Below are 105,000 nucleotides of genomic sequence, written 5' to 3' on the forward strand. Positions count from 1 at the left end.
GTACATACATACGTCCACACACGCAAATATACATACCTACACAGCTTTCCATGGTTTACCCCAGACGCTTCACATGCCTTGATTCAATCCACTGACAGCACGTCAACCCCGGTATACCACATCGCTCCAATTCACTCTATTCCTTGCCCTCCTTTCACCCTCCTGCATGCTCAGGCCCCGATCACACAAAATCTTTTTCACTCCATCTTTCCACCTCCAATTTGGTCTCCCTCTTCTCCTCGTTCCCTCCACCTCCGACACATATATTCTCTTGGTCAATTTTTCCTCACTCATTCTCTCCATGTGCCCGAACCATTTCAAAACACCCTCTTCTGCTCTCTCAACCACGCTCTTTTTATTTCCACACATCTCTCTTACCCTTACGTTACTTACTCGATCAAACCACCTCACACCACACATTGTCCTCAAACATCTCATTTCCAGCACATCCATCCTCCTGCGCACAACTCTATCCATAGCCCACGCCTCGCAACCATACAACATTGTTGGAACCACTATTCCTTCAAACATACCCATTTTTGCTTTCCGAGATAATGTTCTCGACTTCCACACATTCTTCAAGGCTCCCAGAATTTTCGCCCCCTCCCCCACCCTATGATCCACTTCCGCTTCCATGGTTCCATCCGCTGCCAGATCCACTCCCAGATATCTAAAACACTTCACTTCCTCCAGTTTTTCTCCATTCAAACTCACCTCCCAATTGACTTGACCCTCAACCCTACTGTACCTAATAACCTTGCTCTTATTCACATTTACTCTTAACTTTCTTCTTTCACACACTTTACCAAACTCCGTCACCAGCTTCTGCAGTTTCTCACATGAATCAGCCACCAGCGCTGTATCATCAGCGAACAACAACTGACTCACTTCCCAATATATATATATATATATATATATATATATATATATATATATATATATATATATATATATATATATATACACACACACACAATGTATATATATACAATATAGGACAATAGAGAGAATACAAGAATAGTGTGGCTACGTTATCATTGCCAGTAGATTTACTTACTAGAGAATATCATTTGATGTTTGATGATGTTCAAGTGAGATTACCATGGCGGCCCATAGCCATGGTTTAAGTAACAGCCCTTAATTCAGACATTAATGACCCAACTAGGCCAATGGACTGCTTAACATAGTTGACTACTCACGTTCCGATTGGTTAAGGGAAAGCCAATAACCTTTTTACATTTAATACCAAAATAGAATGACATGGCTACACATATCATGGCAATCAAATGTGCGTGAGCACGAAGTGATTAGAATGTTAATATCTAACTGGATGCAACACTACTAACATAATCATGATGCAGGGATCCATGGAAGTATAATATGAAATATGCTACTAACATAATCATGATGCAGGGATCCATGGAAGTATAATATGAAATATACTACTAACATAATCATGATGCAGGGATCCATGGAAGTATAATATGAAATATACTACTAACATAATCATGATGCAGGGATCCATGGAAGTATAATATGAAATATACTACTAACATAATCATGATGCAGGGATCCATGGAAGTATAATATGAAATATACTACTAACATAATCAGAACTAGTGTGCCACGGATCCTAACACAAATGATAATAATAAATAAACATCCGAACATGGTCTTAATAAGACATGGTCTGAGTAACACATGGTCTTAATAAGACATGGTCTGAGTAACACATGGTCTTAATAAGACATGGTCTGAGTAACACATGGTCTTGATAAGACATGGTCTTAGTAACACATGATCTTAATAAGACATGGTCTGAGTAACACATGGTCTTAATAAGACATGGTCTGAGTAACACATGGTCTTAATAAGACATGGTCTGAGTAACACATGGTCTTAATAAGACATGGTCTTAGTAACACATGGTCTTAATAAGACATGGTCTGAGTAACACATGGTCTTAATAAGACATGGTCTTAGTAACACATGGTCTTAATAAGACATGGTCTGAGTAACACATGGTCTTAATAAGACATGGTCTTAGTAACACATGATCTTAATAAGACATGGTCTTAGTAACACATGGTCTTAATAAGACAATATCTGAGTAACACATGGTCTTAATAAGACATGGTCTGAGTAACACATGGTCTTAATAAGACATGGTCTGAGTAACACATGGTCTTAATAAGACATGGTCTGAGTAACACATGGTCTTAATAAGACATGGTCTGAGTAACACATGGTCTTAATAAGACATGGTCTGAGTAACACATGGTCTTAATAAGACATGGTCTGAGTAACACATGGTCTTAATAAGACATGGTCTTAGTAACACATGGTCTTAATAAGACATGGTCTGAGTAACACATGGTCTTAATAAGACATGGTCTGAGTAACACATGGTCTTAATAAGACATGGTCTTAGTAACACATGGTCTTAATAAGACATGGTCTGAGTAACACATGTTCTTAATAAGACATGGTCTGAGTAACACATGGTCTTAATAAGACATGGTCTGAGTAACACATGGTCTTAATAAGACATGGTCTGAGTAACACATGGTCTTAATAAGACATGGTCTTAGTAACACATGGTCTTCATAACACATGGTCTTAGTAACACATGGTCTTAATAAGACATGGTCTGAGTAACACATGATCTTAATAAGACATGGTCTGAGTAACACATGGTCTTAGTAACATATGGTCTTAGTAACACATGGTCTTAGTAACACATGGTCTTAGTAACATATGGTCTTAATAACACATGGTCTTAGTAGCACATGGTCTTAGTAACACATGGTCTTGATAACACATGGTCTTAGTAACACATGGTCTTAGTAACATATGGTCTTAATAACACATGGTCTTAGTAACACATGGTCTTAGTAACATATGGTCTTAATAACACCTGGTCTTAGTAACACATGGTCTTAATAACACCTGGTCTTAGTAACACATGGTCTTAGTAACACATGGTCTTAGTAACACATGGTCTTAGTAACATATGGTCTTAATAACACATGGTCTTAGTAACACCTGGTCTTAATAACACATGGTCTTAGTAACACATGGTCTTAGTAACATATGGTCTTAATAACACATGGTCTTAGTAACACCTGGTCTTGATAACACATGGTCTTAGTAACACATGGTCTTAGTAACATATGGTCTTAATAACACATGGTCTTAGTAGCACATGGTCTTAGTAACACATGGTCTTAATAACACCTGGTCTTAGTAACACATGGTCTTAGTAACACATGGTCTTATCAGCAGCTGGAGGGCAGCCGGGTCTCTGGTCATGAGTGTGTGTGTGACCAAGCAATGGTCCCCACGTCAGGTCAGGCCGTCTGTGCTCGAGTTTTCCTACAACAGAGATGAGTCAACCAGGCCAGAATCACGTCCGCAATCTTCACACACACCACCACCACCTTTCCTCACCTCACCTGCTGCCTGGCTGGTTGTGATCGAAGTTATCAGTGTCTCTTGTGGACACATTATTGCTTCCTTAACCCTCACAGTGGGCGAGCCAGGCACACTGTATAAAGACATCTTTTGTAAGAGATCGAGGTGTTAGCTTGCCGGGTTTTCTTAGTGGATGGTGAATGCAATTCCCCTCTGGCTGGGTAACTGTCTTCAACGACGTAGATTGCTGTGTTGACCTGCCACAACTGAGTCTCGTCTGTGTACTGCATGACCCGGAATCACGTTAGGTTACCAAGGTGATCATTTCAGTTTCCCTGGTTAATCACTTCACTATGTCACTATGTCAACTTTCCACTTCACGTTGTCACTTTTCCACACGCGATACATTTTCGTGGTGACCATACTTGAAACTGCATCACTGTATGTTCGTATCTGAGCATCGTAAATAATAAACTTTTGTACATGGCGTAATCCTATATGGAAACTGATATGGACAGGACATGTGTGGCACAATTTAATTTCTATAATCAACCTACAGCGATACTCATGATACATGCCACGGATTATCATACGTACTAATTACTTACATTATTCTTACAATATGATAATATGTTCTTTACTGGCTAAACAATATTACAAGAGTACCCATATGTGGCCTCCTTCCCCCTCCACATACACACCCGCCCTTCCCTGGGAAGGATGTCATATGGGGTCAATAAGTGGCAGTCGGTCCCTCGTTGTTGACCCTGTGAGCCGATCAACACTGTGGGGTTGCCAATATATGATCTCCCTCCTCCATATAGTGGCTCTAGTAATAACGTATATTCTTAATTGCAAGATATAATATTGCCAACATATCAGATAACAACTACGAGTCAAGGATGTTATAATACAGGATAGATAGATATGACAACACTGGCGACCATCTGGTTCCTTGTGGACTCCGTCTGTGTTTGTTTTGCTCGTTAACAACATGGCTGCGCGATAACTTTATGTGCACAATCAAATCTCGTCTTGTCTATACCCATCTCTCCTATTACATCTATACAATGGAATAGGGAAAGCCCGCCTTGGTAGAGTATTGGATGGGATTATTAGACTATTTTTTCGATATAAATAAACTACTTAGGAGAGCAAATCACGGTCTAGCCTAGTTAACTAAATAACCAACACGAGATAAAAACATTCTTGATCATGTCCTCACCAGTGACACAAACTTAATCAACTCTTGCGAAGTAGGCGAGAGTTTGTCAAACAACGATCACTGATTAGATTGAATGTAGATTGTGAAATACATGACAATAAGCTCTTGATCCCAGATTACAGACGAGCACATTTTGAAAACATTAAACAAGAAATTCGTATCACCAATTGGACATAACTTCTTGACGTTTACACAGTCGAGGAAATGTGGAATAATTGTAAAATATCACGACTCAAGATTAGAAATACACATATTCCACGAATTACAAAGAAAACTTGCAATGTTTCCAAACCATCATGGATGAAATGGAGAACACAAGGAATGATTCGCCAAAAGAAGAAAACATATAAGAAATTCAAATCAATGGGAACCAATGAAAATCACCAGGAAATAAACAAAATGAAAGAGAGTGTAGGAAGGTCATAATAATATCCTTGCAAGTTGATAATAATCCTCAGCAATTCTTCCAATACAGTGAGAGAAGGAATTGGATCATTACAAAACGAACATGACACACTAACTACTGACCTGACGACAAGGTAATGGTTACCATACTAAATTATTCTTCAAACTCCGTATTGACAATTGAAGAAACATCTCGAATACCACAACCAATGAAAATGTTTGAAGGATCTGATGAAGAAGAGTTGAAGGTTCGAGAAATAAAGATCTCTGAACTACTTAAATACCTGCACCAATTAAATCCTAACAAATCCAACGGCCCAGATAACGTAGCTCCAAGATTTGTGAAAGAGGTCAGGAGACAGCTGATATACCCCATAACAAAAGAGGTCAGGAGACAGGTGATATACCCCATAACAAAAGAGGTCAGGAGACAGCTGATATACCCCATAACAAAAGAGGTCAGGAGACAGGTGATATACCCCATAACAAAAGAGGTCAGGAGACAGCTGATATACCCCATAACAAAAGAGGTCAGGAGACAGGTGATATACCCCATAACAAAAGAGGTCAGGAGACAGGTGATATACCCCATAACAAAAGAGGTCAGGAGACAGCTGATATACCCCATAACAAAAGAGGTCAGGAGACAGCTGATATACCCCATAACAAAAGAGGTCAGGAGACAGGTGATATACCCCATAACAAAAGAGGTCAGGAGACAGGTGATATACCCCATAACAAAAGAGGTCAGGAGACAGCTGATATACCCCATAACAAAAGAGGTCAGGAGACAGGTGATATACCCCATAACAAAAGAGGTCAGGAGACAGCTGATATACCCCATAACAAAAGAGGTCAGGAGACAGGTGATATACCCCATAACAAAAGAGGTCAGGAGACAGGTGATATACCCCATAACAAAAGAGGTCAGGAGACGGCTGATATACCCCATAACAAAAGAGGTCAGGAGACAGGTGATATACCCCATAACAAAAGAGGTCAGGAGACAGCTGATATACCCCATAACAAAATTATTCAACAAATCTCTATCGGATGGTCAGATGTCAACTGACTGCAAACTAGTAAATGTTATTCCTATATATATATAAAAGGAGACAAAAAGTGTGTCTTGAGCTACCGCCCAATTAGCCTTACGTCAGTAAAAAAAATAATACGAGATAAAATTGTCAAGTTTCTAGAACACAAAATCATATCAGACAACCAACACGGTTTCCGCTATAGAAGATCCGGCCTGACGAATTTGCTGGATTGTTTTTTTTATGTTATTTATCAGAATTGAGCCGAAACATTACCGTCCGATATAGAATACTTAAATTTCCAAAAGGTTTTCGATAAAGTACCTCACAAGAAACTTTCACATCAACTCAAAGCACAACATGGAATCAGTGAAGAACTCTGTACATGGATCAGAGACTGGCTTACCGGAAGAAAGCAGCGGGTAGTATTAAACAGCGAAGCCTGAAATTGGCTAGACGTAACGAGTGGTGTGCCACAGGGGTCGGTCCTGGCCCAATTCGTTTCATGAGATACATTAATGACCTAGAACTCGGTCTCGTATCTAAGATCTTCAAATCTGCTGACGACACGAAACTTGAAGGTAGATCTATAAACAAGCGGGACTGTGAAATGATTCAAAGAGATCATAACTTACTAGCAGAGTGGTCAGACAGATGGCAAATAAAGTTTAATGCAGACAAGTGTAAAGTTATGCACTTTGGAAACAAGAATATACGTTACAACAAACTATTCGGAAACTCACTAACTAGAATAAATGAAGAGAAGGACCTTGGTGTTGTCATTAGCAACAATTTGAAATACAATAAACAGTGTCAAGGAGCGAGTAAAAATGGTAACCAAATGTTAGGTTTCATAGCCAGGAACATAGATTACAAGACACCAGAAACGATTCTCACACTTTAAATTCCCTAGTAAGACCACACCTTGAATATTCAGTTCAGTCTTGGTCCCCAAACTATAAAAAGACGAAGAAAAATTAGAGCAAGTACAAAGACGCACTACAAAATTGATCCCATCTCTTCAAAATCTGGCATACGAAGAGAGGCTAACACGATTGGATCTCTTCTCCCTTAACAATCGTAGACTTTTCGGCGCCTTAATCCAAGTGTTCAAAATTCTGAACAAGTTCGATAAAGTAAACCACGAACATCTTTTCGAAATACAAGAAAATACGGTTACCAGGACAAATGGAATAGAATTCAAAGCTAAAAGATGTAGTACGGACGTGGGAGAAAGCTTCTTTTCCTGTAGGTGTGTTGAGGGCTGGAATGAGTTACCGTCAGATGTAGTGAATGCTAAAACTATAAATACCTTCAAGAGTCGTTTAGACAAATACTTTATAAATTCAGGTATACTTTGAGAAAAACGCCAGAAATTATACATATAAACAAGAGCAATAACGGGGGCACTAGAAGGCTAATGTGAAGCAGCGTGGAGTCAGTGATGGCTTAAAAAAGTACTGAACAGAATTACAATTTTTCAAGTGAAATCATTCTTTTTCAGACAACTTAGTCGTGCTCCAATCAGGCGTCCTGTTGTCTGTCTTTCTCTTGTAAACTCATGTAAACATGTCCCTCAACCCTACTGAACCTAATAACCTTGCTCTTATTCACATTTACTCTCAACTTTCTTTCACACACTTTTCCAATCTCAGTCACCAACTTCTGCAGTTTCTCACTTGAATCAGCCACCAGCGCTGTATCATCGGCGAGCAATTCACTTCCCAGGCCCTCTCATCCCCAAACTGCATACTCACCCTCTCTCCAAAACTCTTGCATTTACCTCCCTAACCACTCCATCCATAAACAAATTAAACAACCATGGAGACATCAAACACCCCTGCCGCAAACCGACATTCACTGGGAACTAATCACTTTCCTCTCTTTCTACTCGTACACATGCCTTACACGCTTGATAAAAACTTCTCACTGCTTCTAGCAGCTTACCTCCCACACCGTATACTCTTAAGACCTTCCACAAAGCATCTCTATCAACCCTATCATATGCCTATTCCAGATCCATAAATGCTACATACAAATCCATCTGTTTTTATAAGTATTTCTTACACACATTCTTCAAAACAAACACCTGATCCACACATCTACTACTGAAACCACACTGCCCCTTCCCAGTCTGATGCTCTGTAATGCCTTCACCCTCTCAATCAAAAGCCTACCATGCAATTTTCCAGGAATACTCAACAAGCTTATGCCTTTGTGGTTTGAACACTCATCTTAATCCCCTCTGCCTTTGTACAATGGCGCTATTGCATTCCGTCTATCCTCAGACACTTCACCATGATCCATGCATACTCTGAATATCCTTACCAACCAATCAGCAGCGGAGCCATCCACTTTCACCACCTCTTCTCTCTTCATCAATCCACTCTCCCTGACACTCTCACTTCGCACACCACCCCGATCAAAACATCCTAACAAAAAACCTTAACAAAAATTCAACATATTCTATCTCCTCCTCACTTCATCACTACCTGTTGTCACTTCCCCCCCCTTTGCCCCTCCACCGATGTTCCCATTCATTCTCTTGTCTTACACACGTTATTTACCTCCTTCCAAAACACCTTTTTATTCTCCCTAAAATTTAATGATACTCTCTCACCCCAACTCTTATTTGCCTTCTTTTTCAACTCTTGCACCTTCCTCTTGACCTCCTGTAACTTTCTCTTATACATCTCCCGGTCATTTGCACTCCTTCCTTGCAAGTATCGTTCAAACGCCTCTCTGTTTCTTTCACTAACAACTTTACTTCTTCATCGCACCACTCACTACCGTTTCTAATCTGCCCACCTTTCTCATGCCACATGCATCTCTTGCACATGCCATCACTGCTTCCTCACCCACTCCCCTCACAGCATTTGCTCTCACCTTTCACCATTCTTCACTCAATCTCTCCTGTTACTTCCTCACACATGTACAACGTAAACGTATACCGTCATATCATGAAGAGATAACGTCAGTTAAACAAGACTGGTCGTGTGTCAGGGGAAGTAGACTTGGTTACTACATCACAGATGTCACCTGTGTCTCTCACCCACCTGCTATGGCGTAAGATAATATGTGACCGGTGTTTATGATTACATCATCTCGCCCCCATCGTCTGTCAGCTTCTGGTCTGCAGGTGTTGACTGAAGACTTCTCATATGACGAGATGGCACGAGGTCAGGAGGAGGGTCGTGGTTGTGCAGTGTGTCAGTGGCTCGGCTGACAGCGCCAGCAGGGGACCAGCAACAGCAAGGTGTTCTTATTGTCCATAATACGGCCTTTATTCCCGCCTCTCCCATCAGCTCTTACATCCAGGTGCTCTGGTACCTGCCAGCCAGGAGACTCGCTCACCGGCAGTAGAACCTCTGGGTGTGGGCCAAGAGCTCTCGTGTATCCACCGTGGACTCTTCTTCATCAGCGTCAATATGCGGCTGTGGGCGGCAGTGGCTCTGTGCGTGTGGGTGTTCCCAGCCATCGCTCTTGCTGATAAGGTAACGTTTCTCAGCCTCACTCACCCACTACCTGTGGACACTTTCATGCACAACACTGACATACGGCTCATGAAAACAACACGTAATATATTGCAAAATAGTTTCCCAAAGGCTTTGTTTCTCAGAAGGTCGTTAGCCAAACCATTCAGAAATATATTCTTTTAAGAGATCTCTTTCATGATATATCCATTATCAGCTTACCAGAGTTTCCCTGTAGCCATGCACCTAATGCTCTGCTCTGCTCCTCCAGCATCATCATTAGCACCCACGCAAGGACCTAGTGCGATCCTTTAGCACCATCAGTTAAAGAACCTGTATATTCTCTCGCTACCTTACGATCTCACACAGTATCAGTTCTCTGTCGGGATGATGATGACACGGTCACTTCACAACGCTACTGTGATCCTGTCAGTCCTCGTTCACTCGGCTGCTCATATCTGCTCACATAGTTAGTGGGTTGGACGGTGTACTACCTATGAGTCTGGCGGGCCCGTGTTGGAATCTCCGTCTGTGATATTCCAATAAGAGTCTCCAGTTATTGATGATAATCATCGTTCTTTGTCACACCTTAGACCAATGCCACAACTGCTGGTTGCTCAAACGTTGTTTGATGGCAAAAATTATGGTTGCTCAGCCGTTGTTTGATGGCAACAATTATTGTTGGTCAGACGGTGTTTGATGGCAACAATGATGGTTGCTCAGACGTTTGTTGATGGCAACACTAATGGTTGCTCAGCCTTTGTTTGGTGGCAACAATGATGGTTGGTCAGACGTTTGTTGATGGCAACACTAGTGGTTCCTCAGCAATTGTCTGATGGCAACAATGATGGTTGCCGAGTCGTTGGTTGATGGCAACACAAGTAGTTCCTCAACCATTGTTTGATGGCAACACTGATTATTGCTCCACCGTTGTTTGATGGCAACACTGATGGTTGCTCAGCCGTTATTTGATGGCAACACTACACTGATGGTTGCTCATCCGTTGGTTGATAGCAGTACTGTTGGTTCCTCAGCCGTTGTTTGATGGCAATGATTATGGTTGCTCAGCCATCTTTTGACGGCAACGCTTGTGGCTGCTCCGTCGTTGTTTGATGGAATCACTGGAGGTTGCTCAGCAATTGTTTGATGAAAAAAATGATGGTTGCTCAGCCGCTGTTTGATGGTAACAATGATGGTTGCTCAGACGTTGTTTGATGGCAACAATGATTGTTGCTCAGACGTTGTTTGATGGCAACAATGATGGTTGCTCAGCCGTTGTTTGATGGCAACAATGATGGTTGCTCAGACGTTGTTTGATGGCAACAATGATGGTTGCTCAGCCGTTGTTAGATGGCAACAATGATGCTTGCTCAGCCGTTGTTTGATGGCAACAATGATGGTTGCTCAGCCGTTGTTTGATGGCAACAATGATGGTTGCTCAGCCGTTGTTTGATGGCATCAATGATGGTTACTCACACGTTGTTTGATGGCAACAATGATGGTTGCTCAGTCGTTGTTTGATGGCAACACTGGTGGTTGCTCAGCCGTTGTTTGATGGCACCAATGATGGTTGCTCAGTCGTTGTTTAATGGCAATAATGATGGTTGCTCACACGTTGTTTAATGGCAACACTGATTGTTGCCAAGCTGTTGTTTGATGGGAAGACTAGTGGTTGCTTAGTCGTTGTTTGATGGCAACAATGATGGTTGCTCAGTCGTTGTTTGATGGCAACAATGATGGTTGCTCACACGTTGTTTAATGGCAACACTGATTGTTGCCAAGCTGTTGTTTGATGGGAAGACTAGTGGTTGCTTAGTCGTTGTTTGATGGCAACAATGATGGTTGCTCAGTCGTTGTTTGATGGCAACACTGGTTGTTACTAAGCCGTTGTTTGATGGCAACACTGGTGGTTGCTCAGCCGTTTGTTGATGGCAACAATGATGGTTGCTCAGACGTTGTTTGATGGTAACAATGATGTTTCCTCAGCCGTTGTTTGATGGCAACAGTGGTGGATGTTCTGCCGTTGTTTGATGGCAACAATGATGTTGCTCAGTCGTTGCTTGATGGTAACACTGATGGTTGCTCAGCCGTTGTTTGATGGCAACAATGATGGTTGCTCAGTCGTTGTTTGATGGCAACACTGGTGGTTGCTTAGCCGTTGTTTTGATGTCAACACTGTTGTTTGTTTGACCGTTGTTTGATGGCAACAATGATGGTTTCTCAGTCGTTGTATGATGGCAACACTGATGGTTGCTCAGCCGTTGTTTGATGGTAACACTGGTGGTTGTTCAATCGTTGTTTGATGGCAACAGTGATGGTTATTCAATCGTTGGTTATTGGTAAAACTGATGAGTGCTCAGCCGTTATTTGATGGCAACACTGCTGATTGCTCAGCCGTTATTTGATTGTTACACTGGTGGTTGCTTAGCCGTTGGTTATTGGTAACACTGGTGGTTACTCAGTCTTTATTTGGTGGCAACACTGGTGATTGCTCAGCTTTTGGTTGATGGCAACACTGATGGTTGCTCAGCCGTTGTTTGACAGTGACGTCGACTTGTAGTCAGCCGTTGTTTGATGGCAACAGTGATGGTACACAGCCGTTGTTTGATGGCAACAGTGATGGTCCACAGCCGTTGTTTGATGGCAACAATAATAGTTGCTGAGCCTTTTTTGATAGCAACACTTGTGGTTGCTCAGTCCTTGTTTGATGGCAACAATGATGGTTGCTCAGCCGTTGTTTGATGGCAACAATGATGGTTGCTCAGCCGTTGTTTGATGGCAACAATGATAGTTGCTCAGCAGTTGTTTAATGGCACAATGGTAGTTGTTCAACCGTTGTTTGATGAAAACAATGATGGTTGCCCGTCCGTTGTTTGATGGCAACACTGTTGGTTGTTCAGTTGTTATTTGATGACAACACTAGTGGTTGCTCAGCCGTTGTTTGATGGCAACACTGATGGTTGCTCAGCCGTTGTTTGATGGTAACAATGAAGGTTGCTCAGCCGTTGTTTGATGGCAATACTGATGGTAACTCAACTTTTGGTTGATGGCAAAACTGGTGGTTACTCAGCCGTTGTTTGATGGCAACACTGCTGGTTGTTCAGTTGTTATTTGGTGACAACACTAGTGGTTGGTCACCCGTTGTTTGATGGCAACACTGATGGTTGCTCAGCCGTTGTTTGATGGCAACAATGATGGTTGCTCAGCCGTTGTTTGATGGCAACAATGGTTGTTTCTCAGCCGTTGTTTGATGGCAACAATGATGGTTGCTCAGACATTGTTTGATGGCAACAATGATTGTGTCTCAGCCCTTGTTTGATGGCAACAATGAAGGTTGCTCAGCCGTTGTTTGATGGCAACACTGGTGGTTGCTCAGACGTTGTTTTATGACAACACTGGAGGTTGCTCAGCCATTGTTTGATGGCAGCACTGGTGGTTTCTCAGCCGTTGTTTGATGGTAACAACATCGATTGCTCAGTCGTTGTTTGATGGCAACAATGATGCTTGCTCGGCCATTGTTTCATGGCAACAACAGTTATTGCTCATACGTTGTGTGATTGCAACAATAATAGTTGCTTAGTGTTGTTTGATGACAACAATGATGGTTGCTCACCGTTATTTGATGGCAACAATGGTGGTTGCTCAGACGTTGTTTGATGGTAACACTGTTGGTTGCTCAGCCGTTGTTTGATGGCAACAATAATGGTTGCTCAGCCGTTGTTTGATGGCAACGATATTGGTTGCTGAGCCGTTGTTTGATGGCAACAATGATGCTTGCTCAGCCGTTGTTTGATGGCAATAATAATCGTTGCTCAGCCGTTGTTTGATCGCAACACTGGTGGTTGCTCAGACGTTGTTTGATGGCAACACTGGTGGTTGCTCAGCCGTTGTTTGATGGCAACAATAATGGTTGCTCAGCCGTTGTTTGATCGCAACACTGGTGGTTGCTCAGACGTTGTTTGATGTCAACAATTATAGTTGCTCATCTGTTGTTTAATGGCAACACTGCTGGTTGCTCAAACGTTGTTTGATGGTAACACTGGTGGTTGCTTAGCCGTTGTTTGATATCAGCATTGGTGGTTGCTCAGCCGTTGTTTGATGGCAACACTGGTGGTTGCTCAGCCGTTGTTTGATGGCAACAATAATGGTTGCTCAGCCGTTGTTTGATCGCAACACTGGTGGTTGCTCAGCCGTTGTTTGATGGCAACAATAATGGTTGCTCAGCCGTTGTTTGATCGCAACACTGGTGGTTGCTCAGACGTTGTTTGATGGCAACAATTATAGTTGCTCATCTGTTGTTTAATGGCAACACTGCTGGTTGCTCAAACGTTGTTTGATGGTCAGCATTGGTGGTTGCTCAGCCGTTGTTTGATGGCGACAATGATAGCTGCTCAGCTGATGTTTGATGGCAACAATGATAGTTACTCAGCCGTTGTTTGATGGCAACAATGATAGTTGCTCAGACGTTGTTTTATGGCAACAATGACGGTTGCTCAGCCGTTGTTTGATGGCAACAATGATGTTTGCTCAGCCGTTGTTTGATGGCAACACTGGTGGTTACTCAGCCGTTGTTTGATGACAACAATGATGGTTGCTCAGCCGTTGTTTGATGGCAACAATGATGGTTGCTCAGACGTTGTTTGATGGCAACAATGATGGTTGCTCAGCCATTATTTGATGGCAACAATGATGGTTGCTTAGACGTTGTTTGATGGCAACAATGATGGTTGCTCAGCCGTTGTTTGATGGCAACAATGATGGTTGCCCAGCCATTGTTTGATGGCATCAATGATGGTTGTTCAGCCGTTGTTTGATGGCAACAATGATGGCTGCTCAGTCGTTGTTTGATGGCAACAAGTTAACTATTTGTGAGTTTCTGATATCTTGCTAATCAAACTTAAAATCTTTTTCAACCAGTTTGCTGAAAACTACAGTAAACAGTTGTTCGAGAGGTGTGTGGACAGAGCAACCAGAGGACATCACATCAAATGAAAGAAGGAACTTGTCAGGATAGATTTATAGAGGAACTCTGAAGGTATACGAGTAGTGGAGGAATGTGAGGTAAAGAGGAACTCTGAAGATATACGAGTAGTGGAGGAATGTGAGGTAAAGAGGAACTCTGAAGGTATACGAGTAGTGGATGAGTATGAGGTAAAGAGGAACTCTGAAGGTATACGAGTAGTGGATGAGTGTGAGGTAAAGAGGGACTCTGAAGGTATACGAGTAGTGGAGGAATGTGAGGTAAAGAGGAACTCTGAAGGTATACGAGTAGTGGATGAATGTGAGGTAAAGAGGAACTCTGAAGGTATACGAGTAGTGGATGAATGTGAGGTAAAGAGGGACTCTGAAGGAATACGAGTAGTGGATGAATGTGAGGTAAAGAGGAACTCTGAAGGTATACGAGTAGTGGATGATGTGAGGTAAGATACTGTGGATAAGATACAAAAGGTTAGAATGTTGTATGATGGTAGAAAACTCCCTCCCTGCACCGTAGAAATGGATGTTTACGAATAGGTGATTATGACACGTAAAACACATAGAGATTTGAAGAGAGAGAGAGAGAGAGAGAGAGAGAGAGAGAGAGAGAGAGAGAGAGAGAGAGAGAGAGAGAGAGAGAGAGAGAGAGAGAGAGAGAGAGAGAGACCATGATTAACGTGTAGGTAATGAAGGGTATCACATCTTACCAGTTGTTCAGCCAGCATAATGAATATCGCCGCAAGATTCACAAACATTGCCGACAGGATAATACCCTCCATCCTTCCTATTACCAATAATATTATCTTTCAGTCTTAGATTTTCCCTGACGCCAACTCGGTTCGTCAAAGATCAAAGATAAATCTTTACAAAGTAAGAAATGATGTGACATTGATCGCTTTAACTCTGCCAGCGTTGAGTAGAAGTGACCAGAGTCAACCACTGTGGGGAAAAGAGTAACCTGATCACATATGTAAAGACGCCTTATTACGTAGAGTATGTCAGCCATATATACATATAACATATAATACATATATACATATAACCCACATTTCTTAGTTAAATAAACATGTTAGAAATTGTCTCAGGTATTTGCTTATATAATTTTGTATTCATTTTTTCTTTATTAAGAGATTTAGGTTTGTTTTTGTGATCATGTAAAGGGTAGACAAGAAAATGTAACTCGTACATGTCTGGGGAGTGTGGTGTTCAGATGTGTGTATGACTGGTGGGATGGTGTTCAAGACTGAGTTGTCTTGGTTGGTTAACTGGTTATTCGGGCTTCAGGCCTGTCTTCTGCCTGGGTCATTAAGGCTGTAAATATCATTGTGTAACGACCATTTGGAATACCCGAGTATATTTCTCCAGTTGTCCAAGATAACTCTCAAGCCCCACTCGCTCTTACCGTACATACATCTTTTGAGAAATGATGTGGTAACATCAGCAGCTGGGCAGTTTGCACTGAAGACCAGAGTCTGTGTATGTATCTGCTTGTATAATGTGTGTGGCTCACACGGCTGAGAGATCTGTCCTCGACGACACTCCTCCAGTGGTCTCGTCTGTGCCAGATTAACTCTTCAATCCCCAGCTTAAGAAGACAATCTTAGATGTCACCCACTGTACTGAACGTTTATTCATCCAACTGACCCTTGGATGACAAAGCTAGAGTTTGATGACGTAGCTGAGTTTGATGACAGAGCTGAGGTTCAGTAAGCTGAGCTTGCTATCATCAAACATATTCAACAAACCTTGAAAATACTCACTGCATCTCCTCACTTCACCACTACTTGTTATTACCTCCCCACTTGCCTCCTTCACCGATCTTCCCATTTGTTCTCTTGTCTTACGCACATTATTTACCTCCTTCCAAAACATCTTATTCTCCCTAAAGTTTAATGATTCTCTCTCACACAAAAATCCTTTGCCCTCTTTTTCAATCCTTGCATCTTTCTCTTGACCTCCTGTTGCTTTCATTTATACATCTCCAAGTCATTTGCACTCCTCTCTTCCAAGCATCTTCGAAACGCCTCTTTTCTCTTTTACTAACAACTTTACTTCTTCATCCCACCAATCACTACCCTTTCTAATCTGCCTAACTCCCACCTTTCTCATGCCACATGCATCTTTTGCACAAGCCATCACTGCTTCCCTAAATACATCCCATTCCTCCCCCACTCTCCTCGCGTCATTTGCTCTCACCTTTTGCCATTCTGCACCCAATCTCTCCTGGTACTTCCTCACACAAATCTCCCTTCCAATCTCACTTACTCTCACCACTCTCTTCTCCCTAACATTCTCTCTTTTCTGAAAACCTCTACAAATCATCACCTTCGCCTCCACAAGATAGTAATTAGACATTCCTCTAGCTGCCCCTTTCAGCACGTTAACATTCAAAGGTCTCTCTTACACACGTCTATCAATTAAGACGTGATCCAATAATGCCCTTTGACCATCTCTCCTGCTCACATACGTATACTTATGTATATTTCTATTTCTAAACCAGGTATTCCCAATCACTAGTGTTTTTCCAGCAAACAGCTCCGCACGCTCTTCACCATTTCCATTTACAACACTGAACTCCCCATGCACACCAACTATACCCTTAACTGCCACATTACTCACCTTCGCATTTAAATCACCCATTACTAAAACCCTGCCTCGTGCATCAAAGCTGCTAACACACTCATTCTGTTGCTCCCAAACCACTTGCCTCTCATGATTTTTCTTCTCATGCTCAGGTGCATAAGCACCAATAATCAACCATCTCTCTCCATCCATTTTCTGTTTTACCCATATCAATCTAGAATTTACTTTTTTACACTCAACCACATACTCCCACAACTCCTCCTTCAGGTGTAGTGCTACTCCCTCCTTTGCTCTCGTCCTCTCACCAACCCCTGACTTTACTCTCAAGACATTCCCAAATCACTCTTCCCCTTTACCATTGAGCTTCATTTCACTCAGAGCCAAAACATCCAGGTTCCTTCCCTCAAGCATATCACCTATCTCTCCTTTCTTCTCATTTTGGTTACATCCACAAATATATATTACTTTAGTGACCCAGGATTCCCTTTTTTATTGATTCGGAGTTTTATTATAGTAGGGAATGAAGTGGTCAGTCAGCATCTATGTTCACTTGTTCTTAGTTCAGTCATGTCCTCAGGCCAGGGTTTATATCCCGACACTCATAGTGCATTCTTACAGTGCCATGAGTGGGGGTCGTCACTGCTACCCCACTCCCCCTCCTGCCATAGTTACAGAGCCGTGAGTGAGGGTCATCACTCCTGCCCTACTCCCCCACCTGCCATAGTTACAGTGCCGTGAGTGAGGTTCATAACTGATGCCCCACTCCCCGCCTGCCATAGTTACAGTGCCGTGAGTGGGGGTCATCAGTGCTGGCCGGCACCCCAGTAGCAGGTGTACGTAATGTGTGGTAACGTTCATGTGTTATGTTGGTAACACTTGATAATTGTCCTGTATTAATGTCACTGCTCGTTTATGTAAGACTATTTACATATTTTTCATCTTTGTTTGGTGTACAGTCGCGGACTGATGTCCCTGGGACACGCCTGAGGTTCATGTCCTAGTACGCACTACGTTACCATGTCCCAGTACGTACTACGTAACCATGTCCCAGTACGTACTACGTAACCATGTCCCAGTACGTACTACGTAACCATGTCCCAGTACGCACTACGTTACCATGTCCCAGTACGTACTACGTAACCATGTCCCAGTACGTACTACGTAATCATATCCCAGTTCGCACTACGTAATCATGTCCCGGTATGCACTACGTGCCCATGTCCCAGTACGCACTACGTAACCATGTCCCAGTACGCACTACGTAACCATGTCCCAGTACGTACTACGTAATCATGTCCCAGTACGTACCACGTAGCCACGTCCCAGTACGCACTACGTAACCAAGTCCCAGTACGCACTACGTAACCATGTCCCAGTACGCACTACGTAACCATGTCCCAGTACGCACTACGTAACCATGTTCCAGTACGCACTAAGTACCTGAAACTGTACCGAATCCTTTGTGTCTGGGAGTTGAGACAGAAGGTTCGGTTCAGCTTCGACCCGGTGAGTCTCAGAACTAGTGATCGCGACTGTACACACACCTTCCCTGTTACGACTCGGTGTGTGGGGCCAGCTGCCACCACAATACCTTGTGTACGGTACGTAAACCACTCCTGCTTCAACGAAACTGACGAGTTTACTTACGTTTCACTTCACTGATAATCAGCTTCGAGTTCATGAAACAACAACACATTTGTGACAAAAGAACATAAGTGATGAATCTTGGCTTCACAGACAACGCAGAAAGAAGAAGTCGACCTGAAGGAGATGTTTGTTTGCCAATCCTCAGGAGTCGGTCAAGTTACGTGTGGCTTGAAGCTAATCTTTTGTCGTAGCGTCACAATCAGTTTACTGGAAGGGCGACGAAGCACCAGAGGCCAAGCCTGGCTGGGGCACAAGTGAAAAGCTGCCGTGTGCTCTGCACTGGCGGAGGGACCTGCCTGCAGGGCCATGTGTTGCTCAGGATCACACGAATGAGGCTGGCTGCTCGCCTCATCTGCTGTCTCTCTGAGATGACATTTAAAGATAAGATCTTCTCTCGAGATGTTCATCAAGGAGACTGACTGCTGCTGTACAGTTTACGGGACGATATAAGGATGGAGGTCATTCTTCTGACTTAGTGAGATGACTGACTTAGGAACACTCGGGGGATATCATGACCCCAGTACTGACCCCTGACTTACTCACCTGACAGTGGCTCAACACTGACCCATGAGTCACTTAGTGAGATGACTGACTTAGGAACACTAGGGGGATATCATGACCCCAGTACTGACCCCTGACTTACTCACCTGACAGTGGCTCAACACTGACCCATGAGTCACTTCCCTGAGTACTGGACTCCTGACAGAGGCCCAGTACTGACCCATGAGTCACTTAGTGAGATGACTGACTTAGGAACACTCGGGGGATATCATGACCCCAGTACTGACCCCTGACTTACTCACCTGACAGTGGCTCAACACTGACCCATGAGTCACTTAGTGAGATGACTGACTTAGGAACACTCGGGGGATATCATGACCCCAGTACTGACCCCTGACTTACTCACCTGACAGTGGCTCAACACTGACCCATGAGCCACTTCCCTGAGTACTGGACTCCTGACAGTGCCCCGGTACTGACCATGAGTCACTAACCTGACTACTGGACTCCTGACAGTGGCCCAGAACTGACTCATGAGTCACTACACTGACTACTGGACTCCTGACAGTGGCCCAGTACTCACTCATGAGTCACTCCCCTGACTAATGGACTCCTGATAGTGGCCCATACTGATTCATGAGTCACTCCCCTAACTACTGGACTCCTGACAGTGGCCCAGTACTGACATGAGTCACTCACCTGAATACTGGACTTCATGACAGTAGCCAGGTACTGGCTCATGAGTCACTTCCAGGAATACTGGATTACCGGCAGTAGCCCAATACTGACCTGTGAGTCACTACCCTGAGTACTGGACTCCTGACAGTGGCCCAGTACTGACTCATGAGTCACTTCCCTGACTGCTGGACTCCTGACAGTGGCCCAGTACTGAACCTGAGTCTCTTCCCTGACTACTTGATTTCTGATAGTGGCCCAGTACTGACACATGAGTTACTCCCCTGACTACTGGACTCCTTACAGGGGTCTAGTACTGACCCATGAGTCACTCCCATGACTACTGGACTCCAGACAGTGGCACAGTACTGACTCATGTGAAACGTTCCTGACTACTAGACTCCTGACAGTGGCCCATTACTGACCCCTACGTCAATTCCCTGAGTACTGGACTCTTGACAGTGGCCTAGTTCTGACTCATGAGTCACTTCCCTGAGTCCTGGACTTCTGACAGAGGCCCAATACTGACCAGCGAGTCACTCCCCTGGCTACGGGACTCCTGACAATGGCCCAGTACTGACCCATGACTCATTCCCCTGACTACTGGTCTCCTGATAGTGGCCCAGTACTGACGCATGAGTCACTTCCCTGAGTACAGGACTCCTGAGAGAGGCCCATTAATGACTCATGAATCACTTCCCTGCCTACTGGACTTCTGACTGTGGCTCAGTACTGACCAATGAGTCACTTCCATGACTACTGGACTCCTGACAGTGGCTTAGTACTGACTCACGAGTCACTTCCCTGACTACTGGACTCCTGACTGTGGCCCAACACAGAACCATGAGTCATTTCCTGACTACTGGACTCCTAACAGTGGCCCAGTGCTGACCCATGAGTCAATCCTCTGAATACTGGAATCCAGACAGTGGCTAAGTACTGACTTATGAGTCACTTCCCTGACTAATGGACTCCCGACAGTGGCTCAGTACTGATCCCTGAGTCACTTTCCTGACTACTGGAATCCTGACTTTGGCTCAGTACTGACTCACGAGTCATTTCTCTTGCTATTGGACTAATTGACTCTTGACAGTGGTTTAGTACTGATCCATGAGTCACTTTCCTGACTATTGGACTCCTGGCAGTGACGTAGGTCTGACTCATGAGTCATTTCTCTGAATACTGTACTCCTGACAATGTCCCAGTACTGACCCATGAGTAACTTCCCTGACTACTGGACTTCTTACAGTGGCCCAGTACTGACTCATAAGTCACTCCCCTGACTAATGGACTCTCGACAGCGGCCTAGTAATGACCCATGAGTCACTTCCCTGACTATCTGACTCCTGACAGTGACCCAGTACTGATCCATGAGTCACTTTCCCTGACTACTAGATGCCTGACAGTGGCCCAGTACTGATCTATGAGTCACTCCCCTGACTACTGGACTCCTAACAGTAATCCAGTCCTGATTCATGAGTCACGTCCCTGAGTGCTAGACTCCTGACAGTGTCCCAGTGGTGACCCATGCGTCACTCCCTTGACTACTGGACTCCTGACAGTGGCTCAGTACTGACACATGAGTGATTTCCCTGACTACTGGACACCTGACTCAGGCCCAATACTGAACCATGAGTCACTTCCCCGACTACTGGACTCCTGACAGGCCAGTACTGACCATGAGTCACTTCCTGACTACTGGATCCTGACAGTGACCCAGTACTGACCATGAGTCACTTCCCTGACTATGGACTCCTGACAGTGGCCAGTACTGACCATGAATCACTTCCTAACTGGACTCTGACAGTGCATAACATGACTCCTGAACTGACTTGACAGTGCCCAGTACTGACCATGAGTCACTCCCCTAACTACTGGACTCCTGACAGTGGCCAGTGACCATGACACTCCTGACTACTGGACTCCGACAGTGCCATTCGACATGAACACTTCCTGACTACTGGACTCCTGACAGTGGCTCAGTACTGACCCATGAGTCACTTACCTGACTACTGGACTCCTGACATGGCCCAGTACTGACCATGAGTCACTTACCTGACTACTGGACTCCTGACAGTGGCCCAGTAGTGACCCATGAGTCACTCCGAAACTACTGGACTCCTGACAGTGGACCAGTACTGACCCATGAATCACCTTCCTGACTACTGGACTCCTGACAGTGGCCAAGTACTGACGCATGAGTTACTTCCCTGAGCACTGGACTCCTACCAGTGGCCCAGTACTGGCTCATGAGTCACTTTCCTGAGTACTGGAAGACTGATAGTGGCTCAGTACTGACACATGAGTCACTTCCCTGACTACCGGACTACTGACAGTGGCTCAATACTTACTCGCGAGTCACTTTTCTGGCTACTGGACTCCAGACAGCGGCCCAGTACTGACTCAAGAGTCACTTCCCTGACTACTGGACTTCTGAAAGTGGCCCATTAGTGACACATGGATCACTTCCCTGACTACTGGACTCTTGTCAGTGGCCTAGTACTGACTCAGGAGACACTTCCCTGACTACTGGACCCCTGACAGTGGCTCAGTACTGACCCATGTGTCACTCCCCTCACTACTGGGACACCTAATAGTAGCCCATTACTGACCCATGTGTCACTTCCCTGAATACTGGATTTCCTACAATGGCCCAGCACTGACCCCAGAGGCGCTTCCCTGAGTACTGGATTCCTCTCAGTGACCCAGTACTGACACATGAGTCAATCCCTTAAATACCGGATTCCTGAGAGTGGCCCAATACTGACCCATGAGTCACTCCCCTGACAACTGGCCTCCTGACAGTGGCCCAGTACTGACCTATGAGTCACTTTCCTGAGTACTGGACTCCCGACAGTGGCCCATTACTGACTCATGAGTCACTTCCTTGACTATTGGACTCCTGACAGTGGCTAAGTACTGAAGAAAGTCACTTCCCTGATTACTGGACTCCTGAGTGGCTCAGTACTGACTCACGAGTCACTTCCCTGGTTACTGGAATTATACGAGAGGCCCAATACTGACTCATGAGTCACTTTCCTGACTACTGGACTCCTGACAGCAACCCAGTACTGACTCATGAGTCACTCCCCTGACTTCTGGACTCCTGACAGTAGACCAGTACTGACTCATGAGTCTCTCACCCCGCTACTGGACTTTTGACAGTGGCTCAGTACTAACCCATGAGTCACTTCTCTGACAACTGGACTCCTAACAGTGGCCAAGTACTGACCCATGAGTCACTCCCCTGATGAGTGGACTCCTGACAGTGGACTAGTACTGACTCATGAGTCACTCCCCTGACTACTGGACTCATGACAGTGGCCTAGTACTGACGCACGAGTCACTTACCAGACTAAGGGACTCCTAACGGTGGCCCAGTACTGACCCATGAGTCACTCACCTGACTACTGGACTCCTGACAGTGGCCCAGTAATGACCCATGAGTCACTTCCCTGATTACTGGACTACTGACAGTGGCTCAATAATAATTCGCGAGTCACTTTTCTGGCTACTGGACTTCTGACAGCGGCCCAGTACTGACCCATGACTCATCTCCCTGACTGCTGGACTTCTGAAAGTGGCCCAGTACTTACAAATGAGTTACTTCCCTGATTACAGGACTCCTGTCAGTTGCCCAGTACTGACTCATGAGTCTCTCCTGTGGGTCAGTACTGACCTATGAGTCACTCTCCTGAGTACGGGACTCCCGACAGTAGCTGACCCATGAGTCACTTCCCTGACTACTGGACACCTGACAGTGGCACAGAACTGACCATGAGTCACTCCCCTCACTACTGGGACTCCTTACAATAGACCAATACTGACCCATGAGTCACTTCTCTGAGTACTGGACCTCTGACAGTGGTCCAGCACTGACCCCAGAGTCATTTCTCTGAGTACTGGACTCCTGAGAGTGGTCCAGTACTGACACATGAGTCAATCCCCTAAATACTGGATTCCTGAGAGTGGCCCAGTGCTGACCCATGAGTCAATCCCCTGATAACTGGACTCGTAACAGTGGCTCAGTACTGAACCATGAGTAGTTTCCCTAAGTACTGGACTCTCGACAATGGCCCATTACTGACTCATGAGTCCTTTCCTGGACTACTGGACTACCTGACAGTGGCTAAGTACTGAAAAATGAGTCACTTCCCTGACTACTGGACCCCTGAAAGTGGCCCATTACTGACTCATGAGTCACTTCCCTGAGTATCCGACTCCTGACAGTGGCCCAGTACTGACTCATGAGTCTCTCCCCAACTACTGGACTCCTGACAGTAGCCCAGTACCGACCCATGAGTCATTTCCCTGACTACTAGACTCCTGACAGTGGCACAGAATTGACCCATGAGTCACTCCCCTCACTACTAGGACTCCTTACAGTAGACCAATACTGACCCATGAGTCACTTCCCTGAGTACTGGACCTCTAACAGTGGTCCAGCACTGACCCCAGAGTCACTTCCCTGAGTACTGGACTCCTGGCAGTGGCCCAGTACTGACACATGAGTGAATCCCCTAATACTGGATTCCTGATAGTGGCCCAGTACTGACACATGAGTCAATCCCCTAAATACTGGATTCCTGAGAGTGGCCCAGTACTGACCCATGAGTTAATCCCCTGATAACTGGAATCGTAACGGTGGCCCAGTACTGAACCACGAGTCATTTCCCTGAGTACTGGACTCTCGACAATGGCCCATTACTGACTCATGAGTCCTTCCTTGACTACTGGACTACCTGACAGTGGCTAAGTACTGACAAATGAGTCACTTCCCTGAATACTGGACCCCTGACAGTGGCCAAGTACTGACTCATGAGTCACTCCCCTGACTACTCGACTCCTGACAGTGGCCCAGTACTGACTCATGAGTCTCTCCCCCAAGTAATGGACTCCTGACAGGTCCCCAGTACTAACCCATGAGTCACTCCCCTGATTACTGGACTCCTGACAATGGCCCAGTATTGACGCGTGAGTCACTCTCCTGACTACTTGACTCCTAACAGTGGCCCAGTACTGACCCATGATTAACTCACCTGACTACTGGACTCCTGACAGTGGCCCACCAATGACCCATGAGTCATGTCCCTGACTACTGGACTCCTGACAGTGGCTCACTACTGACCCGCGAGTCACTTCTCTGGCTACTGGACTCCTGACAGTGGCCCAGTACTGACCCATGACTCACTTCCTGACTACTGGACTCCTGAAAGTGGCCCAGTACTTACACATGAGTTACTTCCCTGACTACTGGACTCCTGCCATTGGCCCAGCACTGACTCATAAGTCACTACTTGAGTACTGGACACCTGACAGTGGGAGAGTACTGACCTATGAGTTACTCTCCTGACTACGGGACTCCTGACAGTGGCCAAGTACTGACCCATGAGTCACTTCCCTGACTACTGGACTCCTGACAGTGGCACAGAACTGACCCATGAGTCACTCCTCTCACTACTGGGACTCCTTACAGTAGCCCAGTACTGTCCCATGAGTCACTTCCCTGAGTACTGGACTTCTGACAGTGGCCCAGCACTGACCACAGAGTCACTTCCCTGAGTACTGGACTCCTGACAATGGCCCAGTACTGACACATGAGTCATTCCCCTAAATACTGGATTTCTGAGAGTGGCCCAGTACTGACCCATGAGTCAATCCTCTGATAACTGGACTCCTAACAGTGTCCCAGTACTGAACCATGAGTCACTTCCCTGAGTACTGGACTCCCGACAATAGCCCATTACTGACTCATGAGTCCCTCCCTTGACTACTGGACTACCTGACAGTGGCTAAGTACTGACAAATGAGTCACTTCCCTGACTACTGGACTGCTGACAGTGGCCAAGTACTGACTCATGAGTCACTTCCCTGACTACTCGACTCCTGTCAGTGGCCCAGTGAGTCTCTCCCCTGACTACGGGACTCCTGACAGTGGCTCAGTACTTACCCATGAGTCACTTTCCTGACTACTGGACTCCTGACAGTGGCCCAGTACTAACTCATGAGTCACTTCCCTGACAACTGGATTCCTGACAGTGGCCCAGAACTGACTCATGAGTCACTCCCCTCACTACTGGACTCCTGACAATGGCCCAGTATTGACGCATGAGTCACTCTCCTGACTACTGGACTCCTAACAGTGGCCTAGTACTGACCCATGAGTCACTCAACTTACTACTGGACTCATGACAGTGGCCCACTCTTAACCCATGAGTCAATCTGACTACTCGGCTCCTGACAGTGGCCCAGTACTGACTCATGAGTCACTCACCTGACTGCTAGATTCCTGACAGTGGCCCAGTACTGAGCCTTGAGTCACTCACCTGACTACTGGACTCCTGACAATGGCCCAGTACTGACCCCTGAGTCACTCCCATGACTACTGGACTCCTTACAGTAGCCCAATACTGACTCATGAGTCATTTCCCTGACTATTGGACTCCTGACAGTGGCATAGAACTGACTCATGAGACTACGGGACTCCTGACAGTGGCTCATTACTTACCCATGAATCACTCTCCTGACTACTGGAATCCTGACAGTGGCTCAGAACTTTCTGAAGAGTCACTCACCTGACTACTAGACTCCTGACAGTGGCCCACTACTGACCCCTGAAAAACTACCCAGGCTAGTGGATTCCTGACAGTGGCCCAGTACTGTCCCGTGAGTCACTTTCCTGAGTACCGGACTCTTGACAGTGGCCCAGTACTAACTCTTGAGTCACTTTTCTGATAACTGGAATCCTGACTGTGGCTCACTATTGACCCATGAGTCACTTCCCTGACTACTAAACTCCTGACAGTAGCACAGTACTGACCCACAAGTCACTTCCTTGCCTTATGGACTCCTGAGTGTGGTCCAGTACTGACTCATGAGTCTTTTCCCTGACTATTGGACTCCTGGCAGTGGCCTAGTACTGACCCATGAGTCATTAGCCTGACAACTGGACCTTTGACAGTGGCCCATTACTGACCCATGAGTCACTTCCCTGAGCACTGGACTCCTGATAGTGGCCCAGTACTGACTCATGAGTCACTTCCCTGAAATTCTGGATTCCTGACAGCAGATCAGTATTGACTCATGAGTCACTTGACTACTGGACTTCCGACAGTGGCTCAGCACTGACTCACGAGTCACTTCCCTGGCTACTGGAGTCCTGACAGCGACCCAGTACTGACTCAAGAGTCACCTCCCCGACTACTTACTTACTCATGTGTCACTTCCCTGATTACTAGACTCCTGACAGTGGCCTAATACTGACCCATGAGTCACTACCCGGACTACTGGACTTCTGACAGTCGCCCTGTACTGACCCGTGAGTCACTTCCCTGATCACTGGACTCCTGACAGTGGCCCAGTACTTACTCATGAGTCACGTTCCTGAATACTGGATTCCTGACAGTGGCTCAGTACTGACCAACTTACTCATGTGTCACTTCCCTGATTACTGGATTCCTGACAGTGGCCTGATACTGACCAATGAGTCACTACCCTGACTACTGGACTCCTGACAGTGGACCAGTACTGACTCATAATTCACTTCTCTGGCTACTGGACTCCTGGCAGTGGCCCAGTACTGATCCATGAGTCACTCCCCTGACTACTGCACTTCTGACCGTGGCTCAGTACTGACTTATGAGTCACTTCCCTGACTACTGGGCTCCTGACAGTGGTTCAGTACTGGCTCACGAGTCACTTCAGTGGCTAATGAACTCCTGACAGGAGCCCAGCACTGACTCAAGAATAATTTCCTTGACTACGAAACTCCTAACAGTGGCTCAGCACTGACTCACGAGTCACTTCCCTGAATACTGCACTCCTGAATGTGGCCCAGTACTGACCCATAAGTCACTTCCCTGACTACTGGACTCCTGACAGTGGCTCAGTACTGACCCATAAGTCACTCACCTTATTACTGGACTCAGTGGCCCAGTACTGAACCATGAGTCACTTCCCTGACTACTGGACTCCTGAAAGTGGCCCAGTACTGACCCCTGAGTCACTAACCTAACTACTGGACTCCTGACAGTTGCCCAGTAATGACCTATGAGTCACTTCCCTAACTACTGGACTCCTGACAGTGGCCCAATACTGACTCATGAGTCACTCCTCTGACTACTGGACTCATAGAAGCTGCACAGTACTGACCCATGGGTCACTTCCCTGACTACTGGACTCCTGAAGGTGTCTCATTACTGACCCATGAGTTACTTCCCTGACTACTGGACTCCTGACAGTGACGTAGCACTAATCCAATAGTCACTTTCCTGACTAGCGGACACCTGACAGTGGCCCAGCACTGGCACGTGAGTCACTCTTCCGACAACGGGGCTCCTGACAGGTTCCCAGTACTGACCCATGAGTCACTTCCCTGACAACTGGATCCTGACAGTGGCCCAGTACTGACCCATGAGTCACTCCCGTCACTACTGGGACTCTTGACAGTGGCCCAGTACTGACCCATGAGTCACTTCCTTGAGTACTGGACCTTTGACAGTGGCCCAGTACTGACCCCTGAGTAACTTCCCTGAGTACTGGACTCCTGACAGTGGCCCAATCCTAACACATAAGTCACTCACCTAATTACTGGACTCCTGAAAGTGGCTCAGTACTGACTCATGAGTCAATCCCCTAACTACTGGACTCCTAACAGTGGCTCAGTACTGACCCATGAGTCGCTTTCCTGACTACTGAACTCCTGACAGTAGCCCAGTACTGACCCATGAGTCACTCCTCTGACTACTTGACTCCAGACAGTGGCCCAGTACTGACTCAAGAGTCACTCCCCTGACTACTGGACTCCTGACAGTGGCCAAGTTCTGACCCATTAGTCATTCCCTGACTACTGGACTCCTGACGGGGGCCCAGTACTGACCCATGAATCACTCACGTGATTACTGGACTCCTGACAGTGGCCCAGTACTGACTCATGAATCACTTCCCTGACAACTGGAATCCTCACATTGGCTCAGTACTGACCCATGAATCACTTCCCTGACTACTGGACTCCTTTCAGTGGCTCACTACTGACTCATGAGTCACTGCTCTGGCTACTGGACTCCTTACAGCGGCCCATTATTGACTTAGGAGTCACTTCCCTGACTACTGGACTCCTGAAAGTGGCCCAGTACTGACCCATGAGTCACTTCCTTAACTACTGGACTCCTGACAGTGGCCCAATACTGACTCATGATTCACTTCCGTGATTACTGGACTTCTGATAGTGGTTTGGTACTGACCCATGAGTCACATTCCTGACTACTGGACTTCTGACAGTGGCCCATAACTGACACATTAGTCACTCTCCTGATTACGGGACTCCTGACAGTGGCCCAGCACTGACCCATGAGTCACTTCCCTGACTACTGGACTCCTGACAATGGCACAGTACTGACCCATGAGTCACTCCCCTGACTACTGAACTCCTGACAGTGGCCCAGCACTGACCCATGAGTCACTTCCCTGACTACTGGAACTCTGACACTGGCTCAGTACTGACACATGAGTCACTCCCCTGACTACTGGACTCCTGACAGTGGCCCTGTACTGAACCATAAGTCACTCCCCTGACTACTGGACTCCTGACTGGGGCCCAGTGCTGACGCATGAGTCACTTCCCTGACTATTTGACTCCTGACAGTGGCCCAACACTGACCCATGAGTCAATTCCCTGACTACTGGACTCCTGATAGTGGCCAGGTACTGATACATGAGTCACTCCCCTAACTAATGGACTCCTGACAGTGGCCCAGCACTGATCCCTGAGTCACTTCCCTGACTACTGGACTCCTGACAGTGGCCCAGTACTGATCCATGAGTCACTCCTCTGACTACTGGACTCCTGACAGTGGCCCAGTACTGACAGATGAGTCAGTTCCCTAAGTACTGGACCCCTGACAGTTGATTGATACTGACCCATGAGTCACTTCTCTGACTACTAGGACTCCTGACAGTGGATCAATAGTGACTTACGAGTCACTTCCCTGGCTACTGGACTCCTGACAGTGGCTCAGTACTGACCGATGAGTCACTTCCCTGACTACTGGACTCCTGACAGTCGCCCATTATTGACCAATGAGTCACTCCCCTGACTACTGGACTCCTGACAGTGGCCCAGTACTGATACATGAGTCACTTCCCTGACTACTGGACTCCTGACAGTGGCACGGTACTGACTCATGAGTCACTCCCCTGACAACTGCACGTCTGACCGTGGCTCAGTACTGACCTATGAGTCACTTCCCTGACTACTGGGCTCCTGACAGTGGTTCAGTACTGGCTCACGAGTCACTTCAGTGGCTAATGAACTCCTGACTGGGGCCCAGCACTGACTCAAGAATCATTTCCTTGACTACGGAACTCCTGACAGTGGCTCAGTTCTGACCCATGAGTTATTCTCCTGACTACTGCAATCCTGACAGTGGACTAGTATTGACTCATGAGTTACTCCCTTGACTTCTGGACTCTTGACAGAGGCCCAGCACTGACGTATGTGTCATTCCCCTGACCACTGGACTCCTGACAGTTGCCTAATACTGACCCATGAGTCACTTCATTGACTACTGGACTCCTGACAGTGGCTAAGTACTGACAAATGAGTCACTTCCCTGACTACTGGGCTCCTGACAGTGGCCCAGTACTGACTCATGAGTCACTTTCCTGAGTACTGGACTCCTGACAGTGGTCAGTACTACCTCATGAGTCACTTCCTTGACTACTGGACTCCTGACAGTGGCCCAGTACTGACTCAAAAGTCACTTCCTTGACTACGGGACTCCTGACAGTGGCTCAGTACTGACCCATGAGTCACTTCCCTGAGTACTGGACTCCTGAGAGTGGCTCAGTACTGACTCATGAATCACTTTCCTGAGTACTGGACTCCTGACAGTGGCCAGTACTACCTCACGAGTCACTTCCTTGACTACTGGACTCCTGGCAGTGGCCCAGTACTGACTCAAAAGTCAATTCCTTGACTACGGGACTCCTGACAGTGGCTCAGTACTGACCCATGAGTCACTTCCCTGAGTACTGGACTCCTGAGAGTGGCTCAGTACTGACTCATGAATCACTTCCCTGAGTACTGGACTCCTGATAGTGGCCCAATACTGATTCATGAGTCACTTCCCTGAGTACTGGACTCCTGATAGTGGCCCAATACTGATTCATGAGTCACTTCCCTGAGTACTGGACTTCTGATAGTGGCCCAAGACTGATTCATGAGTCACTTCCCTGAGTACTGGACTCCTGACTGTGGCCCAATACTGATTCATGAGTCACTTTCCTGAGTACTGGACTCCTGACTGTGGCCCAGTACTGATTCATGAGTCACTTCCCTGAGTACTGGACTCCTGACTGTGGCCCAGTACTGATTCATGAGTCACTTCCCTGAGTACTGGACTCCTGACTGTGGCCCAGTACTGATTCATGAGTCACTTTCCTGAGTACTGGACTCCTGACTGTGGCCCAATACTGATTCATGAGTCACTTTCCTGAGTACTGGACTCCTGACTGTGGCCCAGTACTGATTCATGAGTCACTTTCCTGAGTACTGGAGTGTAGTCAAATTTGAGATCAGTTATGTTGAGGTACGTGCCATGTGTTAACCTGGCTCACTCGTCCTTCATTAATCTCATCAGATTCTTGACGATAATTCGGATAGATAACATGATCGACCTTTTCATTACCACGAGATTAGAAAGAGAGTAAGTTTGTAAGGCAGGAACAAACCCTAGTAAAGCTATATTGCCAATATCTATTTCGTTAATGATGTTGTAGACAAGTACATAATGATTTCGTTATCAGTGAAGTAATTATCCTACAACCCAAGTTAAGTCAACAGAAGTATCATTTTGATGTAAAAATCAGTTATTGTAACTGGTTGTGGTTGTGGATATGTTGTTGTAGGTGATGTTGGTCAACACCTGACAATGATTCATTGAACAAGTTGTGACGAGCAAGAGTCACTTGTTCAGCTTTACACTCATGTTAAGACTGGCCGATATGTATCATCGTGTCCAGCAGGTGACTTAGTGATTTTATCTCATGCCACTGACATTCATCGGTTGGTCTCGTTGGTAACATGGTGCACACACTACCCTGCAGCTGAGCGTCGGGCACTGTGAACGAGAGGGGGGAGTGTGTGTGGCCTCCAGCGACGGCTGCCCTGCCAACACCAGCCACACCAGTCACCTCCCTTGCCCTCAACACCTGCACCGATGCTGCCTTCCTCAAGGTCAGTCTGTGTGTGTGTGTGTGTGTGTGTGTGTGTGTGTGTGTGTGTGTGTGTGTGTGTGTGTGTGTGTGTGTGTGTGTGTGTGTGTGTGTGTGTGTGTGTGTGTGTGTGTGTGTGTGTGTGTGTGTGTAATTACCTATAGATATTTCTCCATTTGTATTGTATGGGTGGGATGGGGGAGAGGGGACGTCTTACGATGATGGGACCCCATCACAGAGACCTTCTCTACTGTAACAAAACTTTTTTCTGTGATGTTTGCAGTTTCCCAGCTCCCTCTCCACATCCAGGCCCCACAGACCTTTTTATGGTGTACCCCAGACGCCTCACATCCCCTGGTTCGATCTATTGACAGCACGTCGACCCCGGTATACCACATCGTACCAATGCACTCCATTCCTTGCACACCTTTCACCCTTGTGCATGTTCAGGGCCCGATCACTCAAAATCTTTTTCACTCCATCCTTCCACCTCCAATTTGGTCTCCGCTTCTTCCCTCCACCTTTTACACATATATTCCCTTTGTCAATCTTTCCTCACTCACTCTCTGCTGAACCTTCGTCCCCTCCCCCACCCTGTGACTCACTCACGCTTCCATGGTTCCATCCGCTGCTAAGTCCACTCCCAGATGTCTAAAACACTTCACTTCCTCCATTTTTTTCTCTATTCAAACTTACCTCCGAATTGACTTGGGCCTCAACCCAACTGTATCTAATAACCTTGCTCTTATTCTTATATATTCTCAACTTTCTAGCAACTTACTTCTTTCACACACTTTACCAAACTGTCACCAACTTTTTGCAGTTTCTCACCAACTTCTGCAGTTTCTCATCCGAATCAGCCGCCAACGCTGTATCATCAGCGAACAACAACTGACTCACTTCCCAAACCCCCTCATCCGCAACAGACTTCCTATTTGACCCTATCTCCAAAACTTGCATTTACTTCCTTAACCATCCCATCCATAAATAAATGAAACAACCAAGGAGACATCACACACCCCTGCCGCAAACCGACATTCACTGGGAACCAATCACTTTCCTCTCTTCCTACTCATACACATGCCCTACATCCTTGGTAGAAACTTTTCACTGCTTCTAGCAACTTACCTCCCACACCACATATTCTTAATACCTTCCACAGAGCATATCTATCAACCCTATCATATGCCTTCTCCAGATCCATAAATGCTACATACAAATCCATTCTTTTTTCTAAGTATTTCGCGCATACATTTTTCAAAGTAAACGCCTGATCCACACATCCTCTACCACTTCTGAAACCACACTGCTCTTCCCCAATCTGATACTCTGTATATGAATTTACCCTCTCCATCAATATCTTACCATATAATCTCCAAGAAATACTCAACAAACTTATACTTCTGTAATTTGAACACTCACCTTTATTCCCTTTGCTTTGTACAATGGCACTTTGCATGCATTCCGCCAATCCTGAGGCACTTCACCATGAGCTATACATACATTAAATATTCTTACTAACCAATCAACAATACAGTCACCCCCTTTTTGATAAATTCCACTGCAATACCATCCAAAGTCGCCGCTTTGCCGGATTTCATCTTCCGCAAAGCTTTCATTACCTCTTCTCTGTTCACAAACCATTTCCCCTGACCCTCTCACTTCGCACCCCACCCCGAACAAAACACTCTATATCTGCCACTCTATCATCAAATACATTCAACAAACTTTCAAAATACTCACTCCATCTCCTTCTCACTTCATCGATACTTGTTATTTCCTCCCCATTTGCCCCTTCACCGATGTTCCCATTTGTTCTCTTGTCTTACGCACTTTATTTACCTCCTTCCAAAGCTTCTTTTTACTCTCCCTAAAATTGAATGATACTTTCTCACTCCATATCTCATTTGCCCTCTTTTTCACTTCTTGCACCTTTCTCTTGACCTCCTGCCGCTTTCTTTTATACATCTCCCAGTCATTTGCATTACTTCTTCAACCCACCATTCAGTCCCCGTTCTAATCTGCCCACCTTCCACCTTTCTCATGCCACATGCATCTTTTGTGCAAGCTACCACTGCTTCCCTAAATGCGTCCAGTTTCTCCCCCACTCCCCTCACGTCATTTGCTCTCACCTTTTGCCGTTCTGCGCTCAGTCTCTCCTGGTATTTCCTCACACAAGTCTCCTTTCCAAGTTCACTTACTCTCACCACTCTCTTCTTCCCAACATTCTCCCTTTTTTTGAAAACCATTACAAATCTTCACCTTTGGCTCTACAAGATAGTGATCAGATATCCCTCCAGCTGTCCCTTTCAGAACATTAACATCCAAAAGTCTCTCTCTTACATGTCTATCAACTAATACGTAATCCAATAACGCCATTTGACCATCTCTCCGACTTACATGTGTATACTTATGTGTATTTCTCTTTCTAAACCACGTATTCCCAATCAGCAGTCCTTTTTCAACACACAAATCCAAAAGCTTTTCACCATTTCCATCACTGAACACCCCATGTACACTAATTATACCCTCAACTGCTACATTACTTACGTTCGCATTCAAATCACCCATCACTATAACCCGGTCTCGTGCATCAAAGCTGCTAACACACTCACCCAGTTGCTCCCAAAACACTTGCCTCTCATGACCTTTCTTCTCATGACCAGGTGCATAGGCACTAATAATCACCCATCTCTCTCCATTCACTTTCAGTTTTACCCAGACCAAACTGAAATTTACTTTCTTACACATACTCCCACGGCTCCTGCTTCAGGAGTAGTGCTACTCCTTCCTTTGCTCTTGTCCTCTCACCAACCCTTGCCTTTATTCCCAAGACATTCCCAAACCATTCCTCCCCTTTACCCTTGAGCTTCGTTTCACTCAGAGCCAAAACATCCAGGTTCTTCTCCTCAAACATACTACCAATCTCTCCTCTTTTCTCATCTTGGTTACATCCACACACATTTAGACACCCCAATCTGAGCCTTCGAGGAGGATGAGCACTCCCCGCTTGACTCCTTCTGCTGTTTCCGCTTTTAGAAATTTAAATACAAGGAGTTAAAAACCTAAAGGTTATGATCAGGTCACCACTAACTCTTCTCTGATGTGTATTTCCGTATGTGTATTTCCGTATGACGTCAGTTAAGTGAAGAAGAAAAAAGATATAATGAAATACATAGGAATAAGTGAGTATTGCATATCATCATCATCCTACCATCATGCACATCATCATCCTACCATCATGCCCATCATCATCATCCTACCATCATGCACATTATCATCATCCTACCATCATGCACATCATCATCATCCTACCATCATGCACATTATCATCATCCTGCCATCATGCACATCATCATCCTACCATCATGCACATCATCATCATCCTACCATCATGCACTTCATCATCATCCTACCATCATGCACATTATCATCATCCTACCATCATGCACATCATCATCATCCTACCATCATTCACATCATCATCATCCTACCATCATGCACATCATCATCATCCTACCATCATGCACATTATCATCATCCTACCATCATGCACATTATCATCATCCTACCATCATGCACATCATCATCATCCTACCATCATGCACATCATCATCATCCTGCCATCATGCACATCATCATCCTACCATCATGCACATTATCATCATCCTACCATCATGCACATCATCATCATCCTACCATCATGCACATCATCATCATCCTACCATCATGCACATTATCATCATCCTACCATCATGCACATCATCATCATCCTACCATCATGCACATCATCATCATCCTACCATCATGCACATCATCATCACCCTACCATCATGCACATCATCATCATCCTACCATCATGCACATCATCATCCTACCATCATGCACATCATCATCATCCTACCATCATGCACATCATCATCCTACCATCATGCACATCATCATCATCCTACCATCACGCACATTATCATCATCCTACCATCATGCACATCATCATCATCCTACCATCATGCACATCATCATCATCCTACCATCATGCACATCATCATCATCCTACCATCATGCACATCATCATCATCCTACCATCATGCACATCATCATCATCCTACCATCATGCACATCATCATCATCCTACCATCATGCACATCATCATCATCCTACCATCATGCACATCATCATCATCCTACCATCATGCACATCATCATCATCCTACCATCATGCACATCATCATCATCCTACCATCATGCACATTATCATCATCCTACCATCATGCACATCATCATCATCCTACCATCATGCACATCATCATCATCCTACCATCATGCACATCATCATCATCCTACCATCATGCACATCATCATCATCCTACCATCATGCACATCATCATCATCCTACCATCATGCACATCATCATCATCCTACCATCATGCACATCATCATCATCCTACCATCATGCACATCATCATCTTACCATCATGCACATCATCATCATCCTACCATCATGCACATCATCATCATCCTACATCATGCACATATCATCATCCTACCATCATGCACATCATCATCCTACCATCATGCACATCATCATCATCCTACCATCATTCACATCATCATCATCCTACCATCATGCACATCATCATCATCCTACCATCATGCACATTATCATCATCCTACCATCATGCACATCATCATCCTACCATCATGCACATCATCATCATCCTACCATCATGCACATCATCATCCTACCATCATGCACATCATCATCATCCTACCATCACGCACATCATCATCATCCTACCATCATGCACATCATCATCATCCTACCATCATGCACATTATCATCATCCTACCATCACGCACATCATCACCATCCTACCATCATGCACATCATCATCATCCTACCATCATGCACATCATCATCATCTACCGTCATGCACATCATCATCATCCTACCATCATGCACATCATCATCATCCTACCATCATGCACATCATCATCATCCTACCATCATGCACATCATCATCATCCTACCATCATGCACATGACTAACCAATCTCTGTTATTTCCAGGGAGCCGACGAAGGGTAGGGAGAGATGTGGGAGGTAAGGGAGGAAGGCCCGCCAGGGAGGCCAGTAAGGTGGCTGGGGAGAAAGGGGTGGATGAAGCAAGACTTGGCTGGGGAGAGAGTAAAGGTGAGGGAGAGAGGGAATGGGTGAGCAGGCCTGCTGGGGGAGGCCAGGAGGCGGAGCCCAGCAAGCTGGGAGGAAGAAGGAATGTGGCCAGGAAGGCAGCCAAGGATATGACGTCTGCGGGAAAGACGGAGGAAACTGAGGACGAGAAGAGTTTAGAGGGAAAAAACGGGAGTGATTTGCGAAGAAGGAAAACAAGGAGGAGAAAAGGAAGGAAAATGAGGAAGGGAAGTGAGGAAGGAAAGATGAGCAAGAGAAGGGAAGGAGGGAAGACGTCAGGAGGAGAGTTAGAGGAAGGAAAACCAGAGATGGAGAAAGACAGACAAAAGGATAAGATAAAGAACGACAGTGGAAGCAGACAGCAATATGAGACATCATCACGACTGAAACAGTAAACATGGATACGGGTCAAGTTAAACAAGATGAAATGGAGACGAAGAAGGAAGACGGGAGAGGAAGCAACAACAGAAAACCACAGGAAGAGGAACAACATAAAAGCAGGAAGAGGAATCAGACAAAGAAAGAGGAAAGAGCAGACAAAGAAAGCAGGAAGAGGAAGCAGACAAAGAAATGGGAAGAGAAGCAGACAAAAAGCAGAGAAAACAGACAAAGAAGCAGGAAGAGGAACAGACAAAAAACAGAAGAGAAGCAGCAACAAAGCAGGGAAAGAAGCAGACAAAAACCAGAAAATAACAGACAAAACACACATAGGGAACAACAAGAAAGCCGAATGAGAGCAACAAAAAAGCAGAAAGAACATGACAAAGAAAGCAGGAAGACAGCATCATCCAACAATGCAGCAAGGATACAGACAAATGCAAACAGTGAAGAGTAACAGACCAAACAAAGCACAAGATCAGACAAAGAAACAGGAAAGAGATCATCATCAGACACATGACATAGACAGCAAACAAAGCAAATGTATAATGCAACTACCAAAATGACACAATGAACAATGAAAATGAAGAAAGAACAATGACATCATACCAAGACAACAAATCTACAATGACACATCGAACATATGACATAACAATAATCAGCAAAGGTGCAGCGAAAATCCATCAGAACACAGACATATATACTAACAAAAGAAGATAACACATACATTAGGACAAGGAAACATGTGATGACCAGGAGAGCGACGGACGGCTGGTCAAATGGCGGACAACAGAGAGCAACAAGGTAAGTGGCAGCTGGGAGGGGGATAAGCTGCCTGGCCACTAGTGTACCAGTGCAGGTACCAGGCTGCAGGTCCTGCTGCGGGACCAGGCGCAGTTACCAGGCTGCAGGTACCAGGTGCAGGTACAGGCTGCAGGTTACCAGTTGCAGGATAACCTAGGTGCAGGTACCAGGCTGCCAGGTACCAGGCATGCATGAGTACCAGGCGCAGGGTACCAGGCATCAGATCACCAGGCGCAGAGTCCCGGATTCAGCAGGGTACCAGCTGCAGTTACCAGGTGCAGGGTACAGGCTGCAGAGTACACAGTGGAAGGAGACAGGAAGCAGATGGAGTGAGATGACGTCAAGTTAAACAAGATGACAATGGGACGAAAAGAAGCGGGAAGAGGAAGCAGACAAAGAAAGCAGGAAGAGCAACAGAAGCAAGAACCAAGAAAGCAGGAAGAGGACCAGACAAGAAAGCAGGGAAGAGAACAGACAAAGAAAGCAGGAAAGGAAGCAGACAAAGAAAGTAGGGAAGAGAAGCAGACACAGAAATGCATGGAAGAGGAAACCAGACAAAGAAAGCAGAAAGAACAGACAAGAAAGCAGGAAGGGAGCAGACAAAGAAGCAGGGAAGAGGAAGCAGACAAGAAAGCGGAAAGAGGAAACAGACAAAGAAAGCAGGAAAGAGGAAGCAGACAAAGAAAGCAGGGAAGAGGAAGCAGACAAAGAAAGCAGGAAAGAGGAAACAGACAAAGAAAGCAGGGAAGAGGCAGCAGACAAAGAAAGCAGGGAAGAGGAAGCAGACAAAGAAAACAGGGAAGAGGAAGCAGACAAAGAAAGCAGGGAAGAGGAAGCAGACAAAGAAAGCAGGAAAGAGGATGCAGACAAAGAAAGCAGGGAAGAGGAAGCAAACAAAGACAAATGTAGGGAAAGGCAACGTAAAAAGTGGAAGAAATGAACGAAGAATGAAAATGAAAGAAAGAAACAAGGTGAAGAGACGAGAAGACAAGAGAAAGAAGAAGAATGAACGAAGGAGAAACAAAAATAGCAAAGGTGGCAGCGAGAAGAGGTCCGATGGCAGGAACAAGAATAATGATAATAAGAAGAAAGAAGATAAAGAAAGATTAGGGAAACAAGGGAAAGATGATGACCAGGAGAGGACGGACGGCCTGGTCAAAATGGCGGACAAACAGAGAGCAACAAAGAAGGGTAAGTTGGCCAGCTGTGTGGGGGGATAAGCTGCCCCTGGCCCGGTACTAGTGTACCAGGCTGCAGGGTACCAGGCTGCAGGTTACCTGGCTGCAGGGTACCAGGCTGCAGGTTACCAGGCTGCAGGGTACCAGGCTGCAGAGTACCAGGCTGCAGGTTACCAGGTTGCAGGTACCTAGGTGCAGGGTACCAGGCTGCAGGGTACCAGGCTGCAGAGTACCAGGCTGCAGGGTACCAGGCTGCAGAGTACCAGGCTGCAGGGTACCAGGTTGCAGGGTACCAGGCTGCAGGTTACCAGGCTGCAGGGTACCAGGCTGCAGAGTACCAGGCTGCAGGGTACCAGGCTGCAGGGTACCAGGCTGCAGAGTACCAGGCTGCAGGGTACCAGGCTGCAGGGTACCAGGCTGCAGAGTACCAGGCTGCAGAGTACCAGGCTGCAGGGTACCAGGCTGCAGGGTACCAGGTTGCAGAGTACCAAGCTGCAGGGTACCAGGCTGCAGGGTACCAGGCTGCAGGGTACCAGGTTGCAGAGTACCAGGCTGCAGGGTACCAGGCTGCAGGGTACCAGGCTGCAGGGTACCAGGCTGCAGAGTACCAAGCTGCAGGTTACCAGGCTGCAGAGTACCAGGCTGCAGGGTACCAGGCTGCAGGGTACCAGGTTGCAGGGTACCAGGTTGCAGGTACTTGGGTGCAGGTTGCCAGAGTGCAGGGTACCAGGCTGCAGGGTACCAGGCTGCAGGGTACCAGGCTGCAGGGTACCAGGTTGCAGAGTACCAGGCTGCAGGGTACCAGGCTGCAGGGTACCAGGCTGCAGGGTACCAGGTTGCAGAGTACCAGGCTGCAGGGTACCAGGCTGCAGGGTACCAGGCTGCAGGGTACCAGGTTGCAGGTACCTGGGTGCAGGGTACCAGGTTGCAGGTACTTGGGTGCAGGTTGCCAGAGTGCAGGATACCAGGCTGCAGGGTACCAGGTTGCAGAGTACCAGGCTGCAGGGTACCAGGCTGCAGGGTACCAGGCTGCAGGGTACCAGGCTGCAGGGTACCAGACTGCAGGGTACCAGGTTGCAGAGTACCAGGCTGCAGGGTACCAGGTTGCAGGGTACCAGGCTGCAGGGTACCAGGCTGCAGGGTACCAGACTGCAGGGTACCAGGTTGCAGGTACCTGGGTGCAGGGTGCCAGACTGCAGGGTACCAGGCTGCAGGTACTTGGGTGCAGGGTACCAGGTTGCAGGGTACCAGGTTGCAGGTACTTGGGTGCAGGTTGCCAGAGTGCAGGATACCAGGCTGCAGGGTACCAGGTTGCAGGGTACCAGGTTGCAGGGCACCAGGCTGCAGGGTACCAGGCTGCAGGGTACCAGGTTGCAGGGTGCCAAGCTGCGGGGTACCAGGTTGCAGGGTACCAGGCTACAGGGTACCAGGCTGCAGGGTACCAGGTTGCAGGGTACCAGGCTGCAGGGTACCAGGCTGCAGGGTACCAGGTTGCAGGGTGCCAGGCTGCAGGGTACCAGGTTGCAGGGTACCAGGCTGCAGGGTACCAGGCTGCAGGGTACCAGGTTGCAGGGTACCAGACTGCAGGGTACCAGGCTGCAGGGTACCAGGTTGCAGGGTACCAGGCTGAAGGGTACCAGACTGCAGGGTACCAGGTTGCAGGGTACCAGGTTGCAGGGTACCAGGCTGCAGGGTACCAGACTGCAGGGTACCAGGCTGCAGGGTACCAGGCTGCAGGGTACCAGGTTGCAGGGTACCAGGCTGCAGGGTACCAGGCTGCAGGGTACCAGACTGCAGGGTACCAGGCTGCAGGGTACCAGGTTACAGGGTACCAGGCTGCAGGGTACCAGGTTGCTGGGTACCAGGTTGCAGGGTACCAGGCTGCCGGGTACCAGGCTGCAGGGTACCAGGTTGCAGGGTGACAGGCTGCAGGGTACCAGGTTGCAGGGTACCAGGCTGCAGGGTACCAGGCTGCAGGGTACCAGGTTGCAGGGTACCAGGCTGCAGGGTACCAGGCTGCAGGTACTTGGGTGCAGGGTACCAGGTTGCAGGGTACCAGGTTGCAGGTACTTGGGTGCGGGTTGCCAGAGTGCAGGATACCAGGCTGCAGGGTACCAGGTTGCAAGGTACCAGGTTGCAGGGTACCAGGTTGCAGGGTACCAGGCTGCAGGGTACCAGGCTGCAGAGTACCAGGCTGCAGGGTACCAGGCTGCAGGGTACCAGGTTGCAGGGTACCAGACTGCAGGGTACCAGGCTGCAGGGTACCAGGTTGCAGGGTGCCAAGCTGTAGGGTACCAGGTTGCAGAGTACCAGGCTGCAGGGTACCAGACTGCAGGGTACCAGGCTGCAGGGTACCAGGTTGCAGGGTACCAGGCTGCAGGGCACCAGGATGCAGAGTACCAGGTTGCAGGGTACCAGGCTGCAGGGTACCAGACTGCAGGGTACCAGGCTGCAGGGTACCAGGTTGCAGGTACTTGGGTGCAGGGTACCAGGCTGCAGGGTACCAGGTTACAGGTACCTGGGTGCAGGGTACCAGGCTGCAGGGTACCAGGTTGCTGGGTACCAGGCTGCAGGGTACCAGGCTGCAGGGTACCAGGCTGCAGGGTACCAGGTTACAGGTACCTGGGTGCAGGGTACCAGGCTGCAGGGTACCAGGTTGCTGGGTACCAGGCTGCAGGGTACCAGGCTGCAGGGTACCAGGCTGCAGGGTACCAGGTTGCAGGGTGCCAGGCTGCAGGGTACCAGGTTGCAGGGTACCAGGCTGCAGGGTACCAGGCTGCAGGGTACCAGGCTGCAGGGTACCAGGTTGCAGGTACCTGGGTGCAGGGTACCAGGCTGCAGGGTACCTGGGTGCAGGGTACCAGGCTGCAGGGCACCAGGCTGCAGAGTACCAGGCTGCAGGGTACCAGGCTGCAGGGTACCAGGTTGCAGGGTACCAGGCTGCAGGGTACCAGATTGCAGGGTACCAGGCTGCAGGGTACCAGGCTGCAGGGTACCAGGTTGCAGGGTACCTGGGTGCAGGGTGCCAGAGTGCAGGGGACCAGGCTGCAGGGTACCAGGCTGCAGGGTGCCAGGGTGCAGGGTGATTTGTATGTAGCATTTATAGATCTGGAGAAGGCATATGATAGAGTTGATAGAGATGGTGTGTGTAAGTTATTAAGAATATATGGTGTGGGAGGCAAGTTGTTAGAAGCAGTGAAAAGTTTTTATCGAGGATGTAAGGCATGTGTACATGTAGGAAGAGAGGAAAGTGATTGGTTTTCAGTGAATGTAGGTTTTATGGCAGGGGTGTGTGATGTCTCCATGGTTGTTTAATTTGTTTATGGATGAGGTTGTTAGGGAGGTGAATGCAAGAGTTTTGGAGAGAGATGCAAGTATGCAGTCTGTTGTGGATGAAAGGGCTTAGGAAGTGAGTCAGTTGCTGTTCGCTGATGATACAGCGATGGTGGTTGTTTCGGGTGAGAAACTGCAGAAGCTGATGACTGAGTTTGGTAAAGTGTGTGAATGAAGAAAGCTGAGAGTAAATGTGAATAAGAGCAAGGTTATCAGGTTCAGTAGGGTTGAGGGACAAGTCAATTGGGAGGTAAGTTTGAATGGAGAAAAACGGGAGGAAGTGAAGTGTTTTAGATATCTGGGAGTGGATTTGGCAGCGGATTGAACCATGGAAGCAGAAATGAGCCACAGGGTGGGGGAGGGGGCAATGGTTCTGGAAGCGTTGAAGAATATGTGGAAGGCGAGAACATTATCTCGGAATGCAAAAATGGGTATGTTTGAGGGAATAGTGGTTCCAACAATGTTATATGGTTGCGAGGCGTGGGCTATAGATAGGGTTGTTCGGAGGAGGGTGGATGTGCTGGAAATGAGATGTTTGAGGACAGACAATATGTGGTGTAAGGTGGTTTCATCGAGTAAGTAATGAAAGGGTAAGAGAGATGTGTGGTAGTAAAAAGAGTGTGGTTGAGAGAGCAGAAGAGGGTGTTTTGAAATGGTTTGGTCACATGGAGAGAATGAATGAGGAAAGATTGACCAAGAGGATATATGTGTCAGAGTTGAAGGGAACGAGAAGTGGGAGACCAGATCGGAGGTGGAAGGATGGAGTGAAAAAGATTTTGAGCGATGGGGCCTGAACATGCAGGAGGGTGAAAGGCGTGCAAGGAATAGAGTGAATTGGAACGATGTGGTATACCGGGGTCGACGTGCTGTCAATGGATTGAACCAGGGCATGTAAAGCGTCTGGGGTAAACCATGGAGAACTTTGTGGGGCCTGGATGTGGAAAGGGAGCTGTGGTTTCGGTGCAACATGACAGTTAGAGACTGAGTGTGAACGAATGGGGCCTTTGGTGTCTTTTCCTAGCGCTGCCTATATATATATATATATATATATATATATATATATATATATATATATATATATATATATATATATATATATATATATATATATATATATATATATATATATATAGTTCAGAGCCCAGGAGTTACATTTACAATTCCTTCACTCATGCTCCTCACTCCACCATCCCCGGCACCCACTTACCTTGTCTTGGTCTTTTACACAGCTCAAAACTGCACGAAAAAGCCAGCTTGTGAGAGGAAGAATGGCGTCTGTCAAGCTACGGGCTCCTCCTGTGAGGGCAAGGTTCTCGCTAAAGGCTGTAAGGGAGATGGTTGCCAATGCTGCCTTCGTAAGTAATGCTGTCAGTACTGCACTGTGGTCCGTTGTGATGTCTGTTTCTTCCTGTGCACCACCAAACTTTGGAACTCTTTGCCTTCTCATGCCTTTTGTTACAACTTCGACTTGCCTTTGAAGAATACATGTGTAAGATTTCACTTTCTCGAAAGGTTTTACATTATCATTACTTTCTCGTTCTATCGATTGTCTCTTTAGCCTATTTGAGATATCATTTAATGTCCAGGCCTCGTTGAGGACTGTTGTGGGTGAGTGGAAGCTTCGTAACAAAGTACTTCATCCATACTCTTGATCAAACCTTCCTCATCATCTTGGCAACATACGAGGAACATCCTGGAATCTGTATTATATCTCAGTTCACTCTACTTCTCGTGTGAAGAACTGCATAAGTGCCACGATCACTGATACACTCTACGCATAGCCACATTTTCTTCAAGATATCTGACTTTTAACATCATACACAGTATAAGATCCTCTCAAGCTTCTATCTTTGGTGAACCTTGTATTCCTTTACACACACAGTTGCTGCATAAACTCGGTCTTTCTTCTGTACTCTTCATTACCATCATCAGACGACATACCATGTTTTGTGGCGCTGTGTCTTCATTATAATGCCTCTTTGGACTGTAGTACAAACATATAATTCCTCTAAAATAATCTAGGAAATACAAAGGAGTTCAAAGTGCAGCAGCCCACTGTGTCCTCTCGAGGTTGATTGTGGCCTTGGAAGTAATAAGAAAAGCAGAAAGTGGTGAGGTAAGAGGAGGGACTCATGGAGGGGCAAGCCATGTCTTTTTGTGGACTGGAAGCGAAGTAGTCGTCATTCTTTTTCTTAATCGTAGTTATGGTGTTGTTTTCAACTACCCTAGTTGGTAAGTCTTAAAATGCAGCTCAGTGTAATTAACATATATGAAGAACATTATCATTCAGTGTCATTAACATATATGAAGAACATTATCATTCAGTGTCATTAACATATATGAAGAACATTATCATTCAGTGTCATTAACATATATGAAGAACATTATCATTCAGTGTCATTAACATATATGAAGAACATTATCATTCAGTGTCATTAACATATATGAAGAAAATCATCATCTCTCAGTCATAAATATACGTGAGAAAGATCTTCCCCAAACTTATCCCCGTGGCAGACCACTTGTTACGTCTAACTGAACTGAGGCTTGACCATACACTTCCTTGTGACCTCTTTTATCCTTTTCCAGTTGTCCGTCATTACAGAAGTATGATCGGCACTCGTCAAGTCTTAAGATAAATCAAATCCTTGTCTTTTTTAATTATGTTTGGAATCTAATTATCATATTCTATCTAATGTTTTAGACAACGCTATAAGGTTTAAGTTTCTGTCAATGAAAATATATATTTCATTCTATCAACAGAGGAGATCACACGCTTGACACTAGGAGTACAGAGGTGAACCGGAGCATGCAATGTTTACATCCTCTCTGTTCCACCATCACCATCACCCACTTACCTTGTCTTGTTCTTTCACACAGCTCGAAACTGCAAGAAAAAGCCAGCTTGTGAGAGGAAGAATGGCGTCTGTCAAGCTACGGGCTCCTCCTGTGAGGGCAAGGTTCTCGCTAAAGGCTGTAAAGGGGATGGTTGCCAATGCTGTGTTCGTAAGTAATGCTGTCAACACTGTACTGTGGACCGTTGTGATGTTTGTTTCCTTCTGTATACCACCAAGCTTTGGAACTCTGTGTCCCCTCATACCTATTCTAATGCCTTTCCTTACGGTCCTGCCACTTTGAAAAGTTTTTTTCTCACTTTCTTGAAAGTTCTTTGATTAGATTCTTCCGTCATTCATTTTCTATTTCTTAAGCCATTGTATATTTCATTTAAGTCTGGCCCAGAAGGAACTTGTCGATGGCTGAAACTCTCGACATCAAGTATTTTGGCTGCCTGGAGCGTTCTGTGTGATCTCACTACGCTAATCTCTGCTCGCTCGCGTATTACTTCCCTCTCACTCTTGAGCCAGTCACATACTTTTCCCTGTTCCACCTACGCTAATAACCTCTGCTCAGGACTTGCTAAGCAGATGTATACCGTGCACGCGTGACGACAGGGGTCTGTGCAACTGGTAATCGGGTCGTTTAAACTGCAACACTGTTGGTCCACTTGTTACGGTCCATTACTGGAGAAACTGATGGGTAGATGACACATTGCCGTCCACTCCTGCTATGTCTTACTATTACTCTGTCACAGAACTTCTATACTGGCATGTACACGTATGACATGATATCGATTATGTGATATTTCAGTTAACTTGTTACAATATTTCACTGGAAAAGTTTTACTGTCAACCAGTCAATGGCATTCACCAATTGCTCCAGGGATTTGTATGGCCCTAGGGATTTGTATGGCCCTAGGGATATGTATGGCCCTAGGGATATGTATGGCCCTAGGGATATGTATGGCCCTAAGGATATGTATGGCCCTAAGGATATGTATGGCCCTAGGGATCTGTGTTGCCCGAAGGATCCATATGACCCTCTAGGAATTTGCATGGCCTCAGGGATCTGTATGGCCCTAGGATCTCTACAACTCAAGGGAAGTTTATTGCCTTAGGAATCTGTATGTCCTCGGGGTCTGTATGATCCTAGGGATCTGCATGGCCCTAGGGATCTGTATGCCCTAGGGGTCTGTATGGACCTAGGGATCTGTACGTCTTAGGGGCCTGTATGGACCTAATGTGTGTCCCGAGGGATCTGTATGTCCCGAGGGATCTGTATGTCCCGAGGGATCTGTATGTCCCGAGGGATCTGTATGTCCTAGGGATCTGTATGTCCCGAGTGATCTGTATGTCCCGAGGGATCTGTATGTCCCGAGGGATCTGTATGTCCCGAGGGATCTGTATGTCCCGAGGGATCTGTATGTCCTAGGGATCTGTATGTCCCGAGTGATCTGTATGTCCCGAGGGATCTGTATGTCCCGAGGGGTCTGTATGTCCCGAGGGATCTGTATGTCCCGAGGGATCTGTATGTCCCGAGGGGTCTGTATGTCCCGAGGGATCTGTATGTCCCGAGGGATCTGTATGTCCCGAGGGGTCTGTATGTCCCGAGGGATCTGTATGTCCCGAGGGATCTGTATGTCCCGAGGGGTCTGTATGTCCCGAGGGATCTGTATGTCCCGAGGGATCTGTATGTCCCGAGGGGTCTGTATGTCCCGAGGGATCTGTATGTCCCGAGGGGTCTGTATGTCCCGAGGGGTCTGTATGTCCCGAGGGGTCTGTATGTCCCGAGGGATCTGTATGTCCCGAGGGGTCTGTATGTCCCGAGGGGTCTGTATGTCCCGAGGGATCTGTATGTCCCGAGGGGTCTGTATGTCCCGAGGGATCTGTATGCTTTCCACTGTAGCTTTAATATGAGAGGGAACACGTGTGAGACATGACATCCGTTCACGCTCATACTTACTGCCTTCATTCTTCCCCACACCTGACACCACCATCATCGCCATTATGCCAACATCATCATCACACTCCTGCCAACATCATCACCACACTCCTGCCATCATCATCATCATACACCTGCCAACATCATCATCACACTCCTGCCAACATCATCATCATACACCTGCCAACATCATCATGACACTCCTGCCAACATCATGATCATACACCTGCCAACATCATCATGACACTCCTGCCAACATCATCATCATACACCTGCCAACATCATCACCACACTCCTGCCAACATCATCATCATACACCTGCCAACATCATCATGACACTCCTGCCAACATCATCATCATACACCTGCCAACATCATCATGACACTCCTGCCAACATCATCATCATACACCTGCCAACATCATCATCACACTCCTGCCAACATCATCACCACACTCCTGCCATCATCATGATCATACACCTGCCAACATCATCATCACACTCCTGCCAACATCATCATCATACACCTGCCAACATCATCATGACACTCCTGCCAATGTCATCATCATACACCTGCCAACATCATCATGACACTCCTGCCAACATCATCATCACACTCCTGCCAACATCATCATCATACACCTGCCAACATCATCATCACACTCCTGCCATCATCATGATCATACACCTGCCAACATCATCATCACACTCCTGCCAACATCATCATCATACACCTGCCAACATCATCACCACACTCCTGCCAACATCATCATCATACACCTGCCAACATCATCATCACACTCCTGCCAACGTCATCATCATACACCTGCCAACATCATCATGACACTCCTGCCAACATCATCATCATACACCTGCCAACATCATCATCACACTCCTGCCAACATCATCACCACACTCCTGCCATCATCATGATCATACACCTGCCAACATCATCATCACACTCCTGCCAACATCATCATCATACACCTGCCAACATCATCATCACACTCCTGCCAACATCATCACCACACTCCTGCCATCATCATGATCATACACCTGCCAACATCATCATCACACTCCTGCCAACATCATCATCATACACCTGCCAACATCATCATCACACTCCTGCCAACATCATGATCATACACCTGCCAACATCATCATCACACTCCTGCCAACATCATCATCACACTCCTGCCATCATCATGATCATACACCTGCCAACATCATCATCACACTCCTGCCAACATCATCATCATACACCTGCCAACATCAACATACACTCCTGCCACTCCTGCCAATGTCATGATCATACACCTGCCAACATCATCATCACACTCCTGCCAACATCATGATCATACACCTGCCAACATCATCATCACACTCCTGCCAACATCATCATGACTCTCCTGCCAACATCATGATCATACACCTGCCAACATCATCATCACACTCCTGCCAACATCATCATGACTCTCCTGCCAACATCATGATCATACACCTGCCAACATCATCATGACACTCCTGCCAATGTCATGATCATACACCTGCCAACATCATCATGACACTCCTGCCAACATCATCACCACACTCCTGCCAACATCATCACCACACTCCTGCCAACATCATCATCATACACCTGCCAACATCATCATGACACTCCTGCCAATGTCATGAGCATACACCTGCCAACATCATCACCACACTCCTGCCATCATCATGATCATACACCTGCCAACATCATGATCATACACCTGCCAACATCATCATCACACTCCTGCCAACATCATGATCATACACCTGCCAACATCATCATCACACTCCTGCCAATGTCATGATCATACACCTGCCAACATCATCATCACACTCCTGCCAACATCATCATCATACACCTGCCAACATCATCATCACACTCCTGCCAATGTCATGATCATACACCTGCCAACATCATCATCACACTCCTGCCAATGTCATGATCATACACCTGCCAACATCATCATCACACTCCTGCCAACATCATCATGACTCTCCTGCCAACATCATGATCATACACCTGCCAACATCATCATGACACTCCTGCCAATGTCATGATCATACACCTGCCAACATCATCATGACACTCCTGCCAACATCATCACCACACTCCTCTCAACATCATCACCACACTCCTGCCAACATCATCATCATACACCTGCCAACATCATCATGACACTCCTGCCAATGTCATGAGCATACACCTGCCAACATCATCATCACACTCCTGCCAACATCATGATCATACACCTGCCAACATCATCATGACACTCCTGCCAACATCATCATCATACACCTGCCAACATCATCATGACACTCCTGCCAATGTCATGAGCATACACCTGCCAACATCATCATCACACTCCTGCCAACATCATCACCACACTCCTGCCAACATCATCATCATACACCTGCCAACATCATCACCACACTCCTGCCAACATCATGAGCATACACCTGCCAACATCATCATCACACTCCTGCCAACATCATGATCATACACCTGCCAACATCATCATCACACTCCTGCCAACATCATCATCATACACCTGCCAACATCATCATGACACTCCTGCCAACATCATGAGCATACACCTGCCAACATCATCATGACACTCCTGCCAATGTCATGATCATACACCTGCCAACATCATCATCACACTCCTGCCAACATCATGATCATACACGTGCCAACATCATGATCATACACCTGCCAACATCATCATCACACTCCTGCCAACATCATGATCATACACGTGCCAACATCATGATCATACACCTGCCAACATCATCATGACCCCCCTGCCAACACCGTCATGCTGACAACATGAGACAATGTCTTGCGTGTCTATATATTCATGTGGACAGTTTTATGCTTGACCACTTCATCATCAGTATGCAGGACTGAACCCACCTCGTAGGGAACATAATCTTGCTTTTCTAAAGTTTGTTTGGAAACCATTTATCATATTAGGTAAATTTGACAGAGTATATTATCATTAGGACTTGTCAGTCATAATCTAATGCAATGAAAAGGTTCAGGTCTTTGCAATTTGAAATATAAGTAATAATGTTATTAATGGAAATCAAACATGTAAAATCGAGACGTGTAAACATGTAAAATAGATCTGTGTCCAGACATATATCATGTTTACAATCCCTTCACTCATGCGCCTCACTCCAGCATCACCAGCACCCACTTACCTTGTCTTGGTCTTTCACACAGCTCGAAACTGCAAGAAAAAGCCATCTTGCGAGAGGAGGAATGGCGTCTGTCAACCTACGGGCTCCTCCTGTGAGGGCAAGGTTCTCGCTAAAGGCTGTAAGGGGGATGGTTGCCAATGCTGCCTTCGTAAGTATGCTGAGAACATTAAAGTGAGGTCCGTTATGATACTTGTTTTCTTCTTTACATCACCAAGCTTTGGAACTGTTTGTCTTTCACTCCTTCTGTAACATCTTTGATGTATGTATCTGCTTTAAAAACACAGGTGTCTGTATTGTCTTTAAAACTTTTGGATTATTTTTCTTCTCTTCTTGTTTCATCTACTTGGTCCTTTTCATGTGTCATCCAAAGTCTATATCAATCCTTCTACAGTGTATGTATACAATGTGGGAAACTTCGTCATTTCTGTATCAACTCAGCCTCACTCAAGCGCTCACATGAAGCACTGGTCAGTCTCCAGCTCTGACACTTGTTGTGCACAGCCTAAGACTTTTGAAATCGTCAAACTGTTAAGAGGAAATGCAATAGATTCACCTCGCAAGATTCCTTTCTGTGGTTATCCATATACGTCTTTACTCCCAGATATTCTGCATAAACACACATTAATCTTTTGTACTCTTTCCAGCACCATTATGTGAGACAAAATATTATGTTCTGTGATTCTAAACCTCATCATAGATTATCTGTTGACTGTAATACATAACCATATAATATTCCTAAATTGTTTTATATATGTTTTCATACAGCAGCTTTATGCTTGTGCATTTTCCCATCACTAGATAAGAAATATATCTACATTTGTTAGTTCCTAAGATGTGTCACCATATTTCTCCCAAGTCTGTTTGGAAACCATTTTATCACATCAGGTGAATTATATGGAATGAATTGCCACTCGGTAGTCTGAATTAAAATCTAATGCTATAAAAAGGTTAAGCATCTGTAATTTAAGATATCATTCATTCCTTTATGACTCAAGAACAAATATATAATAAGATACTAAAGCAGAACCTAAGCAGATTGTATTTACAATCCCTTCACTCATGCTCCTCACTCCAGCATCACCGGCACCCACTTACCTTGTCTTGGTCTTTCACACAGCTCTAACCTGCAAGAAAAAGCCATCTTGTGAGAGGAAGAATGGCGTCTGTCAAGCTACGGGCTCCTCCTGTGAGGGCAAGGTTCTCGCTAAAGGCTGTAAGGGGGATTGTTGCCAATGCTGTATTCGTAAGTATGCTGAGAACAGTAAAGTGAGGTCCGTTATGATACTTGTTTTCTTCTTTACATCACCAAGCTTTGGAACTGTTTGTCTTTCACTCCTTCTGTAACATCTATGACGTATGTGCCTGCTTTAAAAAAACAGGTGTCTGCATTTTCATTAAAACTCTTGGATAGTTTTTCTTTCTCTTCTTGCTTTCATCTATTTGGCCCGTTTCATGCTTCATTCAAGGTCTCGATGAAGACTTGTGTCGGTGAATGGAGCTTTAGACAAATATATATACTTCCTTGTTTTAACTTTCTAAGAGGGGAAACAGAAGAAGGAGTCACGCGGGGAGTGCTCATCCTCCTCGAAGGCTCAGACTGGGGTGTCTAAATGTTTGTGGATGTAACCAAGATGAGAGAAAAAAGAGTGATAGGTAGTATGTTTGAGGAAAGGAACCTGGATGTTTTGGCTCTGAATGAAACGAAGCTCAGGGGTAAGGGGGAAGAGTGGTTTGGGAATGTCTTGGGAGTAAAGTCATGGGTTAGTGATAGGACAAGAGCAGAGGAAGGAGTAGCACTCCTCCTGAAGCAGGAGTCGTGGGAGTATGTAGTAGAGTGTAAGAAAGTAAACTCTAGATTGATATGGGTAAAACTGAAAGTGGATGGAGAGAGATGGGTGATTATTGGTGCATATGCACCTGGGCATGAGAAGAAAGATCATGAAAGGCAAGTATTTTGGGAGCAGCTGAATGAGTGTGTTAGTAGTTTTGATGCACGAGACCGGGTTATAGTGATGGGTGGTTTGAATGGAAAGGTGAGTAATACAATTGGCAGTTGAGAGAATAATTGGTGTACATGGGGTGTTCAGTGTTGTAAATGAAAATGGTGAAGAGCTTGTAGATTTGTGTGCTGAAAAAGGACTGGTGATTGGAAATACCTGGTTTATAAAGAGAGATATACATAAGTATACGTATGTAGGTAGGAGAGATGGCCAGAGAGCATTATCCCCCTTCTATAATCAAATATCAAGGATCTGTATTCTTCCCTCCCATACTCGAACAGTTTGAATATACATTCTTGCCTCCTATGCTCCAACGTTCAGAATCTATATTCTCCCGTCCCATGATACTGTATTCATCATCAATATATTCCCCTTCCATACTCTAGAATTCAACATTATATTTTCCCCCTGCCATATTCCAGCATTCTACATCATTTTCCCTCTCATATTCCAATATTCAACATCATATTTTCCTCTCCCATACTCCAATATTCAACACCATCTCTTCCTCTCCCATACTCCAATATTCAACACCATATTTTCCCCTCCCATACTCCAATATTCAACACCATATTTTCCCCTACCATACTCAAACATTCAACACCTATGCTCTCATTTCCTATACTCCAACATTCAGCACCATATTATCCCCACCCGTACTCCAACATTCAGCACCATATTTTCCCCACCCGTACTCCAACATTCAGCACCATATTTTCCCCACCCGTACTCCAACATTCAGCTCTATATATTCCCCCCATACTTCACCATTCTCTCTCCCCATACTCCAACATTTAACATCCTTATTTTCCCTTCCTATACTCTGACATTCAGCACCTATATTTTTTCCTCCAATACTCCAACATTAAGCACCATATTGTCCCCTCCTATGCATCAATATGTATCACTTATATTTTCCTTTCCCATACTCGAACTTTGTCCATCCATATCTTCCCTCACATACTCCAACATTCAGCACCATATTCTCCCCTTCCATACTCGAACAATTACCATCCATGTCCTACCTTCCCATACTTCATCATTAAGTATTCATACTTTCCCTTCCCATATTGAAACATTAAGCAGCCATATCATCCCCTTCCATTCTACAACATTTAACATCCATTTTCTCCCCTCCCATACTTCATCATTAAGTACCATACTTTCCCTTACCTTACTCCAGCATTCAGCACCCATATTTTTCCCTCCATATACTGCAATATTCAGCATCCATACTTTCCTATCCCATACTCCAACATATCCTTTCCATCCATACTTCAACATTTTGCAACCATATTCGCCTCACCCATACTCCACCATTCAGCATCCATATTTTCCCCTCGTAGACTTCAGTCCAGGATTCACTCTCGAACTGTGGAGAGAAAACTCAGTTCGTAAATGTACGTGTGGAGAGGTTACCTGAACACCGTGTATATACGGGTGGAGAGGTTACCTGAACACCATTTATATACGGGTGGAGAGGTTACCTGAACACTGTGTATATACGGGTGGAGAGGTTACATGAACACCGTGTATATACGGGTGGAGAGGTTACCTGAGCACCGTGTATGTACGGGTGGAGAGATTGAAATGTTAATGTGTGTTTGCTTGTTTTTATAGAAGTATTTTTGGTGGGAATTATGATGCTGGGGTTGCAATTTAATTCTCATTCTTATACCAAAGAAAGTCAAACATTTAATTTCAAATGTTATACTTCAGAACCAAAGACTGGAACATTTGCAAACCCTTCACTTATGCTACTCACTCCAGCTTCACCGGCACCCACTTACCTTGTCTTGGTCTTTCACACAGCTCTAACCTGCAAGAAAAAGCCAGCTTGCGAGAATAAGAATGGCGTCTGTCAAGCTACGGGCTCCTCCTGTGAGGGCAAGGTTCTCGCTAAAGGCTGTAAGGGGGATGGTTGCCAATGCTGTATTCGTAAGTATGCTGTCTACACTTTAGTGTGGTCCATTGTGATGTTTATTTTCTTACTTAGAGCGCCATGTTTTGGAACTCTTTGCCTTCTCATACATGTCCCGATAGCTACAACGTAACCCTTTCAAAAACAACCGGGCTTTATACTCGAAGACCTGGATCACTTTTTTCTGTCCTTCCTATTGTTTTTCTATCTCTTTAGCATTTATCATATTTTGCTTACATTCTGGCTTCGAAGAAGAATTTTATCAATGACTGAATTCTTTGACGTAGAAAAATATAAGTATTACGAGCAAATATTCCAGCAAATATGAAGCATGAGGGAAATATGGTTTGTGAATCAGCAAGGAAGCTGTTGGGTAACATCATCAGATTCTCTGACAACCTTTGTTTCTGTTTCAAGTTCAACAATATGAAGGCACCGCACCTTTTAGATGAACAGACTGGGAAACAATACGCAAGTACACTGGAAACATAAATTGGATTAGGTTCTCAGATGTGGATACGATTGAAAAGACGTGATGATACTTTAAGAAAACATTAATTCTTCAGAGTCAGTGTCCCTAGAAATGGGAAAGTGGCTGCGTAAAGAAGGGGCCAAGTTGGATGACTGTATGAATGAATGATTTGATCAGACATAAAAGATAATCATACAGGATATCAAAGGCAAGTGTCACCCAACCGGAACATAAAATGTACTTAATACAGAGATCTTAAAGACCTTGGGAAGCAACAAGATTACTGTTGAGTGAGGGAAGCGTGCGGCTGTCTTCATGTGACAAGCGGGGTACAACATGGCTCAGTGACCTGCACACACGACTCTGTAGCAGAAGTTTGAAATCTGCCAACGACACGAAATCAGGAAGTATAGTCAATGTTAAGGACGACTGTATGAAGACTCAAAATGGTTTAGACAAAGAGGTACAGCAGTCAGAGACATGGTGGATGGATTTTACTGTAGATAGATTTAGTGCTGAAATCATAATTCATGAACTCAAAATATTCAGTAAATCAAGATCAGAATTAGCAGAAAGACGGTGAAGTAATTATCAGTATTGATATGAATACGGTAAACAATGCCCATATGATAAAGGCAACAGGAGGCAGGTTGTATAGGTATAAAACGTCAACTATAAAGTAAAGGCTACATTAATCACTCTGTATAATCCCTCGTTAAACCTCACATGCAATATAAAAAAAAAAAAAAAATAAAAAAAAAAAAAAAAAAAAATAAAAAAAAAAAAAAAAAAAAAAGCATTTACCATCCATATTTTTTTTTTTTTTTTTTTTTTTTTTTTTTTTTTTTTTTTTTTTTTTTTTTTTTTTTTTTTTTTTTTTTTTTTTTTTTTTTTTTTTGTCTCAAAGAAAGTCAAACATTTAATTTCAAATGTTATAGTTCAGAACCCAAGACTGGAACATTTGCAAACCCTTCACTTATGCTCCTCACTCCACCATCACCGGCACCCAATTACCTTGTGTTGATCTTTCACACAGCTCTAACCTGCAAGAAAAAGCCATCTTGCGAGAATAAGAATGGCGTCTGTCAAGCTACGGGCTCCTCCTGTGAGGGCAAGGTTCTCGCTAAAGGCTGTAAGGGGAATGGTTGCCAATGCTGTATTCGTAAGTATGCTGTCTACACTTTAGTGTGGTCCATTGTGATGTTTATTTTCTTATTTAGAGCGCCATGTTTTGGAAATGTTTGCCTTCTCATACATGTCCCGATAGCTACAATGTAACCCTTTCAAAAACAACCGGGCTTTATACTCGAAGACCTGGATCACTTTCTTCTGTCCTTCCTATTGTTTTTCTATCTCTTTAATGTTTATCATATTTTGTTTACATTCTGGCCTCGAAGAAGAATTTTATCCATGACTGAAATCTTCGACGTTGAAAAATATAAGTATTACGAGTTTTGATTCCAGCAAATGTGAAGCATGAGGGAAATATGGTTTGTGAAAAAGCAAGGAAGCTGTTAGCTAACATCATCAGATTCTCTGAAAACCTTTGTTTCTGTTTCAAGTTCAACAATATGAAGGCACCGCACTTTTTAGATGAACAGACTGGGAAACAATACTCCAGGACACTGGAAACATAAACTGGATTAGATTCTCAGATGTGGATATGATTGAAAAGACGTGAAGAGACTTCAAGAAAACAATAATTCTCCATAGTCAGTGTCCCTAGAAATGAGAAAGTGGCTGCGTAAAGAAGGAGCCAAGTTGGATGACTGTATGAATGAATGATTTGATCAGACATAAAAGATAATCATACAGGATATCAAAGCCAAGTGTCATCCAACAGGACCATAGAATGTACTTAATACAGAGATCGTCTTAAAGAAAGACCTTGGGAAGCAACAAGATTGCTGTTGAGTGAGGGTACAACATGGCTCAGTGACCTGCACACACGACTCTGCAGCAGAAGTTTGAAGTCTGCCAACGACACGAAATCAAGAAATATAGTCAATGTTAAGGACGACTGTATGAAGACTCGTGGTAGATGGATTTTACTGTAGATGAATTCAGTCCTGAAATTATAATTCATGAACACAAAATATTCAGTAAATCAAGATCAGAATTAGCAGAAAGACGGTGAAGTAATTATCAGTATTGATATGAATACGGTAAACAATGCCCATATGATAAAGCCAACAGGAGGCAGGTTGTATAGGTATAAAAGTCAACTATAAAGTAAAGGCTACATTAATCGCTCTGTATAATCCCTCGTTAAACCTCACATGCAATATACTGTTTAGTTTTGGTCATCAAACTTGATCAAGGATGAAGAAAACCTGGAACGAATGCAGAGACGACCAACAATATCAATTCCCTCATTCAGATATTATAATCTTCAAAATACTAAATAATTTCGACAACATATTAAGAGAACAGGAATACTGGTACAAGGATGAGAGAATGGAGATGTAGGAGCAACGTGCACCTTTATCATTTCAGCTGGAAAGTTGTAGGTCACTGAAATACCAATTGAACTATATTCCAACATTCAGCACCGTATTTTCCCTTCTATCCTCCAACATTCAGCACCGTATTATCCCCTTCTATACTCCAACATTCAGCACCACATTTTCCCCTTCTATACTCCAACATTCAGCACCATATTTTCCCCTTCTATACTCCAACATTCAGCACCATATTTTCCCCTTCTATACTCCAACATTCAGCACCACATTTTTCCCTTCTATAGTCCAACATTCAACATGATATTTTTCCCTTCTATATTCTAACATTCAGCACCATATTTTCCCCTTCTATACTCCAACATTCAGCACCATATGTTTCCCTCTCATACTCCAACATTTACCATCCATATTTTTCCCTTCTATACTCTAACATTCAGCACCACATTTTCCCCTTCTATACTCCAACATTCAGCACCATATTTTCCCCTTCTATACTCCAACATTCAGCACCATATTTTCCCCTTCTATACTCCAACATTCAGCACCATATTTTCCCCTTCTATACTCCAACATTCAGCACCATATTTTCCCCTTCTATACTCCAACATTCAGCACCATATGTTTCCCTCTCATACTCCAACATTAACCATCCATATTTTTCCCTTCTATACTCCAACATTCAGCACCACATTTTCCCCTTCTATACTCCAACATTCAGCACCATATTTTCCCCCCCATACTTCATCATAGAGCACCTATATGTTCCCCTCTCGTACTTCAACATTTACACTATATATATACGTGTGGAGAGGTTACCTGAACACCATTTATGTACAGGTGGAGAGGTTACCTGAACACCGTGTATATACGGGTGGAGAGGTTACCTGAACACTGTCTATATACGGGTGGAGAGACTGAAAGGTTAACGTGTGTTTGCTTGTTTTTATAGAAGTATCTTTGGAAAACATTCATCAAATCATCTATAGTCTATGGAGGGAATTATAATGGTGGAGTTTCAGTTTAATTCTGATTTTTTGTCTCAAAGAAAGTCAAACATTTAATTTCAAATGTTATAGTTCAGAACCCAAGACTGGAACATTTGCAAACCCTTCACTTATGCTCCTCACTCCACCATCACCGGCACCCACTTACCTTGTCTTGGTCTTTCACACAGCTCTAACCTGCAAGAAAAAGCCATCTTGCGAGAATAAGAATGGCGTCTGTCAAGCTACGGGCTCCTCCTGTGAGGGCAAGGTTCTCGCTAAAGGCTGTAAGGGGGATGGTTGCCAATGCTGTATTCGTAAGTATGCTGTCTACACTTTAGTGTGGTCCATTGTGATGTTTATTTTCTTACTTAGAGCGCCATGTTTTGGAAATGTTTGCCTTCTCATACATGTCCCGATAGCTACAATGTAACCCTTTCAAAAACAACCGGGCTTTATACTCGAAGACCTGGATCACTTTCTTCTGTCCTTCCTATTGTTTTTCTATCTCTTTAACATTTATCATATTTTGTTTACATTTTGGTCTCGAAGAAGAATTTTATCCATGACTGAAATCTTCGACGTAGAAAAATATAAGTATTACGAGTTTTGATTCCAGCAAATGTGAAGCATGAGGGAAATATGGTTTGTGAAAAAGCAAGGAAGCTGTTGGCTAACATCATCAGATTCTCTGAAAACCTTTGTTTCTGTTTCAAGTTCAACAATATGAAGGCACCGCACTTTTTAGGTGAACAGACTGGGAAACAATACGCCAGGACACTGGAAACATAAACTGGATTAGATTTTCAGATGTGGATACGATTGAAAAGACGTGAAGAGACTTCAAGAAAACAATAATTCTCCATAGTCAGTGTCCCTAGAAATGAGAAAGTGGCTGCGTAAAGAAGGAGCCAAGTTGGATGACTGTATGAATGAATGATTTGATCAGACATAAAAGATAATCATACAGGATATCAAAGCCAAGTGTCATCCAACAGGACCATAAAATGTACTTAATACAAAGATCGTCTTAAAGAAAGACCTTGGGAAGCAACAAGATTGCTGTTGAGTGAGGGTACAACATGGCTCAGTGACCTGCACACACGACTCTGTAGCAGGAGTTTGAAGTCTGCCAACGACACGAAATCAAGAAATATAGTCAATGTTAAGGACGACTGTATGAAGACTCAAAATGGTTTAGATAGAGGTACAGTAGTCAGAGACATGGTAGATGGATTTCACTGTAGATAAACTCAGTGCTGAAATTATAATTCATGAACACAAAATATTCAGTAAATCAAGATCAGAATTAGCAGAAAGACGGTGAAGTAATTATCAGTATTGATATGAATACAGTAAACAATGCCCATATGATAAAGCCAACAGGAGGCAGGTTGTATAGGTATAAAAGTCAACTATAAAGTAAAGGCTACATTAATCACTCTGTATAATCCCTCGTTAACCCTCACATGCAATATACTGTTTTGTTTTGGTTATCAAACTTGATCAAGGATGAAGAAAACCTAGAACGAATGCAGAGACGAACAACAATATCAATTCCCTCATTCAGATATGATAATCTTCAAAATACTAAATAATTTCGACAACATATTAAGAGAACAGGAATACTGGTACAAGGATGAGAGAATGGAGATGTAGGAGCAACGTGCACCTTTATCATTTCAGCTGTAAAGTTGTAGGTCACTGAAATACCAATTGAACTATATTCCAACATTCAGCACCGTATTTTCCCTTCTATCCTCCAACATTCAGCACCGTATTATCCCCTTCTATACTCCAACATTCAGCACCATATTTTCCCTTTTATACTCCAACATTTAGCACCATATTTTACCCTTGTATACTCTAACATTCAACACCATATTTTTCCCTTTTTATACTCCAACATTCAGCAACATATTTTCTCCTTGTATACTCTAACATTCAGCACCATACATTTCCCCCATGCTCCAATATTCAGCACCATATTTCCCCCTTCTATACTCCAACATTAAGCACCATATTTCCCCCTTCTATACTCCAACATTCAGCACCATATTTCCCCCTTCTATACTCCAACATTCAGCACCATATTTTCCTCTTCTATACTCCAACATTAAGCACCATATTTCCCCCTTCTATACTCCAACATTCAGCACCATATTTCCCCCTTCTATACTCCAACATTCAGCACCATATTTTCCTCTTCTATACTCCAACATTCAGCACCATATTTCCCCCTTCTATACTCCAACATTCAGCACCATATTTTCCTCTTCTATACTCCAACATTCAGCACCATATTTCCCCCTTCTATACTCCAACATTCAGCACCACATTTTTCTCTTCCATACTCCAACATTCAGCACCATATTTTCCCTCTCATACTCCAACATTTACCATCCATATTTTTCCCTTCTATATTCTAACATTCAGCACCATATTTTCCCCTTCTATATTCTAACATTCAGCACCATGTTTTCCCCTTCTATAAACATTCAGCACCATTTTCCCCTTCTATATTCTAACATTCAGCACCATATTTTTCCCTTCTATACCCCAACATTCAGCACCATATTTTCCCCTTCTACATTCTAACATTCAGCACCATATTTTCCCCTTCTATATTCTAACATTCAGCACCATATTTTCCCCTTCTATATTCTAACATTCAGCACCATATTTTCCCCTTCTATATTCTAACATTCAGCACCATATTTTCCCCTTCTATACTCCAACATTCAGCACCATATGTTTCCCTCTCATACTCCAACATTAACCATCCATATTTTTCCCTTCTATACTCCAACATTCAGCACCATATTTTCCCCTTCTATATTCTAACATTCAGCACCATATTTTCCCCTTCTATATTCTAACATTCAGCACCATATTTTCCCCTTCTATACTCCAACATTCAGCACCATATGTTTCCCTCTCATACTCCAACATTAACCATCCATATTTTTCCCTTCTATACTCCAACATTCAGCACCACATTTTCCCCTTCTACACTCCAACATTCAGCACCATATTTTCCCCCCCATACTTCAACATAGAGCACCTATATGTTCCCCTCTCGTACTCCAACATTTACACTCCGTATTCTGCTCTTGTAAACTTCAGTCCAGAACTTACTTTCGAAGTGTGGAGGGAAAACTCAGTTCGTAAATATAAGTGTGGAGAGGTTACCTGAACACCATTTATGTATAAGTGGAGAGGTTACCTGAACACTGTGTATATACGGGTGGAGAGGTTACATGAGCACCGTGTATATACGGGTGGAGAGGTTACCTGAACACCATTTATGTACAGGTGGAGAGGTTACCTGAACACTGTGTATATACGGGTGGAGAGGTTACATGAACACCGTGTATATACTGGTGGAGAGACTGAAAGGTTAACGTGTGTTTGCTTGTTTTTATAGAAGTATCTTTGGAAAACATTCTTTAAATTAGCTGTAGTTTATGGAGGGAATTATGATGCTGGAGTTTCAATTTAATTCTGATTTTTGTCCCAAAGAAAGTCAAACATTTAATTTCAAATGTTATAGTTCAGAACCCAAGACTGGAACATTTGCAAACCCTTCACTTATGCTCCTCACTCCACCATCACCGGCACCCACTTACCTTGTCTTGGTCTTTCACACAGCTCTAACCTGCAAGAAAAAGCCATCTTGCGAGAATAAGAATGGCGTCTGTCAAGCTACGGGCTCCTCCTGTGAGGGCAAGGTTCTCGCTAAAGGCTGTAAGGGGGATGGTTGCCAATGCTGTATTCGTAAGTATGCTGTCTACACTTTAGTGTGGTCCATTGTGATATTTATTTTCTTACTTAGAGCGCCATGTTTTGGAAATGTTTGCCTTCTCATACATGTCCCGATAGCTACAATGTAACCCTTTCAAAAACAACCGGGCTTTATACTCGAAGACCTGGATCACTTTCTTCTGTCCTTCCTATTGTTTTTCTATCTCTTTAACATTTATCATATTTTGTTTACATTTTGGTCTCGAAGAAGAATTTCATCCATGACTGAAATCTTCGACGTCTTATGCACTTTATTTACCTCCTTCCAAAACATCTTATTCGCCATAAGATCTAATGATACTCTCTCACCCCATCTCTTATTTCCCTATATTTCACCTCTTGCAACTTTCTCTTGACCTCCTGCCGCTTTCTTTTAAACATCTCCCAGTCATTTGCATTACTTCCTTGCAAAAATCGTCCAAACGCCTCTCTCTTCCTTTCACTAACACTCCTACTTCTTCATCCGACCACTCACTATCCTTTCTAATGTGCCCACCTCCCACCTTTCTCATGCCTCAAGCATCTTTTGTGCAAGCCGTCACTGCTTCCATAAATACATTCCATTCCTTTCCCACTCCCCTTACGTCATTTGCTATCACCTCTTGTCATTCTACATTCAATCTCTCCTGGTACTTCCTCACAGAAATCTCCTCTCACCCTCCTGTATGTTCAGGCCCCGATCGCTCAAAATCTTTTTCACTCCATCCTTCCACCTCCAATTTGGTCTGCCACTTCTCCTCGTTCCCTCCACCTCTGACACATATATCCTCTTGGTCAATTTTTCTTCACTCATTCTCTCCATGTGTCCAAACCATTTCAACACACCCTCTTGTTGTTAGCAGAGAGGTAAACATGGAGGTACTTACTAACAAGTGTGGGTGGATGTTGGGTGTTAGCAGAGAGGTAAACATGAAGGTACTTACTAACAAGTGTGGGTGGATGTTGGGTCGTCCTGGGTGTTTTCAGGTGGGAACTCCATCGTGATCCTAAACTGTTGGTTTGATGATCACACTTGTCCATGATGATAGTTATGAAGGTGAAACCCCTCGTGTTAGTAGATTGTAGGCAACAGTCGCCCAGGGAACTACTACCCTACAGGCACTGGAGTGTTCAAGTGATTGCCGGCACCATGTCAGGATCGCTCATCTTACTTTCTGTCTCACTGGAGGCAAACAACTCGGTAAAGTGTAATTTCTCTCTCCTTAAAGGCACGATATATTTCCCTTTTATTTGAAGGCTTCACACACACGCTGAGGGGTGTTAGAATGGTCTCACATAATCCTTCACATTTCTCATATTTTTTCATCTTTCAGCCAAATCATGTAAGACTCGGAAGTTGTGCAGCAAGAAGAAAGGTAAATGTCAGCCCAAGACGGAGAAATGTTCCGGCAGGAAACTGACCAAAGGTTGCAAAGGGAACGACTGTATTTGTTGTGCACGTAAGTTGATCAAGTCACTCAAGTTACCTTCAGCAACCTGCGTGTCAGGATTAATGAGAATTTTGGTTGATTTAATTGCTAGGGTTACCTTTGCTCACTGGTCTCTTTCGTCTGTTCCTTCCCTTGGAGTGTAATACAGGAGGGAAGAATTCCCAGCCCGTCTCTTACTGCTTCATCCATCGTAGTTCGCCTCTTACAACGCAGAGCATACGAGGGTTGGTGATCTTCCCTCCCTACCCTCTGTCCTCCTCATGTTATCATATTCATTTCTTTCTTTCCTCTACGGTTACTTAACATAACGTGTCTATGTATTAAGGCCACAGAAACAAGAAATCATAAAAAGAAAAAACATTTGATAATTTGATAAGAGTAAGATTAAATAGAGATAAAAGTGACCAAAAATAACTATATGTTTAATGACCTTATTCACCTTAGTGAATATGTTATATAAAATTATCTCTAACTATGCCAATTCTTGTTTGCATATTTGTTTACCACCGTCAGCCTACCTGACATTCAAGTTTTTCTCAAGTAATTGTTATTGATCTGTTTTTGTACTGTGTGGCGGATAACAATTAACCTTCTGTATTCACAGCTAAAAAGAACAAAGAAACCACGACAAGAAATCCAAACACAGCAGCGTTAACCACAGAACCAGCCACAGTAGGATCAACCACAGCAGTGTCACGTACCACAGAACCAGCCACAGTAGGATCAACCACAGCAGTGTCACGTACCACAGAACCAGCCACAGTAGGATCAACCACAGCAGTGTCACGTACCACAGAACCAGCCACAGTAGGATCAACCACAGCAGTGTCACGTACCACAGAACCAGCCACAGTAGGATCAACCACAGCAGTGTCACGTACCACAGAACCAGCCACAGTAGGATCAACCACAGCAGTGTCACGTACCACAGAACCAGCCACAGTAGGATCAACCACAGCAGTGTCACGTACCACAGAACCAGCCACAGTAAGACCAGTCCCAGGTAGTCCTGTAACCAGTTCCACTACCACAATGGCTCCCTCAACAAGTAACACTGGTACCAGATCAACAACATCTTCAACCATACTTTCTACAACAACCAGAACTCCCGGAACAGTAGGATCTACATCAACAACTTCTCGATTCAGTCCTATTTCAAGAAGAACTTCATCAACAACCACATCTACCTTCACATCAGACGTATCATCAATAACCACATCTCCACCAAATACAACTCTCTCAACAACAACAACACCTACTTCTACCTCCAGTTTACTATCTTCAACAACCACATCTGTATTAAGTACACCTCCAAGGACAGACACCTCATCTTCAACCACAACCAGCACAACTCCCAGAACAACAACAATGACAACCACATTTTCTACATCATCCAGCACAATGTCTACAACATCTGTTTCTACATCATCCAGCACAATGTCTACAACATCTGTTTCTACATCATCCAGCACAATGTCTACAACATCTGTTTCTACATCATCCAGTACAATGTCTACAACATCTGTTTCTACATCATCCAGTACAATGTCTACAACATCTGTTTCTACATCATCCAGCACAATGTCTACAACATCTATTTCTACGTCATCCAGCACAGTGTCTACAGCATTTACCTCTACGTCATCCAGTATATCGTCTACATCTACTTCATCATCCAGTATATCGTCTATATCTACTTCATCAACCAGTACTTCTTCTACAACAAGGACAACAAGTTCATCATCGAGTACATCGTCTACATCTACATCACCCAGTCCTACTTCCACAACAAGCACATCTTCTACATCATCCAGTACATCGTCTACATCTACATCACCCAGTCCTACTTCCACAACAAGCACATCTTCTACATCATCCAGTACATCGTCTACATCTACATCACCCAGTCCTACTTCCACAACAAGCACATCTTCTACATCATCCAGTACATCGTCTACATCTACTTCATCATCCACTACTACTTCCACAGTAAGCACATCTTCAACATCATCCAGTACATCGTCTACATCTACTTCATCATCCAGTACTACTTCCACAGCAAGCACATCTACTTCTTCATCATCCGGTATATCGTCTACATCTACTACATCATCCAGTACTACTTCCACAACAAGCACATCTATTTCTACATCAGCCAGTACATCGTCTACATCTACCTCATCATCCAGTACCACTTCTATAACGAGCATATCTATTTCTACACCATCCAGTACATCGCTTACATCAACTTCATCATCCAGAGCATCGTCTACATCTACTTCATCATCCAGAGCATCGTCTACATCTACTTCATCATACAGTACTACTTCCACAACAAGCGCATCTACTTCATCACCTAACACATCATCTACGACTACTTCGTCATCCAGTACTGCTTCTACGAGAAGCACATCTTCTACATCAACCAGTACATCGACCACATCTACTTCATCATCTAGTATATCGTCTTCATCTACTTCTTCATCCAGTACTACTTCCAGTGTAAGCACGTTTTCTACATCATCCAGTACATCTTCTACATCTACTTCTTCATCCAGGACTACTTCTACAACAAGCACGTCTACATCAAGTACATCGTCTAAATCTACTTCATCATCCAGTACTACTTTTACGACAAGCACGTCTTCAACATCATCCAGTACATCTTCTACATCTACTTCTTCATCCAGTATTACTTCTACAACATCTTCTATATCATCAAGTACATCGTCTACATCTACTTCATCATCCAGAACATCTACATCTACTTCATCATCCAGTACATCTACATCTACTTCTTCTTCCAGTACTACTTCTACAACAAGCACATCTACATCATCAAGTATATCGTCTACATCTACTCCATCATCCAGTACTACTTCCACGAGCACAACTACTTCATCATCCAGTACATCGTCTACATCTACTTTGTCATCCAGTACATCGACTACGTCTACTTCATCATCCAGCACTACTTCCACAACAAGCATATCTACTTCATCATCCAGTACATCTACGATTACTTCATCATCCAGTACTACTTCCACAACAAGCACATCTTCTACATCATCAAGTACATCGTCTACATCTAGTTCATCATCCAGTACATTGTCTACATCTACTTCATCATCCAGTGCTTCCTCTACGACGAGCACATCTTCTACATCATCCAGTACTTCGTCTACATCTACTTCATCATCCAGTACTACTTCCTCAACGAGCACATATACTTCATCTTCCAGTACATCTTCTACATCTACTTCTTCATCCAGTACTGCTTCTACAACAAGCAGATCTTCTGCATCATCAAGTACATCGTCTCTATCTACTTCATCTTCCAGTACATCTTCTACATCTACTTCTTCATCCAGTATACCGTCTACATCTACTTCATCATCCAGTTCTACATCTACGACAAGCACGTCTTCTACACCATCCAGTACATCTTCTACATCTACTTCTTCATCCAGTACTACTTCTACAACAAGCACATCTTCAACATCATCAAGTACATCGTCTACGTCTACTTCATCATCCAGTACATCTTCTACATCTACTTCTTCATCCAGTACTACCTCTACAACAAGCACATCTACATCATCAAGTACATCGTCTACGTCTACTTCATCATCCAGTAGTACTTCCACAAAAAGCACAACTACATCATCCAGTACATCGTCTATGTCTACTTCATCATCCAGTCCTTCCTCTACAACAACAAGCACATCGACTTCGTCATCCAGTACATCATCTGCATCTAGTTCATCATCCAGTACTTCGTCTACATCTACTTCATCATCCAGTACTACTTCCTCAACAAGCACATCTTCTTCATCATCCAGCACTACTTCCTCAACAAGCACAACTACTTCATCATCCAGTACATCATCTGCATCTAGTTCATCATCCAGTACTTCGTCTACATCTACTTCATCATCCAGTACTACTTCCTCAACAAGCACATCTTCTTCATCATCCAGCACTACTTCCTCAACAAGCACAACTACTTCATCATCCAGTACTACTTCCTCAACAAGCACATCTACTTCATCATCCAGTACATCTTCTACATCTACTTCTTCATCCAGTGCTACTTCTACAACAAGCACATCTTCTACATCATCAAGTACATTGTCTACATCTACTTCATCATCCAGTACGTCACCTGCATTTACTTCATCATGCATTACTACTTCCACAACAAGACATCTACTTCTTCAACATCCAGTACATCATCTACATCTACTTCATCATCCAGTACTACTTTCACAACAAGACATCTACCTTTTCATCATCCAATACATCATTTACATCTACTTCATCATTCAGTAGTACCTCCACAACAAGCACATGTACTTCCTCGACATCCAGTACATCGTCTACATCTACTTCATCATCCAGTACTACTTCCACAACAAGCATATCTACTTCTTCATCGTCCAGTACATCGTCTACATTTACTTCATCATCCAGTACTTCTTCCACAACGAGCACATCTACTTCATCATCCAGTACATCGTCTACATCTACTTCATCATCCAGTACTACTTCCACAACAAGACATGTACTTCTTCATCATCCAGTACATCGTCTACAACTACTTCATCATCCAGTACTACTTCCACAACGAGCACATCTACTTCATCATCCAATACATCGTCTGCATGTACTTCATCATCCAGTACTACTTCCACAACAAGCATATCTACTTCTTCATCATCCAGTACATCGTCTACATCTAGTTCATCATCCAGTACTTCTTCCACAACGAGCACATCTACTTCATCATCCAGTACATCGTCTACATCTACTTCATCATCCAGTACTACTTCCACAACAAGACATCTACTTCTTCAACATCCAGTACATCGTCTACATCTACTTCATCCAGTACTACTTCCACAACAAGCACATCTACTTCTACATCTCCCAGTACATCGTCTACGTCTACTTCATCATCCAGTACGTCTTCTACATCTACTTCTTCATCCAGTACTACTTCTACAACAAGCACATTTTCTACATCGTCAAGTACATTGTCTACATCTACTTCATCATCCAGCACAACTTCCACAACAAGCACATCTACTACTTCATCATCCAGTACGTCACCTGCATTTACTTCATCATGCATTACTACTTCCACAAGACATCTACTTCTTCAACATCCAGTACATCGTCTACAGCTACTTCATCATCTAGTACTACTTCCACAACAAGACATCTACCTTTTCATCATCCAATACATCATTTACATCTACTTCATCATTCAGTAGTACTTCCACAACAAGCACATGTACTTCTTCGACATCCAGTACATCGTCTACATCTACTTCATCATCCAGTACTACTTCCACAACAAGCATATCTACTTCTTCATCATCCAGTACATCGTCTACACCTACTTCATCATCCAGTACTTCTTCCACAACGAGCACATCTACTTCATCATCCAGTACATCGTCTACATCTACTTCATCATCCAGTACTACTTCCACAACAAGACATGTACTTCTTCATCATCCAGTACATCGTCTACAACTACTTCATCATCCAGTACTACTTCCACAACGAGCACATCTACTTCATCATCCAGTATATCGTCTTCAGCTACTTCATCATCCAGTACTACTTCCACAATAAGTACATCTACTTCTTCATCTTCCAGTACATCGTCTACATCTACTTCATCATCCAGCACTACTTCCACAACAAGTACATCTACTTCATCATCCAGTACATCGTCTACATCTACTTCATCATCCAGTACTACTTCCACAACAAGACATGTACTTCTTCATCATCCAGTACATCGTCTACAACTACTTCATCATCCAGTACTACTTCCACAACGAGCACATCTACTTCATCATCCAGTATATCGTCTACAGCTACTTCATCATCCAGTACTACTTCCACAATAAGTACATCTACTTCTTCATATTCCAGTACATCGTCTACATCTACTTCATCATCCAGCACTACTTCCACAACAAGTACATCTACTTCATCATCCAGTACATCGTCTACATCTACTTCATCATCCAGTACTACTTCCACAACAAGACATGTACTTCTTCATCATCCAGTACATCGTCTACAACTACTTCATCATCCAGTACTACTTCCACAACGAGCACATCTACTTCATCATCCAGTATATCGTCTACAGCTACTTCATCATCCAGTACTACTTCCACAATAAGTACATCTACTTCTTCATCTTCCAGTACATCGTCTACATCTACTTCATCATCCAGCACTACTTCCACAGCAAGTACATCTACTTCATCATCCAGTACATCGTCTACATCTACTTCATCATCCAGTACTACTTCCACAATAAGTATATCTACTTCTTCATCATCCAGTACATCGTCTACATCTACTTCATCATCCAGTACTACTTCCACAACAAGCATATCTACCTCTTCATCATCCAGTACATCGTCTACAACTACTTCATCATCCAGTACTACTTCCACAACGAGCACATCTACTTCATCATCCAGTACATCGGCTACATCTACTTCATCATCTAGTACAACCTCCACAACAAGCATATCTACCTCTTCATCATCCAGTACATCGTCTACATCTACTTCATCATCCACCACTACTTCCACAACAAGTACATCTACAGGGGTTTCCAACTCGGATGGTTGGGGGATAGATTTTCGAGATTTACGATTGTAATGTAAATCCGTTTCCTGACTCAGACCCCAGATATAATGAGCCATCATGTTCTCGTTATATGTTCCTTGGTAGCTACGTTCAAAGTCCAGTATATCCTGGTGGAAGCGCTCGTCTTGCTCCTCCCAATACGCTGCCATGTTCTCCTTGAATTGATCAAGATGAGCGTCAAGGATATGGACTTTGAGGGATATCCTGCAGCACATTTTGCCAGTTCTTCACCATAGTCTCAACCAGCTCACATAGGTTTCTGTCTTGTGATTGCCCAGGAAGACACGAACCAGTCAGACAAAGCTGTACCAAGCTGCTTTCTCCTTCCTAGTGAGTTTCTTGGGGAAGTTCTTGCACTCCAGGATCTTCTTTATCTTTTTTTTTTTATCTATTGCCAGTTAGTAGTGTGAAGTGAGGGAAGGTCTATCTACATATGTTGTGCAAGGATGTTGTTTGTCGGCCAACCGACCTAACTACATGTTGATAGTGAAAGAAGTTGTTAGTGGGAAGAAGTGTATGGATACTACAAGAGGAAGATTGTAGATCAGATTGCTGATAGCGTAGTTTGAAATAAGTTAGGAGATGGCAGTTAGATGATGTTTCGGATATGATTGGATCTCCGACTTGGATTGCCGACTTGGACACAGCGACCTTCCAGCACCGCTCACCTTCCAGTGCGGCGGCCTGTCGCGCGGGAGCAATGGGCAGCCCTGCGACCTTCCAGCACCGCTCACCTTCCAGTGCGGCGGCCTGTCGCACGGGAGCAATGGGCAGCCCTGCGACCTTCCAGCACCGCTCACCTTCCAGTGCGGCGGCCTGTCGCACGGGAGCGATGGCCAACCCTGCCAAGACGTCCACCATCCCGCCCGACAACCCGACCTCAGGAACTGGTACCTGCCTGTGGGGGCCACGGGAGAACAGCCTAATCCCGCACACCCCAAGACGACAAAGGGGAGATGACCTTACGCCTGCCCGGTGGTGGCCGACACCAGATGTTCGAGGCAGACTCTGACTATTAACCTGTACTCTTGGACCACATCCTGTGAAGGGAGTGAGTCCAGGTTAGGGCTTTGACCATGCACACCTCCAGGTCCCGGTATGTCAGCCCGAACCCAGTGAGAGCACTCACGCTTTCCTGACACCATGCACCTCGCCAATTTAAGGTGGCAGATGTTTCGTGCTCGGTGTCTTTCCCGATGTATTCCCGTACGCCTTGTAAGACTGCCGGGGTTGCCGTAGTAGCTGCACTTGTAATGGTGTGCAGCTGAAAGCGGGAAGTGAACCTCAGAGACCTACGTGTCAATGATGTAGGCCTCTGTGCCTTTGGAAGCCACGATGTCCGGCTTCCGAAAGGACCCCACAATCGGAATGCGCGGCTCGCAGGACACCTCGTAACCCCTCTGTCTCAGTCGCCCGGCCAAATAGGCACAGATGTTGTCGTGCCGTTTTACCCTCCCGCCATGAGTACGAGGGCACATCTGTGCGATGTGCCCGAGCGTACCTGGCCTCTGACAGGTATCACAGAGGCCGTTGATCTCGGGGCCGGCCTCTGGACGCCCTGGCAGGGGTGGGCAAGGCGCCTATCCGCACTTGGACGGCCTTCACGTAATCGGCACCGGACAGGAAACAGTTCCCGCTGTTTACCCATCTACTCACCTGAGGCACAGTGGCAGATGGAGCGAGAGCCGCACCGTCAACGGTGCTGACCAGGTTGGCCCTCCATACATGCTGGCGTTCGGTCTTACTCCCCGCCTGTCGACCGGCAATGCATGCGGGTCCGGACCAGCGCTGCAGCTTGCTCAACACTGCAGGCTCCCGGACAGCCGCCTGAATTACTGGGTCGGTCGAGGTGAGTAGTTTTTCGAGCCGCGCTTGTTTATTTAGCCGGACGGTTGAAACAAAGTCTGGTATACCCAGCCCACCATCTCCAGTTGCCGAGTGGAAGAATGCACAGGGCACGTCATGGGCTAGGCGCAGCCAGCGGCGGACCGCCACTCGCACTTGCCTGTCCATGCGTGCTAAATGAGTCTTAAATACTTCCCCACCAAGACACCGGCTTTGACCTTTGTCTCAGACAACTTAGGGAAGGAGTCTTGAAGGTACTTGAAGGCTGCAGACTCCTTATCTAAAGGTGTGACCAATTATTTCATAAGTCCTGATCTTATGTGCAGTGGTGGCATCAACACCTTCCGGGGGTCCACCTGTGGCTCCTACTTGACGCTGTTCATCCTCACAGAGAATTCGGTCCGCTGTGGCCAGTCCCGCCTGTGTCCCTGCTGTCCCAAAGGCAAAGATAGCAGGGAAACTTGGTAAAACCAACTTGGATACCCATCAGGAATGCCACCATTTTGAAGTTTCCGATGACCTCCCAGGTGTCCTCATCATACTTCAAGGCGTCCAGCAAGGTCTTAACATTGTTGTATTCTTGAAGTGCACCGAGTGAGCCGGGGGAAGTGACGGGTGCTTGTTCCCGTTATGAAGCAGCACGGCTTTGAGGCTCCTGCATGAGATGTTAATATAGAGGCGTTACTTGTCCCGGTTACGGGCGATTCCGATTACCTGGAACAGACTGGTTACATTGTGGCAGAAGCAGAGTCCATCTTGACGGGTGAAGAAGCTGAATACAAACAGGTGAGGCTTCCTCTGATGTGCACTTTGTACACCTTCATCCAACAAGTTCCACTGCTTGAACCTAGACGTCATAAGCTCAGCATTGGACTTTGTGAGACCAAGATCTCTGATCAAGTCGTTGAAGTCTTTATGATTGGGGAAGTATGGGTTTCTCTCCTCAGCTGCAACTCTGACACTGTAATCTGGATATACAGCTTCTTCCTCCCACTCTGACTACTATCTATATGACTAGAATTTTTAGAAAGTTGTGTATCAGTTACACAACACTGAATCTATCTGGAATGTTCTGAAAAATGGGTTGATTTAAAGATTTCCCTGTACTGATCACAAAAGCAAAGTTTCAAGGGAATAATAGCCATTTTCTATACATCTTAGATACAATTAATTAGAAAACAGCACTTATCATCCAGGAACTAAGAAAAAAAAAAATTCTTGCACTGTGTAATCTGCAGGACATCACACTTTACTGAATGCCACAGATGCAAGGAAAGAAAAAATACATCATAAAATTCATGGATTCCTTGAAAGCTGTCATGAGTGAGCTGGAAAATTGGAAGAGGAAGGTCAAGATGAAAAAATGTTGTGATGTTTGAGAAACTGTCATCACTTCTTGTTGCTGGTGGTGAAGACCAAGTGTTTCCTCAATTTGGAAAAGAAAAAAAAAAGATTTTTTTTGCAGCATTTGACAGCACTGGAAAATGAATTCAGCCGATATTTTCCTGAACTCAACGATGATAAGTTGGATTTAGTGTGAAATCCATTCAAATTGTCAGTTATAAAAGTTTTTGATGATTGTCAAGATGAATTTCTGTAGCTGAAGACTGATTCAGGAGCACAAGAGATATGTTCGATGAGAAATCATGCACAGAATTGTGTCCCTCGATGTGCGATTCCTAGTCAAAAGTGGCAGAAAGAGCCGTCCATGCATTGCTTCAATTTGTGTCGACATATCTATGAGAGTCAGGATTTTCAACTGTTGCAAATGAAAACGAAGCAACGAGGTATATTGGAGGTTGAAAATGACATGCATGGTGCCCTTTCACGCACTCCTCCGCGTATCTAAGAATTGGCGAAGAAAAGACAGTCACAGGTTTCTCATTGACTGTAAAGTTCATCAGAATAAAATGAATTACAATACCCTGGTATTCTATTGAACTTTTTGTTGATTGCATTACAATACCCTGGTATTATATTGAACTTTTTGTTGATTGCATTACAATACCCTGGTATTCTATTGAAGTTTTTGTGTATTGAACTATGCTTCAGATTGATCTGTTAAGAAATTAGTTATGAATATAGAAAATTAATTGATTTTTATTCGTTTCAAAATCCATCAACATTTTATGTTGCTACTAAATTTGTAAAACTCCACTATAAAGATAATTCAAGAAAATGTATATGTACTAATATAGAAAAAATAAAAGATTTTCAGTTATCATATTATTTGGAATGCACATTTGAGTCAGACAATCTTGGAAAGTGGGGAAATGACATTCTGACATACTGTGAAAAAGATGCATGAGACAAAAAGGTTGAAAATCACTAGTTTACATCTTAATCATCCAGTACAACGTAGATTGAAATGATGATAATTTAACTCTGTCATGTTGAGATGAGTAATAATGGATATATGAGCATACATTGGTGGGTTTTCTGTGTATGCTTAACATAAACTTGTTTCCTTGCCTATGGATCACGCAATCTAAAACTGGTAACATACCATTATTTTGATTTTCTACAGTGAATCTGATGGAAGGTACTAAATTGTTGAGTAAGGGGAGAAATATGTTCCTTAGGGCATTACGTGCTTGCAGCCCAGACTTTATTGATGATGAGTTTGAGAAGATATATTCTATTGGATCTAAGTTAAAGTACCAAAGATCTTTCATTGATAGATCCCTTAGGTTGGCAAAGAAATCATTTTATAGAGTTGAGCCCAAACCTCCCATTGACACCAAGAATATTTTAGTTCTCCCTTTTAACAATAATTTCACTTTACTTCCCATGTTGCATAAATCCTTTAATGTAAATGTTGCCTTCAGCAACAGTAATACTATAAATGATATCATAATCAGGAATTCACTAGAAAATTCTCCTGGGTGCATCTATAAGTTGCCATGTAGAAATTGTCATAAGTTTTATGTTGGGAAGATTGGTACGGATCTTTCTATTAGACTTAAGCAACATAAGTACAGTATAAGAACGGGACAAGAATCAAATGCCTTGTTTAATCACGTTAAAAAATATGATCATTGTATTGACTGGAGTAATGCCATTTCATATATCAACTCTAACTCCAGTGCCAAAAAGAAATGTTATTGAATCTTCTGTTATCAAATACACAAAGAATCATAACCTTAATATTAGTGATGGTCTATACGAACTGGTTAACTTTATTGTTGATAAAATTTGTAAACAATTCACCTTCTTGTCCACATAATAAGTTTAGGATACACTCGTTGTCTGTCTTCGACAATCGCATGTTTACCAAATGGCGTTCTAGCTTCGTCTCTTCGTTGTATATCAACTGGCTGTTATATTTCTCTCTTGTGTCTCCCCTGATGATGTGATTATTACACGAAATTGCACTTGGGAACTTATCGTGTTTCAATTTCCCCGTGGACTCATAGGAATATACCTGATCACGCTCAAAATTGTGATCCTTTCCAATATATATATATATATATATATATATATATATATATATATATATATATATATATATATATATATATATATATATATATATATATATATATATATATATATATATATATTATCCCTAGGGATAGGGGATTAAGAATACTTCCCACGTATTCCCTGCGTGTCGTAGAAGGCGACTAAAAGGGGAGGGAGCGGGGGGGCTGGAAATCCTCCCCTCTCGTTTTTTTTAATTTTCCAAAAGAAGGAACAGAGGGGGCCAGGTGAGGATATTCCAAAAAAGGCCCAGTCCTCTGTTCTTAACGCTACCTCGCTAACGCGGGAAATGGCGAATAGTTTAAATATATATATATATATATATATATATATATATATATATATATATATATATATATATATATATATATATATATATATATATATTTATTATCATTATTATTATACTTTGTCGCTGTCTCCCGCGTTTGCGAGGTAGCGCAAGGAAACAGACGAAAGAAATGGCCCAACCCCCCCCATACACATGTATATACATACGTCCACACACGCAAATATACATACCTACACAGCTTTCCATGGTTTACCCCAGACGCTTCACATGCCTTGATTCAATCCACTGACAGCACGTCAACCCCGGTATACCACATCGCTCCAATTCACTCTATTCCTTGCCCTCCTTTCACCCTCCTGCATGTTCAGGACCCGATCACAAAAAATCTTTTTCACTCCATCTTTCCACCTCCAATTTGGTCTCCCTCTTCTCCTCGTTCCCTCCACCTCCGACACATATATCCTATTGGTCAATCTTTCCTCACTCATTCTCTCCATGTGCCCAAACCACTTCAAAACACCCTCTTCTGCTCTCTCAACCACGCTCTTTTTATTTCCACACATCTCTCTTACCCTTACGTTACTCACTCGATCAAACCACCTCACACCACACATTGTCCTCAAACATCTCATTTCCAGCACATCCATCCTCCTGCGCACAACTCTATCCATAGCCCACGCCTCGCAACCATACAACATTGTTGGAACCACTATTCCTTCAAACATACCCATTTTTGCTTTCCGAGATAATGTTCTCGACTTCCACACATTCTTCAAGGCCCCCAGAATTTTCGCCCCCTCCCCCACCCTATGATGCACTTCCGCTTCCATGGTTCCATCCGCTGCCAGATCCACTCCCAGATATCTAAAACACTTCACTTCCTCCAGTTTTTCTCCATTCAAACTCACCTCCCAATTGACTTGACCCTCAACCCTACTGTACCTAATAACCTTGCTCTCATTCACATTTACTCTTAACTTTCTTCTTCCACACACTTTACCAAACTCAGTCACCAGCTTCTGCAGTTTCTCACATGAATCAGCCACCAGCGCTGTATCATCAGCGAGCAACAACTGACTCACTTCCCAAGCTCTCTCATCCCCAACAGACTTCATACTTGCCCCTCTTTCCAAAACTCTTGCATTCACCTCCCTAACAACCCCATCCATAAACAAATTAAACAACCATGGAGACATCACACACCCCTGCCGCAAACCTACATTCACTGAGAACCAATCACTTTCCTCTCTTCCTACACGTACACATGCCTTACATCCTCGATACAAACTTTTCACTGCTTCTAACAACTTTCCTCCCACACCATATATTCTTAATACCTTCCACAGAGCATCTCTATCAACTCTATCATATACCTTCTCCAGATCCATAAATGCTACATACAAATCCATTTGCTTTTCTAAGTATTTCTCACATACATTCTTCAAAGCAAACACCTGATCCACACATCCTCTACAACTTCTGAAACCACACTGCTCTTCCCCAATCTGATGCTCTGTACATGCCTTCACCCTCTCAATCAATACCCTCGCATATAATTTACCAGGAATACTCAACAAACTTATACCTCTGTAATTAGAGCACTCACTCTTATCCCCTTTGCCTTTGTACAATGGCACTATGCACGCATTCCGCCAATCCTCAGGCACCTCACCATGAGTCATACATACATTAAATAACCTTACCAACCAGTCAACAATACAGTCACCCCCTTTTTTAATAAATTCCAATGCAATACCATCCAAACCTGCTGCCTTGCCGGCTTTCATCTTCCGCAAAGCTTTCACTACCTCTTCTCTGTTTACCAAATAATTTTCCTTAACCCTCTCACTTTGCACACCACCTCGACCAAAACACCCTATATCTGCCACTCTATCATCAAACACATTCAACAAACCTTCAAAATACTCACTCCATCTCCTTCTCACATCACCACTACTTGTTATCACCTCCCCATTTGCGCCCTTCACTGAAGTTCCCATTTGCTCCCTTGTCTTACGCACTTTATTTACCTCCTTCCAGAACATCTTTTTATTCTCCCTAAAATTTAATGATACTCTCTCACCCCAACTCTCATTTATATATATAAATATTTATTTATTTATCTATTTTGCTTTGTCACTGTCTCCCGCGTTAGCGAGGTAGCGCAAGGAAAAAGAGGAAAGAATGGACCAACCCACCCACATACACATGTATATACATACACGTCCACCCACGCAAATATACATACCTATACATCTCAACGTATACATTTATATATACACACACAGACATATACATATATATACACATGTACATAGTTCATACTGTCTGCCTTTATTCATTCCCATCGCCACCCCGCCACACATGAAATAACCCCCTCCACCCTCATATGCGCGAGGAATCGCTAGGAAAAGACAACAAAGGCCACATTCGTTGTGTCTCCCCTGATGATGTGATTATTACACGAAAGTGCACTTGGGAACTTTTCGTGTTTCATTTTCCCTGTGGACTCATAGGAAAATATATATATATATATATATATATATATATATATATATATATATATATATATATATATATATATATATTTTTTTTTTTTTTGCTTTATCGCTGTCTCCCGCGTTTGCGAGGTAGCGCAAGGAAACAGACGAAAGAAATGGCCCAATCCACCCCCATACACATGTATATACATACGTCCACACACGCAAAATATACATACCTACACAGCTTTCCATGGTTTACCCCAGACGCTTCACATGCCCCGATTCAATCCACTGACAGCACGTCAACCCCGGTATACCACATCGCTCCAATTCACTCTATTCCTTGCCCTCCTTTCACCCTCCTGCATGTTCAGGCCCCGATCACACAAAATCTTTTTCACTCCATCTTTCCACCTCCAATTTGGTCTCCCTCTTCTCCTCGTTCCCTCCACCTCCGACACATATATCCTCTTGGTCAATCTTTCCTCACTCATTCTCTCCATGTGCCCAAACCATTTCAAAACACCCTCTTCTGCTCTCTCAACCACGCTCTTTTTATTTCCACACATCTCTCTTACCCTTACGTTACTTACTCGATCAAACCACCTCACACCACACATTGTCCTCAAACATCTCATTTCCAGCACATCCATCCTCCTGCGCACAACTCTATCCATAGCCCACGCCTCGCAACCATACAACATTGTTGGAACCACTATTCCTTCAAACATACCCATTTTTGCTTTCCGAGATAATGTTCTCGACTTCCACACATTCTTCAAGGCTCCCAGAATTTTCGCCCCCTCCCCCACCCTATGATCCACTTCCGCTTCCATGGTTCCATCCGCTGCCAGATCCACTCCCAGATATCTAAAACACTTCACTTCCTCCAGTTTTTCTCCATTCAAACTCACCTCCCAATTGACTTGACCCTCAAACCTACTGTACCTAATAACCTTGCTCTTATTCACATTTACTCTTAACTTTCTTCTTTCACACACTTTACCAAACTCAGTCACCAGCTTCTGCAGTTTCTCACATGAATCAGCCACCAGCGTTGTATCATCAGCGAACAACAACTGACTCACTTCCCAAGCTCTCTCATCCCCAACAGACTTCATACTTGCCCCTCTTTCCAAAACTCTTGCATTCACCTCCCTAACAACCCCATCCATAAACAAATTAAACAACCATGGAGACATCACACACCACTGCCGCAAACCTACATTCACTGAGAACCAATCACTTTCCTCTCTTCCTACATGTACACATGCCTTACATCCTCGATACAAACTTTTCACTGCTTCTAACAACTTGCCTCCCACACCATATATTCTTAATACCTTCCACAGAGCATCTCTATCAACTCTATCATATGCCTTCTCCAGATCCATACATGCTACATACAAATCCATTTGCTTTTCTAAGTATTTCTCACATACATTCTTCAAAGCAAACACCTGATCCACACATCCTCTACCACTTCTGAAACCACACTGCTCTTCCCCAATCTGATGCTCTGTACATGCCTTCACCCTCTCAATCAATACCCTCCCATATAATTTACCAGGAATACTCAACAAACTTATACCTCTGTAATTTGAGCACTCACTCTTATCCCCTTTGCCTTTGTACAATGGCACTATGCACGCATTCCGCCAATCCTCAGGCACCTCACCATGAGTCATACATACATTAAATAACCTTACCAACCAGTCAACAATACAGTCACCCCCTTTTTTAATAAATTCCAATGCAATACCATCCAAACCTGCTGCCTTGCCGGCTTTCATCTTCAGCAAAGCTTTCACTACCTCTTCTCTGTTTACCAAATAATTTTCCTTAACCCTCTCACTTTGCACACCACCTCGACCAAAACACCCTATATCTGCCACTCTATCATCAAACACATTCAACAAACCTTCAAAATACTCACTCCATCTCCTTCTCACATCACCACTTGCGCCCTTCACTGAAGTTCCCATTTGCTCCCTTGTCTTACGCACTTTATTTACCTCCTTCCAGAACATCTTTTTATTCTCCCTAAAATTTAATGATACTCTCTCACCCCAACTCTCATTTATATATATAAATATTTATTTATTTATCTATTTTGCTTTGTCACTGTCTCCCGCGTTAGCGAGGTAGCGCAAGGAAAAAGAAGAAAGAATGGACCAACCCACCCACATACACATGTATATACATACACGTCCACCCACGCAAATATACATACCTATACATCTCAACGTATACATTTATATATACACACACAGACATATACATATATATACACATGTACATAGTTCATACTGTCTGCCTTTATTCATTCCCATCACCACCCCGCCACACATGAAATATCCCCCTCCACCCTCATATGCGCGAGGAATCGCTAGGAAAAGACAACAAAGGCCACATTCGTTTACACTCAGTCTTTAGCTGTCATGTAATAATGCACCGAAACCACAGCTCCCTTTCCACATCCAGGCCCCACAGAACTTTCCATGGTTGTTGTAACCACTATTCCTTCAAACATTCCCATTTTTGCTTTCCGAGATAATGTTCTCGACTTCCACACATTCTTCAACGCTCCCAGAACAACAAAAAGTTTATGAACGCTCGTTGTATGTTTTGGACAATCACATGCTTACCAAATGGCGTCCTAGCTTCGTCTATTCTATGTATATCAACCGACTGTTATATTTCTCTCTTGTGTCTCCCCTGATGTGATTATTACACGAGAGTGCACTTGGGAACTTTTCGTGTTTCATTTTCCCTGTGGACTCATAGGAATATATAAAAGTATAAAAAGTATAAAAAGTATAAATACTCACTCCATCTCCTTCTCACATCACCACTACTTGTTATCACCTCCCCATTTGCGCCCTTCACTGAAGTTCCCATTTGCTCCCTTGTCTTACGCACTTTATTTACCTCCTTCCAGAACATCTTTTTATTCTCCCTAAAATTTAATGATACTCTCTCACCCCAACTCTCATTTGCCCTTTTTTTCACCTCTTGCACCTTTCTCTTGACCTCCTGTCTCTTTCTTTTATACATCTCCCACTCAACTGCATTTTTTCCCTGCAAAAATCGTCCAAATGCCTCTCTCTTCTCTTTCACTAATACTCTTACTTCTTCATCCCACCACTCACTACCCTTTCTAATCAACCCACCTCCCACTCTTCTCATGCCACAAGCATCTTTTGCGCAATCCATCACTGATTCCCTAAATACATGCCATTCCTCCCCCACTCCCCTTACTTCCATTGTTCTCACCTTTTTCCATTCTGTACTCAGTCTCTCCTGGTACTTCCTCACACAAGTCTCCTTCCCAAGCTCACTTACTCTCACCACCCTCTTCACCCCAACATTCACTCTTTTTTTCTGAAAACCCATACAAATCTTCACCTTAGCCTTAACAAGATAATGATCAGACATCCCTCCAGTTGCACTTCTCAGCACATTAACATCCAAAAGTCTCTCTTTCGCGCGCCTGTCAATTAACACGTAATCCAATAACGCTCTCTGGCTATCTCTCCTACTTACATAAGTATACTTATGTATATCTCGCTTTTTAAACCAGGTATTCCCAATCATCAGTCCTTTTACAGCACATAAATCTACAAGCTCTTCACCATTTCCATTTACAACACTGAACACCCTATGTATACCAATTATTCCCTCAACTGCCACATTACTCACCTTTGCATTCAAATCATCCAACACTATAACCCGGTCTCGTGCATCAAAACCACTAACACACTCATTCAGCTTCTCCCAAAACACTTGCCTCTCATGATCTTTCTTCTCATGCCCAGGTGCATATGCACCAATAATCACCCATCTCTCTCCATCAACTTTCAGTTTTATCCATATTAATCGAGAATTTACTTTCTTACATTCTATCACGTACTCCCACAACTCCTGTTTCAGGAGTACTGCTACTCCTTCCCTTGCTCTTGTCCTCTCACTAACCCCTGACTTTACTCCCAAGACATTCCCAAACCACTATTCCTCTTCACCCTTGAGCTTCGTTTCACTCAGTGCCAAAACATCCAGGTTCCTTTCCTCAAACATACTACCTATCTCTCCTTTTTTCACATCTTGGTTACATCCACACACATTTAGGCACCCCAATCTGAGCCTTCGAGGAGTATGAGCACTCCCCGCGTGACTCCTTTTTCTGTTTCCCATTTTAGAAAGTTAAAAAAATACAAGGAGGGGAGGATTTCTGGCCCCCCGCTCCCGTCCCCTCTAGTCGCTTTCTACGACACGCGAGGAATGCGTGGGAAGTATTCTTTCACCCCTATCCCCAGGGATAATATACATATATATATATATACACATACACACACATACACACACACACGCACATATACACACACACACACACACACATACATATATATACATATGAAAAATGTAAGAAACAATTTAGAAAACTGAAACTTATATATATATATATATATATATATATATATATATATATATATATATATATATATATATATATATATATATATATATATATATATATATATATATATATATATATATATATATCCCTGGGGATAGGGGAGAAAGAATACTTCCCATGTATTCCCTGCGTGTCGTAGAAGGCGACTAAAAGGGGAGGGAGCGGGGGGCTGGAAATCCTCCCCTCTCGTTTTTTTTTAATTTTCCAGGGGAAGGAACGGAGAAGGGGGCCAGGTGAGGATTTTCCCTTTGGGGCCCAGTCCTCTGTTCTTGACGCTACCTCGCAGGTGCGGGAAATGGCGAATCGTATGAAAAAAAAAAAAAAATATATATATATATATATATATATATATATATATATATATATATATATATATATATCCCTGGGGATAGGGGATTAAGAGTACTTCCCACGTATTCCCTGCGTGTCGTAGAAGGCGACTAAAAGGGGAGGGAGCGGGGGGCTGGAAATCCTCCCCTCTCGTTTTTTTTTAAATTTTCCAAAAGAAGGAACAGAGAATTGGGCCAGGTAAAGGCCCAGTCCTCTGTTCTTAACGCTACCTCGCTAATGCGGGAAATGGCGCATAGTTTGAAAAAATAAAAATAAAATATATATATATATATATATATATATATATATATATATATATATATATATATATTTTTTTTTTTTTATATATTATTTTATTATACTTTGTCGCTGTCTCCCGCGTTTGCGAGGTAGCGCAAGGAAACAGACGAAAGAAATGCCCCCCCCCCATACACATGTATATACATACGTCCACACACGCAAATATACATACCTACACAGCTTTCCATGGTTTACCCCAGACGCTTCACATGCCCCGATTCAATCCACTGACAGCACGTCAACCCCGGTATACCACATCGCTCCAATTCACTCTATTCCTTGCCATCCTTTCACCCTCCTGCATGTTCAGGCCCCGATCACACAAAATCTTTTTCACTCCATCTTTCCACCTCCAATTTGGTCTCCCTCTTCTCCTTGTTCCCTCCACCTCTGACACATATATCCTCTTGGTCAATCTTTCCTCACTCATCCTCTCCATGTGCCCAAACCACTTCAAAACACCCTCTTCTGCTCTCTCAACCACGCTCTTTTTATTTCCACACATCTCTCTTACCCTTACGTTACTCACTCGATCAAACCACCTCACACCACACATTGTCCTCAAACATCTCATTTCCAGCACATCCATCCTCCTGCGCACAACTCTATCCATAGCCCACGCCTCGCAACCATACAACATTGTTGGAACCACTATTCCTTCAAACATACCCATTTTTGCTTTCCGAGATAATGTTCTCGACTTCCACACATTCTTCAAGGCCCCCTGGGGATAGGGGAGAAAGAATACTTCCCACGTATTCCCTGCGTGTCGTAGAAGGCGACTAAAAGGGGAGGGAGCGGGGGCTGGAAATCCTCCCCTCTCAATTTTTTTTAATTTTCCAAAAGAAGGAACAGAGAAGGGGGCCAGGTGAGGATATTCCCTCAATGGCCCAGTCCTCAGTTCTTAACGCTACCTCGCTAACGCGGGAAATGGCGAATAGTTTGAAAGAAAATATATATATATATATATATATATATATATATATATATATATATATATATATATATATATATATATATATATATATATCATTATTATTTTGATTTGTCGCTGTACCCCGCGTTTGCGAGGTAGCACAAGGAAACAGACGAAAGAAATGGCCCAACCCACCCCCATACACAATGCATATACATACGCGTCCACACACGCAAATATACATACCTATACATCTCATTGTACGCATATATATACAGACACAGACACATACATATGTATCCATGCACACAATTCACACTGCCTTTATTCATTCCCATCACCACCTCGCCACACATGGAATACCATCCCCCTCCCCCCTCATGTGTGCGAGGTAGCACTAGGAAAAGACAACAAAGGCCCCATTCGTTCACACTCAGTCTCTAGCTGTCATGCAATAATGCCCGAAACCACAGCTCCCTTTCCACATCCAGGCCCCACACAACTTTCCATGGTTTACCCCAGACGCTTCACATGCCCTGAATCAATCCACTGACAGCACGTCAACCCCGGTATACCACATCGATCCAATTCACTCTATTCCTTGCCCTCCTTTCACCCTCCTGCATGTTCAGGCCCCGATCACACAAAATCTTTTTCACTCCATCTTTCCACCTCCAATTTGGTCTCCCACTTCTCCTCGTTCCCTCCACCTCCGACACATATATCCTCTTGGTCAATCTTTCCTCACTCATTCTCTCCATGTGCCTAAACCATTTCAAAACACCCTCTTCTGCTCTCTCAACCACGCTCTTTTTATTTCCACACATCTCTCTTACCCTTACATTACTTACTCGATCAAACCACCTCACACCACACACTGTCCTCAAACATCTCATTTCCAGCACATCCATCCTCCTGCGCACAACTCTGTCCATAGCCCACGCCTCGCAACCATACAACATTGTTGGAATCACTATTCCTTCAAACATACCCATTTTTGCTTTCCGAGATAATATTCTCGACTTCCACACTTTCTTCAAGGCTCCCAGGATTTTCGCCCCCTCCCCCACCCTATGATACACTTCCGCTTCCATGGTTCCATCCGCTGCCAGATCCACTCCCAGATATCTAAAACACTTTACTTCCTCCAGTTTTTCTCCATTCAAACTTACCTCCCAATTGACTTGACCCTCAAACCTACTGTGCCTAATAACCTTGCTCTTATTCACATTCACTCTTAACTTTCTTCTTTCACACACTTTACCAAACTCAGTCACCAGCTTCTGCAGTTTCTCACATGAATCAGCCACCAGCGCTGTATCATCAGCGAACAACAACTGACTCACTTCCCAAGCTCTCTCATCCACAACATACTTCATACTTGCCCCTCTTTCCAAAACTCTTACATTTACCTCCCTAACAACCCCATCCATAAACAAATTAAACAACCATGGAGACATCACACACCCCTGCCGCAAACCTACATTCACTGAGAACCAATCACTTTCCTCTCTTCCTACACGTACACATGCCTTACATCCTCGATACAAACTTTTCACTGCTTCTAACAACTTGCCTCCCACACCATATATTCTTAATACCTTCCACAGAGCATCTCTATCAACTCTATCATATGCCTTCTCCAGATCCATAAATGCTACATACAAATCCATTTGCTTTTCTAAGTATTTCTCACATACATTCTTCAAAGCAAACACCTGATCCACACATCCTCTACCACTTCTGAAACCGCACTGCTCTTCCCCAATCTGATGCTCTGTACACGCCTTCACCCTCTCAATCAATACCCTCCCATATAATTTCCCAGGAACACTCAACAAACTTATACCTCTGTAATTTGAGCACTCACTTTTATCCCCTTTGTCTTTGTACAATGGCACTATGCACGCATTCCGCCAATCCTCAGGCATCTCACCATGAGTCATACATACATTAAATAACCTTACAAACCAGTCAATAATACAGTCACCCCCTTTTTTAATAAATTCCAGTGCAATACCATACAAACCTGCTGCCTTGCCGGCTTTCATCTTCCGCAAAGCTTTCACTACCTCTTCTCTGTTTACCAAATCATTTTCCCTAACCCTCTCACTTTGCACACCCCCTCGACCAAAACACCCTATATCTGCCACTCTATCATCAAACACATTCAACAAACCTTCAAAATACTCACTCCATATCCTTCTCACATCACCACTACTTGTTATCACCTCCCCATTTGCGCCCTTCACTGAAGTTCCCATTTGCTCCCTTGTCTTACGCACTTTATTTACCTCCTTCCAGAACATCTTTTTATTCTCCCTAAAATTTAATGATACTCTCTCACCCCAACTCTCATTTGCCCTTTTTTCACCTTTTGCACCTTTCTCTTGACCTCCTGTCTCTTTCTTTTATACATCTCCCACTCAATTGCATATTTTCCCTAAATATATATATATATATATATATATATATATATATATATATATATATATATATATATATATATATATATATATATATATATATATTTCTTTCTTTCGTACTATTCGCCATTTCCCGCGTTAGCGAGGTAGCGTTAAGAACAGAGGACTGGGCCTTTGAGGGAATATCCTCACCTGGCCCCCTTCTCTGTTCCTTCTTTTGGAAAATTGAAAAAAACGAGAGGGGAGGATTTCCAGCCCCCCGCTCCCTCCCCTTTTAGTCGCCTTCTTCGACACGCAGAGAATACGTGGGAAGTATTCTTAATCCCCTATTCCCAGGCTCCCTCAATTACAACCATGTAACTACCAAGCTAGGGCCATGTCATGTGATCCTCTCATTTGAGATTGGAACCTATCATTCCAGGGTCACGTTAAGTCAATGTGACTAACATGTATTCCTTTCAACTGAAATCTTGAAATTACCACATTCATATAATGAACTGGAAGGTAGACTCCACTTAGTTCAAACCATGAACTTCCAAGTCAGGATCAACTCCCAAGAGATCAGTTTTTGATACCTTCAGGAAATAAACCACCATACCAGGGTCAGATTGAACGGGGACAGTAGCTAGCCTCATGGCTGCCATTTCTATAGTAGCACAAACAGAATCTACTCCACTTGTACTTTAGCATATCCTCTGACTCAGCATCAAGTAGTTCATGCTAGGCAGGTACTCACAAGCAGCTTGCCAATTATGAGCAAAGTGGTGTTAGTGTGATTAAAGCTTTTTTGTGGTCATGGGCATGTCATAGGACTGAAGAGTCAAAATCCATAACATGCACCATGTTGCAGTTTGTGGTCACTTCACTTCAACTGGACAGTAACACACAGTTTAGATTGATAGCTTTTGATGGCAATGTATAGTTCATAGGTGCTCTTAAGAATGGTGCCAATTGTAGATGGTCAGGAGCATGAATGTGCAAGGTTCATTGGCCTGTTAGTACTGCCATAAATTTCATGGGAACTTGAAGCATCCCAAGTTAGTGTGAGCTTTTGCACTTTTATTCAGTTCCTTTCATGTACTGCCAAGGAGACTTGTCTTACACCAAAGTTATGTGAAATAGTTTTGTTTTATATTCTCATCCTTATTATAATTACCACATATTTTTGTTAATGTTGTACCTGCTACAGTTGTGTAAGCATATTTGATTGTTGTAAGGAATTAAGGCTAGGGGCTGTGGTAGGACATACTGTAGAGGGCCAGGAGGGGTGTATATATATATATATATATATATATATATATATATATATATATATATATATATATATATATATATATATATATATATATATATATATATATATATTATCCCTAGGGATAGGGGAGAAAGAATACTTCCCACGTATTCCCTGCGTGTCGTAGAAGGCAACTAAAAGGGAAGGGAGCGGGGTGCTGGAAATCCTCCCCTCTCTTTTTTTTTTTTTTTTCCAAAAGAAGGGACAGAGAAGGGGGCCAGGTTAAATTATTTCCTCAAAGGTCCAGTCCTCTGTTCTTAACGCAACCTCGCAAACGCGGGAGATGGCGTATATATATATATATATATATATATATATATATATATATATATATATATATATATATATATATATATATATATATATATATATATATATATATATATATATATATATATATATATATATATATATATATATATATCCCTGGGGCAGAGGAGAAAGAACGCTTCCTACGTTTTCCTTGCGTGTCGTAGAAGGCGACTAATGGAGAGGGAGTAATGGTTAATGCACCGAAGCCACAGCTCCCTTTCCAAATCCAGGCCCAACAAAACTTTCCATGGTTTACCCCAGACGCTTCATATGCCCTGGTTCAATCCATAGACTGCACGTCGACCCCGGTATACCACAGCGTTCCATTTCACTCAATTTCTTGCACACCTCTCGCCCTCCTGTATGTTCAGGCCCCGATCACTCAAAATCTTTTTCAAACCATCCTTCCACCTCCAATTTGGTCTCCTGCTTCTCCTCGTTCCCTCCACCTCCGACACATATATCCTCTTGGTCAATCCTTCCTCACTCATTCTCTCCATGTGACCAAACCATTTCAAAACACCATCTTCTGCTCTCTCACCCACACTCTTTTTATTTCCACACATCTCTCTTACCCTTTCATTACTTACTCGATCAAACAACCGCACACCACATATTCCTCAAACATCTCATTTCCAACACATCCACCCTCCTCCGCACAACTCTATCTATAGCCCACGCCTCGCAACCATATAACATTGTTGGAACCACTATTCCTTCAAACATACCCATTTTTGCTCCCCGAGATAACGACTTCGTCTTCCACACATTCTTCTAAGAACCTTCGCCCCCTCCCCTACTCTGTGACTCACCTCTGCTAACATGGTTCCTTCCGCTACTAAGTCCACTCCCAGATATCTAAAACACTTCACTTCCTCCAGTTTTTCTCCATTCAAACTTACGTCCCAGTTAACTTGCCCCTCAACCCTACTGAACCTAATAACCTTGCTCTTATTCACATTTACTCTCACCTTTCTTCTTTCACACATATTTCCAAACTCAGTCACCAGATTCTGCAGTTTTTCACCTGAATCAGCTATCAGAGCTGCATCATCGGTAAACAACAGATGACTCACTTCCTAAGCCTTCTCATCCACAACAGACTACATACTTGCCCCTCCCTCCAAAACTCTTCCATTCACCTCCCTAACCTCCCCATCCATAAACAAATAAAATAGGCATGGAGACATCACACGTCCCTGCCGCAGACCGACATTTACTGGGAACAAATCACTTTCCTCTCTTAATACTCGTACACATGCCTTACATCCTAGGTAAAAACATTTCACTGCTTCTAGCAACTTACCTCCCTCACCATATACTCTTAATACCTTCCACAAGGCATCTCTATTAACCTTATCCCATGCCTTCTCCAGATACATATCTAAAACACTTCCCTTACTCCATATATTTCTCCATTCAAACGCTCACCCTAACTGACAAGTCCCTCATCCCTGCTAAAGCCTATAACCTTGCTCTTGTTCACATTTACTCTTATCTTTTTCCTTTCACACACTTCCAAACTCAGTCATGAACTTCTGCAGTTTCTCGTACGAGTCTGTCACCAGTGCTGTTTCATGAGAAAACAACGATTGAATCTCTTCCTTGGCTCTCTTATCTTCTGGAAAGATATTTCTCAACTTAGAATAAAGGTATTGATCGAGATCTTTACATATGTAGTACATGGCATATCATTACTGCAGTAGATGGCATTATGTTAGATTTAGTTGCCATCAATGATACATATATCGTGGAGAAGACCAACGATAACATTTCATCTCCACGGTTTTAAAAAAACAAAAAATGCAGATTGCAAAATAACTATGTTTACCCACATTTTCCTTAGATTTCATGTTTATGAAGCATGTGAAAATAACTGTACATAGAAAACGTACACAGAAGTATTCTAACAAAACCCCTACTTCACAGATGGAATGAACATTTGTTTCAGACATTGTGATATAATCAATTACGATATTTTGTGAAACATAAGTGAATATATAACTGAAGTATATTACCAACAGATGTTTCAAATTGTGCCGCAGTGAACAAAACGGACCAATGAATGGTGTCTCATGTCTTATTGGAAATTATTGTTCATTTTTACTCAGTTGTGTATACCAAAGCTGTGAAATGTTCTTTCATTCATTTTTTCATAAAGTAGACAGCATTTTGTTCTATATAGTTTTTCTTCCATATATTGGGTTACGCATCTGAGAATTATGAACAACATTATAGAAAATAGTGATAATAAAAGGGTAAGGATATGTTTTTCAAATCTATTGATACATTTTGTTACAATTTACTAAAGGAGTCTGGAAACAAACAAGTGACAATATTTGCAGAAAAGAAGAATAATGTTACTACATATGTGTGAAAGGGAACACACACACTCACAAACATATATATATATATATATATATATATATATATATATATATATATATATATATATATATATATATATATATACATATATATATATATATATATATATATATATATATATATATATATATATATATATATATATATATATATATATATGTATATATATATATACATACATATATATATATATATATTCTTTCTTTTTCTTTTAAACTATTCGCCATTTCCCGCATTAGCGAGGTAGCGTTAAGAACAGAGGACTGGGCCTTATATATATATATATATATATATATATATATATATATATATATATATATATATATATATATATATATATATATATATATATATATATATATATACTCCTCGCGTGTCGTAGAAAGCGACTAGAGGGGACGGGAGCGGGGGGCCAGAAATCCTCCCCTCCTTGTATTTTTTTAACTTTCTAAAATGGGAAACAGAAGAAGGAGTCACGCGGGGAGTGCTCATCCTCCTCGAAGGCTCAGATTGGGGTGCCTAAATGTGTGTGGATGTAACCAAGATGTGAAAAAAGGAGAGATAGGTAGTATGTTTGAGGAAAGGAACCTGGATGTTTTGGCTCTGAGTGAAACGAAGCTCAAGGGTAAAGGGGAAGAGTGGTTTGGGAATGTCTTGGGAGTAAAGTCAGGGGTTAGTGAGAGGACAAGAGCAAGGGAAGGAGTAGCAGTACTCCTGAAACAGGAGTTGTGGAAGTATGTGATAGAATGTAAGAAAGTAAATTCTCGATTAATATGGGTAAAACTGAAAGTTGATGGAGAGAGATGGGTGATTATTGGTGCATATGCACCTGGGCATGAGAAGAAAGATCATGAGAGGCAAGTGTTTTGGGAGCAGCTGAATGAGTGTTTTAGTGGTTTTGATGCACGAGACCGGGTTATAGTGTTGGATGATTTGAATGCAAAGGTGAGTAATGTGGCAGTTGAGAGAATAATTGGTATACATGGGGTGTTCAGTGTTGTAAATGGAAATGGTGAAGAGCTTGTAGATTTATGTGCTGAAAAAGGACTGATGATTGGGAATACCTGGTTTAAAAAGCGAGATATACATAAGTATACTTATGTAAGTAGGAGAGATGGCCAGAGAGCGTTATTGGATTACGTGTTAATTGACAGGCGCGCGAAAGAGAGACTTTTGGATGTTAATGTGCTGAGAGGTGCAACTGGAGGGATGTCTGATCATTATCTTGTGGAGGCTAAGGTGAAGATTTGTATGGGTTTTCAGAAAAGAAGAGTGAATGTTGGGGTGAAGAGGGTGGTGAGAGTAAGTGAGCTTGGGAAGGAGACTTGTGTGAGGAAGTACCAGGAGAGACTGAGTAAAGAATGGAAAAAGGTGAGAACAATGGAAGTAAGGGGAGTGGGGGAGGAATGGGATGTATTTAGGGAATCAGTGATGGATTGCGCAAAAGATGCTTGTGGCATGAGAAGAGTGGGAGGTGGGTTGATTAGAAAGGGTAGTGAGTGGTGGGATGAAGAAGTAAGAGTATTAGTGAAAGAGAAGAGAGAGGCATTTGGACGATTTTTGCAGGGAAAAAATGAAATTGAGTGGGAGACGTATAAAAGAAAGAGACAGGAGGTCAAGAGAAAGGTGCAAGAGGTGAAAAAAAGGGCAAATGAGAGTTGGGGTGAGAGAGTATCATTAAATTTTAGGGAGAATAAAAAGATGTTCTGGAAGGAGGTAAATAATGTGCGTAAGACAAGGGAGCAAATGGGAACTTCAGTGAAGGGCGCAAATGGGGAGGTGATAACAAGTAGTGGTGATGTGAGAAGGAGATGGAGTGAGTATTTTGAAGGTTTGTTGAATGTGTTTGATGATAGAGTGGCAGATATAGGGTGTTTTGGTCGAGGTGGTGTGCAAAGTGAGAGGGTTAGGGAAAATGAGTTGGTAAACAGAGAAGAGGTAGTAAAAGCTTTGCGGAAGATGAAAGCCGGCAAGGCAGCAGGTTTGGATGGTATTGCAGTGGAATTTATTAAAAAAGGGGGTGACTGTATTGTTGACTGGTTGGTAAGGTTATTTAATGTGTGTATGACTCATGGTGAGGTGCCTGAGGATTGGCGGAATGCGTGCATAGTGCCATTGTACAAAGGCAAAGGGGATAAGAGTGAGTGCTCAAATTACAGAGGTATAAGTTTGTTGAGTATTCCTGGTAAATTATATGGGAGGGTATTGATTGAGAGGGTGAAGGCATGTACAGAGCATCAGATTGGGGAAGAGCAGTGTGGTTTCAGAAGTGGTAGAGGATGTGTGGATCAGGTGTTTGCTTTGAAGAATGTATGTGAGAAATACTTAGAAAAGCAAATGGATTTGTATGTAGCATTTATGGATCTGGAGAAGGCATATGATAGAGTTGATAGAGATGCTCTGTGGAAGGTATTAAGAATATATGGTGTGGGAGGCAAGTTGTTAGAAGCAGTGAAAAGTTTGTATCGAGGATGTAAGGCATGTGTACGTGTAGGAAGAGAGGAAAGTGATTGGTTCTCAGTGAATGTAGGTTTGCGGCAGGGGTGTGTGATGTCTCCATGGTTGTTTAATTTGTTTATGGATGGGGTTGTTAGGGAGGTGAATGCAAGAGTTTTGGAAAGAGGGGCAAGTATGAAGTCTGTTGGGGATGAGAGAGCTTGGGAAGTGAGTCAGTTGTTGTTCGCTGATGATACAGCGCTGGTGGCGGATTCATGTGAGAAACTGCAGAAGCTGGTGACTGAGTTTGGTAAAGTGTGTGAAAGAAGAAAGTTAAGAGTAAATGTGAATAAGAGCAAGGTTATTAGGTACAGTAGGGCTGAGGGTCAATTCAATTGGGAGGTGAGTTTGAATGGAGAAAAACTGGAGGAAGTGAAGTGTTTTAGATATCTGGGAGTGGATCTGGCAGCGGATGGAACCATGGAAGCGGAAGTGGATCATAGGGTGGGGGAGGGGGCGAAAATTCTGGGAGCCTTGCAGAATGTGTGGAAGTCGAGAACATTATCTCGGAAAGCAAAAATGGGTATGTTTGAAGGAATAGTCGTTCCAACAATGTTGTATGGTTGCGAGGCGTGGACTATGGATAGAGTTGTGCGCATGAGGATGGATGTGCTGGAAATGAGATGTTTGAGGACAATGTGTGGTGTGAGGTGGTTTGATCGAGTAAGTAACGTAAGGGTAAGAGAGATGTGTGGAAATAAAAAGAGCGTGGTTGAGAGAGCAGAAGAGGGTGTTTTGAAATGGTTTGGGCACATAGAGAGAATGAGTGAGGAAAGATTGACCAAGAGGATATATGTGTCGGAGGTGGAGGGAACGAGGAGAAGAGGGAGACCAAATTGGAGGTGGAAAGATGGAGTGAAAAAGATTTTGTGTGATCGGGGCCTGAACATGCAGGAGGGTGAAAGGAGGGCAAAGAATAGAGTGAATTGGAGCGATGTGGTATACCGGGGTTGACGTGCTGTCAGTGGATTGAATCAGGGCATGTGTATGGGGGTGGGTTGGGCCATTTCTTTCGTCTGTTTCCTTGCGCTACCTCGCAAACGCGGGAGACAGCGACAAAGCAAAAAAAAAAAAAGAAAAAAAATTATATATATATATATATATATATATATATATATATATATATATATATATATATATATATATATATATATATTTATTTATTTATCTATTTCTTCATTTCTTCATTTCTTCCTGATGGATGATTTTACTGCGAATGCTAAAAACATTTACGCATTCGGGGCAATGCGGAATAATTCTAGAAACACATTACACAAGATTGAAAATAAATATATGCCACAAATTACAAAGAAAACTTGCAGTATTTCAAAACCATCATGGATGAACTGCAGAATAGAAGGAACAATTTACCAAAAGAAGAAAACATACAAGAATTAAAATCAATGTAAACCGATGAAAATCATCATGGACTTATCAAAATCCAAAGAGAGTGTAGAAAGGTCATAAGACAGAGTAAAAGCGAGGAAGAAAAAAATTTCTTTGAAAGTTAAGAATGATACTAAGGAATTCTTCAAATATAGAAGACAGAGGAAGACACCAAGAGAAGGAATTGGATCATTACAAAACGAACATGACACACTAACTACTGACGACAAGGTAATGGTTACCATACTAAATTATTCTTCAAACTCCGTATTGACAATTGAAGAAACATCTCGAATACCACAACCAATGAAAATGTTTGAAGGATCTGATGACGAGGAGTTGAAGGTTAGAGAAATAAAGATCTGTGAACTACTTAAATACCTGCACCAATTAAATCCTAACAAATCCAACGGCCCAGATAACGTAGCTCCAAGATTTGTGAAAGACGTCAGGAGACAGCTGATATACCCCATAACAAAAGAGGTCAGGAAACAGGTGATATACCCCATAACAAAAGAGGTCAGGAGACAGGTGATATACCCCATAACAAAAGAGGTCAGGAGACAGCTGATATACCCCATAACAAAAGAGGTCAGGAGACAGCTGATATACCCCATAACAAAAGAGGTCAGGAGACAGCTGATATACCCCATAACAAAAGAGGTCAGGAGACAGCTGATATACCCCATAACAAAAGAGGTCAGGAGACAGCTGATATACCCCATAACAAAAGAGGTCAGGAGACAGCTGATATACCCCATAACAAAAGAGGTCAGGAGACAGCTGATATACCCCATAACAAAAGAGGTCAGGAGACAGCTGATATACCCCATAACAAAATTATTCAACAAATCTCTATCGGATGGACAGGTGTCAACTGACTGCAAACTAGTAAATGTTATTCCTATATATAAAAAAGGAGACAAAAAGTGTGTCTTGAACTACCGCCCAATTAGCCTTACGTCAGTGTTAGGTTAAATAATGGAAAAATAATTCTAGATAAAATTGTCTCGTTTCTAGAACACAAAATTTTATTGGATAACCAACACTGTTGCCACAGTAAAATGTCCTGCCTGACAAATTTGCTGGAATGTTTTAGTGTTATTTATCAGCTTTAGGACGCAAATGTACCGTCTGATGTAGTATATTTAGATTTCCAAAAGGTTTTCCATAAAGTACCTCGCAAGAAACTTTCACATCAACTCAAAGCACAACATGGAATCAGTGAAGAACTCTGTACATGGATCAGAGACTGGCTTACCGGAAGAAAGCAGAGTGTATCATTAAACAGCGAAGCCTCAACTTGGCTAGACGTAACGAGTGGTGTGCCACGGGGGTCGGTCCTAGGCCAGTTCTTTTCATGATATACATTAATGACCTAGAACTCGGTCTCGTATCTAAGATCGCCAAATTTGCTGACAATATTAAACTAGGAGGAAGAGCAGTAAACAGGCGGGACTGCGAAATGATTCAGAGAGATCTTAACTTACTAGCAGAGTGGTCAGACAGATGGCAAATGAAGTTTAGTTTAGACAAGTGTTAAGTTATGCAACTTGGAGACAATGATATACGTTACGACTACAAACTATTCGGAAACTCTCTAACTAAAGTTAATGAAGGAAAGGACGTTGGAGTTGTCATCAGCAACAATCTGAAGTACACTAAACGGTGTCAAGCAGCCAGTAAAAATGGCAATCAAATGTTGAGTTACATAGCCAAGAATATACATTACAAAATTGACCCAAACTCTTAGAAATCTGGCATACGAAGATAAAACGATTGGATCTCTTTTCCCGTCAAGAACGTTGACTTTGCGGCGATTTAATACAAGAGTCAAAATTCTAAAGGAACATCTTTTCGAAACACAAGAAAATACGGTTACCAGGACAAATGGAATAGAATTCAAAGCTAAAAGATGTAGTACGGACGTGGGAGAAAGCTTCTTTTCCTGTAGGTGTGTTGAGGGCTGGAATGAGTTTCCGTCAGATGTAGTGAATGCTAAAACTATAAATCATTTCAAAAGTCGTTTAGACAAATATTTCATGAATATAAGCATATTCTAAAAAAAAAAAAAAGCCAGAAATATACCGTATAAACGACAGCGGTAACGGAGACTCTAGAAGGCTAATGTGCAGCAGCGGGGAGTTGGTGATGGCTTAAAAAACTGCTGAGTGGAATTAAATTTTCTTGTCAGTTAAACTCCTTTTTCTTTTCACACAAGCCAGTCGTGGGCCAGTCAGACCTCAATCACAACCATTCTCTACCAGTCATGTGCACTGTACTGACACTGTAGCTCTTTATCCACATCCAGGTCCCTCAGACCTTTCCATGGTTTACCCCAGACGCTTCACATGCCCTGGTTCCGTGTACTCCTTGCACGCCTTCTCACCCTCCTGTACGTTCAAACCGCGGACGCTCAAAATCATATTCACTCCATCCTTCCACCTCCAATTTGGTCTCCCGTTTCTCCTTGTTCCCTCCACCTCTGACACATATGTCCTCTCATTCTCTCCATATGTTCAAACCATTTCAACACACCCTCTTCTGCTCTCTCAACCACACACTTTTTTTTTTATTTCCAAACATCTCTCCCACCCTCTCATCACTTACTTACTCGATCAAACTAGCTCACACCACGCGTTGTCCCCCAAATACCTAATTTCAAACCTATCCACCCTCCTCCGTACAACCCTATCTGTATAGCCAATGCCTCACAGCCACATAACATTGTTGGACACACTATTCCCCTAAACATACCCACTTTTGCTTTTCGAGACAACGTTTTCTCCTTCCAGACACCCTTCATCGCTCCCAGAAACTTCGCCCCTTCCCCCACGCTATGATTGACTCCCAAGATGAGAAGAAAGGAAAGATAGGTAGTATGTTTGGGGAAAGAAAACTGGATGTTCTGGCTCTGAGTGAAACGAAGCTCGAGGGTAAAGGGGAAAGATGGTTTGGAAAAGTCTTGGGAGTAAAGTCAGGGGTTAGTGAGAGCAGTTGAGTGAGTGTGTCAGCAGTTTTGATGCACGGGATTGGGTTATAGTGATGGGTGATTCAAATGCGAAGTTGAGTAATATGGCAATTGAAGGTATAATTGGTGTACATGGGGTACTAAGTGTTGTAAATGGAAATGGTGAAGAGCTTGTGGATTTGTGTGCTGAAAAAAAAACTGGTTAAACTTTTTTTTTTTTTTTTCATAAGGAGAGATATTCATAAGTACACATATGGGAGTAGGAGAGATGGTCAAAGAGCCTTATTGGATTAAGTGTTAATTGAGAGGGGTGTAGAAGAGAGACATTTGGCTGTTAATGTGCTGAGAGGGGCAGCTGGAAGGATGTCTGATCACTATCTTGTGGAGGCGAAGGTCGAGATTTGTAGAGGTTTTCAAAATAGAAATGAGAATGTTGAGGAAAAGTGAGTGGTGAGAGTAAGTGAGCTTGGAAAGGAGACTTGTGTGAGGAAGTATCTGGAGAGATTGAGTGAAGAATAGTAAAAGAATAGCAAAAGACGTGAGGGGAGTGGGTGAGGATGAGATGAATATAGGGAAGCAGTGATGGCATGTGCAAATGATGCATGTGGCATCAAAAAGGTGGGAGGTGGGCAGATTAGAAAGGGTAGTGAGTGGTGGCATGAAGAAGTAAAGTTGTTAGTGAAAGAGAAAAGAGAGGCGTTTGGACGAAAGTAGGGCAAATAAAGGAGATGTATACAAGAAAGCTGCAGGAGGTCAAGAGGAAGTTGTAAGTGTTGGTTGAAAATGAGGGCAAATGAGAGTTGGGGTGATAGATATCATTAAACTTTAGGGGAAAAAAATGTTTTGGAAGGAGGTAATAACGTGCGTAAGACAAGAGAATAAATGGGAACATCGGTGAAGGGGGCAAGGGGGGAAAGTGATAATAGTTAGTGATGAAGTGAGAAGGAGATGGAGTGAGTATTTTGAAGGCTTGTTGAATGTGTTTGATGATACAGTGGCAGATGTAGGATGTTTTGGTCGGGGTGGTGTGCCAAGTATGAGGGTTAGGGACAATGCTTTGGTTAACAGAGAATAGGTAGTGAAAGCCTTGCGGAAGATGAAATCCGGCATTGCAGCGGGTTTGGATGGTATTGCAGTTGAATCTATCGAGAAAGGGGGTGACTGTGTCGTTGACTGGTTGGTAAGGATATTCACTGTATGTATGGATCATGGTGAATTGCCTCAGGATTGGCGGAATGCATATACATATTGACATTGTACAAAGGTAAAGGGGATAAAGGCGAATGTTCAAACTACAAAGGCATAAGTTTGTTGAGTATTCCTGGGAAAATGTATTGAAGAGTATTGATTGAATGGGTGAAGACATGCACAGGGTATCAGATTGGGTCGGAGAAGTGTGGCTTCAGAAGTGCTAAAGAAAGTGTGGATCAGGTGTTTGTTTTGAAAAATTTGTCTGAGAAATATTTAGGAAAACAGATGAATCTCTATGTGGCATTTATGGATCTGGAGAATGTATAGGATAGGGTTGACAGAGATGCTTTCTGGAAGGTCATAAGAGTATAAGATGTGAAAAGTTTTTCTTTCTTTTATCGAGTATTTAAGGCATGTGTACGAGTAGGAAGAGAGAAGAGTGACTGGTTCTCAGTAGAGGTCGGTCTGCGGCAGGGGTGTGTAACGTCTCCTATGGCTGTTTTATGTTTGTGGATGGAGTGGTCGGGGATGTAAATGCAAGGGTTTTGGATAGAGGGGCGAGTATGCAGTCTGTTAGGGTTGAGAGGGCCAGGGGAGTGAGTCAGTTGCTGTTCGCTGATGACACAGCTCTGGTGGTTAATACAAGTGAGAAACCGCAGAAGTTGGTGACTGAGTTTGGAAAAGTGCGTGAGAGGTGAAAATTGACAGCAAATGTGAGTCAGAGCAAGGTTATTACATTCAGCAGGGTTGAGGGACAAATTAATTGGGATGTAGGTTTGAATGGGGAAAGGTTGGAGGAAGTGAAGTGTTTTACATAACTGGGAGTGGACTTGGCAGGTAAGGGAACCACTGAAGTAAAAGTGAATCACAGGTTGGGGAGGGAGAGAAGGTTCTGGGAGCGATGAAGAATTGTGGAAGGAGAGAACATTTTCTAAGAGAGCAGAAATGGGTAAGTTTGAGGGAATAGTAATTCCTACAATACTATATGGATTTGAGGTAGCATTTATGTACCTGGGGAAAGCCTATGATAGGGTTGACAGAGATGCTTTGTGGAAGGGGTTTTGAGTTTATGGTGTTCGAGGTAAGTTGCTAGAAGCAGTGAAAAGTTTTTACAAAGGATGCAAGGTATGTGTACGAGTAGGAAGAGAGGAGAGTGATTGGTTTCCAGTGAATGTAGGTTTGCGGCAGGGGTGTGTGATGTCCCCAAGGTTGTTTAAATTGTTTGTGGATAGGGTGGTTAGGGAGATAAATGCAAGAGTTTTGGAGAGGGCCGAGTAAGCAGTCTGTTGTGGATGAGAGGGCCTGGGAATTAGTCCGTTGTTTTCCGCTGATGATACAGATCTGGTGGTTGATTCGGGTGAGAAACTGCAGAGGTTGGTGACTGAGTTCGGAAAAGTGTGTGAAAGGAGAAAGCTGAGAGTAAATGTGAATAAGAGCAAGGCTATTAGGTTCAGTGGGGTTGAGAAACAAAATAATTGGGGGGTGTAAGTTTGAATGGAGAAAAACTGTAGGAAGTGAAGTGTTTTAGATATCTGGGAGTGAACTTAGCAGCGGATGGAATCATGGAAGCGGAAGTGAGGGAGGGGGCGAAGGTTCTGGGAGCGATGAAGAATGTGTGGAAGGCGACAACATTATCTCGGAGAGCAAAAATGGGTATGTTTGAAGGAAGAGTAGTTCCAACAATGTTACATGGTTGCGAGTCGTGGGCTATAGATAGGGTTGTACGGAGGAGGTTGGATGTGTTGGAAATGAATTGTTTGAGGTGGTGTGAGGTGATTTCATTGATAGAATAATGAAAGGGTAAGAGAGATGTGTGGTAATAAAATGAGTGTCTTTGAGAGAGCAGAAGAGGGTGTATTGAAATGGTTCGTACATATGGAGAGAATGAGTGAGGAAAGGTTGACAGAGAGTATACATGTGTCAAAGGGGGAGGGAACAAGAAGAGGGAGACCAAATTGGAGGTGGAAGGATGGGGTGAATTCTTTTCTTTGTTTTTTGAGCGATCGGGGATGTACAGGAAGGTGAGAGGCGTGCGAGGAATAATTAGAACGATGTGGTATACCGGGGTCGACGTGCTGTCAGTGAACTAAACCAGGGCATGTGAAACGTCTGGAGTAAAGCATATTGATATTTTCCTTTGCAACTGGAGGAAGGAAGGTACAGAGAGTTACCATGATAACACGTAAATCTGGTCATAACTTATCGTGAAGAAAACTTTGTATGGCTGATCAATATATCTACTACCTGCGCGTAACGCAAGAATAAGAACACATGAGCACACGAGACCATAGCGATACATGAGTCTTCAGGAAGCTATATAGGATCAACTTTTGCTTAACTGCAACAGTTTTGTTTTTCTTTTTAAAGAAATTGTTTAATACAGTCAGTATATTATGAAATGGTGTAGTTTTTTCACACAATACAAACACAGACATCATCGTCAGAATGTAGAGTGGAAGAATGACACATATCGCTCTGGCTTACATATGAAAGGAAACAATACCAATATGTTCTTGATATAAAACACTTGGTTGCTTCAATGTTGGTTGTTGGGTTATGGTCTACAAACAGAAAACAAGAAGATGAAATCTGGATCTGGTTGAGAAGGCCAGCTGGAGGGAGAAAGAATAACCTTGGGATGGGATGGGCTACCAGCTGGAGGGAGAGAGGTTACCCTTGGGATGGGATAGGCTACTAGCTGGAGGGATGGGATAGGCTACCAGCTGGAGGGATGGGATAGGCTACCAGCTGGAGGGAGAGAGGTTACCCTTGGGATGGGATAGGCTACTAGCTGGAGGGATGGGATAGGCTACCAGCTGGAGGGATGGGATAGGCTACCAGCTGGAGGGAGAGAGGTTACTCTTGGGATGGGATGGGCTACCAGCTGGAGGGATGGGATAGGCTACCAGCTGGAGGGAGAGAGGTTATTCTTGGGATGGGATGGGCTACCAGCTGGAGGGATGGGATAGGCTACCAGCTGGAGGGAGAGAGGTTACTCTTGGGATGGATGGGGTACCAGCTGGAGGGATGGGATAGGCTACCAGCTGGAGGGAGAGAGGTTACTCTTGGGATGGATGGGGTACCAGCTGGAGGGATGGGATAGGCTACCAGCTGGAGGGAGAGAGGTTATTCTTGGGATGGGATGGGCTACCAGCTGGAGGGATGGGATAGGCTACCAGCTGGAGGGAGAGAGGTTACTCTTGGGATGGATGGGGTACCAGCTGGAGGGATGGGATAGGCTACCAGCTGGAGGGAGAGAGGTTACTCTTGGGATGGATGGGGTACCAGCTGGAGGGATGGGATAGGCTACCAGCTGGAGGGATGGGATAGGCTACCAGCTGGAGGGAGAGAGGTTACTCTTGGGATGGATGGGGTACCAGCTGGAGGGATGGGATAGGCTACCAGCTGGAGGGAGAGAGGTTATTCTTGGGATGGGATGGGCTACCAGCTGGAGGGATGGGATAGGCTACCAGCTGGAGGGAGAGAGGTTACTCTTGGGATGGATGGGGTACCAGCTGGAGGGATGGGATAGGCTACCAGCTGGAGGGAGAGAGGTTACTCTTGGGATGGATGGGGTACCAGCTGGAGGGCTGAAGGATGAGTTCCTCCGTTGAGGGAGGAAGGTACTCGTGGTGGAGGAGGGAGTTATGGTACAACTGTCAGTCTTGTTATGGATCTTTTCGTTATACAATTTCGTAATGGAAAGGTTAGGTTGCTTGTGCATGAGTTGTGCTAATGTTGTTATAACGGTGCTCTTATCAATTTCGGTTTTCACGGTACGTCAGGCGTTACATTCACCAAGTGTTATTAACGTGACAACACAGTTTTCTCCAGCATGAAGGAGAGCAAGCCACAAAGCCAGCCGAAGACAGTCATTATGAAGAGGCCCTGCATGTTGTCTAAGTTGAGGGCAACAACGCCGTCTGTCCGTAACTCACTCTCGTCAAATGCGGTTTTATTCTCCTGTGGAAGTGAGACACAGAGATGATACAGTTCCTACAACATGTTCAAGGTTATACGAACAAGACTTGAAACAAATAAAGTTTTCCTCACAACTTAACCAGTTGATTATTGTAGTATGAACATGATTTCATCTGTTAGATAAACTTGTTGAGATAATGTACAGTTTTATGAGGCAAATGTTCTTAAGCATATAAAGCTAAGAAAAATGAGAATAAAGATATTGCCCTTGAAGTTTCTCATCTTACTCTCATATCTGAAAAGAGAAAAAAGGAAACTTTATCTTTCATGATTATGGGCCTCCGTGATGTACAGGTTAGGGATCCTAACGTAATCATGGGCCATCTGGGACCTGAGTGCATACATTGCAGCAGTCGGTCCACAGCTTACCCAGCTGCTCATCCTCATAAGTTATGGACTTCTAAATGTAAGTCATTCCAGTGTATACAATGGCCAATACATTGCCATTAAAATATTCAGCAAATTTTACCAGACACCATTACCTGATCAAATACCCCAAAACGTTTCAATTTTCAATATTTCTGTAGAAAACATAGACATACACAAGTATATGTATAGCAGTGTCTAAAGAATGGTCATCGGGCATTATTGGATCACATGCTAATATACAGACGTGCAAAAGAGAGGCTCTTGGATGTGAATGTGCCTAGTGCGGTAGCGGGGAGACTTTCTGATCTTTACCTCGTGGAGGCGAGGGTGGAAATTTCTAGAGGTTTCGGAAAAGATGAAAGGTTATGGATGAGAAGAGAGCGATGAAAATAAGCAAACTTGGAAAAGAGACTTGTGTGAAGTAATATCAGAAGAGACTGAGTAAAGAATATCAGAAGAGGTGAGAGAAAACAAAACTAGGGGAGTGGAGGATGAATTGGAGGTATTTATGGAAGCAGTGCTAGCATGTGAGAGAGAAGTGAGTGGCATGCGGAAGGTGGTAAGTGGGCAGGTTAGATAGGGTACTGAGTGGTGGGATGAAGAAGTAAAGTTGCTGTGGAAAGAGAAATGAGATGAGAAGGATATGTATAAGAGAAAGCTATGTGAAGTAAAGAAGGTGCAGAGATCGAAAAAGAGGACAGATTAGAGTTAGGGCGAGCGAGTATTCGTAAACTTTAGGGATAAAAAGATCTTTTGTTAATTGATAAGTTACAATCTTCACTGTAAGTATGGGTCATGGTGAGGTGTTTCGGGATTGGCGAAATGCATGTATAGTGGCACTGAAAAAAGGTAAGTGGGACAAAGGTGAGTGTTTAACTTACAAATGTTGAGTGTACGTGGCAAGTTTCACGGGAAATAGTGATTAAGAGGTTGAAGATGTGTGCCGACCATCATACTGGGGAGGAACAGTGCGGTTTCAGAAGTGGCAGAGATAATATGGGTCAGGTGTTTGATTTAAAGAATGTGTGTGAGAAATTCTTAGACAAACAAAAGGATTCGTTTGTCGGCTTTGTTAAGGGTGTAAAGCTTATGTGCGAGTAGGTAGAGAGAAGGATGAGTGGTTTCACGTGAAGGTTGGTCTGCGGTAGAGGTGTGCTATGTCACCATGGCTGTTTAATTTGTTTACAGATGGGGTGGTAACTGCAAGTCTTTGAGAGAAGGGCGAGTTTGCAGTCTGCAGGCGATGATGGGGCCTGGGA

At 43.7% G+C, this 105,000-nt stretch overlaps 2 protein-coding genes and 1 long non-coding RNA gene across 3 annotated transcripts in view; 2 read left to right on the plus strand and 1 right to left on the minus strand.

The window, feature by feature from the left end:
* Positions 1-9,316: 9,316 nt before the first annotated feature.
* On the plus strand, positions 9,317-37,550 carry LOC139746829 (uncharacterized). The gene is made up of 3 exons (XR_011712238.1): positions 9,317-9,575; positions 32,043-32,172; positions 37,219-37,550. It is a non-coding gene; the product is annotated as an uncharacterized lncRNA (long non-coding RNA).
* Positions 37,551-39,216: 1,666 nt separating this feature from the next.
* On the plus strand, positions 39,217-73,114 carry LOC139748794 (uncharacterized). Its single transcript, XM_071662227.1, has 13 exons — positions 39,217-39,711; positions 44,261-44,386; positions 45,912-46,037; positions 64,001-64,126; positions 64,722-66,271; positions 66,577-66,714; positions 66,898-67,055; positions 67,252-67,638; positions 67,789-68,027; positions 68,941-69,079; positions 70,290-70,415; positions 70,465-70,658; positions 72,933-73,114. The coding sequence occupies exons 1-13, from the start codon at positions 39,381-39,383 to the stop codon at positions 73,112-73,114; spliced, it is 3,822 nt and encodes a 1,273-aa protein (XP_071518328.1). The 5' UTR covers positions 39,217-39,380.
* A 30,084-nt stretch (positions 73,115-103,198) lies between these two features.
* The window catches only part of LOC139748795 (ionotropic receptor 21a-like), a 105,378-nt gene continuing 103,576 nt past the window's right edge, over positions 103,199-105,000 (minus strand). Inside the window, exon 9 of the mRNA XM_071662228.1 lies at positions 103,199-103,354. Within this exon, the coding sequence (XP_071518329.1) occupies positions 103,199-103,354 (156 nt within the window). The remainder of the gene's footprint in view (positions 103,355-105,000) is intronic.

This window comes from Panulirus ornatus, chromosome 5 (assembly GCF_036320965.1).
Source record: "Panulirus ornatus isolate Po-2019 chromosome 5, ASM3632096v1, whole genome shotgun sequence".
Lineage (NCBI taxonomy): Eukaryota > Metazoa > Arthropoda > Malacostraca > Decapoda > Palinuridae > Panulirus > Panulirus ornatus.

Excerpts from the sequence above, each read along its gene's own strand:
- LOC139748794 (XM_071662227.1), top strand. The coding sequence starts at position 39,381 with ATGCAGACAAAGAAAGCAGGGAAGAGGAAGCAAACAAAGACAAATGTA. Across the intron at positions 39,712-44,260 it reads ACAGAGAGCAACAAAGAAGG|CTCAAAACTGCACGAAAAAG; the intron begins GTAAGTTGGCCA and ends TCTTTTACACAG. Across the intron at positions 64,127-64,721 it reads CGACTGTATTTGTTGTGCAC|CTAAAAAGAACAAAGAAACC; the intron begins GTAAGTTGATCA and ends CTGTATTCACAG.